This window comes from Amblyomma maculatum, chromosome 6, assembly GCF_055883805.1.
Source record: "Amblyomma maculatum isolate TAMU_Amacu chromosome 6, ASM5588380v1, whole genome shotgun sequence".
Taxonomy (NCBI): domain Eukaryota; kingdom Metazoa; phylum Arthropoda; class Arachnida; order Ixodida; family Ixodidae; genus Amblyomma; species Amblyomma maculatum.
Genome location: NC_139349.1, coordinates 53,278,849 through 53,418,536, shown reverse-complemented (window position 1 = coordinate 53,418,536; position 139,688 = coordinate 53,278,849). Strand labels below are relative to the sequence as shown.

At 44.9% G+C, this 139,688-nt stretch overlaps 3 protein-coding genes and 1 long non-coding RNA gene across 4 annotated transcripts; 3 read left to right on the top strand and 1 right to left on the bottom strand.

The window, feature by feature from the left end:
- The first annotated feature begins 35,505 nt into the window (after nucleotides 1-35,505).
- LOC146185749 (dermonecrotic toxin LbSicTox-betaIA1a-like) lies at nucleotides 35,506-92,099 on the top strand. The gene is made up of 7 exons (XM_084606678.1): nucleotides 35,506-35,764; nucleotides 73,178-73,252; nucleotides 75,389-75,656; nucleotides 77,365-77,496; nucleotides 86,657-86,779; nucleotides 88,763-89,000; nucleotides 91,315-92,099. Exons 2-7 carry the CDS (start codon nucleotides 73,193-73,195, stop codon nucleotides 91,667-91,669), a joined length of 1,176 nt encoding a protein of 391 aa, XP_084462804.1. The 5' UTR covers nucleotides 35,506-35,764; nucleotides 73,178-73,192; the 3' UTR covers nucleotides 91,670-92,099.
- Nucleotides 92,100-97,359: 5,260 nt separating this feature from the next.
- Nucleotides 97,360-109,163, top strand: LOC146185748 (dermonecrotic toxin LhSicTox-alphaIA2biv-like). Its single transcript, XM_084606677.1, has 7 exons — nucleotides 97,360-97,561; nucleotides 99,415-99,505; nucleotides 100,064-100,304; nucleotides 101,677-101,808; nucleotides 104,150-104,272; nucleotides 106,033-106,264; nucleotides 107,208-109,163. Exons 2-7 carry the CDS (start codon nucleotides 99,431-99,433, stop codon nucleotides 107,458-107,460), a joined length of 1,056 nt encoding a protein of 351 aa, XP_084462803.1. The 5' UTR covers nucleotides 97,360-97,561; nucleotides 99,415-99,430; the 3' UTR covers nucleotides 107,461-109,163.
- LOC146185747 (uncharacterized) lies at nucleotides 102,661-120,976 on the bottom strand. Its single transcript, XR_014708032.1, has 5 exons — nucleotides 120,861-120,976; nucleotides 118,238-118,330; nucleotides 112,364-112,487; nucleotides 104,139-104,232; nucleotides 102,661-102,729 (listed from the first exon to the last, which is right to left on the bottom strand). It is a non-coding gene; the product is annotated as an uncharacterized LOC146185747 (long non-coding RNA).
- Nucleotides 120,977-122,101: 1,125 nt separating this feature from the next.
- On the top strand, nucleotides 122,102-135,274 carry LOC146185746 (dermonecrotic toxin SPH-like). Its single transcript, XM_084607907.1, has 6 exons — nucleotides 122,102-122,161; nucleotides 123,954-124,194; nucleotides 127,636-127,767; nucleotides 130,601-130,723; nucleotides 133,595-133,826; nucleotides 134,939-135,274. The coding sequence occupies exons 1-6, from the start codon at nucleotides 122,102-122,104 to the stop codon at nucleotides 135,177-135,179; spliced, it is 1,029 nt and encodes a 342-aa protein (XP_084464033.1). The 3' UTR covers nucleotides 135,180-135,274.
- The last annotated feature ends 4,414 nt before the right edge of the window (nucleotides 135,275-139,688 follow it).

Below are 139,688 nucleotides of genomic sequence, written 5' to 3'. Positions count from 1 at the left end.
TATAAACGCCGCGAGTATGCTCGTAACTATGCTCATGCACACGTGCCTTTGTGCCAGGTCAAGCCGCGATGACACGTGCTGAAAGAAAAAAATAATTGCCAGACTCGCCACTAAATTTGAGCATCTTTTAAGCTTCTTTATGAAATTGGTGATAAAATTGCGTTGAAGATGCTTTGGCATAGAACAACCACTATCACATCGTCCCCCGCACGAAGCCATATCAAGACCAAATTGTAAATTACGTCCCAAAGCGACCACAAACGGCCATTATATGCGTCCAGTGCATTGAAACGTGGTCACCACAGGAATATTTGAACTGAGAACCCAATGAATCCTCAGTTCACTGAGTACGAGGACCCAGCTGGATCCTCTTGCTCAGTAGCTGAACGCACTGACTACTGAGGCACCGTGCACATATATGCACGCTATTTTGTGCCTGACAGAAATAGCGATCAAAACAGGACTCTGAATTTATGAGTAAAGGGCACATTTTATTCAAGTTGTATTAGCTGAAGCACCCGTTAGGGGTATTTCAGCAGCGTTTGCTTAAGAGATATGTGGCCATGTTTTTTTTCTCAGATTGAAATCTTTTTCTGCGCAATGCATAGGAGGGACAAGACAAGCGCTATACCATAACTGCTTCTTCAGAAGAAATCAGAAAAACGGCTGCTATGTCTCCAGCGACACTTCTGTAGGCTTGAAGTGGGAAGAACTTTTATTGTCGACGCCCGTGTAAAACGATGAGCCTTGTGATATCACGAATAATGACAGAAGCGTGAATATATGTATGGTTCCTTCCGAATAAACAGTTGTGTGTTAGCGCCTTCCTTGTCCCCCTTATGAGTGGCTATAAACAGGATTCCACTTGAAAAACCATTGGCGGTACAAGGGGTAGCACAGTAAAAAAGAAAGAAAGACAATATACATATAAGTTGCGCGGTGAGACATTCACGGAATGTCAAATGATGGTTAGTGGCTGCAATGTAATGGGGAATGCGCCATACCGGTTTGCATGTCCTTGGTTGCGACATTTGAAGAGAGTGTCCCACGCGCTGGGAAAAGCCTGACACGAGTGCGCACGCGTTGTTTCCTGATGACGGAGTGAGTAAAAAAAGCTTGCGATAAAGGAGGACACTCGCAATGTGATGGATAAATGAAAGATCCTGTAAAAGGGATTGAGGATTTAAGGATAAAATGCCGAAATTTCCCAACAAAAATGTTTAATTAGTGATCCTGTTCTGAACCCCTCGAGAACATTAGTGAGATCGATCGATGTGGAAGCCAGAATGCGGGTGCCTATTCAAATTTCGGCCGTACCAGCGCAGCGTAGGCGAGTACTTCTTCGTGGTGAGGGCCATTAAGGAGGCGCTGATTTAAAAAGAAATCTACGGTCATACTAGCAGATGAGATGAAGCTCGTTACATGGCATTAGGAGCCTAAATACGAAGATAAAAAGGCATTCAAATATTTACACGATTGCAGATGATTTACTCTGACACAAGAATGTTTACATAATAATATGACAGAGTTACGGTGGCAGTGAAAGGGTAGTTTTACATTTAGTAAGGTTAAGAGACTTTAACTGCTGGTTGCACAATACTTCATCATAATCGTCATCATTAGCTTGACTATGCCCACGGCAGGGAAAATGACTCTCTCATATTAATCCTATATATCACGACACAGCCCTGCTCCCCCCCTTCGCTCTCTTCTAGTGTGGCCTCTATTTAGATTTTCCTTGCATTATACAAGCCTAATCACAGTGTTAAGGTAAAAAAAAAGAAAGAAAACAACACTAGGAGAGCTAAAACGCAGACAGGAAAGGAAATATAACACTATGCTTTTCTTGGTGCTGTATGATTCTTTGATTTATACATTGTTTCGCTTATTTGATGCTTGCACCATCAAAATGGTTCAACGACTACAGTGGAAGCAAAGTTTTGATGACAACTTTGGCTTCCTTTCCTTAATGGCCTCGGATCATCTATGTGCTATAGTAACACACGGCATTGTTGCCGTTGTGTCCAAAGTACAAGTTTTGCAATATTTATTTAAATCGAATACAGTACAATATACGAGTCTGCACAAGCCAAACTCGAGCTGGGCTAGCAATGTTTTTGTTATGAATTTCAATTTATCATAACCCCTGCTCTGAAGAATTAGTCATGAGGTGGTAGATAATGCAGTCCTTTCTGAACAAATTATAATGCAAGAAACTTGAAGAGGTAAGTGTTTGTTGTAAATCGCCTATAGTGAGAGATCAAGAAAGGACCATTAGAGAACACTGTAAGTGAATTTTGGTGCAAATTTAGGTTGCTAAGTTTCAAGAACAAATTATTATGGTTAAGTTCAGCGCATGCATAAGAGAAGCATTAAACTTGGGTCAGTCTGCATGTTAACATCGAGGATGGTGGAAGTCGTGAAAAATAATTTTTGACTAAAAACAAATATTTCAATACAATGATTCTGATTACAGAGTGAGTGACATGTTTTATGAGTTTGCAGGGCACACTGGTGATAGATATTGCGTGGTACATTGGACATATTTCTTTTAACCTGATTTCAGTAAAGAAACGATCTTCCACATTTCTTACTCTCTGATAACTTGCGTGAAGCGACTGTATATACAGAAAACGTAAGTATTTATCAGCAACACGTTTGCTGTCTTTTAAAATGTATGGCTGATTTCGCTGACTGCAGTTGATGAATATAAATGTTTTCGATGGCATGAACTCCATAAACCAAACGAAATCAAACCACCTGAAACATCCGTAGCGTGATGTCTGCTCATTTGAGGAAACACACAGTAATAAAAACGACCCATGTAAGACGTGCTCAAAATTTTATGTTGGATATTAGGTTCACTAATCTGGTTGTTTTTCGTTTTCTTGTCTTAAGTCATGGCAGGGATACGTATGTACGCTTTATAGTGCTTTTCGCATTTATGCCTGTCATTTCGCTATTAATTTTAACCTACTACTAGCATTTCTGGTAATGCTGCATCTATTAGGACTAGTATTTAGTGCCTAATACTGTTGTTTCACGGCGTGCTATAAAAACTGTCATTTGCACTTACTATTTTAATACTTACCACTGCCATTATTACTGAGATTCTACTATACTTCTGCTGCTCCTACTATTACAAGAAGAATATGTTTTTATAGCATTAGATTGGCTAGTTGAGCTAGTTGGTAAGTCATCTTGAAAATGAAGCGCGCACAGATGAGGGGCGACTGCAGTGTACTATGCCTCGTAGTGCTGTGACACTTATTCCTCGTCAGTGGGCGTTATTCCTGTTCAAGGTTAAGTCTACTGTTTCCTTTTTTATGGGTTTTTTTTTTTTTCGTCGTCATTGTAATGAGTCTAGCGCTGCTCCGTGCAGTGGTCCTAGATGCGCTCAACAAGGCGCCTTCCTAATCTCAAGTGTTCTGACATGTGTTGCGGATAACGCGCGTAGGCGTCACTCACTGTGCACATAGTCGATTAGTTACTGGCGGTCTGCACTCAATCCCTCTGTCACTCGATAGCGCAATCTGACCTTCGATCAGACCAGCCGGGGCCAAGTAACGGGACATTTGACCTAGTTAAACGTACAGCCGCAGTCATAATAATGCGCACCACGCCACGGCGACAAAAGCTTTTTTTCTCACATCACCTATACAGCGAATATTCGGTAGTTGCTTGTATATACGGCGTGTTACACAATTACCGGCGCGCTGTAGAATGGTTCTCCCAACTAAACCGCGGTATCCTCGCAACTCAAATTTCGCACAAATATAGCATTTTGTCGTTAGTATTTTTTAATACTAAATTTTTTGGGGGCACTTGCCTGCTTAGATCAAATAAAGTCGGATTGTCCCATCGATGCGGCGGCGGCGATGCCGGTGCCATCACTGGGACAGCGGCTCGTCTTGCATCGCCGCCGCCGCTTACAATGGGAACATTGAACTTCCGATCTAATCAGGCAAGTACCCCAACCAATTTGGTATTAAAAAACACTAACAACAAAATTTCGTTTCTGTGCAAAATGTGAGCTGCGAGGATACCTCGGTTTAGTTGGGAGAGGTATTCTACAGCGCGCCGGTAATTGTGCAACACGTTATATGTTAGCCCATGACGCTCGTTCACGTAGGAGCCGAAGGAACCACCATATATTCTAAACGGAATGCGTGAGGAAATTTGTAACAGAAGAGGCATATTTCGCAATATTTTGTCCGCATCTGTACTTCTATATCGATGCTCTCATTAACTGTGCTCATGGGTGAATAAAAAAAAATGGAATACTTTCGCGACTTTGCAGCCTATTCCTTTTGCTTTATATTTTAGCAGCATGGAAAGAGACACGTCAATGCACGTTTGGCCCTCAACAATTTGCGCTTAGCGATAAACATTTCTTGTTTTTATATATACTTTTTAGTTCACTCGTGACAGGGTGTACCCAAGGCTTGTTCATATAACCAGCGAATGGGACTCCTAGGGTATATAGTACATCGTACGCGCGCTTCTGGTGCTGGTCATAAGCTAAATGTGAGAAAGAGTCACGAGCCCTAATTCTTTCTCTCTACTGTCGAGTTTTGTCGTCGTCTCTTGACGAGGCGTTCTGGACGCTGTTCAGGTGTGTTCGACGTTCGCTAAACCCTTTGAGCTTCAAGCTTACGCTGACGGGCCCCGTGAGTACAGAGGGAATCAGGAAGTGGCTAACCATCCCCATTTACCTAAGAATATGCTCCCCGAGCGAAACAAGATCGGAAAAGAAAGTGGTGGTCTTTAGCATCCGAAATAGTAAAATGCCCTTGGAGCGGATAGCGATGTGACGCCGGGGGTGGCCCCAACGAACGAGCTGCAACCGCGGTAGTAAATGGCCGCGGAGGAAGTTGCCGTAGCATTGCTTGCGCCGGCACGGAAGCAAATTTTTATCACAAGTGACAGTAAAACTGTTATAGTGCAGGCAGTTCTTCATGGAACCGCTCCGTGAAGATCTCGATGGGGGCGGGGTACATGCCTATATGATGTTTTTAGTTGATGGTAGTGTTAGTTTGTAGCAAACGCATCGTCCCACGTCGGGGGCTTGACCACGGGATCAGAGGCGCCCAGTTGTGAATATCGCTGGCTAGCTGATGAGCCAGCTCATTTCGTGTGATCCCTGCATGGCCAGGGACCCATCGTGTAATGACTGACGATGAAGACGAGGAACGTAGGGCGTGATGTAGCTCTGTTTCTAGGTCAGAATGAATTAGTCGGCACTGCAGCAAGCAAATAGCCGCCATGGAGTCAGTGTAAATGATGTACGAAAAAGTGCGAGGAAGCTCAGAGGAGGACATGATGGCATGTATGATAGGCAAAGTCTCTAGAGTAGCGATGTGGGGAGGGTTGCCGTATGGGCCGCATGTATGAAAGGAAGGGTTCGTGGGCAAGGAGGCGGAGATTACATATGCCGCCGAACCTATATGATGGCGTCTGTGCATGTGGGGATAAGGGAGGACTGTTGTGGGGTGCCTGCGCTATGGAGAAACGATATGGTTTCGAGATGAGGTTGAAATCGGTCAAACACCATCCGTTCCATGTCGTCTTACCCACACAAGAAGTAAAAGAAATGGGACGGCGGTTTTGCAGCGCCAGGGGCTTGTTAGATGTTCTGATCATGGCAATGATAGAGGAGCGCCATTCCTGGGGGAAAGTTCTCTCCGACCAATGTGTACTAATAAAGAAAAGTAGTCGCTCCATACCGTGCTCAGGAAGGTTTCGGTATAATGTGTAAGTGATTTCATCATTCCCCGGGAAAAATGTTTTGGAGTTTCTAGCGAGAGCCCAGTCCAAATTTGCCAGCGTGACTTCGTCTTCAAGGTCTGGGTTATCAGGCTCTGGGTTATCAGGCCCAAAGTACGAGGGGTACGAGCAGGGCAGCGGTAGGTGTATATAAAGATCCTGCAAGGCTTTTAGTGCTTATCTAGAGTTGGTACGGGGGCGGTGCTGGTCCAAGTAAAAGCACGAAATAGGTGCTATGCAGATTTTGATGCAAGCTTCCGTCAACCTGATCACATATTTTTGTCTAGTTTGAGCTCTCAATGGGAGCACAGTGCTGACGAATTTGAAAACCTAAAGATTCTATTCGCTCTCTAATCTGGTAATTTTGGGGCTGTTCCTTAATCCGTCTTATGGCGAATTCGAGTGAGAGAGCGGTATACATTCGAGAGCACTTCAAAAGTGCTCTCAGAGAAGCGGGCGCCCTCCAGTGGAGAGCAGGAGTATTTATTTATTTATTTATTTATTTAATTTATTTATTTATTTATTTATTTATTTATTTATTTATTTATTTATTTATTTATTTATTTATTTATTTATTTATTTATTTATTTATTTATTTATTTATTTATTTATTTATTTATTTATTTATTTATTTATTTATGGCGCTGAGTTTGCCACACGGCATAAAAGATGGTGGTAGAGTCACAGGAATGTGTGGAGTGCAGCCGTGTGCAAGAAGTCACATAAATTGCGTGCATAAATGTTGTTTGTTATCCATAAGTGGAAATGAGAGTCATTAGTCGGTGAAAGTCCAGCTTTTTGTAAAATGGTCTTGCGTATATGCGAAGAGCAGGAGTAGACTCACTGGCTTCCAACGGTAAAGGCGGAGGGCTTTTCCTCCGCTGAGAGCACACGAGTGTACTCCCGGCTGCTCTCTCGTCTAAAGCGAGTGTAGAGGAAGTCACATGACATAAAGCGTCATATCCGCGCCATCTTTTTTTTTTCTTTCTTTTTTCTCGATTCGGCGATGCTTAAAAAGTCGGCTGCAAAGCGTCGGCGCTCGGCGAGCTCTTGCATCAGGAGCGGAAAGCATTGCTCAGGTGCTGTATGCATGTTTGAGAGTCGCTGCTGACGTCGAAAGGGCCAAAGGAGGCAAATCGCCGCGCTGTGAGAACAAAGGCATACAAAACAAGCGAATTCTTCACGGAGCGTCGGCCTCTCCTCGGGTTGCAACTGCCGCCACTGCGGCAGGCGGAGAATGCTGGGGAGAGAACTGAAGTGGAGGTAACTGTCCCTTAGCCCTGACGTAACCTATCAGCACACCTCAGTACGCAGGCCACCAATGTATGTCCAAAGTGTCGACACTGGGTTTACCGAGGCATGCGGAAACGTGGCCAACCCGGCTGCACCGAAGACAGCGGAGGCCTTCCTGGGATTAAAACTACTAACGATATACTGCAAAGGCGTTAATGGTATGAAGATTGTACTTGCGTTGACTCCGTCCTTGAGCGCCACGCGATTGCTCTGCTTGCAGTTTTCATGTGCTCTATCTCAGAACATCGCCCCTTCTCGCCTTCCAGTCTGAACAATTCTAAAAGGCACCAAAGCCTATACGATCCTTCTGTTCTCTATATAGCGCGGGAGCCATAAAATCTTAACTGTGCTTCTTCAACAAGCTTCGGCATTGACAAACTGTTGTCGCAGGTAACCATCCAAACGTGGCTCATTTAGCCCAAATGGAGGTCCAAATTCTGTGCGCGTGCGTCGCGGAAGTCATGAGCACGATACGGGCGGCTTTTGAGGTGCGCATGCAGAAAAACGGCGTTGAGGTTAACTTTACCGGCAGGAAGTCGAGGGAGGACAACATTGTAAGAGTCCGTTGTGGCATTTCCACTCGTGAGAAGATTTCGCCCAACAGCCCATGCGCTGTTTCTAGCTCGGGGCATTTTTGAACAGAGCCGTTCGGAACGGCGCCACAGAAGCGACGAGAAGAGCGGGCTTTAATTGCGCTCTTCTTTTGTTTGACGAGATTTCTGCTATTAGTCGCGAGGTGACGCAGTTCGGAAGACTCTACTACAGCTGCTATATAGGCTTTGCCAGAGGTGCGCGAAGGTGTCGCATAAGCAACCAAGTTGTACAGTGAAGGCATGCGTGGTCTGTGCAGGTGTCGAGCAGCCAAACTGGAAAGCAGTCGAGAATTGATTACTTTAGCTGACCTAATCAACATAACTCGCAGCCACTACAGCTCGCACACATCCCCCCCCCCCCCCCCCCCCCCCCCGCCTTTCCGGACGGATGATGCAATGAAGCCAGAGCGCCTGTTGGGTTGGCTTCACGGTACAACACGGTTGCATGGCGGCGAAAGAAAAAGAACGCGGAACTCTGGCAAAGCTTATATTCTAGACCATACTGAACCCTACCGTCGAGAGAACGGCATATTATCACAGGCGCCTTGATTTTCGCCTCCAGCGAAAAGCGGCCGCCGCTGTCTGGATTCGATTCCGCATACTCGAGCACAGAAGTCGAGCACACTTTTGTAAAAAGAAGGGAACTTGTTCTGTTAGACGGTGTTAATTCACATGAATATATTTTAGTTCCTGTGTCCCATCATCTTTTTGTTGTGAAGTGATTTCTGATTTGTGTGTGATCTTCGCGTGGATGTGCAAGAAGCCCTGCATTTCCCAAATAAATCATTTTGAATGTCATCGCTCATTGCATTTCAGTCTTTCAGTCTCGTGACCCTGTTCACGCTTTGCTCTATTAACGACTGGAAAAACAGCAAGCTTAAGATGCTGTATGGCACAAAAATAGTGTAAACCCACGTATCATTTCTTTACAGAACAGAGAAAGAAAGAGAAATAAAGAACGAAAACACCAGGAAAATTACTTCTCCACGTGCTTTTTTTTTTTTTTTCTTTTTTTTTTGCATACAAACCGTCGCTGCCCCCTCTCCCTTTTTTTTCGTTCCAGACTATGCTGAAGGATATAGTTTCAACGAGCTTTTGAAAGCCAGAGCAAACACCCTTAATCGTGGAATCGTGACGCCAGTCACGCTGTTCTTTTCTTTTCTTTTTTTTCTTACCGTATTTGCTCTGCTAGCTCGTCAGACGCGGGAACAAAATAAAACAAAACGAGTTTTTGTTTCCGTTTTTCGTGCGTAGGTTGCTCATGGGTCCTCTGGGCTCATGCCGTGAACAGGTCATGGTGTATTCGCCCACCTAGCATGCTTTCCGAAAATGTTATTTTTTTCGTGTTCTACTGTACGCCTCCGTTCTGGTCGCACAGAACTGCCATCGGGAATCGTTTCCTTAGTGTAAAACAAACAACCAAATTTACTGAAAATATCTTCTTTTTTGTGTGTGACCGAAACAGTTGAAAAAAATAAAGCAATGGCAGTCACAGATTATGTACGTACACAGCGAGAGCACCTACAATCGCCCATAAAACCAAACATTTGGTTATTGCTATTCGCGCTATAAAAATATGTGGATAATGTGTATACCTTGTAACCGAGACTGCTTTGTATTTTCTTTTCTTCTTCCAGGTATCTCGTCTTGCATCGACGGAAATGGAGCCTTGTTAAGCCGGGCTATTGTGCATTGCCATCGAGTTGAATAGTATTGTAGTCCCACTGCGCTTCTTGAATGGTTACGGTCAAACACAGTCAAGGATGTAGCTTCCCCAGAAAAAAAAATACTATACGATTAAGCAAAGGTGCATAAAAAGCACAGACGTACAAGGAAACTAGTCGTTTTTATCTTGAGAAAAAAAATTAAAAAAGCTGACCGGCCACCGAAGATGACACGTAGTCTAACGCGCTAACCACTGAGCTACGGCGGCGGGGAACATAAGACAATGTGTTTCTATTCCTGCTTCCTTTTTTTCTTCGTATTTTGTTTTGAATATTGCCTCTTATATCCCCTATTTCGACTATTGCCATTAGTGTAGTTAATTGTTAAAGGCAACACAGCGGCAAAGCAAATATAATAAAGCAAGCTTTAAGTATAGTACACATTTTATTGCGCATTCACTACAATTCAGTGCCCCAGCCAATTTTCAAGACTCACACTTAACATCACCCCTAAACACCCTCCCTCGCTTACACAACGAAAGGCAGTTATTATTATTATTTTTTTTTTTTTTTACCTTGCAGCACGATTAGGAAAAGTAAGCAGACAGCATAGCCAATAATCTGAACAGGTTGCCGCAAACAGAAAACACGGACGTGGATGAGGATGAGGAAACATCCACCGGACGCGGTTGACCTCCATCAATGCCTGACACTAATGCCTCGCATTTAAACAAACGACAAAATCGCCGGCGGCAAAGTGACCGCGTCCTCCTTCTTCTTCTGGCATTTGCAGCACTTGAAGCCACGCGCATTCCTTTCGACGCCTTCTTCTCGTGATTGACCAGCACAAGCGCCCCTGTCGCAACCGCCGTGATGCGCGGAAGGTTGGAGCTTCTGGGCACGAGCAAGCTAGCTAAGCTCTACAAAGCGTCGATGCCCTTGAGACAGGAGGACTTCCCCCTGCTGCGACAGGGACTCGTCATTCGCCGTTTAACGTACTTCCTTGCCTCCGGCCATCAGGACCTCGCCCCTGGGCCTGACCGACTCTTGCTTAGCGCACTCCTCCGTGCCCGCTACTTCCGCTTCTGGAGAAGATCCGTTACGGGATCGACACCTTCGTTCGCCGGAGCTCTCGGACCAAGCGAACCCACCAAAAGGAAAACGACGAGGAGAGGAACGATGAAAGAGGAGGAACAACGAGAACAACAAAAAGAAGCGGATATGAGGAAACGAAGGAGAAGAGGACGCATTTCGTTGAGGCAGCGCCCCCTCCTCCTCTTGCTCGGATGTGTCTCTTTGCAGCGGCTGCAGGAGTAGAATGGAGGTCAGCGGCCCCGGAGGAACAGACAGCACGGCGCGCGCTCTTCGCTCCAAACGGGGCCAAGGGCGTGCCTGTGCTAACCGGGCCGGATGCCTAGCAGCGCGGGTCGCCGTAGCCGACAACTCTTCTTTGGCTGCATCTTATAAGCCCCTCCCCTTTCTTGCCCATGCTGATGGCCCGAAAAATGATCATTTGGACGGGACCCGCTGTTTCAGACCGAAGATTGACGCCTCGTGCAACCGTTTAGCCACCGATTTAGGGGTAACGGCACCAGAGCGGAGCGGAACCGTGCAAGATTTTGTAGGCATGCGTCTGCCTCCGACATTTCCAGCCCCTTCTCCGGAACGCTCGCGTAGGACTCGTATATTGCGACGTATCCACCCGGCGGTCGTGGCCTCTTTGGTGGGTAAGGAGGGAGAAGGCCTTTCAAGGTCGGCTACGTAATGGACGCAACTTTCTCGCGCACGCGTGAATGTTCAAAGTTACTTTCTTTGTCGAACTAGAAATATATTCTCCATAATGTAGTCCTTCGTTAGCCTTCCTTCCTTTGATTCGAGGAACAAAATATAATTACCTATTAATTAATTCATTCATTCGATCGATCATTTGTTCGTTCGTCCGTTCATTCGTGCGTTCGTTCGTTAATTACTTCGTTCGCTCACTGAATCGTTGCATTCGCATATGTTACTTATGATTAACTTCTCTTGTCTTATTTTGATTTTCACTGCCTCACGAACATTTTGAATTTCGTCAACATTTACTTTGCTTATTCTTCTATAATTTTGTACGAAACAACCCACGTGCTACGCTCCCCGACCCTCTTCATTTTTTAAAGCAGAAAGTCATAAGAAAGGCTCTATAGCCTCGAGTAGGTGCTTAATATACTATCAAGACAACAGCACGATGCGCGAAATACAACTTGAGCCTGACAGGGGGCGCGTCTATCCTGTTGGAGTCGTATTAATGGGGAGAAGGCAGACAGATGATGCGGTCGTGAGAGGCCCGGTGACCTACGCATCTACATGACCGCTGACAGCACGTCACGCCGCTAGAAAGAAACAGCCTTTAGACGTTCGTTGCCGCCTTATGTCAGACGGCTTGACAAGCTTGTGTGAACCTTCATGCACGCAAACTGAGCCTATGCTTTTACATTTCTTGTATGTGCGCTCCACGCAGCCAGGAAGTTTGAGACATATGAACCGTTTAGGCAAGATCTCCTACGTAACCACGTTGCTGTTATTGTTTTGTAAAGTAGCTCACTGAAAATAGAGGTTTGCAGAGTTCTGAATGGGGCAGCTGAACAAAATTAACACGTGTTTATTTGAACATATACCATTCTGCAGCGTGTCGCTGTCCACAAGATTTAGTTGCCAAGGTTTTCTAGGTGAGTGGCGAGAATAGAAAGTTTCTGAACTCTGCAATGCACATTTTATTATATATAGACAACGATAATATGCATCTTTACAGCATATCACTTCAACAGCCCCCCCCCCCTCCCCCCCCCCCGATTGAGCAAACTAAAACAGTTTCACCCGCACTTCTCTATAAAAAGATAACGATTAACTTTAGTGCCTGGCGTTGATTCGATGCCTGTGCCGGAGTGCATCCTTTCAATGTCATTATTCTGAATCACCTTAAAAATTACAAATAATGTGACCTGTTTTACTACAAAAAAGACTTTACTTTTTACTTTTATATATGTGAACACATAAGGGCTTAGCAAAAAGCAAGGGTAGGTCAGAATAACATGTGATCACGAAACACAGATATAACTTATTCGCAGGCACATGAAAACTAACTTTAAAAATTGAGAGCGTCCGTAGAGGGAAGTTATGCGTAATGTTGTGCAAATATGCGTACAAATTTCCATGGTTTGAACCGAAGAACACTCATTTATATATCAGAGTGAGATATTGAACTGGGATCAGTTCACGATTGGTCGCACATCCAGCCATGAGGTGCCTTCTCTCTCTGGGCTGCCGAAAAATTACGAAGAGCCCTTACGCCACGGAAAACATTCTGGCGGTGTAACCTCTGTGATAGCTTAAACGTGTTTCCGGCATGCTATAAGAAGTCATCGGCGCCACACTGAATTGTATTGAGGCAGTAATAGCCACATGAAAAGAAGAATATGTATGTATGTATGTATGTATGTATGTATGTATGTATGTATGTATGTATGTATGTATGTATGTATGTATGTATGTATGTATGTATGTATGTATGTATGTATGTATGTATGTATGTATGTATGTATGTATGTATGTATGTATGTATGTATGTATGTATGTATGTATGTATGTATGTATGTATGTATGTATGTATGTATGTATGCATGCATGCATATATGTAAGTATATGTGTGTCTGCATGTAGGCATGTGTGTGTGTGTGTGTGTGTGTGTGTGTGTGTGTGTGTGTGTGTGTGTGTGTGTGTGTGTGTGTGTGTGTGTGTGTGTGTGTGTGTGTGTGTGTGTGTGTGTGTGTGTGTGTGTGTGTGTGTGTCACAAAGGCATGCTTTTTATTATTATATATGATCGGGAGTGCACACAGGTACTCCCGGGCCATCGCGCAAAGGGCAGTAGTTCAGATGAACGAGCATTATTGGCTGCATTACTGAAGCCTGCCTGCATCTTTTCGTGCACTTATACTGTCGCAAATAAGTAAAGCCGGTCATTTTAGGATGCGATTATAATTAAAGCATCTTTCGCAGTTAAGAAAGTGCCCACACCCCTTTTCATCCCGTGGGCCCTTTGTGACGTGTAATCTTCCGTGACAATCCACAGTTGTGCTTTTCTCCGCGTCCAACAGATGGCGCTAAGGTCCTTCCTAAGCATCGGCACACAATATTTAATGCAACAATGCGGACTTGTGCAGGGAGGAGGGCGTCAAGGACACAGATTCTCCAGGAACTTGGACTGTTGGCGTCGAAAGAGGATGACTTTTCCAAAGTTCGAACAGCAACACTAAAAGCAAAAGCCTTCTCCAGGTTCTGGCAGAAATCGAATTACATGACTTTCTATAGTATGCCTCATGGCAAGTTAGCGAAAAAAAAAAAAAAAAAAAACAGAGCCGGGCGACGAAATTCATGGTCGACGAAAACCTGTTCATTAAAATTCTAAAACGCTCACCAGCAATAAATGTCGCATCGATCTTCGATACACAATCTTTTTTTTTTTTATTCTAGCTTCGTTAGTACCGAACATATTGCGCACGAAAATGATGCTTCTCCTCTCCCCCCTGAACTCAGCCCACGCCGGCGCACAAGAAAAAAAAAAGAAGAAGAAAACAAGTCGCCACGGCGCCCCACTACGCCTCGTTCCTCCTGCGTATCATGGGAAGGTCCAATGAGCTGAAGCATTCACAAGCCTCTATCACGCCATTGAGGAGGTTCGCCCACGAGCCTGTGTCGCCAAAACCAGTTTCTAGCGGTCGCCAAAAGCACTTAAAGAATTGTTAGTAAGTAACAGATTCCACGCGAAGCTTTTACATTTCACTCCAATACTCACAAAGACCACCTCTATGAATTTCTTGAACAAAAAAGTTACCTCAATTAACATTTCAGGGGCCCTATAAATCTTGCGTGGCTTAATCCTGATTGTACAAGAAAGACGAGAGAAAGAAGACGGCCGAACAGTATGGGGTTGAACCGAATAAGGATAGAGGGGGAGCCTCAGTTTTCAGGGTAAGTCAATGCTTGCGAACAGAGGCCCTCCCTCAATCCTCAATCCCTCAATCCTTGTTCGGTTCTCCTTCATACTGTGTAACCCTTTTCTCCTTCTCGTTCTACAGAAAACCGCATACGCAGTTCAATTCCGTGAACCAAATAAAGTTTATTCTCTCTATCTCTCTCTCTCTTTCTATACCCTGCATCCTTGACTTGAGAAATGAGGCCTTGTTCAACTCTCCTACTTCCAACTGGCCCACCAAACCATGCCGTCACCGTCCAAGTGTACTGGCGCGAGTATATTTAAACGTAGCTTTCGCAAGGTATCATCGGTCTAACCAGAATAAACCCCAGATTCATTTAGTGCGCGAAAGCACTACTCCACGTGGTCATACTAGACCGAGAATGCTGTGGCTCGCATATCTCAGGTGGGGAAATAACCGTTGGAGCGAAGCCGATTCTCGTGGGAAGCGAGTGTAGAAGCTCGCAGTTAAACCGCTGTAGCAGATGACTCCGCGTGCAGACTGCAACACGTACACCCTTGCGCTGTGTTTTGCACATAGTGAGGAGAAGCTTTCGCACGTCCTACTCTGTTTAACTACGTTAAACCCTAGAGTTTATTTTTTTGCTTTTCTTTTTTTTTGTCTATACGCATGAACGACAAGAAACGGCACGATGCGCATCTCGAGATCGCAGGCCCAGAAGTGGAAATATTGGTGTGAGCTTCCCAAAGCGTTTTCCTCTGCGCCCGCTTCGGTGTTTCCAGGAATACGGCTGTGCACGGGTATCCTTCAGAAAGCCATAATACTTTGCTTCTCGGTAGCCTCGGAAAATTTTCTTAAATATTTGTGCGCCAGTGTCGCATTCTGAGGTAATGAAATAGCTCCGTCGAGGAATGGTGCTTTCTTTTCTGTTCCTTTCTTTTTTTTTATTTCTTTCTCTCACTCTCTTTCCATTTCTTTCCTTATTTATTTATTTATTTATTTATTTATTTATTTATTTATTTATTTATTTATTTATTTATTTATTTATTTATTTATTTATTTATTTATTTATTTATTTCCCCAACTGATGCTTCTACCCTCGTCCTCTTTCCTCCCCTTTATCTTTGTCTCTATTTATTCTTTGATATCTTCCCAATTTTATTTTCTTGTTTCCGCATATCTGTCTATAACTACCATCGAGCACGGCAAAGCATTCAGAGAGACGCCGGCGGCGATTTTGAAAACCCGTGACGTTGGATATCCGAGGAGTAAAGCTTCAGGGTTTACAGAAAATTATGCACCTGTCCCACCGGCGTGGCAGTCCGTCTGCGACGTGGTGACCCCGAACTCGACACGGATCACTGGATAGGATTTCAGACGTTTGACGGAAAGCTCTGTTTTGTGCAAGAAACGTACAATCCCAAACCGCTTTGCGGTTGTTGTAATGAATGCTGCTAGAGCGGGTTTTCTTTTATTGTACATTGGGGGCATTTGGTCGAAAGCTGCAGAAACGCTTGACGGGCTTCTTCAAACGGCACACTGGAGCGACGGGTTTGTAAGGCAGGCGAAGCTTCCGACGATGGAAGGTTGCCTATGTGCAGAGAGGTCAGCGGTACGTGCTTCTAGGGCATATCGTAAAAAACGCCTGCGTCGACCTGTTTTGACGGAGACACTTCTGGAGGTCAGCAGACCTACTTTTTAAGGGGTCTCTTAATCACACCTTTGCTCCTAGTCATTCTTTGATGGAAAATTTTTCATTCTTCTTCGGGATCGTTAAGCCTGCTTTCTTCAGATGTAATTATTACACAACTAACTGGCTTTACTAAATCACCCCTAAAGATTAAATCCATTGCCTACCGGTTATTAACTCAAAGAGTAGCTCTAAGCATGAAGCGATTTCTAGGAGCTTTGATCGTTTTCCAAGGCTTGCCCATATGTTCGGAAGGCGATTTATCTGTTCAAGCAATCCTGATTATTAGGCTCGCTTCCAAATGTTCTACATAACAGCACACCAGTTTCAATTTTTCTTTTTAGAAATAAATAAATATATATATTAGAAATTGCTCAGGTTTATCTCAGTTAAACCTTATTATCCGATGGTAAGCTCTGCTGAGCACGGATACACATCAGCCTGACGTCATCGCCGAAGCTTTGAAGCCTTCAGACCGATACTCACCTTACTCACGGCGATACTGAGCAATCAAACGCCAAAGGCGGGCTGTTAATCAACCCGCCTAGTCACGTGGTCAGTGCATATTAAATAATTCTAGGTGTAAGTTTAGTACAGCGTGGTCGTATATCAAGTTTCTAGTACACGAACAGGACATGGGCAAGGACAAAACCGCAGAAACGACAGGACTGAGAGGCAAAACGACAACACAGACTACGTGTTGTCGTCCTGTGTCGTCTTGTTCCTTACGAAATCCCAGGTGGTCGAAATTTTCGAAGCCCTCACCTACGCCATCTCTCGGCTCAAGGTGAAACGCGCAGATGACTGAATTGACAGTTGCAGTGCGAAGAGTAGAGTTCATGGTTTAAAAGGGAATAGTATAAAGGAAGTGCGGTTGGTTGCAAGCGCGACATGCCTAGCGGTTGGAATGCATTGCCTTCTTATGCAGAAAAGATGCGCGTTTCGCAGAAAGAATTACGAACAATATATCATGAAGGAAGGAAAAGTTGGGTAGAAGGCCACGCGTTTTGTTTTGTTCTGTGCTGCTTTCTGCTGCATCTCAATTCTCTCGTTTTTCATATATGACGCCCTCGTACAACTTTAGGACACAAAAGCGGCAGTAGTTCTGCGGCGGCGGTGTTCGACAGCTGCACCAAGAGCGCGGACACGGATTTCGGCTATAGAGGCAGCAGTCTGAATGCGCGTTTTAGCATTCTGGCGAAATTCATAAACGTTTGCTCCGAGTGATGTGCCGACATAAAGCTCAGTAGTACTTGCAAGCCGGAGGTCTTCGGGGATGTGCCGACACGTTGAAAAACCACAGATGGGCTGCATCCGGGATAGAGCTCAAAAGTTCTGCGGCATCACTCATGATCAACGTGAAAGTTCGGAACGGTATGCCGCATATTACGCTGCCCCCCCCCCCCCCCCTTCACACATAGCCTCTGACAGTACGCCTACGAGTTCCCATAAATGATTTCATTTTCACCGAAAACAAATATGAGGACCCTGCCTGTAATGGCGTAAATAATGACGCATTGCAACAACCAATGCAATAACAGTAGCCCTGGGGATAAAAAAGAACATTGCATCGATATAATGCGGCTAGTAAGGTCGCCCATCCCACCCCTATCCCAGGTGGTCGAAATTTCCGGAATCTCCACTACGGCGTCTCTCATAGCCTGAGTTGCTTTGGGACGTTAAACCCCACAAACCAAACCAAACCAAACCTTCCTTCTAGCGGAAGAAAAAAAGAGAAAATTCCCAATTGAAAAAAGCTACGAACTGTGTCAAAAATACGAGAAAATATTATCTAGTTCTGCCGTAAACGTCCGATTTTTCCGTAGTTCTGTAGCACTTTCCGGTAGTTTTGTAGTTTTTCTTTTGTAGTTTTCTGTAGTGTGTAGTTCTGTAATACTCTTCTGTTGTAACTACAGAAAATTCTGACGTTACTACAGAAATTTCTGTTGTCACAACAGGTTCACTGTAAAAAACCGCGCACAAATTCTGTTGTGAGAACAGAAAATCTGCTGTATTTTTTTACAACTGGGAAAATTCACAAAGGATGAATATAAGATGTATCTGGGATACGAGGATCTTCATCCAGCCTTATCAAGCGGAGAGGTCAGTTCCACGCTGACTCCTGAACCTTACAAAAGGAGCGAGAGAAAGAATGGTGGAGAAAAAAAAACAAACAACCAAACCAAACAAAGCCAGTAGCGAGGCAGAGCTATAAAGCACGTGCGTTCCACCTACTACTCGCACGCAACAGCGCGTCACGGAAGTTAACCCGTGCGCACAAGGCGCTTCCCACGGGGGCCTTGCCGGGTGGCGACACGAGCCGATACTGGCCCAACTGCCCCGATTTCAGCGGCGAAGGTTCGTGCTTAGCTTGCGCTCTCCGCGGTTGCGAGGTGGGATCGAAGACGCGCTTTTTCCGTCGGCAGGAAACAGCGGGTACTGATACGTTCTTCTGTTACGTTTTATAAGATACGATTCAGTGCGAACGCAATCTCCAGCGGGAACCGAGAACACGCAGCTTCCTCCCATTGGCGGGTCCCGGAGCGCCGTGGCTCTTATACAACTCCAGGTTGAATCGAATATCTGAAGATCTCTTCGTTTTAAATGGGTAACTTTTATATTTTTGGTCTTATCAATTTAGTTCAGAAGTCTCGGCGTAGCCTTGGACTAATACAGTGCCTCAAGGTGTGCGTGGGAATAAAGGGAGGATTCTTGATTTTTACAAAAAGTTTTTCAACTCGAGATATGCTCATTTTGTCCACTTTCTTGTCGATGCTGCTTCCTGGGTACAAAACATTGTGCTGTGCCAAAAATTTCACCACACCCGCACCCACAGATCTGAACTCTGCCGGCGCCGTAGTGGAAACGCCTGGATAGGATCAGAACAGCCTGGACACGACATAGACTCCAAGTTCAGCATGAATTCTCCAAAAGTTTAGTGAGCATCGCAGCGTGGTGTGCCTCATCGCTGTCACGAGCGGATGAAGACAGATATGCCGCTCTGTAGGTGTGCAGCCATTATTCCACGCTACCCCGTAACCAACAGGAAAAGCTCTTCGCGCGCACACCGGCTAAGCAGCTGTCATCACTTTATCCCTGTCCTCATTGCCTGTTACGCGGTGCGTCAAGCGGAGCGATCCGGTCGAAACGACGCCAGCGTGGCCGTTATTTTCCGACCCACCAGAGCAAAAGATGCGCGACGACTAACCGGTGTACTACACCTGGCCAGCACATTTAAAGCCCCTTACCTGCCTTATCATGCGTGTGCATTATCAACAGATGCTGTCTGCCCATTCCATATTTCAGCGAAACCTGTCAAAATTGTCCATTCGTTTAGTTTTCAGCGACCTACTTCTCAATTGATGCCTGGAGGCGCTGCGAATCTACTTCCTATCAAAACGGTATATTCGTTCAGTATCTCGGGCCCTGAAAGTTAATGTATTAAGTATATATATATCCTGAAAACCAAGGATTGCTTAACTTTCGTGCCCATAAAAGTGGATTTCTCTGAATTGATCGTTTTCTTTATTTTTATGGGGGCGGGAGAGGGGTAGAGAGATCAGTTTGGCGTCAACCGATCACGTGGCCATCACCTGCACGTGTCTAGCGTTACCGTTATCGCCTTCTGACAGGGCGTGAATAGTCTTGATTACTTGGCCACGTGTGGATCTTCCTGGCGGTCGGTTCACTTTCCCGTGCTCGCATGCGCCCTGGTCATTGTGCAATCTTTGTATAACAATAATTTTAAAAAATACTGGAAAAAAGTTGCTGAACCTAATTTTTTCCCCATAATAAAAAAACGGCATCACGACGTTCAAGACATCCGCAGATCCTCCCTTGGTAGGTCTGCAGACCTTTCCTACTTATTTTCAGAAACGCACCCTTTGGTTTCTAACGCAGTTTTCTACAGTTTCTCCGGCGCACACGAGTAATTACTCGTGTGCGCCGAAGAAACAGTAGAAACAATTTTTTTTCCACGCATCGGATGCATCGACCATTGCCATCATCGTCTCCATGACAGCATTTTGCAGTATTCTACAGCTGAATCACAGCCAAGAATTTTCTCAAGAAGCTGGACTCGGTATATCATTGAGCGCGGTGCGCAGGTCGTAAATGACGCCGCTAAACGCTTCGAAACAACTCAACATGAGCCTCCGCGTATGAGTTACAACTAGCTATAAGTGTGGTAGAAACCTAGATCTTATGTCCACGTGGGCAACGCCGTGAGGTGTACTAGTCGATTACGGTTGTCGCTATCTTAAAGTACCTCCCGCGTAGGAGCTCATTCCCGCGCCGCCTGGAACCAGCAGCGAAAGCAGCCGAAGCAGAAGCACAATACCGACGTCGACAAGATCTAGCCAAATACAGCTATGCAGGGTGCTCGAATTTTAAAGTTAGAAGTAATATATATGACAGGCAACAAAGACAAACTCCATCGCAGATATCAGAAAACAAAACATGGTAACACCGGCGCCAGTGATAACCTGTTATTTTTATTATTGTTGTTATTAGTAGACCATGGTAGAGCCCTGATCAGAGCTTGCGGAAAATCGAGAGAAACAGACAACTAGCAACGATCAGCTTCAGACTCTTAGAAACAGACTACTGACCTCTGGCCTTAATTCAGGTCATCACCTACGAAGTCGAACTATATGATTGTCTGTGGACTAACAATTGAAATTTGTAACTTAGCATCAGTCGGCTCACTACCAGCAAAATCTTTGAACCGCTTGAAATGATACCAACTGAATCAATGTTGTTAGCGACGTACTATTTGACTACTCGGACCATTTGAAGGAGCAAAGTAACCGCCATTCTTTCGAACCGCATGCAGTCGACGAAAATCCGGTCGTGGGACGTTTTATGTCGACATAAGGCCATGACGGGGTCATCGCCGTTTTCGTAGGCAGCGCAGAGAGTTCACTGGCCGTTATGCTATGGTAATGGGAATCCTATTTCCGCCTCTGAAAATTCCCGCGCCGGTCTTCAGCGGAGCGGTGATTGATGACCTACCGTTCGATCTGATAGGGCTTCCAGAACAGGGAACTTACATAAAGCCGTCATTAAATACCGTTGAGCCAATTCCTGTCTTCGCTAAATCATGTGCACATCGAAATTATCTTCGCCAGCGATCTTTTCTATCTAAGCATTGTTTTAATTACGCTATTCGGAATTAATGAGAAAAGTAGAAACAGTAGTTTTCGAGTAAGGGAGTCAAGCCTAATCTGATCAGAACAAACATGGCGAGACGTCAGCGCATTCCCTTCTCAACATGCACTTTAATTGATTTTCCTTATGCTGTCGGCCAGTGTCATATATATATATATATATATATATATATATATATACATACAACTTACATGTGAAAAATTGCTTCATACTGTTTCCAAGTTTATTTGTAGTCGACGTTTCGGCAGGAGCCCTGCCTTTATATATATATATATATATATATATATATATATATATATATATATATATATATATATATATATATATATATATATATATGCACGCCAAAGGAAATGAGGCCGCCGGTATGTACGCGCCACTGCAAGGTGGCCACAAAGAGACTAAATGAAAGCAGTCGTACAGAAATCAGGAAATGAGCACAAAGAGACCCTGCCGTCTGTTTTGCTATAGTTGCGTTTTTCCTTCATCTCTACCACGTAATGGCGCACAATACCGCCGTTGGCGAACATCAAGCTAGGGTAGGGAAGGCGAGTTAGCGAACCGTGAAGTTCATTCCGCGCTCACGCGGAGCGTCCCGATGGAGGCGATACGAAGTTAGAGAACGCGTGCACTTTTGCAGGGGCCGGAGAAGTCCATGCGAAACAAATGCGGGGCACAAAATGGCGCGCAGGCCGGGTATTACTGTGACGAAAAATGTCCCCTGTCGTCGGGACTGCGCACAGATTTCTCGCTTTATAGAAACAATCACCCCGACGGCGGCTGCGTTTCGATAGACGCAAAACAGAGCTGCGTCCGTATGCTGTGCGATGTCAGTGAAAGTTAAAGAACACAAGGTGGTCGAAATTTCCGGAGTCCTCCGCTATGACATATCTCATAGCCTGAGTCGCTTTGGGACCTGAAACCCATAGAGCTTCTTACCCTTACCTAGAGGGAAAGCTGTGCTGCCGTCTGTGGGAGTTTACATGGAGTTTCCAGATGGCCAGTTCAGCCACCATGGGCGCTCAAAGCATCATGGGCCGGAGAGCTACCGAGTGCAGAACTACAACTTTTGGCCAAAACTAATGCAAAGATAAACGTTGTTGTACCGTAAATAATGTCCTAAGATTGAATATTGTAACTATAAATTGCAAAAAGAGAGAGAAACAGCATGTCAGTGTGAGATTTATCCAGTATAAGCGATGGCTCTTTCTCCTATTGGCTTAGTTTTGAGCAGCACAAATACCAATATTTCGCACCTAATAGGCAAAATTTGAAACAGAAAAACGTTATAAAAATATTTATGGTTGTGCAATCAATTAAGGAAGTTTTTAGTGGCATTTCGGGAAACAAAAACCATTTATTGGCGACGTCTGCTTTTGCGCCTTCGCTACTATGACTTTCGCGGTCTATGTACGCACCTTCAGATGATGATGATGACGAAAAAGAATCATCGCAGTAACGCCACTCCACGTACCCGAGAAAAACCGACTGTCCCGCAACAAGTAGCACACCGGCCCATGATTCTTAGCGCGCCCATGGTGGCGGAAGTGCAGCGCCCTCAGCTTTTCCTCTAGTTAGTGTAAGGAACTCTATGCTTAAACCCTACAAACCAAACCGAACCAAATCAAACCAATCTCTGCCTGCCTTCTCAATATACTGTTGAGTTGCTTCCATCCCCGCCAGCCTGGATGTTTTCTACCTTCCTTTCGTGTAGGCGCCTGTATTTCCTCCCAACTTATCCTCAAGGTCACCCTGAATTGCTTGAGCTTTTTTATTTATCTCATCACCCGCAGATTACACTCGTAACACGCTCAGAACTATTAAAGATGCGCTGAATTAGTATTGCGCTTTGTATTTCTGGGCAGACCAACTGCAGCATTGCTTTTGTTTGTGATGCTAATCTGAATATGGTAACTCAGCGCAGGACCGGAAGCTGTCTCATCATTTGATGACATGTTGCCTTCGATTCCTGATGATCGCATCCTGCTAGCAGGGTACTTCAAAATTTCCGCACTTGAACGGGCACGCACTCAGATGGCACCACGTTCTTCAAGAGGTGTCTAAACATGTGCTTGTAATTCAAGGTTGGAGGGAAGCCTGTCCGGTCAGGAATATTCTTCGCGGAATTTTCTGCCAAATATGGACTAGAGCCATACGAAGAAAGCGCCGGCGCGGAAACACCTCAGACCTATATTTTGAAATGATCCGAATCTTCTTTACAGCGTTTTTGATCCACTTGTATTATATGAAAATGACGTTAAAGCAGATTTTTATTTAATAGTTCAAGCAGAAATTTCTGAAGAAGAAAAAGATGTTTACTCTCCCCAGCACTGCTTCTAGTGTCCAAAATGTTATGCATTTGATAACTTTTAAGCCTGAAAATATCTAGAATTGTCGTACCATGATTGATGAAGTCAAGTCCGCTACAGTTGATAAAGTTTTGCCAAGGATATTAAAAGCCGATTTTGTCCGAGTCATTGCAATTAACAGTTTCTAAAGCATAAGAGAGGCGCATGTCTTAAAGACTGGAAAAATCCACGTGCGTTCCCAATCTTTAAGAGCGGTTCAAACTTTTTGCAAGAAACGACAGGTCGATCTCATAGTGTTCAATATATTTTAGAATATTTGAGCGCATACAATATAGTAGCATCATTAAGCAGCTGGAAGGCAAAGGTTTCTTTTTTTCCAAACCAGCTTGGCTTCCGCGAACCATGCATCGTGCATCACTTAGCTGATTGAACTCCTTCATGAGCTTCTGGAAGCTGGTAAAAAGAGGCTACGTACTGATGCAATAATCTATACTGTAGCAAAGCATTAAAATCCGTTTCGCATGAGCTATTGTTTCATAAAATGAGCGATAGGAATAACAAATTGACCAAAGTAATTTAATACTATATCGCTGACACAACGCAGCGTGTATTGAAATCGGTGGTGAAATCTATAGTTTTGTTGAAGTCGTTTCGGGAGTGCCACAGGGATCTGTGCTTGAGCGACCACTCTTCTTTAATTATATACGTGATACTGTTTCCTACATTTCTTCACAAATCAGAATGTTCTCAGATGACTGCGCGGTTTACAGATCGATAAATAACTGGGATGATGAAGATCTACATCAAAACCTGCATATCACAACCTCGCGATATGCCAGGTATCTTCATCTTATTGCTGATAAATGTTACCAGGTGACATTTGCTAAATCAGAAAATATGAGTTATTCTGCCTTATAGAATTGGTGATATTACTCGCAATGAAGCAAATAACTATAAATGTTTGAGCGTTTTACTTTCCGCTGATTGTTCCTTTCAAGCAATGTCAACATGGCCCAAAAGAAAGGAAGAAAAGTGCTGGGCTTAGTTATCAGGACCTTTGGTTCTGCTCCTCTGTGTCGATAAGATGCGTCATACAGGTCACTGTTAAGGCCATATCTAAAATACGTGACCACAGCGTAGGATCCGCAACAATGCATAACTTTAAGATAGAGGGAATAAGATTAAGCCACGAAGTCAGATTTATATAAAGACAGTCTTCCTCACACGTCCGCACAACTTATACATATAAATAAAAAAAACTAACTTGAGAGGCGTTTAAGCTTCCATAAGAGTGGAAAGCAATAGCCTTAATGGGCCTCGTTGTCGCCTTTGAAGTTTCTCGTTCGTTACCTTGCGCTTATGCGATGAACTCAAGTAACGACTTGCCTTAGTCTGCACTTTCTTCCAGTCTTTCTTTTTTATTCACAAAGGCAATTGCTTTTGGTGGAAACTCTCGCTTTGTACGTAAACACTAGCTCCTAATTATCGTAACTTTAATCACAGTATTATCGGTATAATTCTCAAGACACGCCACTAAGTCAGACTACAACGTACTGATCCCTACTCCTCCGGGGAGGCGCCGTAGTTAGTGCACTCGACTACTTCGGCCAAGTACTCGGGATCCAATCCCAATCTCGGCGGCCGCTTTTCGATCGAGACGTTAAAAAGCCAGGCGCCTGTGTGCTGCGCGATGTAAGTTCACGTTAAAAAACCGTTCACGCGGTCGAAATTTCCGGAGCCCTCCACTACGGCATCTCTAATAGCCTGAGTCGCTTTGGGGCGTTAAACCACACAAAACCCTAAACCATAAACCGTACTTTTCCCTATAGATCCCCTTCTAATACGTCTGAAGAAACAATCCTTCGTAGCTAAGTGCAGCAAGTTCGTCTCGCAACAACCGGCCCTGAGTTCGACATTCAATACGCGTCCCAAATTCACCCCTATTTATTATGAGTTATTTTGTATATGTGAGGACAATCTGCCTATCAATTCTAGTTTCCCTTAGATCTTTCCCTGAAATTTCCTTACTGGCTTATAAAAAACATATTCGCCTGTAACCGCTACAGACAAGGCGCCAGAATCCAAGGCCGAAACTTCAGCGCTAAATGAGCAAACTTTTTACAGGCACTAAAAGCGAAAATGCGTAAGAGCCCCTCAATGTATTTCAAACGGGAGTGAACACTACTTCAAAATAAGGAACTTGATATCAGCCTCCTCAGATAGCGCACTCTCAAATTTGGTGTTTTGTTTAGAAGACCTCTCAAGAATTTATGTGTATTTTATAAAATAAAGCGCTATTTGCTAAAGCAGAAGAAACGGCAGCGAATATTGAAGCCAGTCGCACTTACCTCTGCGCCAGAAGAGAAAGCGTGTGCAGGGAATGGAAACAGCATTGGTCTCGTCTTTTTATAGGCGTCTATTTACACCCACGGGAAAACTGGTAACCCGGAAGAAAGCGCCACCAGAGCGACCGATAGGCGGCGAATTCCGGTAGCTAGGTAAAGGCAAAAATGGTTCTCTACGCGGCGCCTGCTTATATGTACTAGCTGAGTGAGATCCATCAGAGTGCTGCCGCATTCTCGCCTGTGACAACGCCGCTGCGACAGACTCATAAATAAGTGTTCGCTGTCTGGGCAACAAAAATGAAACAGGTCAATCGCTTCGCCGGCCACCGCCGGGACCCCTCGCAGCTATGTCAATGAACAAGAGGTGACCTAAAAAAAAAAAAAAAAAAAAATGAAGGATTTCTTTTCTTCTCCCGTGGCCAGAATGACCGTCCTTGAAAAAAAGAGGCAGAAAACTACCCGTCCGGAAAGCCAGCTCCTTTTCTTCCTTAACTTCAGTTCCCTGCCACATTCGATCGTCGCTTCTACTTGAAAGTACTGTGCCTAGAATCACATGTAGGCATATTTCGCATCTTCCGTTCCTATAGTTTCGCTGTCTCAATTTAACAACCATTTCACGTTATCGAGTGCGTATTCAGATCCGTTTCAGCGCCATCATTCCTAATCTACCGCAAATTGGAGTACATTGATCTATATGGCTGCCTGCCAGATGATGTGGATGAGGTTCACATTCTTTCCGCTGCTTTTGCATTGTGCAGAGAACATCTCTGAGTAAATCGTAGCGGATATTGCTCGGCTACGGAATGTATTTAGAGCTGCTTCACAGCAACTGCTTGCTCTTGCCTCAGCGCGAGGATACTTCTTTCAGCTCATTTAACATACGCTTGCGATTTCCTTTAAGGTGAGTAGATAGTAGATCGCTTATATGGCTTATCGGTTATGGTTTCGCAACGTGTCCGGTCCTGTCCGGACAGTGAGCCCTTGGCCTATGTTGTTGGGGAATGTTTTATTTGTCTGCTCGTTTCATGGCAGGCCTGAGCTTCAGGATGGTATCTGGCAACTATTTTGGCGGTTTGAAGAACATGCTCTTTGATGAAGTCCTTTATTGGAGTTTTTGAGTCGCTGTGCTTTATGTTATCGAAACCCTTCGTGAGATCCAGCGCTAAAACAGCTCTGTCTTTAGCCGAGGTTTCGGGGACCAGAATGTGTTCTTTCAGCTGCAACATGACGTCTTGTGTAAATAGACTTGGTCTGAAGCCTAGCATTGTTTACGACAGAAGTTCGTTTCCTTCTGTGTACTATGTGAGCCTGTTTAATACTACGTGCCCAATTAGTTTCTCTACACAATAAGCAAGACGGGTTGGTCCCAGGTGTCCAGTCTAAGTAGTTTGCATGGTTTCGGGATAAAGATGACTTTCGCTTTTTTTCTGTGAGTTCAGTATTTTGCAGCTCTTACAGCACTAGTTCGTATACAGCAGGTGAGGGCTTCCATGATGATCTCATCAAGGTTTTTCAGCATCGTATTTGTAATTCTGTCTAGCCCTGCTGCTTATGAGGTATTTATTTATATATCTGCTATAGTTAGGCTTCGGCTAAAGTTAGGTATGCGCCTTATAGCGTTTGCTGTCTTTGTTTTCTGGTACAGTCTTGCGCGGGTGTATTTCCTACGTGTGCAAGTACATCTTCGTCGGTTCCTTCATACTGTTGTGAAATGGTTTGAGCAGATGCCTCAGTAGCCGCCAAGTTTGGCGGGGACCTAGGCGTTCTCTCATTTGCCTGCATAATTGTTCCCAGGGCTGTCATGGTCAATTGCTCGCCGTGTTCATGGGTTTCTTCATCCAGCTCTGTTATTTCGAGCTGGAGCTTTCGTTTTGTCTTATTATTCTGCACCTCGGGTTATTACTGCTCTGATCTTCCATAGTTTCATTATTTACAATCTACCGCGACTTATTGAAGCTCCTCTGGGATTCGCTTAGTGCATATCTCTACGTCCTTCACTAACTCACTCGAACAGGCGTCGATATACGTGGTGATGGAAGGCCGCGTTATTTGCAGCTCTTGTCTTAAAGCTGTTACTTCATCAAGGCCCTTACGCGACGCGGCTTTTTTTTTTTTTTTTTTTACCTAATCTTGGGTGTACCCATAGTGCTAGATACTACATAGTGATCCCTAGCAAGTGTTTGTTCTATTCTCGTCCACTCTGCTCAATGTACCCGGGAAGACATCATAAGGTCCGGATTGGCGTCTTTGGAGATGCTATTTTCAATTCTGGGTGCAATATGTCAGGTTGTTAAGGACACTCAGGTGTGTTATTTAAATCGAGTTCCGTAGTGCTCTGCATTTTGGCGCGGATGTTATGTAACGCCATGCCTGATGCGGGGATTCGAAGTCCCCAACCACGACTGCTGCCTGACACTGTGCTTTTTTCGAAGTTATTGTGATCAGTTAGGTTAATCTATGAAAACTGGCCTTGGTGATACCGTGCATGCTTTCCGTGGAGCCTTACAAACTTCTTTCACTTGTTAATATTTCGAGATCATTACGTTTTCCCCGTATTTACCTTCTTGTAGAGCCTGTGCGGTTTGAACGTTGCTTGTCAGGTATTCCATATACAAAATAAAAAAAAAATAATAATAAAGCAGAAATCATTGTGAATACATTAATTTCGAATGGGCTTTGCAGTTCAAATGCATCCAGGGACAGAGATGCATTATTGGTATTTATGTCGTTGGGCGTACAATTTCTGCTTCAATAAGCGAATGCACAGTCTTTATTTAGCACGTTATTTGACATATGTAAGGTTCTGCGATTATCTTTCGCGAAGGGCGAAGGCGCGCTTAATGGTCGCCCATTAATACAGCCATCGCGGCGATGGCTGTGTGGCTATGGCGCTAGAGTGCTCAGACCGAAAACGCGGAAACAAACCACGGTCACGGCGGATTAACTTTGATAGCGCTAAAATGCGAAATACGACGAGTGTTGTTCAGTGTCTGGGTGCAAATTGACTGGATGGTGCAAATTGACTCGGAGCCCTGCACTGCGGCATCACCCACAGCCCATGTGTCGCTTGGGGATTTAAAATCCGCAAGCCTTTTCATACTTCACACTTAAAAAACCTTTACAGGTACACACATCTCGATCAGCTTTCATCATACCAACGCAAAGCACAGAACTCGTGGATCGAAAGGTGCTGGCTAGCACTCGCGAGGAACAGCAGAGGCCTCCAGAGGCCACAGAATGTGGTTGACCTACTACTGCGAACAATGCAGCATACGCACGGCTGCCCACAAGGCTGATGGCTGGCGGCTGGTCCTGATCGAAAGTGCGTAGACCCTTCACGGGAATTTGTGGCCTAGCCAGTGAGTGACTTGGCACCGTTCCCTCCTGGTCGCCCGGCCGTTTCTTGTTTGCGGAGGATGCGAGGGCGCTTCCCCCATAGAAAACAAGGGGCCAAGGCCAAGGTCATATGCTTCTCGTTCGTTCGGCCCTGCTGATTTCCTGGTATGCTTTCTTAGAGCGCGAGTGCTTGCGCAACCTCGGCACCTCGTTCCCAACTCTCAACAGAGAAACTTCTATTAATGATGCGGGCACTATAGACCTCAGCTGAGTCCCCAAAATACGTTAGGATCCAAAGCTTAAGGTCACGAGGTCATTATCGATAGAGGCGACTCCATTCCAGCCAAAAAATGTCACGAACCTCTTCCCTGTGGCTTGAGCGAGCGGTAATTGAACATATTCCGTAATCTACCCCTAAGGCTGTCATAGGGTCAATAATCTTGCCTCAGCAAAATCCAACCGGTTCACTCTATTCAGCCAACCAATTGGTCTAGTCATTCAAATCACTCAAGTCACTCAAGTCAGTCGATGAACTTGATTGATTGATTGATTGATTGATTGATTGATTGATTGATTGATTGATTGATTGATTGATTGATTGATTGATTGATTGATTGAAGTCTTTCAAGCCCATGTTTTCAACGTACCCATATCCAGACCATTGAGTTCAGTCTAGTCTGTTCAGCCTAGTCAAGCTGGATTTGTTAGTCCGGGTGTGCTTTTTTTGGATCAATGCTAATGCGCGAGAAACGTGAAGAAAGCGTTGTGTCATGTTCGGCATCCAAGAACTGGCCGGCGTAGACGGAGTATCAGAGGAACGTTTTTATCCTGCTACTTGGCAGGCTGAAAGCAAGTTGCACACTGAGCGCGGTGGGCCCGCGCAAGCGGTCTTTAAAACCAGCACGGGCTATCAGATAAGCTATAGTCGGCGAGTGCGTAAGGGCATGATGTCTGATAACAACACGCTTACTTAAGGCTTCGCGCGCACACATCATTGGGCTTTTCTACCTGATGGATCCTCTTTGTCCTGAATCCTCTTAGTCCAGTCTCAATGCAGTCTTGTTTCTATGCAAATTGCATGCTGCAGCATTGCTTTCCCTTTTTTAGTTCTGCAGCTCATGTAAAAATCCCAGTGCCCGCCAATGCATCGGAAAAGTATTGGTGAAAAAATATTACGCTGCGTCAGCCTCGGCATGTTACATCCTGCACACATATTGAGAAAAAGCTGCGATGTCATGAAAAAAGTCGTATGATTTGTTAATTTTGCGGAAATTTAAATGCCCATTGTTGCTTATGTATCGTTAAGTGGAAAGCCATCGCCAATAGACCTCAGACGACTGTCAGCTCATAAGGTCGATCGAGATTTCTGCACACCTTGCAGTATTTTGTAACGGGGTGCGCTTGCCGGCACGCGAATTCGCTCCGTCCTTCGTGAAATATGACGCGTAAAACAGTTTACTGTTTTCAGTATTCTCGCTGCTTCCCTTTGAGTCACCCTACGATACGCCTCAAAAATTCTTGTTTGTCTGCTCTCCTCGAATGCCTTTTTTTGACCCTGTCGGTCAGGCTAGCGCAACATCTGAAAAACAAGCACAGTCTAGTTCACTTCCGTCCAGGCATAGTTTTACCTGGCGTGAACGTTAGAGTGGGCCATAAATAAGAAAAAAGCTGTTGAGCTGGATAACAGCATTCGAAAGCACAAAAGTAAATAAACAAATAAAATACATGGTGGCGTATTTACCTAGGTTAGCCGGATACGACGTCCACTGTGCCTTAACTTTGCATGAATGGGTCTGCTGCCCTAAAAACCCAACTGAAGCCCGAGAAATTAAAAACCTAGGGCAAGAGGCGGTTGGGGCCCTTCCTGCGTTTTTTTATCATTTCATGCGTAAAAATATGCATTGTTGCCTCTCCAGCAACATTAACATATATGGGCAAGCTCATAGGAAAATGGCGGAGGGGTGAACTTAAGCTTCACCTTTAAAGTCACGACGCGACAGAGTGGCTCCCGTTTGACGTCTTCCCTTGCGAATTCTCGCTCACGTACATGTTCTTTCGTTACTATTTGCTCAATGACTATTCCATTAGTATTATAGTATACACCTCTATTATCCCTCACACATACCAGTCGTAAGCTACCACATTATGCGAATGACGACCCCACGCAGATATAACCATATATCTGGTTTAACTATAGCCGTGATATTGTGCCTCCGTGTCCATGGGACAACGAATGTAACTCGGAATCCAGGTGTCCCGGAAGGCTGCATTACAAACTCTCCCTCCCCTCTCAAAGCGAAGCCCGAGTTAGTAGCGTCTGACGTCTCAGGCCATGTCGTGCCGTCTTTTGACGCCACATAACCCGACTCCCAGACAGTCACCTGTCAGTTACCACCTGTCAGAGCCATTTTTCGCTCACAACAGTGAAGCGGACAACGCTGACTCCGGATTTTCTGGAGAACGAGGCCTTTCTTGCTCTCACTTTAAAAACATTGCACGGCAAGTGGTGTAAAAGAACACATGACCATGTGACAATCAAATCTGCAGGAAAATTACGAGGTGGCGTTTAAAGAGGCGCAAATGGTGAAGCGGTTCATTATGGCAGGCGTTGAGCAAGTTTTTTCCTCGAACACGTTTTCTTTGGAAGTAACGGTGACTCCTGGCATTGAAGGGATTGGCGTGCAGAGTAAAGCGGCCTCAGGGCGGGGAAGTGAATATGATGATCAACTTGTGCACCTGTAGTCATTACGTCCAGTCCTGGCTTGACCTCATGACCTTGGAAGGCACAGTCATGAAAGTGCCGCAGTGCTGGGGACCTAATTCATAAAATGGCTAGAATTCACCTAAAAGACACCGTCATGGTTCACACACACAACTCAACAAAATTCTGTGGAGAAAGAGAAAGCGCTGTTATTTGAGAAGGCAAGCATAGGCGATCCGATTTCTTAAATATAGATTCGTAGTTGCTGAAAATCATTCGTTAGTTCTTGATGTTCCGTTAAGGATTAAACAGTTCGTGCCGTATTCGGAACACTCCAAATAAAGTTCAGTTGCAAGTTAGCGCATTGGCCCGTCTCTCTCTCTCTCTCTCTCTCACGTCACTGACTTTTTTTTGCGCTTCAGGCTTCGTCAAAAGGATCAAGTAGGGGAGTTATTAGTACAGCGCGTGCAGTTAATCTTTACTGAAGAGTGCTGGGTCCAAATCGGTATGCTATTTCCGCCGAAGAAAAAATTTACCCCGACATTTTACAGCGGGCTGGCAAGCGTAACCACCAATCTTTTATTATTATTATTATTATTATTATTATTTCGGCCTCCTGGCAGGTACCGGTGAAGAGAGGAGGTTCTCACTGTGTCGGCTTCCGGTTTCGAAAATTTACCTCCATCCGACTCCTCCTTTGTTCAATAGAGTGGAGGTTCGTACGTCTCAGCGAAATCCCTTCTGCTCACGCGGGCTTAGTAAGCCTCTGCCCATGTTCAAACACAGACAGGTCTTGGAACGCAAGGTCGCGCCCTCTTTGAGCAGCATTAGGGTTAGGTCGTGCCTCCTCCGTCTTCCCATTGTTTCCGCCTGGTGTCCTTTGCCGCAAAGCCTGTAATGCGAAAACCGTTGGCGCACGAAGAACCGTGATCGCGTGGCAGTGTCCAAATGTAGCAAGACAAAGACTCGTCACTGAGAACAAAAGGAACATGGGCAGCTACAGGTAACCGACGAAACAATGCCACAAGTCTCTGCCTTCTACCTCGGTTTTATTTTGATGCCCTGTTACATTACCTTTCGGTGTCTTTCGATTCCTCGATAATCTGTCGTTCAGCCCTGTGCCATATATCAATGCTGAGATTTCTGTAAAGCTCTTTCTGTTGAAAACAGGCAAGTCGTGGTAGTGCTAGTGCTGTTACACTCACTTGTGTTTATAAAAGAGAGCTTGAGTATTCCAGGCAATCAGCTCAGAGAAATTGCTACGCGTTCGTTATGGCCTTCGTAGCATGGCGGTTTTTATCTTACGCTACAAATTCGTTGTGCAAAATTTTACCTAGTATACAGCATAAAGCAAATTGAAACCAGTGTTTTATTCGATACATTTACGACTTTATCTATCGAAAGGTCAAGCTGAGTAGTAGAGACGCAGTACTTTATATGCCGGCCGTCTCCAGCAACGGCTTTTAATGCAGGGCAGGACTAGAGGGAGTGGGGACACGCTTTTCTTTGTTATCCTATTTTACTTCGTCTTTCTGGTCTGTATGTTACAATGTTTCAAAGTTCCTATATTTTCAAAAATTGACTGATGTAAAAAATATGCTGAAGAAGCATTTCAGAAAAAGAGTGAGCACGCCACACAACCGTTTATCATTCTTATTGCAATTTAGCCTAAGAGTTTTTTAAGCTTACCAGTCACGCTCACGCAACCTGCAGCTAAGTCGATGAAACTGTAAAAATTGCCTGTGCTGTTTTTTTTTTTTGTTTTTTCTTTTTTTTTTTTTAAGGAAAAAAGAGAACAGTGCGAATCTCGGCCCAGGGACTAGTACTTTTATTGCGAAAGCAATACTACGACAACCAAAGCGGGACCTCGAGTGGCCGCAGCTACGCCGTGAAGAGGCGTTTAGAGTCTCCTCATAAAAAAATCAGCCTGCCATGACATTCGAATTCATTTTACTCCTATGGCACGGGCAGGAGCTGCCAACTCGGGTCGCTCCTTTCATACGAGAGAGTGATATGAATCAGCCTGCCAGAACCGTTTGCATTCTTGTTACCCCTACGACAAGCAGGCACGTCCACGTGGCTTGGTTGAAGCATGACTTTATAGTGAGATGGTAGCTTACGTTCTCGCGTCATACCCTTAAAGGATGAGCGTAAGTGTCCCTAATAATGTAGCACCTTGAACTGATAGGGCGTGATAGGGAAATAATGTAGCAGGCAAAAAAAGCTTCTGCCGTTGCTTTCGCAATTCAACTATAGGGTTAACCAGAGCTAAACAAAAACTTTTTTTTTTTCTGTTTCGATTTACTTTGTTGCTCACGAAGCGTATGACACTCTTAGATGTTTTTTTTTTTAATCAAATTTACGGAAGCCAAGGCACGAAAGACCGATTAGCATAAAGGCGTAACCTGCCTAATTACGCGAAACACCACACGACATAAATAAATTAAATCAGTTCTTTACCCAAACCATACGAACATGTCTGCATGGCACAGGACCGCATGTCGAACTCCAAAAGCCCAGGGTCCAATCACCGTTCGAGCTCCTTTCAGAGCAATTCACATTTCAGTTCCGCCGCTCCACGCGCGACGCACAGATCTCGACGAATTCAGGTTTCTCTACGCCCCGCTGGGATCTCCGCTGAAGGATAGCCTTAACGTTATTGCGCGAAAACCTTAGCATTGTTTCACGATACACGCAGTGCTTCCCTGACCCGTTTCTCTATATCTGAAGCAATATACGTTAACTGCGGACCAATTTTTATTGCATATGTGGCTTGTAACGATGTCTCATATAAAGGCCGCACACGAGGGCCTTTAGGGTGCCTATACATAAATAAATGTATATGGCTTGCCGTCCACGTTATCATTATGACCTAGAACTGCTTGTTTGCCTGTGTCCATGCGTGCGCCGAATGTGAGTGCACCGTTAGGACGAAGACGATCCAGATTTGCTAGGAATTCGCGAGCTGTGTCGTGTATGCGCGCTGTCTTCTAGTGATGAATCGCGTACTATTTCCGACTCCTGTCCCGCTGTAGAACCAGAAGTGATGAAGACTACGATGACTGACCGACATGTTTGCCTAATCGCGCATCGTTCAGGCTACTTCGTGTGATGTGGTCATTCCTCTTTCGTTATGTTGTTGCCAGCAACGAAGACCCTTGCTTACCTCCAGCCCCAGTGTAAGAGTTGTTTTACAGTTCAGTTCACAGGTATTTCAAGCCTTAACCGAATGATGAAGAATGAAAATATACGTTCAAAGATTAGTAGCCTCTACTGAGTGACCACAATAAATCGTTCGAGTAGCCTCGGCTGAATAGACGACTTGTCCAGGTAAATCCTACTGGCCTCGTCTAAAACGGCTTCTTTGCTTGCATAACTAGACCGCTGAGATTGCCGAAAATGCGCCGCTCCGCTCCTGGGACAGGTTCGTCGAAAATACAAGGGGTGAACATGCCCGAGGGGCTTCCACCACCACCGTTGCAGCAGAGCAAGTCAGGAAGGAAGGAAGAACGATCAAGGGGGAGGGCAGCCGATGAAGCCGTTGTTTGTCGGCGACGGAAAGGAGGATGGCCCGGCCGCAGGAACGGCGAGAGGAGGACGTGCGGCCACGGCGGCGGCGGCGGCCTTGGCCGGCGTCTGCCGCGGCAGAAGAGCATTGCCACCGGCCAACAACACGGAGGATATCTCGCTCGGGGCAAGGGACCTGCCACGGCGGTCCGCATCGAATCGGCCGCAGCGCGCTGGCGTCCGGTCATCGCTGCCGTCATCCCTGTCGCAGTGCCGTCGCTCGACGCTGACCCTCCTTCCGGAACTTGGGGGCACCGGGAGTGGGCTCTTCCTTTTAGTGCTTCGTGTTCCGCTGCCACTGCCGCCGCTACTGGCTCCGACTCGTCACGACCTTCGACTCGCCTGGCAGGTGTGAACGCACGTAAGGGACATTTGCACTTCACTTACGCGGCGTGATCTCTTGTCGATTTTGTTGCTGAGGGTGCTGTGTGTTCCGGTGTCTAGAAAAGCTGAGCTGGAGCGTCTGACACGACGCGTAGCTAGCCATTAAGAATTTTTAACCCATATGAAATGAAGCAGGCTTCTGGTTTTGTTAATCATATTTACTAACCATTAAAATAAGAACGTCAGCTTAGCCAGTCTTTGTACAGCGTTTGGCCTTCGTTCCTTCTTCACAGAGTTGAAGAAAACCCAATTGCGAATGGTCAAAATCAAACGAAGGTATTTTACAAACTATCACGCGACAAGGCATCGTTAACGCGACCGCAGGAATGCTGACAGATCAGGCTGCGTTGCAGCCAAGCCTCCGAAGGGGTGTCAAGTAAACCAGGCCTATTGAGACGTCGACGGCAGCTGGAAAGTTCCAGAAGCTCAACTAAACACCAACGCCGAAGGTGGACACTTCAACGCGCGCCGCCGGCCCCGTAAAATGCTTATTTTCCACGCTGTCTGAGAAGGTGCCGTTGAGCCAACCTGCTTGCGCTTCCGCTCTTTCTCGCCTCGCTACCGCGGTTACCGCATCGGTCATGTCTATTCGACCATTTTACGCCCGTTTTTTTCTTTTGTTGTTGTTGTTGTTGTTGTTTTTGCGTTCCTTTTAGTGTTACGCAGTAGGTCCGACCTAGACCGCGTAATCCTTTTCCGAGGGGCACGGGCAGGGTGCCGATGAACCTGCTGTGACGGTGCCTCCTGTGTTGCTACGTGAATGGTTTACTATGGGGAATGCCTTGGGCGGTCACGGGCGCACGCTGCAGCGGCACTGAGGTCATGGCCTACTCACGCTTTTTGATGAAGGCCGGAAGCTGATAGCTGTATGCTGCACTCCGTCCTTGCACATAAGTCACGATTTTAAGCTCGGCTGTACAGCGGACTAAAAACGTCGGCGTCTTCAGCGAGATTTCAACTGCAAAGTTTCTTAAAATATGTGACGACCGATTTAGCTTGAACATGTGTTTTCATGTCTCTGCAGCTCGCGGAAGCCTGCGCCTTTCAGATACCATATCTACCTGTGCCAACACTAAGAATCCGAGTATTCAGTGTCTTACTAAGATAGCAGTTACTCTTTACAAGAGGCGGAGAAATACAGTGTGCAGGTGTTTCATTTTTCCCTTTAGCCCATCATCCTCGAGAGAACCAGCCAAAGATTCGAAAGTTGTGTAGCCATATAGCTAATGTGCATCTTATGCTGCTTGGAAACAGAGGTAGCACCAACAGTTCCAAAGATATCTTTTCATATTCATCTCAGGATTTCATTCTCGCATGCCTTTTACTTGCCACTATAACCCGATGTCATTTCATACCAAGGCCCCGCGATCTTTTGCCTAGTTCCGGCCCCCAAGCTGTGAATCATGGATGAAAACTACCTTCGTACTTGGTTAATATTATGTAGGCATACACTTGGAGGATCACATCACGTGGCAGACAGAATGTACCATTAAGGGGGTAGTCTGGAAGCCCGTGTGCGCGTACGTTGTTAGCGAGTGAATTTGAGGGGTGCTGTCATGGCATGTTAGCGCGGAGTTAATAAGAAAGCACAGCTGTTATTGTTAATTTCAAAGAGATGTGTCAAAGCGAACGCACGCGTGCATTTGATACAGCTGGGTTATATGTGAAGTATTCAGCGTACTTTATTGCCCATTGTTAGCACCCCGCCGGGGTGGCGCAGTGGTTACGGCGCTCGGCTACTGTTCCCAAGGATGCGGGATCGAATCCCTGCCTCGGCGGCCGGTTTTCGATTGAGGCGAAAAGCAAGGCGCCCATGTGCTGTGCGATGTCAGTGCATGTTAAAGAACTCCAAGTGATTGAAATTTCTCGAGTCCTGCACTATGGCGTCTCTTATAGTCTGAGTCGCTTTGGGACGTTAAACCCACAAACCAAACCATTGTTAGTTAGCAATGCAGCATGCTTTGAAGGTATAAAAGCACAGGAACGAAATGACAGCGGAAATGGTAATCATAACGCGGAAACACCCTGGGGCCTCACTTACCAGCACACACTTTTCTTATTTGTTCCTTCAGTTGCCCTGCGCGTGTTGTCAGTGTGTTACAGAAAGGAAGAAGCAGTACGAGTGGAAGGCTTTTAGTTATCAAATGAGATAAGGTATTCTACCCGGAATGACGCTGAGGAACACAAGAGGGGCCGCAGTGGTAATAACAAGCAGTACTCTTGGGTGTATGATGCCTAGCGGTTGCAACCACTACCTCGCTCCCAGTGAGGCTAACTTACATCAAAACATGCAAAATAAATAGAAGGCAAAAAAGCCCTGGCAGCAAGGGAATGTGGAAGGAGGAAATTACGTTTGCAAATGTGTGAAAGTTTATATAACGAGCGCGGTTTAAAAATGAGCTTGTTGCTTAACTGAACTACACCGCGCAGTGCTGGTAAAGCAGCAATATATAAAAAGGCAAAAAAAAAAAAAGCAATTTTTTGTTGAAGATATTTCATTTTGTCTTGTAATTTATTCCTTGCACTTTTCCTTGCTGCGTCCTAAGGGGAAAAAGCTACAAATAGTGTATCCTAGTAACCTGTGACGAAGCTATCAGAAGGTTTTCGCCGAATAAGGAAACTAACAACTTTTATTTATTGTTAGTGCGGTATTTTTGTTACACCTTGGCTGAGCTGTCTCCCGGAAGCATAAGCATGGTCTTCTCGAGCGCTCCACAGGTGCCCATAGGGTTCGCGAGCAAATCTCTTCAAATCTAGCACCAAGGTAGATGTATATGCTCTCTTCGCCAAAATCGATAGATTATCGGCAGAACAGGCACTCGAGCCTAGCCACAGACTACATAGAAGGCCCTGTGCTCTTCTCTACCTTCTCTGCGGTTGATGCTTCACTGCACGCTATCGAGGAAGTCGCGTGCTTTGTAAGACACCACTGTAAAGGAGTTTGGATTTATGAAGCATTCGTCAAAACGTAAAACAAGAAGAAAAGATATCGCAAAAGTCGGTTGCTTTTCAATTCCTTACACTCGCATTTATGCTTGCCTGAGGCATTTGCTGCAGAACTCCTTCGCCATAGCAGATCGGATCCTGTGCCTCTAACGATAGAATGCGAGCGAATATGACACGTGGGGATACACTTTGGCGCGTCCGCTCGTCACGATCCAGCATTGTTCGAAGCTGTCGGCACTTGGTCTACTTTCGGCGCGTGTTGCGGCGTGATCTCGGGACGGGGACAAGTCGCTGCCTCGTGTAGCAGCATCAGGAAGAGCGGCTTCCACCGGCGGAGGCCGACCCCTGCAACCGCGCACCGCGCAGAACGAGACCGCCGGAGAGAACGCGACCGCATTGGCTGCGGGCCACGGCCGCCGTTCGTCCCGAACGTCGGTCGGGGAGGATTCCGGACTCTATGCTATTTGTACCATGCGCGCATTGCTCGTTTTCTCCTCTTACTCGAGCCGTTAGAGCGCCGAACAAACTGGGATGCGGCCGATCTAAAGCACAGGCAGCCGAGTGCGCAAAAAAGAAACAAACTCCGCACTGTCCGCTACATACTTAAAAGAGACGCCGCCAACAGTGAAAAGCAAAAAATGGTATAGCCGCTATGCCTTTTTTGTTGCTTTCTAGGTACTTTCAGTAAGGACCTGTCCACAATATGCGAGACACTGAGATAGCGACAGAAACATAGTGAGGGTTACACAATGCGAGAGGAACAAGATATAAGAGAAGAGGACATGTTATAAGCTACAGGAAAAGCGCGTGCCCGCAGCAAGGGTCTCACTAGCTGCGAAATAAATTCTCAATTGGCAACCAACTCTAACCTTGCCCTCCCCCCCCCCACACACACACACACACACACACACACACACACACACACACACACACACACACACACACACACACACACACACACACACACACACACACACACACACACACACACACACACACACACACACACACACACACACACACACACACACACACACACACACACACACACACACACACACACACACACACACACACACACACACACACACACACACACACACACACACACACACACACACACACACACACTTGTCTCGTATTCTCTCTCGCAATGCAATCCTTAAATGTTCTATCACCAATTAATTATCTAGCTACCACGATTGTGAAATCAGATCAAAAGCGACACTGGGCGAAGCATAAACTCAGTGTCAGTAGCAGTAAGGCCAAGGCGGTATTTCTTCTTGAGTTGCGATGTTTTTATTTTCTGTCGTGCTCAATCTCCCAAAAGGAGTTTCTGTCAAACTCACTCCTTCGAGGCTCGAATAAAATCGAGAAAGACAAGCAATACCAACAGACCTAACAAAAAGCCAGACAGTTTTTATTTTTATCCTTCGACTGCTGTTCGCTGTTAGGCATCTGAATGGATGCTAGCATTTCGGAGACTACGGTCTCCGTCATCTCAACATCTATTGCCTGCACAAATATAAATGCGTACATTTCCGAGAGCAGAAACATTTATCGATATTTTTTTTTTATCCCTAAACGTTTTGAAGACGGAGAGATTGTAGAATGAAGCGCTTGCAACCTGTGTTCATTCTTCGGCTTGTAATCACTGTTTGCGTTTAAGTAAAATATTAAATTAGAACAGCTGACTAACATTATGTAATACTGGCATATAGTGCAAATTTAGAAGTTGCTCTGAAAAATGAGATACATTTATTTTATTTGCTGTATTGGTTTTCTAGCTTGTGCAGTAATATTCCTCAAAAAAAAAAAAACTGTCAAAAGAAAGTTCCCAGCCGCAAAATAAGCAGGCGTTATTTACAAGCTGTAAATAAGTGGAGAAATATGGGAGAGGCCTTCGCCCTGCAGTGGGTATAGTCAGGCTGATGATGATGATGATGATGATGATGATGATGCTGGTGGTGGTGGTGGTGGTGATGACGATGATGATGATGATGGAATAACTTATTTCATTATCATGATGTTCTTGAATTGTCCTCGCCCTATGCAGCTATTTCGCGTGTTATTGCTCAGTGACACGGTAAGCCAGTGAAAAAAAAAACACACCGAATTTGATAAATTTAGCCGGCACCCGCAAGATGGATTTGTGCCAAGCTTTCTGCGAATTCGCGCGCAGAACAGGAAGGGCGCCTCAAGCTATCTGGCCACGAAAGTGACTCCTGGCAGTGGCATATCAAAAATGCTAATTCTGTTTTATCAACGGCGGTTCTGAACGGAGAGCATAGATCGAGGGAAGATACGCGCGCAAAGACGTGCATGTGCTGTCCTAAGAAACATGATATTTCCATTTCTCTTCGAAAAAAACCCTCTCGAATGGTAAACAAGGAAACGGTGATAAGAAAAGAGATAAACAAGAACCTGTTTCGTGGCATTCTGTTTGCTTAGCGCGTCGGCTGTGTACGCGGTCTATGGCGCATATTTCAGCGGAGATAACCTTTCAACACCTATAACTCCAGCTTATCGGCGCGCACTGCTTTCCCTGTCACGCGCAGCAGATCGTTAGCCATAGGATGGGGCACTTAGCGGTAAAAGCATTTCAGAAGGTGTAGAGAGAGATCCTACCAGAGGCTCTTATCCGAAAACAGGCCTTAGACGGGATCATCGTGTGTAGTGGTTGCTCGGTACTTCTCCAACATTAACGTCAAAAAGAAGAAGAAGAAAAAAAAAAGAACAAGCGGGCCGTTCACTGGCGAAAAAAAAAAAAATAGCAGCTTGAAGTCATGTTCTACAGTAACAGAGTTTACAGGTGTAATTATTTTGCTTATGACGATTATTATGCTTTAAGAAGGGTACGATGGTTTGGTTTGAGGGGTTTAACGTCCCAAATCCCAAAGTGACTCAGGCTATGAGAGAAGACATAGTAGAGGGCTCCGGAAATTTCTACTACCTGGGGTTCTTTATCGTGAACTGACATCGCACAGCACACGGGCGCCTTGCTTTTCACCTCCATCGAAAAGCGGTCGCCGTGGCCAGGATTCGATCCCGCTGCATCCTTTGGAGCAATGCGGTCACCACCCATTTTCACGAATTATGTAGGAATAGCTGGAGGTTGCCGAACTGATTTCCGTTTACAGGGTCCATAAAAAGCTATTTACTAAGACTGGAAAACGCGCATGTGCAGTAGGTAGTCAATAAGTCCTCTCCACTCACCACAACTCAAGAATTTTTCAGCCAGCTCCAATGAAACTTCTGCTCCCTATTTCAATTGAGCGCACGCCGGAGAGCAAGAAGAATAAAGCAAACAAGTCGCGACAGCGCTTCACCGCTTCCTGTTCCGTCCGCGCAACTTGCGAGCGTCCAGTGAGCTGGCGAACCCAGAAAGCTCCACTGATTTCATCGCAAAGGGAGAGCGCGGGGAGGTGCCGCTCTAATCGGTTGCAAGCGGGCACCAGGAGCGCGTTTTAAAAATTGTTTGTAAATTATAACATCCATGGATAGTCTTTAAATTTCATTCGAACACTCACAAAGACCACATCCAATTACTTTCTGAATTCCATTTTATGGCACCTATAAGCACTGGTCAAATTCCCCGCTATGCTTCTGTCAAATCCCCTGCGATCCAGCACCGCACCATCCATCTGGCGGAAGAGGCCGCAGCAAGCCAAGGGATACCTTGCCAGCCTCTAATCCGCGGGCGCACGACTCCCCGTCTTCCCCGGCACGCGTGCCGGGGGCGGGGAAGAGGACGCCCATTTCCGATGGAAATAAAAGTTGTGCAACCAACCAACCAATCACAAAATAGCTTTTCCATAAAATTCAGTTCTAAAAAAAAAAAAAAAAAAAAAAAGAAAGAAAGAAAGAAAGCTAACGTGACGACTCTATTCCTCTCGCCTTTCTTTACGGAGCGTTAACAATGCGCGGAGGTAGTAGCCCAAACGTCGGTTATGAAATCCTCCTTACTGAACAACCCATGTAACATTAACATTTATTCATATTCAATGTATAACCCTGCGGGCAATGTCATGAAGCTTTGATCTAGGTACCAATTCTTTTTAGCTTCCCAGTAAAGAATAATTAAAATCGTCCATGCAAGACGCACATGTGCAGGTTCTTAAACACGCAAGTGCACTTACAAGGTGAGTTAATAAATTAAAACATATGCGAAAGCAGTAAAATACAAAAATTATTAATTCTTTCTGAAGCAAAGCAAACCCCCTTCTGTCGTATAGCACAGTTCTTATACTAGCCTGCGCAGCAGTTTAGTTGTGGGCAGTTTAAGGAAGTTGAAGACAGTTATGACTAAACGAAGTTTAGTTCCAAAAGGTGAAATGGTGATTCGCGCCTCCGCAAATTCGATTCATTATTTACTTATTCGCACGACGGAAGTTTGTTTCAATGTCGTACAAGACAAAAAGGGCTCAAGGGTTACTATGACCGCCTTGCTGCACTTATTTTTTCAGAAGTACCGAGTTGAGGGGCTTGGATTTTAATTTAAGCATGGTTTTGCTCAGGAACGGCACCTCGCAACTTAGAAAACGTTATTTGCTCTCTAATACTGTTTAAAGGCTTCCCAAGTTTTACCCATAACGCATCCACCTCAATGCTGCATGAAAATGAAAAAAAAAAAAGAAGAATCATATTCGCAAATTCTGCACAAATCGCAAAAATGACGTACCCATCAACGATTCCCCAATGATTGATGAACGATTGACTTCGCGTTTTCAAAATACAGCTGTCTCCTTGAATCATCTTTTCACGGCGGTACTCGCACAAAATTTGTAAATTTAGTTCGGAGTTTAAGTTGCAAGTTGATCTGTATAAGCAGCCAGGAACAGCACTGACCCATTGCCCTTTTTCTGTTTCGGATTGCTTACTGGTAGTGATCTTTTACTCTAAGCTGCTCCTTATTACGCTGCCTTTCCTTTTCTTTCCACTCGACTACTAATTGTTCACTGAAGTGTGTCTTTTTCACAGGTGGTTTTAATTCCTGTTCTTTGGCTTATTACGGCTACCTAGTACGTTTAATTATATTTTGGCCAGCTGAGCAGTCATGAAACGCATGATGCAAATATATTGAATGTAATGCCTTGTTAGTTAAATAAAAAAAAATATTCAGTTATTATTTTATTAAATCTTCATGGTAATAGCTTAAAATCAGTTCGTTCGGCAGCGGCATTAGTTTTTAATTGTTGCTTCGAGCTTTACCTCATAAGTCAGTGCTTTAAAGATACAAGGTTTGCGCTCCTACGTTGACCAGAATCGATATCAAAAGAGGCGACAGGCAATTTATCGATTAGGGGCAGGATATTGCACCGAAGACTGTAATTCTTGCCGCTGGTTTGCATCACTTTTTGCAGCTCGTGGTACCATATAGTTTGGCAGTATTGCTTACTTAGCCAGACTAACTACCCGGTCTTTCAAGATTTTCTTTTGTTAAAGAAATGAGAATTACTTGACGAATTTGTCGAAAACAAGTGCGTATTGCTATCACCTAAAAATTATTAAGTGCAATACCACAGCAGCTGTGAACAGCGGAAGCTTCGCGTGGATTTGCGTGCTTCACTTCGGCGTAGGGCACGCTTCAAATGCAGCCCTCTATGCAATCAACGGGACCATTCCAGAATTATGATTGAATACCTCCCCAGCCCTGTTACGGGCTTCTCGTGTAAACCGGCTGCCGGGTGAGGCCGTATCATGCGTCCAGAGAGCGCAACTGCTACCCGGAAGCAGCTATAGGAGATGGACCTCTCCCCCTGCTATCCGCCTCACCCGACACACTCTTGCCCCGTATATAAACAGAGGATGCAGCAGATTGCTCCACCAACTCCACACGCGCGCAATTACTTGGCGGGTGCCTGCCGTAAAGGCAGATAATAGCATGCCTGCACATTTATCACCACATTACACAAACAACGCAGAGAGCTGACTTCATATAGAAGATCTTTGTGCGCGAAGTTTGTAGTACACGTGTTTTGCTGGTATATATGTCTGCTTGAATTCTCCTGTACTTGCTATGATGGAATTTCGTTTATATGATATTTAGATGCTCCAAACGTGTTGAGCCATCCTCATATTTTCTCCGAATATGAATCCAGATTCATCGCTGACTTTTAAGGGATCGCGGGTTGTCGATTACAGAATAACACGTCGGAGCTGAGCGAGCTTGTGTTCTGCTCCCGCTGTGCACAGAAAGGGGCGTTTTGTTCTCTCGTGTAGAAGTTGCATGCATAAAGGAGAAAGATGAAGCCAGCAGCAGCCTTGCATGAGACTTGTTAAGACGGTCAGATACGACCACAATCGGAAGAAAACAGCACGGAAGGACAACGACCACCTTCGCCCCTCCAAAATGGAGTCAGTGATAATTCAGGCTCGGTGACAGATCAATATATTTAAGAGAATTTCCCTGAGTAAGAATGCAGAGCTGCGGGCCCATCTTCCTGCACTGCGCGTAATCACCGGTACAGAGAATGGTATGAACCAATTCTGAGATGGGCACAGAAGTGTGAATCACTATAAGTGCACGTGCTCTAAGACAAACTCTCAATATTTACGCGACTGAAGAATCAGGAGTATGAGAATCCATTTTGAAAGAAAAAAAAATCAGCGCAACTAAAACAGAGGACCCCGGAAAGGAAATACACGTACAGGCGCTGAGCTTACAAGCGCTCTTCGATCGAGGAAAAAAATAAAAAAAACACGGCTAATTATCTAGCTCATCCGGGAAAAGGTCACATCTGACTTAAAAAAAAAAAAAAAAAAAAAAAAAAAAGAAAAAACATAACAGCCTAGTTGATTCTTAAGCACCTACAGGCGTCCTTCTCGTTTCAAAAGCCCCGTCTAGCGCTTCATGGAGATCACGGAAGCGTTGCTAGCACACGAGTGTGGTTCTGTAAAGGTATCATGCGCCTCTACTATTCCCCGCACAAGTTAGTGTTTGTGGCCATACAATGTAACAAACGATATTTCTGGAAGGACAACAAAGCAAATTGCGCGCTTGTTCGTTCACCCGAAAATACGTGCACTCAAGAGTATACCTGCAAAACTCAGCTTATGGTCAAGAACAATGTCGGGTCCTGCAAGCGCACGATATCTGTCACTTTTCTTGCATGGCTCAAAAACACATTTCGCGCCGCCGTTGGTTTTCTCCGATATATGATCGCATTCGACCACGCAACAACTCAGCGGCATTGAGAAAAACACAGCGAATTGTCTCCGAACGACGCTTAGTTTTTCGCACCACGCCGCAGACAGAGGAATATTTTGCCCGTCAAACCAGGCCACAACCTCCGCCCTTCTTTCAATACGTCAATCGCGACGTAGGCCAGAAGAAGTTTATCTTCGGTTGACACGGGCGAAATGTTTGGCTTGGCCTGGGCAAAACTTGGTGTTACCATCTAAACTGGGTGCTGTCAATTATACCGGGATACCTGTTTTGGTCAGACTTGATGAAGGTCGGTTTTCGGGTGAAACGGGCCAATTTTGAGGGTGGTCGGATCCACAGCAAAGGGTCACTCCACAATGATGGACAGTGTTGAATCATGGTGGACTTGGTATACACCGTACTGAACTTCAGTTTAACTTTAAGATATGCTGCTGTCGTTTTGCATGAATCACAAGACCCAATCAAGGTCAGGTTTAACACCCGACTCTGGTTTTGCAGCTTTGGTTTAAAATCAGCGCACCGAGACGTCACGAGGTCATTAAATTAAAGTTGAAATAAATGTTTCTGGACTCCGTGAGTTTAACTGTAATTAATGCCCGTTATTTTGACACGACTCCATAGAATCTGCTTTCTGCGTTGATGTGGTTCTTCAAGAGCAGTAATCGCACCTGCATGAGTTTAATTAAAGGTTCAAAACGAACTACTTGACTGTCATAAAACCTTCTGTCCAGGAGAGAGCATAGAACCGCATAAGGCGGCCCCGCACATTGCGTGCCCGATTTATTCGGCAAGAAATCCAATGAAGCTGTTTCCGAAAATACTTGTCATTTTATTTTTTGCTGTTCTCAGCAACAGAACCAGCGAACGGAAAAAGTTTTTTATGCGCTTTCTGAATTGGGGAGCGAGATGTGTGAATTTTTTTAAGTCTATGGTTCATGAACCAGCACCTTGCTTGCGCACATCTGTTTTATTTTAGGCCCTGTTGCATACTTTCTTTTTTAATGTTCGGGTTAGTCAAAGTGTTTTTTTGGCAGCACCGCACAAATGTATTGCCCGGGACCAGCGTTAACTGGTGCTCTTTCAGCACCATAACAGCTGCTCCATATAATTTTGAGATAAGAAGCGCCTTTAAAGCAGTAGCGTCTTTAAACGTTACTTGGAGAAAAAAACTGTCAAATATGAAAGAAACACGAACGTAGCTTACTACGACGCGGAATTCTCAGTACGTGCCGGACGTGTGTTTTTGTGCTGCCCGAGGCGATTTGCGGTAGGCGCGTTGATAGAACCAGTTGGCATCGAAATCTTGAATTCAGAAGCGATAACGTTTCTTTCCGTGACGTGGAAACGCGATACGATGAAACACGTGCATCCTACAGACGACCTGCGAGCAAACTGCTACGTGTTGGTGGGGGGCCTGGGCAGCCAAATTAGGCTGGAACCTTCACGTGCGAGTGTCAGCTTACTTCTGATGCTAGTGCCTGCGGGAAACGATCAGCCCAGAAACCCTGCGGTTCGAAGCTCCAACGTGCCCCACCCGAACGGCGCGCTGTTTTTTTCCATTCAGTTGCACGCATTGCATCTACAACCTGTTCCCGTGACATCTTATTCATGTCTCGTTTTGTAGCAGCTTCCTGCAACGGCTTTATCGTAAACATAAATTGTACGGCAACGCACACCTGCACACCTTCACACTAAGTTGCCACGTGTTAGTAGCTGCTATAGCAATGTTCCCAAAGAGCAGTCATTTACTGACTGCTCGATTAGAGGGCAGATCATTGTTTGGCTTTGATCGGTATCTAAAATCGCACATGTTGACATTTTATGGCACGCGTCAGATTTAGTGCGACTTTTGCGTTTCGAAATAAAAAAGTAATGATACCACTGTGTGCTTGCCTCGTCCCAAAGAATAGATTTTCCGATCCTTAAGCGATGAAAAAAAAAAAAAAAATGCGAATTCGGGAACGCATGGCCGAAAAAGATCCGATGTTCGTCGTGACGCCTGCCCCTTTAGTGTCAATCACGCTAGTAGTAGTTAATGCGAGGCGAAAGAAAGACGCTAAGGCATTGGCAAGTTACATTGGAAGATCCTTTTTCATTGGCTCTTGCGATGGGAACTGCCCATAGATTCCCTTGGGCAGTATCTATTGCCGCCCAAACAACGTACTAGAATACAAGTCCTGGAATAGTGCAAGACAACAGAATGCTATTTTTTATTGCGATAGCAATACTGCGCCAGGTTTCGGCCCGTCGCGCCGTGTCAGGAAGGGCCGCGTTTGACCTTGAACAGCCGCGGAGGAGAAGGAGGAGGAGAAAAAGAAGAAGCAGGAGAAGCAGAAGAAGAAGCAGAAGAAGCAGAAAAAGAAGCAGAAAAAGAAGCAGAAGCAGAAGAAGCAGAAGCAGAAGAAGCAGAAGCAGAAGAAGCAGAAGAAGAAGAAGCAGAAAAAGGAGAAGCAGAAAAAGGAGAAGCAGAAGAAGAAGAAGCAGAAGCTAATCGGCAGCTAATGCTTTCGCTCCACATTCGGTTCAGCAGCATTGAACCCTTCTCATTTATATGTGGGCTGGTAGCTTATGCTCTCGCGTCATACTCTTAAAGGATGAGCTTGAGTGTCCCCAATAACGTAGCACCTTACACTGATAGGGCGTGATAGGGTAATATTGTAGCAGGCAAAAGAAGCTTCCGCCGTTGCTACCGCAATCTGACTCGGGTTAACCAGAGGTAAGCCACAACTAACTTTTATGATCATGCGACTCTGTAACAGATCTATCTTAGCGGTCTGCGTTATTCAGCGACGGCTTCAGCGCGCGCACGCTACATGTGGCAAGCAGAGGGGCGACACCCCATACCACCACCAGGAACATTATCAGATAAACAGGGTGCTTTGACGGAACCTGCCACCAACTACTAAAAAAAAAAAAAAAAAAAAAAAAAAAAGTATTTTGGAAGTACAAAAGTTGTTTTCGCGCAGTAGTCATGCTTGTGCTGGCGGAAAGCATAGCACAGGCCTCTATAGGTAAACTTACACAAACACCAGAAGTATTTGTCTTTACTGAAAGTATATTTGTTAGAAAGGCAGCATTCATTTTTTGTTTTTACTTTGTCACCCCAGCTCCATAAGCTTTGAATTGGCGGAGAAAGCCGAATACTGTGCTTGGTATTTATATACTATTTGCTTAAATATTAGTAACGCATAATCAAATAGCGCGGTATTGCACGAACAGCAACGCAAATTGCTTTTCCGTGGTCTTGCTTCTCGCAGCCTAGTCGCGATGTCCCCGCGCGGCGGTTCTAACATGGGCCTCGTTAGCGCTCCTTTCAAACATCTGCCATCGCAGTTGGGTTTCTTTATGGGGTGCCGCCAGATAAACGTGGGATTCAAAGGCTAATTTACGCGGCTCCCTTCTTTGTTCACTGTAGCGACTTGCTAGCCCGTTATACCTAGTGGCACGGTACGGGCACATTTTTTTTTCAATTCTTTTTGGGTGGCCTCACTATACAATATGTAGCGACTCACTGTGCAACGATTCTGTAGGTCTATTAGACTCTAACCAGTCGCCGTGGTTTGCTGCGTCTGAGCTGCAAGCCCGATCCCAGCTTCACCGTCCTTGAGCTTCGCTAGATAGGCAGCCTGTTTGCACCCCATTATCTTCGTCCTCTTGATTCCCTCGGCTCTTCAAACGGCACGCGCAAGAATCACAGCAAGTGGCGTCATTTTTTGAGCTACTGCCTTGGAGCGTGCCTGAAGTGCCTTCAGTTGTGCAGGGACACTGAGATCTGCACAGCGACCTTCAGCGTTACGAGTGTACGTCGTTGCATATTTGTTGGAGAGCCCAGGACAAAGACTAAGGAGAAAGTGTAGCCCATAAGGTAGGTGCTGTGGTGATTGTTTTACTAACCGCTCTAGTCACTGGTTAACCTTTTGTAATGCCGGTATGGCCTCAAGGCGAAACGCAAGGAAACACATGATTAATAAGCGTGAAAGTGTTTTTCAAAAATGGCATGAGCAATGGTTTCTGTTCTGGTACAGTTGGGGCGAATAAACGCGAACGCAGCAAATTCGGGTCGAAAACGAAGACTGAGCATTTACTCGACCGAGCATACTTCTTCCCATCATTTATACAAGTCGTTACCAAGTCTGCCATTTGTTATTATCACGCGTTTTCTTGAAGATATGTCGCATATTCTCCGAACTGATCTGCACCGTTTCGTTCCCTGCTTGTTATTGCATCATGCTTAATGTTCCAGCTCCTTATCGTAGATTGTGAGAAACAAAATAAAATGACAACTTCAGCTTTTACATTCCAGCTATACTTGGGCTGAAAAATGCGCACAAAAACAGCACGAAAACTCAGCAAAGCTGCGATTTCCATGTGACCGTCACTCGGATACCCCGGCTGTCTATCAAACTGACGATATTACATCGTTCAGCAGATTACTATAGCTACCCAATCACAAAAATGTTTTCTGATGTCTTCGGCCTGCGCTCACACGCACACACACAAAAAGAAGCATCTTTCAAGGGGACATTGTTGCAGCCGTCGCACAATTTCATGCTTTGAATACACGCCTTCATCACCAACTATATAGCAGAGAGGGGTTGTTTTCTCTTCACCACTTGAGGCGGCACATTATTCAGGAGCCTATAAATTATAATCTAAAAGCGCAGCCTTCTTTGCTTCTCATGGCTGTTCTCCGTTATAGTGGAACAAGATGCGGCACAATAGCTGTTTTTTATAAAAGTTTATTTAGAGACGCACAGCGTGTGAGAAACGAGAGAAGTGGGCACAGATTGGGGGCAAGCGCATTCCCTTCGTTCATGTTCTCGCGTTCCATTCATTCCTTGACATGTAACCCTCACGTGACACCATCCATCCCAGTGCACGACAGTCAGGTTTTGAAGTTGACAATAAAGAAAAAAAAAAGTAAAAGCCGTGGTAGCGCAGTGGTTAGAGCGCTCGACTACTGTGCCCAAGAATGCGGAGTCGAATCCCGGCCGCGGCGGCCGCTTTTTAATGGAGGCGAAAAGCTAAGGGGCCGTGTGGTGTGTGATTTTAGTGCACGTTAAAGAACCCCAGGTGATCGAAATTTCCAGAGCCCTCCACTACGTTGTCTCTCATAGCCTGAGTTGCTTGAGACGACGTTAACCCCCCCCCCCCCCCCCCCCTCTTAAACCAAACCAATATTCCCCCCCAAATCTGTTAGTACAAACTTAACTTTTAAGCAGCAGAACAAGAAAATAAAAGGAAAAGAGAACGGCATTGCAGTTAAGGCCCGTTGCGATTATTCAGTTCGATTAGTTTTTCTTCTGAAACGTTAAGGGAATCTGTCAAATGTCTCCTTTCACGCACAACGCGCGAAACTCGCCAGTTATTTTAAAGACATCGTGCTTTCACGGGCGTCCACTCCTCCGCAGCATTAAGATTCAGGACGACACCTCTTCCCTGTTGTATTTTTTTCCGCCCTCCTTGTCATCCGCTTTTGCACATTTTCGGCTGCAGACGCGTGACGCTCCGCTGCGCGCGCCAGTGTGAGCCTCTCGCCTCTGATGTGTCGCTCGCACGAGTCCCCCATGATGCAACAAGTGCACTAGAGTGGATTTGGGTGAGTCGCCTTTCACTCAACTTCTAGAATGGCTCGTTTGTAATCAGAATAGGTTTTGTCTAGAGATGCCCCTTCACATGATGCGCTTATCTGCAGCATCCTCTATGCTGCGATAGAAATGGAGCTTCAAGCTGCTCCTTTTCAGTGAGAAGGGAATTGAGGCCACAAGTGTCAGCAAGAATAAAATACTTCATAAGCTCGCCTTATAGACTAGTACATCGGCCTGTTTCTATGGGCTCAAACTAACATTCTATTTATGACTAATTTGACATGGCGAACTCTAAGGTCGCTCTATCCGTACCGCCACCCCAGTGTTCGCTTCCTGCTCGCCTTCTGGCTTATATTGTTCTAGTAACAAATACACGATCCGAATATATTAATGGCGTTTTTTTTTTGTTTGTTTTTTTGCCTTCAGGCTGCCTTTTTCATGTTGAGGTGCGATTAAAGTGGTTTCTAGATGTAGACTTGTGGGAGCATGGGCGCCATGCAGTGCATATAGGGTCGCCACTGAAAGGCACTTAGAGCTTGTTGTAGAAAGTTTATCCCGGAGATGATTTTCTGCTTATAGGGAACGGCTGCTCATCTTCGGCTGCAAGGACAGCCGACTTCCGCGATTGGGATTATTTCTTCCAATGGCTGCCGATTTCTTTTACTGTGGCCTGCAACATCAGACGCGCCCCTTTGTGTAGAAGCGAATATATCGAGGACTATGCAGCCATCTGGGAGAAACTAAGGTATTATATGTATCACGTATTCCTACAAACAAGCGCTGAATAGCCATGCTCTAATGTTGAGCCCAGCTTCACTTTCGGTATGCATACCCGTCTGATCAATTCCTTGAACAGAGGAATCCTCTGTGCTTTCGCTTTTTTTTTCTTTTCGTTTAACCATGACTCTTCATTGATCAGCACCTTTCATGTGCTTAATACTGAGGCTTCTCAACTCAGTGAGACCTTTTGCGCTGCGCGCCACTGCGTCGATCGGACCAGCACCGATCACTTATCTGTCGCTGCTTTACCTAGCGAGATATGGACGAAGAAGCAAGACACGTACAAACACAGAATAACAACTTTAGTTCGCGAAGAAAGACAAGGTGTATATATAAACGATTTCAGCGCCGGCCTAATAGTCAGAAACGTACTTATTGACATGCCGGCTTACTGACGATTAGATTGCATCTGAGATCGACGATATGTATACGCCTTGCCTTTCTTAACGAAGTAAAGCTCTTAGTCTCCGTTTGTGTGCGTCTTGACTCTTCTTCGCCCACTTCTCACCAGCGCAGTTCTTTCCTTGCATCGAATTATGTAGCGATTGGCCCGAAAAGTTCTATTCTACTCTTGTTAACAGCCGCATGTCGAAGAAATCCAAGCATCATCGTTGTCTTCGTTGGCCATGAGAGAAATTTTCGTTGGAACCAGATAATTCGAAAACATTTCTAAGCGATCGGAATCATACCAAATTTATCAAGAAGTTCAAGCGGTGAAATGTCCCTAAAATAAACAGAAGTAAATACCAGCTATTTATTTGCGATAGAAACCGGATGCTATCGCGTAGCGCTTTTTTCTTGATGCTTAGCCAGACGGCCATGCACCGTTCAGCGTAACCACGCGGAACACAGGCAATAGAAGTTTATATTTTCTTTTCGAGCTCATGCACTAGACTGGCTCTGCATGCTAGGAGGGAAGTGGTAGCCAGGAACAAGAGAGTCGACGATTCTGAGAGCAAACTAAAAAACGAGATAACGCTGAGCGAGAGTTACTCTTATTCCGCCATCATAACGGTTCTTACGCCTATAACAGGCTGAAAGCAATCCGGGAGACATTTCAGTTCCACGCTATGCGTATGATGCTTAACGTAGCTATTGGTCCTTTTTCCTTATCGCTTTGCAGAGACAGCCACTATTTTTTTTATTATTCTTGCTTTGTTTTTAATTTACCACATGACTCACAAGGCCTCCCCTTTCACCAAGTCGATCAAGCATGCCTCAATGGTCTAGGTCATGGCCTAGGTGTCGCTTGTTTGACTCCGGACCCCGGAGTCCGCGGTTCGTATCACCGTAACTGTCTTTTGAGCGCAAATAATTCACTCGACATTCTTATCTCTCATAATGATGTTTGAGCCATGATGCAAACTTGTAATTACATTCCGGCTGATATTTTAATGAAATTAAAACCAATGCAGAATTGTATAGTGACATCGCCACTGTTTTAATAAATGATCGTTTTGGGTGTGTTCGAATTACTTGCGCGAGGTCATGTGGATGTGACAGCACAACCTCTCGGCAGATGCTGATTTTCCGCTCAGAGTTGCGCTGGCACCGACAGCGGGATTTTCAACGAACGCGACACTTGAGTTGATCGTCCCTCTTTCTTTGTCGTCTTCCTGTGCTGCGCTACTGGTTGTCGACCACGTACCAACGAGCACAGCAATCCACGCTGCTGGAAGCCTTAACTCTGTCGCTTTAATAGCGGGCGCGAATGGGTCTTTTAGCGAAGAGCCATCTCATGACGCCTGGAGGAGTTAAGGGGCTTTATTGATTGATGCAGTATATAAACATACGACAGCTAGATAAACATTGCTATATAGCAGTTCGCAAACCGATATATTTCGGTTTATGGGCTTTAACTTTTTTAGCGCACTCAACCTTTGGCGTTAGCTCATTGGGAAGACAAGGTCCAAGTTTTACACAATAGCAAGCAAAATTTATCCCCACATTCAGCCACAATTTGTGCCCACAATAAACTTATTCAACAACTGCTTTCGTAGCTGTGTTATGATATCGGCAGAGGTGGGCATTTGACCTCAAAAACCTCGACCTCACCTCAAACTCAAAAACTATTTGGCGACCTCACTCAACCTCAACCTCATCAATTGAGGTTGAGGTCCCCCAGGCGACCTCACCTCACTTTTCAGATGACCATTGGCGACCTCACTCAACCTCACCTCAAACTCAAAATGTGAGGTTGAGGTCGGGTGCTCGACCTCAAAAAAAAAAAAAAAAATCATTAAATTAAACCGCGACTTAAAGCTAATATACATGTCTCGGTAATCCTAGGGTATATAGGCTAGCCAGAATTTTGTCGTATGAAGGCTGTATTTTACTCCTAATTTTATACAACAATTAATGTCCCGGATAAAAGCAGAAAAACTCCGGAAACAACATGTCCAACTCTGCACTAAAGTGGCAATCCTCTCCCCCTCCTCGCCTACCGTTTTGTGGTCGGTTTCAATCTAAGGCCTATATGGGTACAACGTTACTACGCATAGGCCCATAATGCAATACAAAGAGTTTAACTCATCCGACCCACGTGAATAAGATTCGTATTAAAAATAAAACAAGCCAGTTCTTACTATAAACTGAAAAGCGAAATGCTGTTGACCCTAGTGACGACGACAATGACGATATGCTCTTTTTCTTTTCTTGCCACATAGCACTAAACAGACAAGGACACAGCGAGACACACGGGACGGGCACTTTTTTTATCGCCCGTCCCGTATGTCTGGCTTTGTCACTGTCTGTTTAGCGCTATGAGGCAAGAAAACCGACACCAACTCGCCCAAGCTTCCATCCTTGCTCTTTTTCTTAATTCGAAAAAAAAAAATTGATGATTGCCGAGCTTTTTTTTTAATACACTGTACATTGTTTTGCGACAGAATACATTAAGTTAGGAAAAAAATAGGAATACATTCGTGCCTCGTTAGTACGGACGCTTTGGTTTCCGACCAAAGCTGTCCATAAAGCGAGTCATCCATAATAACGAGTCATGAATAAAAACGAAAAGTATATAATTGAGAAATTTATAATTAATGGCTGCTGTTTTAAATTATTTGGGTATATAAACACAGCCGAGATGTCGATGCTACTCTCTTCTCCATAGATCCGTCGACCCGAAACGTCATGTCTGTTCTTAAACCTTGTCAGCCATCCTTTTGAGTAGCTGAAGTCAGCAACGCCTAGACAGAGCGTAGAATATTTCTCAGTAAACATCCCCTTGTTTTACTGAACAAAAATTTCGTAAGTCATCACAGGTAAAACCTATCAAGACGGAGGAGAAGAAGTACTCATAATGTTGCCGAGGCAGCGAGCCTTCTTTTGAAGCATTTCGTCGCTCACGACAGCACCATTCGCGTACACATTCCCGAACCACATTAACAAGGCTGACTCCATTTCTTCGAACTGTGCTTGGCGCTGTCGACCTGTGGCTTTCGCTGCAATGCCGACGTTGAGTCATTTATCGGAGTCCTGTAGTATATATAGATGGTATACCGTCGACCTGGTGAGGCTGAGGCCTAGTTGAACTTGGGTCCAGTCTTTCGTGGCTTGGATTGACTAAGATGGCTTTTGCCGCTTGTACTCACAGATTTCCCGCTTCGCGCCTAAGTTCAGCTCCATTCTTTTGCGTTTAACTCCCGCCATGCCAAAAGTCAGACTAAAGTTGAGGGTTACAGGCTCCTGCTTCTTTCTTCTGATTCTCTTTCTTGCCTTGTACTGTTTCTGTAAGGAAGCGAGGGAGCCAAGTTGGCAGGCTACTATACAGAGGGCTATCAAACAGCCCTTTCCGGTGCCGTTTGTATGTGTTCCTATGAAACAAACACTGCAAGCTGAAGTACAGTTTAGAACGACGGCTAGCCGACTACGAAGAGCTCAGACCTTGTCAAGGCCGCATCGTTGACTCAAGGCGAAGCCGACATGCGGATCGCTGTGGTGCAAAATGTGGTAGTTTGGCAGCGCAACAGTGACGAAAACCAGGAGCATGAGAAGGAAGGGCCTCCAGGACGGGACGCCCGGTCCTGGTTGCGTGCTCGTCGCCTTTCTTTTGTCGCTCTACTTCGTCAGTGTGTCTTAACCCTGACTGAAAAGCGTTAACGGCTTCATGGAACACACTTTGTGTTCTGGGATAGAAAAACTTCAGTTCCCACTCCCAATTTTGGCGCTTGTCTTTCTTCTTATTGTTTCTTTTTTACGTTTTTACCGGCCTCTCTTCTGTTCACGTTCAGCAGAATTTATTGCGACCACATGTTGCTATTTTCCCGACTGCGGCTTTTAGTTGCGGCGCTGCCGCTGCACCCAGAAATCTCCCGGTTCCCTCCTTTTGGGGTCTTTCTTAGTTAGCTGACCCTCGGTTTGCTGTGTACGATCCCTGCCATCCACTGTCCTTTCCTCCTCCTCCTCCCTTGCTTTCCGCTCTTGTGCCCCCTCCCCCCTCCCCTCCTAAAACGACGACACGCCCGCTTTGGTTCTTTCCAACTCCACAGGACTCGTTCAGGCATCCGACCGTATCGGCTGTCGCATAGGTTCCCGGCCTGCGCACCCTTCTTTAACTTGCGTTCGGACTCCCCTGGTTTTTCAAACGATGTCCATATTAACAAGACAAAAATACATGGGCCGAATAGGCTGTGTGCATTAATCCCCTGTCCATTGTTCAGAGAGCGAGTTTCTATATTAACGAGGCATAAATACATTGTAAAATCTTCGCCCCAGAAAACTGTCCATAATTCGGGTCCTCCATATTAACGGATGTCATATTAACGGGGCACAAATTTTTCATAATAGCCACTCATGAAACGACTTGTGAAGACTAAATCGCCAACAAAACAAACAAAAGAGGAAAAGACAGCAAAACACCAATTAATCATAAAACTCGGCCAACGCCGAATTTTTAAGAGGAATGCTGTTTATCTTATGAGGTCCTAACCGGCCACTCCTGGACGTTTGTTTATAATTCTGTGATCCCGTGGCGTATTGCAAGAATTGGCGGAACTGCTTCTTAGAACACCACGCTTACATTAAAAAATTACAAGGGTCGGAACTGCTAGGAAACTCCCACCCGCCTAAAACACACACACACACACACACACACACACACACACACACACACACACACACACACACACACACACACACACACACACACACACACACACACACACACACACGCACGCACACGCACACGCACACGCACGCGCACGCGCACGCGCACGCGCACGCGCACGCGCACGCGCACACGCGCGCACGCGCACGCGCACACGCACACGCACACGCGCACGCACACACACACACACACACACACACACACACACACACACACACACACACACACACACACACACACACACACACACACACACACACACACACACACACACACACACACACACACACACACACACACATGATATAAATACTTGTACGTCTGAGCTGAATACTGGATGCCATTTCGCTAACAATTCTGAGACGAGCTTCTTTCTAGTATTCACCTGTTTTCCTTTGAAGACTAAACTAATAAATTGCACGGTGGTGTCTCCGAAGCTGCTTCGCCGCATGCACCGTACGTGAATCTAGAGAAACCGTTTCCCCGTTAGTGTCGTATAGTTACAGCACATAAACGTAAAATAAAGACAAGAACAACAGAAAGGAGGCGAGCAAGCAGCCCGGAGGGACCGCGCCCCCTGCTGTGCACGCGCTCCTCCCTTCGCCGTCCGTCTCCATGGCATCTGGTTTTGCTCATGCAGTGAATGCCGAACTGTCACCAATACACACCAAAGGCAGTGGGGTATGTGTGTCAGCTCCGCTTCCAGAGACTGCATCGCGCTTTTCAATACTTGCAAAAAGAGAAAAACTAAATGTCCACGCCGGTAAGTGGAAAGGAGTGTTGTGCTATGGGCCTCTGAAAAGATGCAAAAGAAAGAGCCTAATGTGAGGGAAGAAGCCTGTTCTCTTTTCGGCAGTGTACGAACTTAATTGACATACAAGAAAATATATATGAAGAAATACCATGTTGACAAAAGTAATAACAAATGTCTCACACTAAAAACAGAAGAGAACTGCGCTTCCCAGAGCGTATAGAAGGTCTGAGACATCGACTTAGTACTGCATTCTTCAGTGCTAGCATGTAATTGGCTTCATTCACATATATCTAAATTGATTTTTAAAGAAAAAGACAAATGTCTGAAAAAATTATTCCGACATCTGGCCTCAAAAATTGTCATCAGATTGATTTGTCCATCTGGAGCAGACGGGAGCACGAAAGAGACACGCTCAGTTCGCTACACCAATTCGTCCGTCTAGACACCAAAATGTTGAACCGGAAACCATCTCAATACTTTCTAGCTCATAAAAAACATGTAGGAGAACGCTTTTCTCTCTCTCTCTTTTTTTTTTTCTGCGCCTGAATAAGAGATTTCAAGAGAAACCTGATGTTATGAAGTTAAGAATCCCTTACTCTCTTCCTTTCTCCTGCAGTGCTTGATTTCACTAGAATTTGAGAGAGAATCAAGGGGCCTTAGCGGAGCAAAATCATTTTTTTTTTTCAATGGGCTTCACTGTATGCAAGCCCCATATCTATTTTTTTGTCTCTTCTATCTCGACAAATAGTTAACATGTGCAGGCTTCTTTCCTGTATACCACTGTGTCTTATAAGCTGTGCCGTCCGTTTCATCCTCTTGCATGTTTTACCGCTATATTGGTTATATACGGAACGCTAGCACCTTCATCCCATTGCAGTTTTTCGGGGCCACCTGTGAATCTGTTAGAAGGAACAAGCAGCACAAGACCAAAGACAGGTTGTTTTGGAGAATACTAGAATATAAATTTACAGGACCGGAATATAGAACGATGACGTACAATTCGAAAGGGAGGACTTCGATAAAATGCTCAGATGGTATTGTGCCGGTTTTCCTAGTTTGTTCATGTTTTCCTTTTTTTATCTGTGAGTATCACGTCCTCTAACAATTTCGCTGCACCATTTTCTGTTAAGTTTCCGTGTAATGTACAGCGGGGTCCTTTATCGAATGTAAGGCAGCAGCCGTGACGTTAGCGCCTGGAAACGGGCCTGCACACGACAAACAGTTCTGCTCCACGCCGTCTGCGCAGACAGTTTGCTTCACTTTTTAGTCTGCTTGTTTCTTTGCGGCATCCGACAAAAGCACCGCGGGTCAACGTGAGTTATGTGCTTTGCGCGCTCCTGGGTGTTTGAGCCGGCGGCAAGCATCGGCAAAAACAAGTCAGAGGAAACGGCGGTGGCGGGCGGGGGGCATGAGGAGTTCGTGAAGTAAACAAAAAAAAATATCTCCTTCCAAGAAGACCACATGGAAGCGTCCTCGGGCTGCGGACATTACGGTGGAATGCCGAAAGCTGGGCAGGGGCTGCAGCATCCGGTCGTCCGAACGGGGGGTAACCAAACACCGAGAGCCGGCGGGCACACCGCGGCAGTCCGCTCGAGCTCCGCGTCAAAAGGGGCGCTCTTCGAAGAAAGCCGCGGCAACAGCAAAAAGCCTGGACCTCACAATTTCGACCTCACACAATGACGACCTCACTCAACCTCAAACTCACGCGTGAGGTTGAGGTCCAATTTCGTGACCTCACTCAAAACATTTCGAGCTGTCACCGACCTCACCTCAACCTCACCTCACTCCGTGAGGTTGAGGTCATTTTGAGGTTGAGGTCGACCTCATGAGGTCGAAACCTCATGAGGTTGCCCACCTCTGGATATCGGTAATATTAAATTTTTTTTTATTACAGAATGGAGTACTAATTTCAAAGACAGCTTTGCACGATGACTAATGCCATCAGCACTTCACAGGGAAGCCTTTTTTGTGAACCGCTCGAAGCATGGAGTCCAAAAAGTTGTCAGTGAACATCTAGTTCTATTCTATGTTCTATTCTAGTTCTATTCTACAGCAGCTGGTCAAAACTGTCCTTTGCGCTTCTAGATGTTTTGTCTCTCGTATTTGTGCCCACAATAAAATTATTCAACAACTGCTTTCGTAGCTGGGTTATGATATCGGTAATATTAAATTTTTTTATTACAGAATGGAGTACTAATTTCAAAGATAGCTTTGCACGATGACTAATGCCATCAGCACTTCACAGGGAAGCCTTTTTTGTGAACCGCTCGAAGCATGGAGTCCAAAAAGTTGTCAGTGAACATCTAGTTCTATTCTATGTTCTATTCTAGTTGTATTCCACAGCAGCTGGTCAAAACTCTCCTGTGGGCTTCTAGATTTTTTGTCTCTCGTAAGAAGCACGAATCTCATGAAGAGGTTTTCAATACAAATAACCTCAGTATAGACCGGCTTGACCTCTTCAAAAGATCAGCATTCCTCTTCTGCCAACTTCTATCAAGCGTACAAGATGTTTCGGGCTGTCGTTTTGCTTAAACTCGCAGCCAAAACCCAGATTGCAGCCCGCCTATGGAACCGCCACCTTTCCAATTACCACAGAATAGACATTTTGGCTGATTACACGTTACATGTTGCCGAAAATGACCGGTTCTTCAAAAGGACAATCAGGTGATGACGCAACATTCCAGTCTGTATGGTTTAACGTGTAAAGTTGATAGCGATGCTCATGCAATGCACGTTTGAGGCAAAACAAAATATAGAACGAATTTTACAATTTCCACAGGACAAGAACTTCTATTTATTTGATAAAACACCTATTTCCTATATTCATATGCCCACACCATGTGTAAATTTTCTTATATCATCCTAAAGTCCAATTCTTTTCACAGGTGTGCAGGTATTTAGCTCCGCTCCAGTCGGTTAGCCCAGCACATGACACGTCACGTTTCATAGTTTGTAGAGTCACTGTATATATTGATACTATGAACAATCTGTGGAAATGTCGATGCAAAAAGTCGACACTACCCTCAACTCGTGTGTACAATGTTTTTTTTGTGAAAGCTTATAGGTCAGCCTGCCCCGCATAAGGTTGAAAAATTAAACCTCCTCTAAAAATGTATCTCTTCCTAACTGCCAAAGCGTCTGACTGCATTAATCTCAAAAGCACTGAAAGCTGATGACGTTTCATCCCAAAGTTGTAGCCGCGGATATTTGCTGTTTGTGCATTCGTGGTGACTCTTCGTCCAGCCAGTTGCTTTTAAATATGTACAATGATTCACGCGACTGCAGAACATGTCACTTGAAAGTGTCAGCAAGTTAACAAAAATTTCGGACAGATGGAAAACGAATGCAACGGTGAGCGCTCATGAACGGACTTATGTGAAAAACGAACTGAAACGAGAACATAACTCTGCGGGATATTCCTGACTGAAGAAAAGGTAACTAACACGATGGCGTGAAAGGGCACGTTAAGCAGAAAATTCGGCGTCGGGGCGTCGGCGCTGGGTGCAAAAAAAAAAAAAAAAAAAAGCACGAGCGTGTCGCTGGTAAGTGCTAACTGGCAGCGCAACTTAAATGGCCGAGTACTGATTGCCCGGTGGTTTGTGGGACGTAACGAGGCCCCACCACATCGGAAAGTTGGAAGGAGCTCCAAACTCATGTTGCTCGTTTGAGGTGCAGAGGTGGAATAAGCTTCAACTTTCCAGTGCTCTTGGATGCCTAGTCAGGCACGTTACTCCTAGACCGCAGGCAGGCTCTTTACGTTTTGGGTGATATCCTTCGCTAGCGCGTCATATCATTGGAGCGGGGGCTTAAGTGTCTCATTGCACAAAATGTATTCAGAAATATCAAAGTGGTAGTTTATTTTCAAAATATTTTGAATTTACACGAAGGTAACTGAAACTATATATACATATGTCGTGTTGCTCATTACTGTACATATAGTGATAGATATAGACGGACAATAGAGAGAGGCTAGAAGAAATATTAAGCAAGTATAGACCGAGAAACAGATATAGGTCCGTGATTATCTAAGGATCGCTATGTGAGCAGCTATTGGAAGCCTCTCTTAAAGCAGTGTGAGAGGGGCGCTTGTGGAATTAAAATCTAAGTATTCGAAAACTTTCGTTACAGGTCCAGTAGAGGGCCTTAACGCTTATAAATCTTGAATCTTAGCTTACTTTAAAGCGTTGAGCTTTGCAGACAGAGGGTTCAGCATGAGTTTGCAACCCCGACAAAAAGACTTGAGCTAGGCATGCCACCGTCTCTTCCCCCCCCCCCCCCCCCCCCCCCGCTCTATCCTGACGGCACGACTATCTATATAGTCATGCCGTCAGGGCAAGGCAACCTCTCATCTAGCTGCCTGTGCTTACCCTCGTTGTTGAACATATAAACAGTAGACAGTCAACCTAGGTTCGTGCTGTGGTATATTGCTTTTTTTTTTTTTTTTCACTGCTTTTCCAAGAAGCACCTTGTTTTCTTTTCTGGTTGCCTTATATCTAGCCTAGTTTGCTTGCCTGAGTCGCTTCAGGACGTTAAACTCTACAAACCAAACCAAACCATTTGAGTGGCGTCATCAGCAAGAGCACATCCCGAAACAGAAAATGTTTCACGGAATCTCCCGCTGTGATGCGCTTGGTTATTTACGAAGCTCACGCTCTTTGGGAGTTCTTTAAGCTCCACTGAAGCAAGAGAAAAGAAAATAATGACCAAAACATGGCTTCACTGCATAGGCATTTTGTCCTGAAGTTAAGGGAGATAAAAGAACGTAGCACGGGTGCGGCAGTACTGACTCACACCAGGTGGCAGCGGCGTACTTTGATAGTCGCGAATTGATTCGGAGGGCCTAAGATGCAGAGCGGCAGTGCATGAGATCGTCCGCGTATAGCCCGCGCAGATCCGCCCGGACCGGTTGCTACGCTGGCGCTGTGCCGCAGCCACGTCATTAAGCAGCCTAACTCGTCCGCTGCACGCTAGAGGGCAAAGTATAATAAAGCGCACTCTGAGGTGTTCACAGAAATCGCTGTGGGCCATCAGCGAGGCACACGAAGGAAAATGGTAAGGGGCAGAGCTCCAGCGGCGGAAGTGGAGAAGAGGAGCAGGAAGGAAGAGAAAAAAGCCGAAGGAACGATAAGAAAAGAGATTCGGTTCTGGGTCGCTTGGATGTACGTTGTCCGTTTAGGGAGGAATTAAAGAGAAAAATAAATGCGCAGTAGTAGAGGCCACTCAGTTGGTCAGCGAACCGTCCCCGTGGGTTGCTCGTCTGACCGCTGAGCGAGGATAGACGGTGTGTGTCCACGCAGTACAGGAGGGTGACATCCGTGGTTAAGCGCCACCAGTGGGAGCTGCTGCAGCGTTTTGCTTCATTGCCCTGTCGCCCAGCCCTCGTATAAGCGGACGCAAGAGGTGGGAGGGGAGTATGAAGATGTCGACGGATAGCGGTAATAAAATCTGACGCCTTTCTTCTATTCATTTTCATGTATTCGAGTGGTAGCTGCGTTCTGCCTTTTGCGGTGGATGGTAGACGAAATAAAAAAACGGAGGGCTTTAATATCGAACATGCCGGTAGCTTAACGCTGGATCCAAATAAGCTCATGCGCCAGATGGAACAGAGCGTTGAATGTAATTACATTGAACGCTCAACTAATTATTCAAGTAATGGAGTAACAAGAATTTTAAGAGGACTTTCTGCTGAGCGAATTGGTTCAGTATGTTATTGCGAAAAAAATCTCGTAGCATAGCAAGAAATACGGAGGACAGCAGGCGAGCCGGACAAACTCTGTTCTCAACTGGTTAATAATAAAAAAGAAGAGACTGAATAAATGCGTGTCTATATCCTTCAATAAACCAGAGAGAGTTGCGTTTGGCCTGCTCGTTTGCTGTCCTTCTATATTTCGGTTACGCCACGAGTTTTTCTTTTTTTTCTTCTTTTTTTTTTTTTTGCCGAATGACATAAGGATTTCTAGATTACTTTTTTTGTTCGAAATGCCGACCACCATACAAAGGTGACAAGTTTCAGGAACTTAAAGAACCGGAGTGCTTGATTTAACCTTTATTAAATGCGAAAGCACTATTTCATGAGGTAAATCGGAAAACAACGAGATATCTGCCGGCAAGCCTCAACCATTGACCTTACCATAAAAAAGAAAGAAACTTCGGAGTGGATTCGAGCATAGAAATTTTTCGTGGTAAGCAATTGCGGAACTTCACAGTTATAGCCTTATTTCTTTAACATGGCATATATTACACTATAAATGTGCTGTATTCACATAAACTATTTAAAGAGTGTTTATGAAACGACACAGAATACTCTTAAATATAAAAGGTAACATTGCATTAGATGGGAAGTACGGCAGAAAACTTCACTAAGAGAGAGAGAAAGAGAGATAGTGTCACTGCGGTTGAAACTTGGTCTGTTGAAACTTGGTCTGTTGAAACTTGGTCAGTTGAATAATCCTATGAAAGAAATCAGGTTTCGTCGAAATAACATATTCACTGCGCCGATCCATTATTCTAGTCTTCCATAAACTATGCAGTCTATATATAAATAAGATTGGTTTGGTTTTGTGGGGTTTTAACGTCCCAAAGCGACTCACGCTATGAAAGACGCCGTCGTGGAGAACTCCAGAAATTCCGACCACCTGGGGTTCTTTAACGTGCACTTCCAGACAAACCACTAACGCATTTCCCTAGCTGTTAAAAAGCTTAAGGCGCCCCGAAAAACATATAGCGTGCTGCCACTGTGGTCCCCAGTCGCCGAATCTCCGCTCGTTTCCTGAAGCCCGATCTTTAACCTCGAACCGAAACCGAAACGAAATGTGATGTGGTTGCGCACATATATGCTTCTCATTTGGACAACTTTGCTCAACCGGCAGCATTTTTTTTTAAGTGTGCTTATCATCGTGTCCAGCAGGAATCCTAGATAATGCGGGCCTTTTACGCTTAGTGTCTCCCCTTGCTGTCGGTATGAAGTTTGCAACCCTCTGGGGCAAAGTTTGAATGAATTCAAGCCGCTGCTCCTCCCGCCTTTTCGGCAACCCGGAATAAAATGCACTGATGGGCAGAGAGGGGGCAAACGAAGGAAGACAGCGCACGCTACGTCGCCAAACCTAAGTACACGCTGCGCGACCGACCGGGAGTTGCGTGTGACAGTAGCAGGACGGCCGCCGTCGCCAAATGATGAAAAAAGAAAAAGAAAAAAAAAAAAACACTGTGCGCAATGTGCACCCAGAGTATACCGGGGGCCGGTGGAAATGCGCGGGGCCTGCGAGATTCCAAGGTGAAGGCCAAAGAAAAAAAATGAACAAGAACAAGCGTCGTCTACGCTACAGTTCGCATTTTTCCTGGCTTTTTTTTTTCTTTTTCATAAAATTCTGTTGCAATGAACAAAAGGAGTAGAAGGCACGCATAAAACGCTGCACCCGGCGAATGCAAGCTCGCTGAAACAATGCGTACGGTTACGGTCGGTTTGCTATTCTCTCGCGCGAATGCTTCTGCTGTCTGTGCGCTTCGTCAGTGTTCAGTAAAAACGCGCGAGGGGGAGCGCATTACAGAGCGGTCGCTGAATTCCATCCGAGGTGATGCTTTGCGACGAATGTCCTTCTCTGCAGTTCGTGCTGTTTTCAAAGCGGCGTGGAATGGGTCTTGAACGGCAAACAAATATATAAATCTCTTGTGCAGCGGAAACGCTGAGCGACGGAAGTACAGACTTTTTTTTGTCATGTTTCGCATTATTTTGCTTTTCATTACAATCGCTTGTCTTTTTATTTTTCCTCGAACAAGTCATTCGTACTATTCATCTTTGCCTCCACTTCGCTCCCCGCTGAGCAGCATCCTTTCGTATGACCTCTTTTTTGTCTAGTAGGGACCTTTTTCTACATCCTGGTCCTCGAAATGGCCGTGCGTCTGTAGCTCTTCTTGAGTACCACCGTGTCTTTGATGAGGACTAAGCAGGGAACAAGCATACAAAAAGTTGCCTTGGGGTCTTTATATAAGCCCTTAAACCTATGTTTTTTTTTCCTGATATAATTGTTTTGTACGAAAGATTAATTATTTATGATGTTCGGATGATCTCAACAAATTTGCAGTAAATGTTAGGTGCTGTATGAAGCTCAGTCAGCTGCATGAAATGCCAGAAGTGCGAATGAGCTGCTGATTAAAGGAACCTGGACGTCAATTCTTTACAGATGCGACAAGAGGTACGTTCACACAACCACTCAACTTTTACGAACTTGAAACATTTAGCAGAGCACAAAAGGGCAAAGTGCAAAGAAAATGTTCTAATTAACAGAAATTCTTGAATATGGCAAGACAAGGAATGTCCCCAGGCCACCACACCAACTACTTCAACATACATTTAAATAGGATGCAACTGCAGAACAACGAAAATGACATGATTAGAACAATAACAGTGAAAAAAAAAAAAAAAACACGAGGATAACACAAATTACAGAAAACGTGAGCCTTTAAATTGCTCACAAATGGGAAGCACAAAAATCACTGTTGTTGGCCAAGCTGGCACGTTGGTTTTTGGAAAAGGCTCGTCGCGATATTTAGGTGACCACAGCACTAGTTTGACGAGATTGATGGCAGTGCCGGCCTGTCCGTCGTGTGAACGTCTAAAGATTGCTTGTTCAAGCTGTATGATTTAATGTATAGCTCATAAGTGTTAGCGCATCTGGGAAAGAAGCAGCGAGGTTAGCTTGTGGGTGGTTGCGAGGTATATCCATCAAGCAATCAGCCTGAAGCCATGCAAATGTCGCAGGTGGCGCGTGCAGTCGGTGCGCTTGGGCCGCGGTATGACATTGTGTGCACTCACTAAGAAAGCTTTTAGCGACATAAGACTTATCAACCGATAACAGTAAGGTAGCGAAAGGCTATAACTTGGAGGCAACAAGCGCAGCATATCACAAAGCCGATTGGTATCTTCCCCGATACTGTAAGAAACCGCAGGGAGGCGCTACATAAAAATTTAATGCTCCGCGAGATTTAAATATCAAACGCACTGTCGTGTCGAAGTATAACGCATGAAATGTTTCTCGCAGAACACGGCTTCGAACCTCAGACCACGAAAGCGAACCTAAACGAAGCTTCGCGTTTTCGTGGAAAACCCCTGGTGTCTACTTGCTGCGCCGCCGCTGGAGCAGCGGATGAGTTAGGAAGTTTTCGAAGCCAGCGCGCGATGTGAAAGGGTTGACGCTCGACTCTGAATCTGACGAATCGACAAAGGAATCTGATCTGCAGTCCGAGCAGCGCATGCGCATTCCTGACGACACTTCAGCAGCAAAGTGAAAGTGCCGCGAGAGCCGTCGTCGTTACAGAATGCGCGCACCGGCCGGAACTATATGCACCGCGTTTTGTGGCGCCAGGAGCGGGCTCTAACTTGATCACCCTGTCAGGCTGTCACCGCTCGACGGCACTACTGGAAGAAAACGCAGCCATTGATGCCGAATGCGCTGTCCAATGTACTATGTGGGTAATAAACCGGTTTCATGTGTGCGTCAAGAGAGTTTTTTTATTAGATGCACACTCCTTTGCTAGTAAATTCCCAGCAAAGGAGTGTGCATCTAATAAAAAAGGACCAGGCACAGTAAAGAGCTTCCTGAAAAAAAAAAAAAGAAAAAATAAAACAGCGCGCACATAACAGAACATGAAAGATTGGGAAGATGTTCTTGTCCTGTTGTGTGTGCGCTGTTTTTTTTTTGTTTTTTTTTGTTTTTTTTGGCGCTGTATTAACTAGCTCAACTGTCGGCCTTAGTACATTAAGGAGCCAAGAAAAAGGAATGAAACAAAAGTCTAAGCCATGGAATGGAGGAGAATTTTCTTGACTTTTTTTTTTCGTGCTGGCATTAATCCGATCGTCCTAGTTTACTGTCCCTGACTCTTTCCTGCCAATCAAAGGAACGCCTAGCAATTTTCCAAACTGAGGTACAGATACCTTATAAGGCCACCGAAGTGAACATGAAGCAATTTATACATCACAACCACACGTCTAGGCAGTGGCAGATCAGATTACAAACAATGTCACGTTTTCGTATCTGTTATTTCGGGTCTTCTATTCATTGCGGTCGGCATGAGTTAATTACTTCTAGACAGGGGTCAAACCCATTGGAGAATGCAGTCTTTCACCTCTCTGGGGATGTGCTTAAATACGCTGTCACGCATTTCAGTGATGGAAAACGAAGCTTAGGAGAAGAGAAAAGCGTTGAATCAACGGGGGCACCACCTGTTGCTTCGTTCCTGGCATCGGTGGTGCCGTCACCCTCGACTGCGCGCTGTTACGTTTTCTGCCACCATTGGCAGCGGCCTCGACCTCCGTGGAGGGCAGGCCTCAAACGTCACTCTCCGAGGACGGAAAGGTCAGCGCCTTGTTTTGCTCCCCGTCCGGACGCGTGCGTGCAAGATCGTACAGTGAGTGCCTCACAAGACCGTCATGGTGTGAACGGGAACGGATGCCCATCCCTTTTCTCTGAAGCACGCGGAGAAGTAGGCTAGGAGCGGCGGCTAGGACCAAGCTAGTTGGGGGCAGGGGAGCCGAGGTCGGTTTCATCGAACTATTCCTGATGCGGAGGCGTTAAATGCTGCTGCTGCAGGGGCGCGAGCGTTGGCGAGCACAACTTTTTCAAGGTAGGTTCGCTGTACTGCTTGTGCTGCTTTTCGGTGATGCCGACGAGACTGGCAGCCCCCTACAAAAACTTGTGCTGCACCCCTGCGTTGACGTGTCGTACGAGCACCTCCGAATGCGTGTAGACGCCCACCTGCGGTCGCCTAGAGCCGCTGCCTACAGTTTGCGAGACTTAAAATCACACTTCGGCTGCTCTCTTCGACTCTTACTCGCCTGCTTTTCCACTTGTGTTGTGTGAGCTCATCCAAGAGGTTTTTCTTTTTCTCCTGAATATCGTGCAGGTATGAGTTTTCAGCGAATTGACTAATTGTTTAACGCTGGTCCTGTGCAAGTATTTCTTAATACCTCCTCTTGTAGACATGCCCGGGTACGTCATAATAGTTAGATGAGTTGAAAAACGAGCATTGCAATCTTGTAATCAACGCAGTCTTGACCCAGTGCGGCGTTCGCCCAGTGGCATGACACGTTAGCTCGCATAAGTAGCGAAGTTTGTGTGAAATAGAGAAACATATGGTGAGCCAGACATCAGTCTAGATAGCGTTACGGATAGAGATACCTTGGCTGTTCGGTGGTAACCATGCACGGATGAGAAAGCCATAGCTTTAAGGGAGTCCCTGTTCAGGTAAGCCAGGGCAGCAGACGGAACTGCTTCCCGTGTTTGCTGTCAGAGCATACACAGCATACGGGCATTTCTTATCTGGGTCATTTAGAAACCAGTTTCTGCGTTTCTGCACGATGCTGACGCTTTGATGGAAAATGTGAAAGCGCAGTGTGAAATTTGGGTCGACTGGTATGTGCACTTTGATGCGATTATCCAAATCATTTGCTTTTAGCGTGAGTTTGAAATTTGACTTTTCCTAGGGATCAATCTTCGGGTAATCAGGTTAAGACTGCGCATCTTTCCGCCTATTTATTTTAGAGCCATGGGACGGAAAACGTCGCCTTCGTAGTGTACTTCGAACCTTGCACACCCAAGACTGAGGAGCAGCTTTTTATCAGTCAGCATTTCGTCGTTTTGGTAGCAGAAACAGCCTGCGTGCCAGGCATTTGCGTCACAGGGCACGAAGAACGTGTCGCACTTTACTGCTCTTCTATGGTAGCGTATGTAGATACCACCACCGAGCAAGAGGCTCTGTATTAAGTGACCTGACATAAAGCAGGTCTTCAACGCTGTACTCATAGCGAGAGACGGCACTGTACACGGAAGTCGGTGAGAAGCATAATTGGTGGGGAGGTGTGGAAATGATCAAAGCGCTCATCACCTGCCTATTGTTCTCGTTGGCTACAGAAAAACATGCCAGGTGCAAAAATATGTTCCGTTCGATTTCCACGAACGCAGCTGAACCTAAACTTGTTTGCTGACTGCCGTTCTGAACGTTAGTTTAAATAAAATAACCTGAAAGTCTTTTTAAGGTGCATAAATATGCGCTAGCTGATTTACTTGCCTCTTATTATCTTAAGCATGTATCCAGTCATGGTACCCGACGAAAGGATGAATTTTCGGCGTTATGTGCCTTAGCTCTTTTATTATTCCGATTGGCCGTCTCTTTTACCACAAAGAATGGCCTATTCGCTTCGTCTAGGCCAGGATATAAAAAGTTCTTTTTTTTTCTTATATTATTCTTACATCGTAGTCTAGACTATATTTTACTGACGCATGCTTTACGGGTGAGCAGATTAAATAAGTGTGCGACAAATGGAATGCGGTAAAATGAGGAGTTCGGATATTTAACAGAGATAAGGAGAACCAAGAGGGTTCTACTTAAGTTGAGGATACCTCAGAGGGCTATGGAACGAAAAATGGTAGGGGTAACATTAAGAGATAGGAAGCGTGCAAACTGGGTCAGAGAAATAACTCAAGTTACTGACGTTTTAGTGGAAATTAAAAAGAAGAAATGGGCATGGGCAGGACATGTAGGGCGAAGAGATGATAACCGATGGTCGCTTAGGGGAACAAATTGGATTCCAAGGGAAAGAAAGCCTAGCAGGGGGCGGCAAAAAGTTAGGTTAAGAAGTTCGCAGGGGGTCAAGTGGATGCAGCTAGCACAGCACCGGGTTAATTGGAGAAATATGGGAGAGGCCTTCGCCCTGCAGTATATAGGTATAGTCAGGCTGATGATGGTGATGATGATGAAGGAGCGCTGCTGGCGCATTACGCCACCAAGAGGAAATTTCCATCAGAGGCATTTGTCCTGGTGAAAGTTGATTGCTGAGGATACAAAGAGAGCCTAGTGATAATATTTTTGTACTCCGGCGCAGCAATTTGGGCGAGTAATGGCCTTTGACTATTTATAATCACTCACTCAATACACATTTATTTCTGAGATCACTTCACACAGAGTTTTCATTTTTTTACGCGTATCCCCTTGCAACCAGTTTTGTCCATCACGAAATTCAGTACACTTACCTTTAAAATCTAACTGTATTGTGCGGCCACAATTACTGCCTAATCGTTTTGATCACTCTTCCTTCTGGATGTCCGTAAGTCATTGAAACTCGCTTTGTTTGTTTGTTTTGAAGCACCACGGAGAAGCGCAAAAGTTGACTAGGACAAACACAACCGAGCTGCGATGACGACAAAGCTGTCGAAGCTAGAGTTCGCTCCTAAAAACGCTCCAAGATGTGTGTATTCTGTTTAAGGAGTGTTTTCTGCTTGACTTTAATGAAATTGTTTTCCAATTTACATCGTCAGGAAAACTCTTCAGCGAAAAGTCACATTTTACTTGGCAAGTACTCAGGATAAAGCAAACAACCACAAAACTGCAATTTTATGACACGAGACTAAATTTTGAGCATGGTATTATTGGCGCCAAATATAATTCGTTTATTACGTGTGCGAGCCACTTCCGAAAATTTCTCAATAAAGTTAGTTGAAGATAAAATAATAAACATTTGCATGAACAAACTTAATTTCCACCGCGACTGACACAATTATAGCACCGAATAAGAAGTGTCCTCTTTACTAGTAACCTATTATGTACTATATTTCGCTCCGTCCCTCTCAAAATGACGATACTGTTGTTGACAACGGCTGACCAAGCTACGAGGTAGCAGAATGTACCGTCTTTGCCAAAAGTAAACAGGCTGCATATTTTGCTTATTGTTTGAATTCTAAATTCAACATGGAATCCCGTAGTATCAAAACTTGTTAAAAATTGATGGACAGAAGCTCGCCTTTACTTTGCATATGTTTAGAGCTTCAGAAGTTGTACGAATTATCTACTACCAGACTGAGAAGCGGGGCACGCAGCCTGGTTACTTTTGGCAAAGACGGTACATGACGTGTCGCAATACCGCTTGCACTTCGAATCAAGCGCCGTAGCCACTGCAACGCGCCATCACCGGACGTCGCGTCTGTGCCTACTTTATTGCGCGTCTCTCGCGTTCCGCTTCGGTTTCGTACGGAAAAAGCTTCGGAATTCTTCACGCTGCAGAGCTTTAGTAAAAATTAATTTGTCTTCGTTCCAAAAAAAAAAATCATATGGCATCGCCTTGTTTACGGCTTCGAACTTGCGCTTCAGACTAACCAGCGAATTGCAATAATTAAAATGTTAATAGTTTTTGTTAATTACCTCTATAATTAGAATAAATGTGTAGCAGATTTTGTCCACTGTGGTTAAGAGATTTCGCTGCAAATATTCTGTTCGAGTTTTAACTCGTTATTTTGAAGAATATCTTAGCGTTCGCTGAAACTGCCGGTATATGGCCATTGACTGTTTATTATAACTTACGTTTCTCGTTCGGTTGTGAACAGCCAATTTCAAAGTAGTATCAATCAGATCTTTAGGTATACTGGCACACGCACTGCAGAAAATGCGGCGTCGGCATTGTCGGCGTTGTAGGTGCCAGTGTTGTGTGTGAAAAGCCACGCGCATGGCTCTAGCCGGTAGTGGTTGGCAAGCGACATTGATGTCTATTGACTGGTCATCAGGTTGTCTGACACTAGGAGACCGCATAACATGGCCTAATTGAAAGGCACTGCCAGCTCTGGCTCCGCCACTAAGAGATAAGGGTGAGGTCTGACACCAAAGCCTTTAAGGCCCTTGGTTTCCATGTTAAACACTCTGTCTTATAGGCCACGCAAGCACGTTCGTAGATTGACTAAGGAGAGGATTTATAATTATGTCGGGTGTTCTTTCACATAATGTGTTATCTACGACTGTACACTTATCAGTGTTGATGGGACAATACAGGCACTTATAAAGGCTACTGCTTATAAAGGCTACTGATTGATCGAGTACCAAGGTGCACGTTACGAGAACGAGGGAGGCGGCAAACGGGAACAATTAATGCTGTCCTGTCATCCTTAAATGCGGAGCTTAAAGGTCCCGCTTTTTTTTTTTTTTTCGGTTGCCTCTCACCCTAACGCCTACGCTGTTTGCTCTGGATTTCTATTGCTTTTAACAGTGCTCTCGTTTCTTCTCCACAGGGCCCAGAGCCAGCTATGGCACCGGTCAACAGAAGACGGACAATTGCAGCAGTGTTGCTGTGCTTGATTGCCGAGGTAGGTGTGTCTGACGTTTGGGTTTAAAGCCAGCGTATTCATGTGGAAAATGTGACAACAGGTGGACCATGAAACCGACGCGCTGGCAATGAATCGGAAAAGCGCTATGCCGGGCTATATTTAAGTAAATTTCACGAATACCACAAGACGCGCTCATTGGGCACAGTCGCTTTTAATCCTCACTAGAGAAGCTCGCTACCATATTTTTCACATAGTGACAACTGTGAGGCATGCCTCGGAAGCTGCCTGTTACTCCTACCGGGTGTGGCATCGAGCACTTTGATACAACACTTTTTTTTTTTTTTTCAGTTTTGTGCCAAACATTATATTATTGCGTACTATAGAATACGTAATGTTAATTTCTGAATGCTGCCAAAGGCGCTTGCTCAAAACTTTTCTTCTTGAAATGAAACCTTCCTAGCAGCTGAGTTGCACCTGCTTAAATAAAATCGCTAATATGGGACCACAGTGCACGCTTCTCTTCTGGGCAGTTCTATTCGATGAGTTTCGTGCGGTCAGTAAGGAGCGTTTTCGGACTGCGAAAAACGAAAACGTTTTCGGGGCCTTGAGACCAAGTTCAGAGCGTGTGCACTGCATTTGCGTGGGTATTTATTTATTTATTTATTTATTTATTTATTTATTTATTTATTTATTTATTTATTTATTTATTTATTTATTTATTTATTTATTTATTTATTTATTTATTTATTTATTTATTTATTTATTTATTTAAAGGTCCCATTCAAGGGGTATTACATGACAGAGTGGATATAGGTTCACATAAAATTTTCAGTTGATGATCTGAAGGATGATGATTCGGCATGAAGTACGACGGTGTATGGCAAGTCTTTGCAATACTTTGCGGTACGAAAAAAAAAAAAAAAGTGATGACAGAGGCGCAGCTGCTCGGAGAGAGGGACGGTAACGGTGTTCTCGTGATTTGTGTGGCTGGAAGTATGGTAGGCAGGACTGATAACAAACTTGAGCAGGGTATGATGATATATCTCTCGAAAACGGCAGTCTTGCGATGCTACGACGAATTGCTAAGTTTGTAAGAAGATCATTCCGTTTTAGTTCGGTGACACATTTAGGAGTAGGCCGAGTAGATGAATCTTGCTGCATCGTTTGGTTTGCTTCGGAGACGTTAGTAAGGTTACTTTGGTAAGAGTCGCAAACAGCGCCCTTATATTAGTTGGTTTATTGGGTTTTACATCTCAAAGCAATTGAGGCTATGAGAGACACCGTAGTGAAATGCTCCGCTATTTTTGACCAGCTGGGGTTCTTTAACGTGCACTAACATTGCACAGCACGCGGGCGCCTTGCTTTTCTCCTCCATAGAAAAGCGGCCACGCGCGGCTGGCATTGGATCCATCTAGCGATTGTATGTTATATTATCTGCCGAATAAGCGCTAAGTAAGCTATTAACTTCACTGATGGATGTGCTAGGTGCACGGTTCGCCAAAAATAACCAAGTACACGATTGGCTTCGTTAGTATAATCTGCATTTTTTCTTAGATTCAGGTGGAGCTTTTTGAGCTCCAAGTGGTCTGTCTACAATGCAAGATAGTTTACTTTCCACTTTACTACGTGGGTATGACGGCCCGTGACTCTTGCATCTGGCACTAGATTTCTTAGCTTCCCGATAATGTAAAAAAAAAAAAAAAACCTTCAACTGAATATCGAAACATTGAAGGGAAAAAAAGAAACAATGAGCAACTTCCCACTAAGAAGCAAAACTGTGACGTAACGCTCAGCGAAGAAACAATAAGGTTGATTTTCTCCATATTGCGGTATACAGCATGAGGGTGTCAACAGTGACATCATGAAAAAGCCGCGGACACGCGTTGTTAACGTATGTATGCCTTACAATGGCTTGCAGGATGTATAATATGGAGTCGTCGCATAGAGAAGCAACAAACCGACAGAAAAATTCTACTTTTAAACTGTGTAGCAATTAAACTGTGACGTATAGAACTTCTTAAATGACAAATACAAAGATAAAGATCGCTCAGTACTGAGGAAGGCAAGTTATATAATCATGTTAAGCGAAACTTTAGCAGGGGCTTCAATAACTATTTCTTTAGCCAATGTTGTGTTGGAACCGTTGAAAAAACTTATGTAAATACGTTTTCGTAGAGGTCGGCGGCAGGGCCCTCGTCTTCCAACCGGCTGGAAGAACTGGAGCGGCCCTTTTTCAACATTGCTCACATGGTGAACTCAATCAAAGAAGTGGACCAGTACCTGCGGTTGGGTGCCAACGCCATCGAGGCCGATGTCACTTTCCAGAGCGACGGCACGGCCAAGCAGACCTTCCACGGGAGCCCCTGCGACTGCTTCCGGAACTGCTACATGCGCGAGAACATTGTGGACTACCTCGAGTACATTCGAAAGGTCACCGGCACAGGCAAGTCCGCGTCCTTTCATTGCGCAGCGCGCTGTACAGGACAGACCCACGATACGCTGCTCATCCCTGCTTGCGCTGCTCTGCACTAATACATAGCCCCGATGTTGTGATTCGGGTCTGGAGGTCAAGGATTCCCCACAGCGGAGCCATGAGGAGCCGAAACGACTGAGCAGGAGAAACCAAGGACAAGAGCCAAAGAGAGCATTTATATACAACTGTTTACACATCGAAGTGTGTATACAAGTTCAAGGAAGAAAATGGAGCTCCCGTTGTAGACAATTTCCATCGTACGATAATTAAGTACGGTCGGTTATTCGCAGTTCCCTAGCTGGGGAAGTGAAGCCCATTCTGTGCAGTTCAATCAGTGGGACATAAGCGATCACTCCATGTGCCACCCACTGCCGAAGGCTGTGCTTGAACCTCCTTGCTCATATCTTTCACCTTCCTCCCTTCTCTGTTTAGGTGTCAACAGAACAAGTGTGACAGATACTGCGCCTTTTCTTTCCCGTGAACCTATTATTATTAACCTCCCCGCGCACCTTCCGGTGGCGATGGCGATCCTGTGCAGCTAGTTTGCTGTGGAGGTTCAGCTCTAGACTCGAATCACATCAACTGGTGGCGCTCCCTTTTTTTCCGTCATCTTGTTCATACCTCAATATGTAGAAAGATGTATATAAACGCTTTCCTTGACTCTACTGGCTGCGCTGCTCCTGCTTTGCCATCGTGACTCCTCATGGCCCCGCTGTGGTGAAGCCTTGATCCCCCAGACCCGAATCACAACACCGGCAACGCGTGTTGCTCCCCTGGCTGCTCCAAATTAGCGTATTGCCTGTTGCCTTGTACTGTTAAAGCCTGCTTTGTCAAAATATGCCCTATGACATTTGAACAAGCCCCGCCGGGGTGGTGCAGTGGTAAGACGCCCGACTACTGTGCCGGAGTTCCCGGGTTCGAACCCGACCGCGGCGGCTGCGTTTCGATGGAGGCGAAACGAAGTGGCGTCCGTGTGCTGTGCGATGTCAGCGCACGTTAAAGATCCCCAGGTGGTCGAAATTACTCCGTAGCCCTCCACTACGGCTCCTCTTTCTCTCTTTCCACTTTCATTCCCACCTTCCTCCCTTCCCTTACGGCGCGGTTCGGGTGTCCACAGAGCAAGTGTGACAGTTACTGCGCCTTTCCCTTCCTGTGAACCAATTTAACATTTGAACAAGGGTAGAGGGGGGGGGGGGGGGAGCCTCAGTTCGCAGGCCGAGCCAACGTTTCGACAAGTGGACTTGTCGAAGACAAGTCCACTTGTCGAAACGTTGGCTCGACCTGTGAACTGAGGCTTCCCCTCATCTATCCTTGTTCAGTGCTCCTTCATACCGTGTGAGCCATCTTCTTCCTCTCGTTCTACCTGAAATATGTAGGTGAGCTTCGTTCTTACCAGTTTAAACTGGGAAACTATTATGCCCACAGATGTCTCATTTTCGTGCTATTTTGTATTCCAACATTGAGCTTTTGGTTTTTTTCTTTGCTTCGGTTTTCGGTGTAGTAAAGAATATCATGTTGCCGAAATTAATCAGCTCTGAGGCTGAATTTTCAATGAAGGCGATACTGAGTAAGGGGCCAGTGGGAATTAGTTTGCAATGATGGGTGTGCTGTGAAACAAAATTCGCGTGATGCAATAATGAATTGATTGTTGCTGACTTCTATACTTTTATCTTCAAAGCGGATGCCAAGTACAAGAATAGGGTGGCCCTGCTGTTCTTGGACTTGAAGGTGAGCGACCTACCACCTCCAAGCAAGCTTAAAGCAGGCAAAGACATCTCCAAGAAGTTGCTGGAGCACCTTTGGTACAATGGTGAGTAGCATATGTAGTATACTCTCTTAATCTCGTTCCACATAGGTTTCAGTAAGAAGTGGAACTTTAAAAAAAGTTCCGCTTAATAAGTGGAATTTTTTTAAAAAGTTCCACTTATAAGCGGAACATATGTGGAACCAGATTAAGAGTGTAGAGGCGTAACTGCGAGACTCGATAATGTTAGTTGAACGGTTGCTGTTAACACGCATCTAGACGTTAACAGGAAATTAAGCGCACTAGTTACAACACACAAAGTACAAGTGAGAGAGTAGCGTTCTTTTATCATTTGATAGTATAGTACGTTCGTGAGTGCCACCTCAAGCACTGCCGGGCATCCTCTAACTCTTCTGACATGATTAACAGCATCTGCAAAATACCGTATGCAATTCCAGGTTTTGATATCTCCTTGCATATACAACACCAAAAGCAAGTGCACGACAGTCGTTTTGACCGTTGCAAAGTGTTGTCAGATCAATGTCTGTTATTTAGCAGCGCCGTCTTATGTCATCGCTGTATGTTTCCTTAAAGCTAGCGGACGCAGTACACATTTTGTTCGACCACAGGTGCGAACATTAAGGGCTTAAACATAATGAAGTTCTATAAAATAAAGAGGCAAATCAAAGCATGACGTTTGTATAACATGTACGAAGGGCGCACAACGCACCATTTATTTAAGCCTTTGATTACCAATAGTATTTCCTTGCGAGTCGTACATAACGACATAGATTAGTTGGCTATTAGGATATGAACCTGCTTGCACGAGCCACACCAGTGAAGACGTGAAGCATGTTAAATAATATGGATGACTAAACGTGCATACGCCAGAATGACTGAAAATGGTACAAAATGCAGTGGGAGTCATTTCACAAATTTATTGCGAACGCTGACGCGCAGAAGAGTATTGCCAGTATCACCTTAGGCAACAGTTCTGAATAATCGCTCTAACAATAGCCATTCGGGAGGCGACCATACATCTGGCGTCCTACCGTCAGCTTTGTGAATGTCGGCTAAAAAGCGTGAATGAGACTTAATACCGATGTGGCAGAAGCGCTTACAGCCCCTTTAAATGGGCAGTCAATAGCCTTAAATGCGTGTTATGCGTTGTTTGTCATAATATAAAAGATTATTGCGTGGCTTTCGCTTTAAAATATCATTAGGTTAGTGATTGTTACTCATATCAAACTTCAGAAATACCTGGGCATATCTGAAGTTTGTACGCCTGACAGTCAAATGAGTCGAATTTCCGCAGATCAAAAATATAAACTGGAAAGTTCAGTCCTCATTTACAACCCAAATAATTTACTGCGAACCTTGTTGCATGTTTGAATACTTAGATAAACATGGTCATTTCTCGAATAGTGTAAACCGAGAACAAAACAAAAAAAAGATGACAGAAGAACGTTTCTGTCAAAGGCAAGAAAGCTACAAAAAAAGAAATGCGGTGTATTTTTGATCTCGCTCTTTTTTTACGTGTTTGCATTTCCGCGATGCATGCTGTTTGTACCCGCTGACCTCGCATTAACTAGCAATGGTGCACATGTAGACTTGTAAAAATAATTGACGCATTTTAATTAAAAACAGATTTTTCGTTCCTATCAAAACTACATTCCTGGTTCTTGTGGAAAAAGGGCGTTCTGCCACATAGCGCTTTCGTGTTGTCAAGAAGCAAACTTTAGCAGACAAGACTGCGAGTCTGTTGTTAGTAGCTGTTAACCGAGTTCCAAAGTGAGCGTCAGGAGTTTGATCAAACCATCACGTAATGATACAGGTCGAGTGATGCTGCCACAAAATAACATCAAGACCAATGACCAATTTCTCCTTGACTTGTCGCGTGTTCATTGTGTCAAGTTTGCACCGACACTTCTTTTTGTGGTTCTAATTTTCCGCGAAGAAACAGCCTTCACGTAATAGTCAAACTATGGCGATCTATATAGTGTCGCATCACACGAATAAATTAAAATATATTTTTTACCTGCTGTTCAAAAAGCTTTTCTTGGCTGATTTATAAAATGGCTTTGCTGCCTAACTTTCTTGTTCTGCGGCGAAGCCAAATTTGTCTATATTCATGGACCGTGGCTGTCGTATTGCATTTCACTAACACAGGGATAGAAACAGGCTATATCTTTTTGTAGCAGGCCCAGGAGTAACAAAAGGCTTGTTTTGGAGCAGCATTGGAGCCGAAAAAGTCCAATTTCAGAGCATGTTTAGAACAATTTATGGGCTTTTTCGAAGTACTTTGGAGCAGGCTGACGCGTTAAATGCTACTCAGCGCATATTTTTGTTTACAGCTACAGTAAGTTGTATTTATTTTGGCCTCCAATAGTGCAGACAAAACGTTCAAGTTAACCTAAATTTTGAATTATCAAATAGGATCGGAAAATTTGCCGAAAACAGTTTGCACTAAAGTAATTTTATGTGACGAACACCTTCATGACAGTGCCTGCGGTTAAGATAAACTCTAGGTGAAAACGGCAATTTTCTCGGTTTCATCAAGCGCTTTGCTTTGCGCACACTGTCAGCAAGGTTGGAGGATTGATCGAAAATCGTAAAAGCCTCCTTACCCTTTTCACAGTGCGACTCAGTAGTATTGATGCCTCTGCACAAAACGAAGAAGGAAGAAGAAGTGGAGGTTTCCGAACGTCTGAAGCTAGCGCTCTTCCACTTTTCTGGATTTTATATCGCTGTGAACTATTTGTGATCTCGACATCCTTCGGGATGGCGGGCGCGCGACCCTTGCGCCCACCCGCCACCATCGAACAGTCTACAGCGTACTCGACGGGTCACCTTGACGTCGCGGACGTGGAGCTTCCAGACTCGGCAGATGACTCCACCGTGACTGAGATGGATTCCGACAACAGCTACACGCCTGTACAGTCGCGCCGCCTGAAAAGGAAGCTGCGCCGAACATCAGTAATGAGTGAGACACCAAAGAAGAATGCTGAAAAGCAAGGGATCTTTTCCGTGGCCTTCGTACCAACAACGGCAACGGCGAATCTGAATGTGATAAACAGACAGCACCTGACGCAGTTTTTCGACCAGCTGGTTCCTGGTGAAGTTGACGAAGTCAGAATTAATCCCTGGAAGAATGTCCTGACCGTGGATGTCAAATCCCAGGCTACAGTGGACAAGCTGAAAGGAATTGGTGCGCTAGGCAACATGCCGGTCCGTTCCTTTCTTGCACATGGGAAAAAGACTACTGCAGGTGTAATCAGCGACGTTGACCCCGAGATAAGTGAAAGCGATCTCTGCACGCTGATCAAATCTACGGCGCGCATTGTGGATGTTCATCGATTCGGCCGCTCAAAGTGCATTAAATTAGTCTTTGAAACTGAATCCCTCCCATCACACGTTAAAGTGGGCTATGTGAGACACCCAGTTCGGATGTATGTTCCAAGACCTGTGCAGTGCCACAAATGCCACAAGATCGGACATGTGAGCGCCGTTTGTCGAAACGAGGTCTCCTGCCGTCGATGCGGCGGTACGCATCCTCATGAAGCATGCGAGACGGAGACTGTCAAGTGTGCGAACTGCTCGGGTGCCCATGAATCGACGGCTAAGGACTGCCCTAAAATTCGGGATGAAAAACGTATACTAAAAAAGATGGTGAGAGATAACTCGACTCATCAAGAAGCGGCCGCGGCTATTCGTCGTCGCAAGCACCGTTCCCGACGCCGACACAAGGAATCGGAAGGCAAGCCTAGCCTGGATAAGTCAACTTCAGAGTTAACGTCAGCTCAGGTGCCACAACAGATTGAGTCTAATCCCGCTAAGAGTACTCTTGCTGTAATGTCGCAGACAGTGTCACAGGCCAAGGATCCGACAGAGGCTGTTGTATTACCTACCGCCTCTGATGCTGAGTGGCCAGCTCTACCATCAAAGGCCAACGCCAGGCATAATCCCAGTTTGGTTGCCACACGTACTGAAAATTCCGACAACCCCGACAGCCAGCAGGTAAAAGAAATGCTGAAACAGCTGGTTCGTTCAATGCGGGTGCTGCTCTCCAGCATCAACACACAAACAGCAAAGTTTGCTGTTCAGTTTTTGGACGCATTTGAGCCGCTCTTGGCGGCATTGCAATAATTCACAATGGCGCAACAAACTAACCCCACCTCTGTGACGATGCACTTGCGCCGCAGTGTTGTGATGCAATGGAATGCTCGAGGCCTGCGTGGTCGGCTGAGTGACTTCCGACAGCGGGTACAGAAGTACCGCTTTCCTGTGATTGTGATCTGTGAGCCCAACATGCCGGCTGCTTTCCGCCTTTCTGGATATGTTCTGCTATGGTCTAGAGAAGCTAACGAAACAAGCAAAGTGCTGGTATGTGTACGCCAAGACATTGCGCACGTCCGCCATGCTCTGCAGCCCCACAACACGAACCACTACATTTGTTTGACGTTAACCCTGAAAGGACGAGTATGTTCTGTAATTGGCGCTTATATTCCACCGAGAGATGGCTTGGACAAATCATATCTATTTTCAATAATCCAGTGTTGTGCAGCTCCTCGTATTATTGTGGGGGACTTTAATGCTCACCACCCTCAGTGGGGTAGTGCAATAATGAGCAATAGAGGAAGAGACCTGGCAGACTTTATGCATACGCAAGATCTCGTCAATATAAACGACGGCTCACCGACGTTTCTACGCGGAACAACCTACAGCAGCTGCTTGGATGTGGCGTTTGTTTCCAGAAACCTCCATCCCTCCGTTTCTTGGTGTAGTGATGTGGAAACACATGGCAGTGATCACATACCAACGTACATATGCATCAAGTGGTTTGCACCTGCCACTTCACCTCGTGTGCAATACACAGACTGGCCCGCCTTTAGGGCAGCGGTGGAGACTTCCAGCGTGCACCTCCAGTCACCATCTCAAATAGAAGGACTCATTACTTCCTCTCTCAGTGAGAACACTTGCTATGTTAGTGTGCCGGTGTCAGTGTCCAGCATCGACGTGGAATTCGAGCGGCTTCGCGCGATCCGTCGGCGGGCTGAAAGGAAGTACAGAAGAACGAAATCCGCGCAAGATCTCGCACTTTCTCGCCGAGCTAAACGACAAGTTTTGCGTCACCTGGAGAGGTTAGGACGACAACGTTGGAGACAGTTCTGCTCATCACTGGATCCCCGTAAGCCCCTGTCGCGTATCTGGCATGTTGCGAGAAGCTTGCGCACACCTCCACAAGAAAGGCACCCTTTTCGTGCCCTGGCCCTTTACCAACGCCGCAATGAAGTTGACGTAGCTGAAGATTTTTGTAAAATGGTTGTGGGCACAAACCAGGCACAGTTACCAATTTCAGAGGTTTTTGCACCACCTTCGCCGAATGATCAATACGACGTGCCCTTTACAATAGCTGAATTAGACGCCGCTCTTGCTTCTTGTCGGCATTCATCTGCACCTGGTCCTGACGGGATTACATATTCAACCTTATCGAACCTAGGCAAGGATGGTAGAACTGCACTACTTAATTACTTCAATGATATATGGGCTTCTAGTACTGTTCCTGAACACTGGAAAATTAGCCGCCTGGTTGCTCTTTTGAAGCCTGGAAAGCCTCCTCTCGAACTTACCTCATACCGGCCAGTTGCCCTAGCAAGCTGTGTTGGAAAAGTTATGGAGCGCATGGTGCTGGCAAGACTTGAGTGGTATCTAGAGAGTAATGATCTTTATCCGAATATGATGACTGGATTTCGCCGCGGACGCTCTTCCATTGACAGCGTCATCGACCTTGTGGCGACAGTAGAACACGAAAAGCGTCACCGTCGACTAGTAGCTGCTGCATTTTTAGATATAAAGGGAGCTTACGACAACGTCCTCCATGAAGCTATTCTTGATGGACTTGACGACGTGGGAGTTGGTGGCCGACTGTACTTGTGGATTGTAAGCTATCTCAGCGGCCGCTCTGTTTACATGACTACGCCTGAAGGAGATACTACCCACTTTCAGGTCGGTCGTGGAGTTCCACAGGGAGGAGTTCTCAGCCCAACTTTATTTAACGTTGCGCTAATTGGCCTGGTGAGTGAACTGCCAACTAACATCCACATCAGTGCATATGCTGACGACATCTGCATCTGGGCCTCTGGTTCGACGCGCCCACAACTACGTGCGAGACTGCAACGAGCTGTGTCATCAACATCGATGTACTTACGGCGTCAAGGTTTATTTTTAGCGGCAGAAAAGTGTGCAGTGATAGCGTTTACGGGAAAATGTGTCAGCCGCTACCCGATTACCCTTCATGGAGTCGTAATACCATACGTCTCCAGGCACAGATTCCTGGGAGTAATTATTGACCACCGACTATCTTGGTCGAAACATATTGCTATGGTTAAGAAGAGGCTAATTAATTTTTGCCATGTGCTTCGTTACATAGCTGGCATCAAATGGGGTCCAACTGAGCGCTCCTTAATACGGCTTTACGAGGCTCTGTTTGTTGGCTACATCCGGTACAGTCTCCCAGTACTTTCTAGTATGAACATTTCCTGCTTGCGGACTTTAGAGAGCGTGCAAGCGCAGGCACTGAAAATATGTCTTGGACTGCCCAGATGCACCTCTAACAAAGGCACAATTGAAGAGGCACACGCTCGCCCAATGTCCATATACTTGTCACACGAACCACTTCGTATATATTTACGAGCACTTACAAGACACCGTTTTCACCCACTCAGCAAGATTCTGGATGAGAGGCCGGACTGCAGTTTTACAACTGCACTCCGCTGCCATCAGTCGCAAGTACCGACAGGATATGCCCTCCCATATCGTCCCACCCAACCACCATGGACGATGGATAAACCTTTGGTGCACCTTCGTGTTCCCGGAATACTAAAAAAATCTATGGTACCAGTTAGTGGACTCAAACAACTTACTCTGGCACACATCTGGTCAGAATATCCCAGTTATATTCACGTATACACCGATGGATCTGTGTCAGCACAGGCATCCGCTGCAGCTGTGGTCATACCAGCTCAGAAAACGACTCTGCATTTCCTTTTGGGACATACCTCTACATCAACCGCTGCCGAACTTGTAGCCATTCGGGAATCTATTCGCTATATATGTGGGGAACCACCTCAAAAATGGTGTATATTCACGGACTCGAAGACTGCATTACAAATTTTGGAAAACTTCTTACGCCACACTGCCTATCAGTCCCTGGCACTAAACATTACGGAGCTCATCACATCTGCCCAGCTGCAAGGCCACATGATAATGTTTCAATGGATTCCTGCCCACTGCGGCCTCCATGGGAATGAGCAGGCCGATGTTGAAGCGAAAAGCGCTCTCATCAATGGCTTCCAAACAGCTGTGCCTTTTTCAAGAGCGGATACGACGTGTCTTCTAAAGAGTTGTATGAATATTGCTACAGCGACTTACTGGGCTCAACCAGACGCCCGACACATGCGTCTAAGAAAGCTTGATCGAACATTTAAATTTACTGTTCCGCGTGATATTCCGCGTCATCAGGCATGCTTACTACATAGACTTCGTTTAAACGTGGCTTTCACGCGCAAGTACTTACATTTAATTGGACAGATGGACTCACCGGAATGTTTAACTTGTGGCATCCCAGAGACTGTGGACCATGTATTATTGGTATGCCCAGAGTATGCGAACGAAAGAAATGTGCTAGCTGCTTCCTTGAAGCGTTTAGACAAGAGGCCTCTGTCGGAGGAACTGCTGCTGGGCGCTTGGCAGGACAAGGGGAAGGGCATCCAGGCAGTGCGCGCTCTTTGCCGTTATTTGAGCGCCAGTGGACTTGATTCACGTTTGTAAAGCAAGCTGCTGTGTCTGTATATATATTTCATATGCCTTCTCCCACATCGTCACCCATCATGACCTTCTTTCTTCTCTCCTTCCCCTTCCCCAGCGCAGAGTAGCAGGCCAGATTTGAATTATTCGGGCCAACCTCTCTGCCTTTTCCTATCAATAAATCCATGTATGTATGTATCTGCACAAAACGGCCCATCGTGTTTTAAGCATGCTTCACTGCAAAGTCGCAGGGTGAAGCATTGCGGCGAAGCGCGCAGTTCGGTGAAACCGCGCGTGACCAGCTGGAATCAAATTGTGGATGTACGCGAGGGATGTAGAACTAAGTGACGCCATCCCAAAACAAAACCAAACAGTAGTGACGCCCCAAGCAGCATCCGGTACACGCGCCCGCTCCCAGCCGCGAAATGATACATGAAGTAAAAGAAAATCAAAAACTAAGCGATTGAGCTTTGCTTTGTTTCGAAAATGGCGAACTTCAGACCGTCATACCTGCCACAGCGCGCACAATGTGCGCGGGCACAACTATTGCATGCAACTCAGGTTAGGGGAGGCCTATTTCGGCGATCGCTGGCGGCCCGTTTCGTACCTAACGTGTTGCTCTGTTCGTAATAACCATCTCCGAATTAACTATAACGTACGACTCTCCAAACATGCATGGGGATCGGCCGGGATAGCGCTCCCATAGTTCGAATTATTCCATGTTCCGAATTAACGGGGGTTGAAATAAAGACATTACTTTAGTCCAAAAATTGCGTGAAAATTGATTCTGTATTCTATTGGTCAGAATTATTTAGTGAAATGGCCCTAAAGGTTTATATTCGTGTTCACAATAAAAGAAAAGAAAATAGACGAATGACAACCACTAAAAATGTAGTGGAATCGATTAGCTGCTATTAATTTCAGCTCAGAAAGACTCGTACCAACAGCATTTTGTGAAAGCCATGGAGATAAGTTTTAAGACAAGCATAACGAGTGAGGTTAAACTGTCTTGGATGTGGATGCGGCTGCCTTCTTTCGTAGCGAGGGCCTAGTGTTACACACCCGATGATATTATTCGGCTAAATTAGGCGTTGTATATTTGCAATCGTCAATTATTGCGTGAATGGCGGTGTAAAACCCCTACGCAGGGGCATTTGATGAATGAATGAATGAATGAATGAATGAATGAATGAATGAATGAATGAATGAATGAATGAATGAATGAATGAATGAATGAATGAATGAATGAATGAATGAATGAATTGCAGTTTGAGTGTAGCTTGGCGCAACCGGTAAGATTAGAGTGGCGCAATTAGTGCAGCACATTTACTCCTGTCACTAGTAACACAATGCCGATCGATCATGGGGCTAAGATTGGTGTTCTTAGCTGATAAATATAAACATATTCTCTGTTTTGCAGTCGATGTCAACAACACTGTGAACGTCCTTCTGTCTATCGGGCACGTCACTGACAAAGATGTCTTCAAAGGTGTCATCGAGACCTTGATGAAGAACGGTGATCCAGTTATCGCAGAGAGAGTCGGTAAGCAGCAGACCTGCAGTTGTTCACTGGATCATGTTATACAGATGGTTTATATGTTGAAAGTTCTATGAGAAAAAAAAAGATAATTTGCTACTGATTTTTCTACCTTTTTTTATATCATACATAAGCCGCTCCTGTGCCGTATCAGTAAAGATGAACACACCGAATATTTTACTATGCTCTAACGTCGACAGTGGAAGGTTCGCGTTACCGGCCATCTTTTCTGCCTTTTCAAAAGTGTTTTTATGGCAATAAAATTCCAAGACCTGTTACCAATGAATCACAACATACTTCAGATGATTTTGCTTTCGTACAAAGGTTTAGCGCAACAAGCGAAGATAACAACGAAGCTGTTACGACCCTTGCTACTCATGCACTAAACTTGGACTTGTGTAATGTTTGTTGCTGGGCGAGTGGTTGATCATCATTAAAGAAACAGCGCTGGCAGACGAAGTACGAGAAGAAGGACAACACAACGGCGCAGTTGTGCGTCCTGCTTCTGCCAGCGCTGTTTTTTAATGGACTTGTGTGTCGTTTTATGCGCTATCTTGGGCAGCTTATTAAGTAGCAAAGAAACATTCGCGGAGAAGTTTCCAACGTTTTGTGCAACACGAAAGTATGGATTTAACGAAGAGCTTAGCCACGAGCCTTTGTTTTTCTACTGATACCGTAAAGGATGCGAGCGAGTAATTATATAAGCCATGCCCACGCTGATGGCATGGAATTTTCTTTGCGGGTGCTCTCAATGTGTAATCTTGTTTTGAGATTAACTGCTGACGGCCTACGATTTAGAGGGAGATTATGCATGTGCACTTGTAACTGCTAATGTTACCTGTAACGTTTAAAAGTCATTGTGTTGGCTCAGACAGGAGTCCGCAAAGCGGCAGGATCTTCTGCAGACACAAAGCAGGTAGTGTTACTGTCAAAGTGTGCCCATAGAGGCATTTTACATTTATATACATTTATGCAGAATTTTCTGGAGTGTCACGGTAGATTCTTTGGATGGCGAAGACGAAATGTACACTGTGCACTGCTCCGTGAAGCCTATTATACTTAGTATGTTCTTAGTAACTTTCCTCAAGAAGCCATGTACAACTTCTTCGGTCAGCACAGGTCGGGCTCAAGGCCTTACCCAAGCACACAAAGATATAAGAACACTAGATTTGGTACTCCTCTCTTGTTTGCGATAAATCATCAGTTCAGTTCAGTTCAGGCGTTCAGTCGTGTCCGACTCTTCGTGACCCTATGGACCATGTCACGCCACGCTTTCCGGTCTCTCACTATCTTCTTAACATCACATAGCTTCATCTGCAATGCTTCGAGAATGCCATCTAACCATCGCGTTCGCTGCCTACCCCTTCTCCGGCGACCCTCAACCTTTCCCAACATCAAATCTTTCTCCAGCGACTCCTCTCTTCTCATCAGATGACCAAAGTAGCTGAGCTTTAACTTTAGAATTTGACCCTCCAATGAGCAGTCAGGGTTTATGGTCGACAATATCGACTGATTTGATCTTCTGGCAGTCCAAGGAACTCTCAAGAGTCTTCGCCAGCACCACAATTCAAACGCGTCAATTCTTCGGCGGTCAGCCTTTTTCACAGTCCAACTCTCGCATCCATACATCACAACTGGAAAGACCATAGCACGGGTTATACGGATCTTGGTTGGCAGACTAATGTCTCTGCTCTTTACTAGGCGGTCAAGGCTAACCATTGCTCTCTTTCCCAGAAGCAGGCGTCTCCTAATTTCATGGCTGCAGTCTCCTTCCGAGGTAATCTTGGCGCCCAAGAACAGAAAATCTGAAACAGGAAACATAGAACAGGAAATCATAGAAGTCAAGAAATGTACGAGCACACGAAGATAAGGCTAATATTTTACTTTGTGCTACACAGACTGATAAACGTATATCACTCTATTGCCTTCCTGAGTAATTTTTATAGAGCAGGACGTTCTCTAAACACGTCTACTTATCATGTTGCGCAGGCTTCGATGTGGGGCTGAACGACCCGTTGGAGGATATCTCAAAGATGTACAGTGAGCTGGGCATCGACCACAACCGATGGCAGGGTGACGGCGTGTCGAACTGCCTGAGCCTGTTCCGGCCAGCCAACCGACTCAAGCAGGCCCTGCGCTACCGTGACTCACGCAGTGACCGCAGCTACGCCGACAAAGTCTACCACTGGACCATCGACCTCAGCTCTGCCATACGCAACTCCATACGGTACGAGTATAGCACTATCAGGCGTGCGAAGGTGTAATCATTATTTTATGTCGCAAAGCGCAAAACGCCATCGAAAGGTTGCAGGCACCCTTTTATAACTTTCAGCAGCGTTGTGAAAGCGGGACACGTATTCAGTAGTAATACATCAGCAAATAGCGTAAAGGTGGTAGCAAATAATATCAAAGTGGTAAAGCGTCGCGTGGATCTCACACGCACAACATAGCTTCTGAATTTCCTCCAACAATTAAGATATTAAACCGATACCTCTCTCTTTTTCATTTGTTTAAAAAAAAATAGTGCCAGTCTCGGTCTTCAGCAGAAAATTTGTTCATCCGACAGGGAATACCTCTCCGTTCACTAAGTCAGCTTTGGCATGCGTACACAAATACCGATGAAGGCTGTTACGCCATATGAGCTGTCATTTTTGTGCCTGTCGACTTCTCAACAAAAAACTGTGCTGTTTTTCAGCATACATTGTTCTTATATCAAAACATATATATCCTTATATCCTGAATATACTGCGAACGCTAATTATTTGTATCAAATGAAAAACAATCAGCCTTTATAAGGAAGTACGCTGTGCATTAAGAAACAGGCTATGTGCACCAGAACATGGTGACGTTAGTGCGACAAGCGCCGAAAGTACATATTTCAACAGCAAAATCTTGATTCATGTCATTTCGCATAACCTTTCCATATCAAACCTGAATCGGTTTGCACAAAAAATGTTTTATTACTTTCATCGTAGCTTGAAGACGAATTCTGTTCAGCTACCGTTCCCCTGAACACGATGGTGTTTTCTGCTCTTGACCGAGTGTTTTATGTGTCTTGCGGCTCTCACCTCTGCTCCCTCTGTCGCGCGCTATGAGCTACCACACACATATGTTTTACAGAAGCATACCTGCCAAAGCTAATTAAGTTTCAATGTGATCTTGGTCGAGTAGTGTCCCTTTGCGCCACCGGCGAATGTAGGCATTCTTTGTAACAAATTTTAACGGTACAGCGTTAAAGGTTCGGCTCGACAGAAGAGACGGCGGCGTGACAAGAAAATCTTAATTAGCATTGAGGAGTTGTGACGTAGTCATGACGTAATGATGTCGCTTGAAGAAAAATGTCGGTGGTCAAATGGTGGAATCGAACTCTTGGCCTTTCCTCACAAGTCAGAGACGTTATCCTTAGCCGTCCAGCACATTCGTTCGATTGTGCTTTTGAGAAAACACAAAAACGATTCCGAGATAACTGCAGAATCTGCTCTGGAGAAATGCCTAAGCCTAAGCCTTGCTGCGTTGTCCGCGAGGTGTGTGAGTGGGATTCCGCGAGGGACAGATACTGCGCCTTTTCTTTCCTGTAGACCAAATATAGAACGCTGGTGAACTTTGGTGCGGTCAACTGGGTGTATTCGACAAGGGGCGCGTGATGTACCGAGCGCGGCAGCAAAGCTCAGGCTTTCGCATTTCTGCACTGAGACACGTGACCGGAAGCTAAGAACCGAAACCGGAAGTTGGCTGGCGGCCATCTTGGCCCCCAATTACACGCTTAATTGGCTTTAATTAATTACATTAACCATTTTGTCACTTGCACACTTTTCCTTGGCGGTCTTGTCTGATGTTACCATTCTTTTTCAAGTATACCAACTAGTTTCTCTTTTACAGCTCCAAAAAAGTCACTCCCATGCGAAACCGGCCTACATGGCCGTACAGTGCTTAGGCATTAATAATTGAAGTCAAGAGTCATACCGATGTCTGTGAGAGAGTACTGAAGAGAATCCCCCTAAAGACCGTAGGCACTCTCTAACGCAGTGACGTCATGCTCATAAGTCGAACGTTAAGTCTCCTCACGTTTTCTTCCTTCCGGTGTAAAAATGTCTTCACAGCTTACCCAAATATGGATCCGCCAAGCGCGAAGATGAAGATCAGACAGTGCTAAGTCAGGACTCCAAGGAAGACATCGAAGTACAGAGCAGACAAATTTGGTAGTCGCTTCATTTGTCTTCAAGATGGCGTGTGCACGGCGTTGTTGCCTGTGGTGACGCTGCATTGGAATGGGGAAAAAATGGTGCAAAATATCAGTCATACCCTTATTCACCGCGGACTCAATTTTTTACACAAATCATATTGAAAAGTATTTATAGGACCTTCAGGCATGTGGACGTCATATTTGTGAGCTTTACAAGTTCTAAATGAGCGGTATTCTAGAAGACAAATGAGGGGAATTACTTTATGATACCCCTCGTCAGTCAGTCCAACAAACCTAAAGCATTCACTATAGAGCCAACGCACTCACTGTCGTATCTCATCATTTCTCGGACATGCAGACTTGGCGTGGACGGAATCATCACCAACTACCCGGAGCGAGTTTCTACCGTTCTCATGGAAGACCCATTCAAGCGGGCTGTCAAGCTGGCCAGTCCGCAAGACACGCCCTGGAAGAAGGCCAGCATCGAACTCCTCATGCCCGGCGGCGGCGGCAGCCCCATAACCACTGTACTGGGCAACGTGTCTGAAGTGCTCCAGCAGTTCTGGGCCTACGTTGTTACGCGACTGTCGGGACACATATTCCGCCGGCGCAGCTCTAGAGAGTATGATGTCATCGGAGCTGATCCGCCCATGAGCCCTCGGGAGTTGGCGGAACAACGGTACTATCGGTGGCTTCACAAAAATTTGGCCTGATGCAAGTCATGACACTAGGCCAAGTGGCTTCGCGGACCTACCTGATGAGATGCTGACGCTACCCACATCGCCCACGTTGTCTGGCAGCTCCCCTACCGATTCTGCTGGTCCTGACTTGTCTGCCCATCATACTGAGCACACAAATGAGCCCGTGCTAGAAGGATATCACTAATATCCCCAAATTCAGGGCCATGATTGCCGTGGCTATAAGCTCAGTATTGCTAGGCAAAGTGACTGTTTTTCAAATTTTGCAGCATGCAATTGTGGGCGGCGTCAAAAGGAAACGCCGTGGTAGTTGAATTTTATCGAGGCTATAAACTGGGCATGAGTATTGAGAGTACTGATATATTGGTCGTTTTAGATTATTTTATTGTGAATACCAAACATAAGTTTTGAGCATATCACAAAATCAGCCGGTCTTAACTAAACAAAAAATAGGGTTTATGCTGTTTTCTCGCTCACAAGCAAGCTGGCAGTTTGATGCAAAGTTTCATCATCGATCCTGTCACTCTGTGTAGATCATAATCAATTACCTGTCCGTCTGAATCCCTTTCCTAGTTCAAAGAGTTTCTCTGATTCATGTGGTAACTAGTTTAACTGATGTATAAAAAAACAATCTTTATTGGTGCTGCTTTTTGCTAGCAGCGACAACACGCGCACGTTACGTGGCAAAGAACTTTGTAAACTGCCACCTCAAAACCATGCACATGATTTCGTGTCTGTGGAATATAAACGGGGTCGCGTACATTGATCCTCCTACTTTTCGCATACCATTTTTGAATAAACCTCTTGCCGGGTCCGCCCTGTAGGCTATCAACACAGGCGCTAGCGAGATTTTCGAATGAGTGGTATGTGGTATAGGAGGACATTTTATCTTAATTTACTTTAGAAAACCAACTAACAAATACCGTGCTCGCATCGAAGGCTCCGTACCTTGTGCTTTGGTTGCCGTTTTATGGTATCTTTTTATTATATATTTGCACACAGCCTAATTGTTCTGATACATGACTTCGGTCTGCCATTGGCCCTGTGACTCAAGAAGTGTATGTGTAAATTTGTAGGTGGTTTGTACTTGCCTTGAGGAGGCATGTAATTTCTTTAAACATTCTCGCTCGTTCATTTTGAGGTTCTTGTCAGAAATATGGCCTGTTTGACTCTTAAATTAACTCTCGTAAACTGTTGTCAGCATCTTGTCGCGTTATATTTCTTTGCTGCTATGTAGAAGTTTGACCGTCTTGCCTTGTGCTGCAGCATGTAACTGTCATCACATTTACACGGACAGCAGCCGGCGCACATAGGGCTGCTTGCGCAATGCAGTTTAAACACGCTTTGAATTTGACAATCAGCCTTTCAGGATCACTGCAGCTTGAAAAAACATAGCTGAACTTCTTTTCCTCATGGCATCTCATGTTTTAAAAGTTTGAGCGCGAAAATCAACAACATACTCCAATTTTTCCGCAGTAAAGAACGCGGCTTTTGCTCGATCACAAATAAATGCAGTTGTTCGTTTAAAGGCGATCAGAAGAAGCAGCGTAACGAATAATGGGCTGGACAGCTCGGTACAGAAATGAGAAATTTGTCTGCATCTTTTTTCGATTGTTTTAGTCAAGCGAATTCTTTCAATGACTCTGTAATCCCCATCTACCTGTTAACGGGCAAATTTGAACGAAGAAGGAAACATGCATAGTATTTGAGTTATAGTTATAATTAGCTTAGTTTCATAAAACCCAGAATTGCAAAGAGCATTTCGGCGGCAGTGGTTTGGTTTCCGAGTGGTCATTGTGATGATGGCGCGAGACGTCTGTAATTTCATGTCGTGTCATCTACAACATTGTACAGTTATTTATTTAATTTATTGCGTGTCTTGGGAACAATGCGAAGTTGTAACCGACTCTCACCAAAGCGCGAGACTTATGACCACCGTGTAGCTTTCAAGACGCTTACTCAGTGCTCCGACACAGTCTCCATCTCCCACCTTTAGACTTAACAAGTGTACGGCTGTTGCGCAGCACCGTGAGATCTTTATGTCATCTCCAAACGTGTGCGTGGTTTGAAATGTAAATAAACATTGTTATTTGTCTGAGTATTCAGTGCTCGAGCTTTTTTTGTTTTTGTTGTTGTTCTTGTTGTTCCCACGGCGCTAACATTCACAATTTTCATGCACAAATTTGTAACCGTCTTTAGCCACTGCTATGGGTTTCCTTTTTTCTTGAAAAATGAATTAATCAAATCAGAATTGATATCAAGTGCAGCTATTCACTCGTCAACTAGAGGAGATTTATGGCAATAATTTGTCTGTCTACTCGACATAACTGTGGTAATATAGCGTACTGATACAACAAAACTAAAAACGCGAATGAAATGCAACGTACAAACAGCAAAAAAAAAAAAAAGAAAATCGGTAAGTCCTGTCTCTATAAATCAAATGTCCCGGCGTTCGTTTTTAAATGGAAACTTTTTGCCTGAAAGAAACAACACTGTGAACCATCCATGAGACACTATAAGGCTTAATTCAGCCCACTTCTTCAAGAAGCAGCAAGGCAACGCAACGCAAGCGTTCTTGCGTTTCTCCTCAGCCTAAAAGCGGCCGCTTTGTCAGTGAACTAACTTTCATACTTGTGCTCACCATCTAAAGACTACGACGACTGATACACCTCTCGACGGGTACTCTAGCGCTACGAAGGCTGCCAGATCACCAATGCAGTAGCTGGGCTGTTCATAAGCCGCCACTATGGCTTACAAGCTATTTTCCTCGCGCATTTATCATTATGGCAAACGTAAATTGCTGAAATATTCAATATATAGCTGGAAGAGACTTATTATTTAGGGGGAATCAAAGTAAGCTGCAATGTTGCCCACACAACGACTTGGTTAAGCACATAAAAAAACAGGCGTTAAAGAGATGACACACATTGGGCTAAATTGGTGACCCGAGCTATGCAAAGAAGCAGCGAAAGAATATTTTCGCGCGAGTGCATTTTTTTCTTATGATTTGCCGTATCTTTACCTTTATAAGCATGAAAGGCTAATTAAAGTGTACGTCGCTCTCTAAGTTGGCCTCAGCACAGGGAGCGCGAAACATTTATTTTTTGATAAAGATCGCATCTTTATCCAGGCGGCATAGAGCGGATGACAGAAACAGTCGGTACACAGCATTCAAACTATCTGCATAGGTCCGGTACCGTAACCAAAATGTATCCTCAAGCATAAGTATTGTAGTAAAAATCGTGAAAAAAAAAAAAAAAAACATCATGCTAGCAGGATATTGGAAAAGAAAAATTAAAAACTCAAAATACATCTAGAGCAATTGCATATGTTTAACCTATTAGGTCATGTGTAAGCCATATGCAAATTCTGCGATATAAGTGCTGTTTGCCGAGACCCTTCAATCTGCCTCGTCTATGTCATGTATACAAGTTCAAAACGACATTTGGCCGCTTTTTTGCAACCTTGGAGACGTGTTCGGGATCACTTGACCCCCATTTCCTTTGTATGTGGGTGCATAAAGGGATCATTGTGTATCAGCGGAACACTTCCTTACTCCAGACTCAAAATCACTCGACCTTCTAGGTGCTATGTTGCTCGTTAACAATCCAACCCCCGTCAACCGCCTGTAGCAATACTCCTCCCGACAGGAAGGATGACTACTGACGATGGCTGCGGTAATGATTTGTGCCTTTATCCTTTGTAGCAGTTGTCTCCTCCTCTGCTTTTATCCCCATTTTGTTTTTATTTGTGTTCTCTCAGTATGGAGGTGAATGGCGCGGTCGGTGCTAATACCAGTTGCTAACACCGCACACATCAATGTGGCGATATCCGAGAATTGTGTAACGCACCGGTCATTTCACATTACCTCCGTGCCTCTTCAAAGTCCTCTTCGAAGTCTGTTTTGGCCGTTTCAAACATAACTGAGAGCGCTAGCGAAACTTGCTTTTGCCATAGTGTATCGGCATCAACACTTGCGGGAGTCCGTGATCATGTGTGACGAATGTGAACTAAGGTCATTTCATACCCGAAAACTGGTAAATAACGATAACCAGACAAATGTACGTATGTCCCACTACTTATCAGCAGCCGCAACTGAAATGAGGTTGCGAAAATTTAAGTAATCAGCAGAGGTACTCCGACCTTGCCGTCAACAAGAAGCAATCACAAAGTTGTGGAGATCCTTTCGTACTCCACTACGACCACATTTTGAGTGCGCCGATGTGGAGGCCGACGCAACAGAGGCGGTGGCGTTTCGCCAAGGAGAAAGTCAACGCGTTCTGATTGTTGAGTTCTAGTGTCACTTTGTTCAAGCCACTCTACCAGAACACGATCACGACAGCAGTGAAGACCTTGGTGTGGGATAGGCATGGCGAAATTACGCTGCGTTTGGAGGCGACTGCTAGCACAGTCGAAAAGGCTTTGCAAAGAGAAAAGTGGTGAACGGTTTACGGCTCTGGGGGTTGTCTGATTCGTTGCTAGTGAGGCCCCGTCGTTTGCTGCGGTGCATCGATCATGAAGTGGGTGGTAGACGTATGGGTAGCTAGCGGCAAGGAGTATAAAAGCGTCCAGTAGACGCGGTTATAGGTGTAATTAGAAGAATTAAGTAATCAGAGCGCAGGGCTTAAAAGTTCGTTATAAGTTACCCGTAACGTGGGCGCGGGCGAGCTATGCTACCAACCTCAACTTACAAAAATAACGTAGAAAATTCCAAAATCTCTGAACGTTATGCTGCTGAGTTTAATTCCAGATTCCCAGGTTGCGAGCGCACTTTGACGTAACATCCTTCATACAAAGCACATCTGTTTCCCGTTCTTGTGCGTTCCTCCGAACAAGCGCATGTGTTCTTGTCATAGCTCTGAAACAATGCTTGCTCCAGGTGTATCCTTATACGAATCACAATAGGAAATATTCCTGTGATCCAACCCGCTATCAGTCTGCAGGAACCTGTCAGACTCGACTTTTTTTTTTTTTTTTTTTCCTCTGTCGTTACTCGGGCCAAGTTTTTCGTCTGATCACTTTGAAGACGGCCGCTATTCCTCGGCCACAAATCTGCTGTAGGCTTGGGCATAGATAAGCATTATTTAAAAAATTGCCCCCTTGAAGCTTTATTGGTTGAACATGCTAGATTTTGCCGGCTGAAGCAGCGTTTAGGGCAATAAGCAAGCTGCAGTAGAGAAGACTCGGAATTTGTTTACAGGTTCAGCAAGCACCATGCTATAGAAAAAAATATACATTTTATTCAATTTTTCAAGAACGATAAAAAACCAACATTATAATTTTCAGCAGTCTAACACTCCTGCCACGGAGCCACTGTAGCGATTGCTTGAAAAAAAAATGTTCTAACGAAAATGACCTCGGGACATGTTCGACTTGCGCTTGTTTGAAGGGCAGTGTATTGGCCAATAGTTTTGTAATAAAAACGATAGTAAATTAGATTCTGGAACTAAATTGACGAGATCAACCACCCTATACTGCCGCTGTCATGAAGTTATTTACCATATTCCGGGGGAGATATCTGACTGCTGGCGGCAGTACACGTGCATATAACGTGACGTAATCGCAGATATACGTCGCCATAATGCAGCCGCCCCCACCTCCTTCCCCTTCCCCTATTTACGCAACTCCGAAACAAAAGAACCTTCGGGTTCAGAGCAAACAATGGCCCGAAGTTTGAGACCTTAAAGGAGCACACTTGCTGTAGGGAGACCGCTAAAAAAGGTCGGCCATTTTCCCGCTCCTATACCGAAGACTTTCATTAACTGAATCGCCTAAAAAGATGTGCCCGGTCAGTTGATGTCAAGCGTGAAACGAAAATAGCCAAGACAAAGACTAAAGCCAGACTTTGGACACTTGGAAACCGAAGATACTCCACAACAATTGGCCGCTGGATCTCACTGAAAGCAGGTAGGCTACCAGTGTTTTCTTTTCTTTTTTTTTTCTTTTTTCTTTTTGCACGTTTTGCGAAGGCATCTAAGGACTTATAAAATGCGCTTCTTCGTGGGGTAATAAGTGAAACTTTGCTACCGTGCTGATCATAGGCAGTGAAAACAAATATACAGTAGAGCCCACCTACAACATTATCGGTTTGAACAATACATCAGATATAACAACGGACACTTGCAGCGCGATCAGCTTTATCAAGTGCTCTATAGTAAAATAAACTTAATATAACGATGTTGCAGTATATTATCGGTTCTAAAAATTAAATCTGATCGCTTAGCGCCAATCGTAAGTGACAAAAAAAAAAAGAAAAAAAGACTCGTAAACACTACGACTGCGCCAGCCAAACCACACCTCGGCCGAAGCCGCAAGAATGGCTGAGCCACTATGAGACCTCTTTTTTGCTAAAAATCCGTTTGCTCGGCTAGTTACAGAAGCTGGGTGCTCTACAGAGAGATGTCAACAAGACAATCACGAAGCAGTGAAAGCTGACTGCTTACGTGGTTTTGCCTGCAAATAAGTGAAAAGTATAAGATATTTTCCCCTCGTTAGATTTTATCAAGTGGGTCAAGTTTTTCTCTTTTTTTTTTTTTTGAGTTATCCGGTTATAACACATCGCTTATAGCTATTGATAATTTCGTAGCACTTCAATATCGTCACGAGTGGGTTTGACTATATACAGGCCGGTAGGTCTAATTACATGAACCTAGAGAAGCAATTAACTCTCAACCTAAAGAAAATACTTTTTTTTTTTTAATCTCTGCCTGCATATAGGTCCGTCAAGAATTAAAATACTGACAGTAATCCTCTCAGCTTCTCCATACAAAAAGAAAAAAAAAAACAACAAATTCAGGGAAATGGGTTTTTAGCCTAATGTTTTTGCACCTTGTCAAACTATATCGTAACAATCAATATATCTACAGATACCCCATAGGCAGGCTTATAGTACGTTGCTTTTTATTTCTAAATTCGTATCTCATGGGTGTCTAATGGCCCTCCTAATAATTCGTCGTGAGCACAGGACAGACTTCAGGAGTCAAATTATGTTACATATTGAAACCTTGCACCATTTGTATCAATGCGTTCATAAAATTATCTCAAAACATTTCGCAGTGTCCTCAAAATAATTTTCATAAAACCAAGCCTATTGGTTTACCACGTAACTCCTAATATCTCGTAGTCACTGCAGCATAAGCATTAAAATCGACGCCTTCCCTACACATCAGAAGCTCAGAAAACTGCGATAAACATGTACATAACGCTATCTAACAATAATCAATAGTTGCCACTCAATACAAGTAGCGTCCCAGGCAGCTATGCCTGTGCCGGGCTAATAAATCTACTCAGCTGCACCCACTCAACAACGAACACTCGGCTATTCTACTGACTGAATGAAACCGCGTGCATTCCTTTTTGAATGCGCCCAGAGGTCACTGCGGTGGACCTTGCTATGTGCGAAGTAGTCTTCTTTATTAAATTGCTTGCGTTCTTTTACAGATGAAAAATACCTGCAATCCGGTAAAGCAGTGATTACCAGTAATTCGATAATGTTTCATATAGAAGAAAAGGTTTTGCGAGCGCTGGTCAAATCATGGCCGCGACCCGTCTGACACTTCTTCTGACTATGTGCTGCACTGTTGTGTCCGACCGCTGAGACTTGCGCCGGCACTTGGCTCTGAATTTTAATTTCGCCTTTTGTTTTGCAATAAGTGATGAGCTAGACACCTAGAATATAGTGTAGTCACGAAAATTAAATAAACAAATGGAGTGACGGATGTGATTCATGATATTTACATATTACTTTTTGCATTTTGCAGGTGGTCAGCTGCCGTGATGCCCAAACATTTCATCGCCGCTTATTTCATCCTAACAAATCTATGCTGTACCGTACCGAGCCAGATCACAAAGGTTCGTATACATTCCAAGAGTGCACCCGACGCCTCGGGGTCATTAAGTTGGAAAAGACAGGCCGTGATCCGGATTTATGGGCCACTCTTGTCGGAGGTGTTCTATGAAAGTGTAGATGCCCGCCGCTAGCGGGCTTAAAACGCTAATTTTCACTTCGGTAAATAAACTGAAGGTGAGCGCTGTTTGTGTCTTTGCTTTTCTGACTGTGCTATTGGAGAGTATGGCAGAATATCGATACCTATGCATACTAGCCCAGCATTGCAACCTCTTAAGGTAGACTTGACAATGTTTCAAAACCGGCTGTTCCTTAATCCATTGGTTTATCTCGCCGGTTGTTCTTTATTCCGCTCCCCCATTGAGAAAGTACGGAACGCAATAGGGCTTCAGTCTTGTTTAGCTATCTTACGTTTTCTTTTTGTACTTTCACATTCTCTTTAGAAAAGACAATTGTACCAAAAGCAGCGCCCACTCGGTGTACAAAAAGGGCTAACTGGACAAACTTTGACATTCGTATCTGTTTCTTTTCTCTCTTTTTGTGTGTGTGTGACTTTTACACAGGCAAGTAAGGGCCACCACAGACGACCGTTCTACATCATAGGTCACATGGTGAACGCCCTCGAAGAGGTCGATGACTTTCTCGAGAAAGGAGCTAATGCACTGGAGGCCGACATCGAGTTTGCGGCGGATGGCACGGTCGTGGGAACGTTTCACGGAGCCCCATGTGACTGTTTCCGCAACTGCTTTTCGAAAGAGTCCATAATAGACTACCTAGAGCACATTCGGGACACCACCAGTAGCCGTGAGTCAGTTCAGTTGGAGTGCATTGTTCATTACCGTCCATGGTGGATGTTCCGCGTTATTTTAGCATTTGGTTATAACAGACTACCTCGTGGTCGCCGCACTATTGGAGAAATAAACATGCCGGCTTTTGCGGCCGGCCGAAGCGGTGTTTAGATAACGGCTTGGCTGTACAATTAAAATGATTCGTGTTGTAAGGTGGAGGTTTATTCTAGAAGAACTGAATTAAACTGAAGAATTGAAACAGGCCTAGCCGCAGTCACCGATCAGCGAGACCAGCCAGGCGCGCGAACAGCCAAGACCCCGAGGCTCGAGCACAAGCTCGTTGTCTTCTTTACAGTGTGTAATTTTTTGCTTGCCACGTGATATTTGCGCTGAACCCTTCGTGGTTCTAAGTACGTCAGCACTAGCTCATCCACTCGGCAATTTAGACGGTGTGTGATGTATGGAGCGTCCAAGCTGGTGCACGAGGTTCACTCGTGGGACCGGTCTGTGTCGGCGGTCTGAATGATATCACGAGGTTCCAGGTCATGGTTGAACTGTTAGAAGCTACAATCTTAGGCAGCATTTTGAGATGGGAATCAATTTCAGCGAGAGCATTTGATCCCGTAATGAGATGCGCTAGACCTACGTCCACGCAGGTACACTCGTCAATTGTAGGGCTTTATACCTATTTCCGGTGGTTTTAGTGCGAGAACACTCAATACGCTCACTACCACAGACCAAGAATCTTGTCCGATCGGTCTTGTGTGTGCTGTCTCTTTGATTGGCCTGGCCTTTCCGTGAGGTCACAACCACGTGGCCTCACGAAAAAACCGAAAATCCGACATCGGCTAAACGTCGCGTCGCCTTGGCGCTGTGAGCGAACAATCACGTCCATGGCGCTGGCCGGTGGTAGTTGTCAGCTGACATGCCAGAGCACCGATTGTTCGACGGCTTGTACGACTTTACGAGACCACACGACACTAGAAAATTCGGAAGAGCTGCCAACTCGGGGTGTTCCTTTGAGGTGGGAAGCTGGAATAAGAATCAATCTTCCCGTGTTCTTGGATACCGAGTACATGCCGGCGAACAAGAAGCCGATATCGCGTCATATGCTTAAAGGTGGAGATTAAGTGTCCCACTATAGCTTTTTTTTTTTTCGACAAATCTTTTTCCTCCTGCATATGGCAAAGCGATTAACGAATCACCTACTGGGTAATGCTGCTTCATTTGCATGAATTTGCAAGGGAAAGATGAGATTAATAAATCATTTCCCGCAGCAATAAATGCCCGCAGATGCTGAAGGGCCGCGCTGATATTTAACCAGTGTATGAGACATTTGGCTTACATCTGACGTAGGTGGTCTAATATTCATGATGGCTTTATTTCAGCCGAGTCGCAGTTCCGAGGAAAAATGAGCCTGCTCTTTCTGAACCTTCATACAGACAAGGTTCCCCAATCTGCGAAAAAGAAAGCTGGAATCTTGCTTGCGAGAAGTTTGTGCGAATTTCTCTGGGAAGGAGGTAAGCAGTACTTGTGCAGGGTATAATATCTCAAGGCTCTCAACGTAGCATGTTTTGCCACAAAACATGCAATTTATTTCGTTCTTCATCTCTAATTTTCTTTAACCTGCTAATTACTACCAAACTTAAAAGGCTATAAAGAACTTAAGCAGCCTCTCACCGTAGGTTACTTCATATGTGTTGGTGATTTCTTGTCTGTGTGTTGTCATAACTCGAATACGACTGTGCTAAAGGAAGTGACATCAGGGAAGTACCGTGAGTATCAGAGACGATAATGAATGTATATCAGACAGCTTCAAACCCGGGTACTTCTTTTGTACATGAGGCTCTCTCCCTACAGTACTCTCTCAACTCTCCAAGCACTCTTGATGGCGTCGCCAGAAGTTCAAGCCCGAATACAGCGATTTACCCACATAAAGATCACAATACCTTCGGTCACCTTTCGCATTAGCATAAAAGTGGGCATACAGTGAGCTGGGAAAGGTCGGCGCTTTATTTCGCGCGAATTAATTAAAAATAACGCCTCATATCAACGTCTACTGTCGACATTCGAATACTCACATATATGTACTACAGGGTAGTCTGTCTATCAATATAAATGAATCAATCAGCAAATTAATCCACCAGTCAATGATTCAAACAATCCTTCAATTCTTCAGTCGGTCAGTTGATTAATAGAACAGCAGCAGATTTATTAATAAATTGATCACAATATTTATTCCAAGGAAAGTAGAGATGTACAGCTGCCGTCAAAAAAGATCGAGGACGATTTTTGTTTTAAAAAAAATTATTTGAATAAGCATAGGTTGGTGCACTAAGTAATTTGCGTAATGACAATTAATTTCCACATACCTTTTCAAGAATGCGTGGCATGAGGGCAATGAAATGAACGTTTGGGGTATTATTTGCTTCCGGTTACTTCTGACAGCACATGTACATGTTTGAAGTAAATGGAGAAAAAGTTATATAAAAGCGACTGGACAATACCGATTGTCACGTATACGCTGTGTTCAGCAGCACGTTCGTTTCATACAAGTGATAATGAACCATCAAAATAATTTATTATTAATGATATAGAATCAAGCAGCAGGAGTGTCAGTTTAATAGTCGTGCAACCGGAAACAGCGTTTGCTTGGAAGTTCGCGTCCGCATGCAAGCCTCCCAGAGAGACCTATGTCAATAGTAATGCAACTTCAAAGTGACCAGCGATGGTGCTTGGCAACATTTATGCAAATATAAAGTGGCATAATAACACGCCATGATAATGTATTCACACTTTACCACTGAAAAGATTTCGCCTCCCTCCAAGTTTCCGAAACGTGCTGCCAAGCATTTGGATTTTCCTTAAAATTGTCGACAACTGAGATGGGTGGCATTCGCCTATTGAATGTTTAAACAAATAATATCTGTGCCGATGTCCAGTTAGCAGTAAACAATAGTACAATACCAGCGTTAGTACAATACAGCCCGTCCTGTGCACACACCGAAGAGCCATAATTCAAAGTCGTGAGCAGACAGTATAGCCGACTTTAGCGAATACAATTCCCCAGCATTTTGTTTACTACTATGAAGGCGTTTGGAGCAGGAGGTCGTACGGTGGCAGAAAAATTAAACAAAAAGATCGTCATGCGCTGTGAAAAGACATTCAGGAAACACAAGAAAATTATACGGCATCTCGTGTTGGAGAAATGAAGGCGCGCACGCAACTTTGAAATTAACTACATTAAAAGCAGCTGCAAAACTATGCTAGGTTTCAGCGGCATCACGATCACAGACAAGTTCAGCATGCTGATATTGCGAACAAACTCAACTGTGTCCATCTTGTACTTTGCTACTTTGTGGTTTATAGTCAATTTAAATAGTAACCTCTCGGAATGCGTTCACGAATTTTCAGTGAAAAATCAGGTAGAGGGCAAATGCTGTGTTCTGCTTCATTACTGCCCCGTCAAAATCACAAACGCGATATCGTTTCGGTACGCTAAAACCTTAAGCCAGTGTTCATGTGACCATAGTCTGGTGTAACGCGTTGACTGTACATTTTTCATTTTTTGGTTCCTGCTGGCCATTTCGGCTTTAGATGTTACAATTTCATTTCTGCTTACCATACAGTTGTGCACCACTCTACCTCCTACCAGAGTCCTTCAATACTCTTGCTCCTACTTACAGGAACTGAACGTGAAATTTCAGGTTAAGGCAAAGTGCACTTCTTTCCTGCATTTCTATCCAAGCACAACTTCAGCAAAATACAAAGAATCCAAGCGCTGTAATAATGCGACTAAATGGCGCCGGTAACATGAGTTCCAAGAGGTTTTTATTTATAATATCCTTACCTGTTGTCCAGTGCCCCCTAAGGAGCAGGTGAACGTCCTAATTTCTATTGGCAACCCCAAAGACGGCGACGTCATTAAAGGCATCTTGGAGTACCTACAGCAACAAGGAAAGCAACATTTTTTGGACAAAATTGGTGAGCCATAATTTTTTTTTTTTATGAATGCGTAATAACCACTAGAGTTGTAGGAACATTTAGATGTTCAAGGTACAACTTGAAGTCTGTTAATAATATGGTTTATAAAACCAGTTTTATACCTCACTCGGGAGGCGCAGTGGTTAGGGCACTCGACCACGATGCCTAAGTATGCGGGATCGAATCCCGGCCTCGGTGGACGCTTTTTGATGGAGGCGAAAAGCAAGGCGTCCGAGTGCTGTGCGACGTCAGTGCACGTTAAAGAACCCCAAGTGGTCGAAATTTTTGGAGTCCTCCACTACAGCGTCTCTCAAAGCCTGCGTGTCTGTGGGCCGTTAAACCACACAAACAAAAAAAAATCAATTTTTACAAATTCCTCATGTTTAAGACAGGGTAATGCTCAGTGCGCTGAATGGCCGCGCTAACTTGTGGTATTACTCAGAACGATGAAAAACCGTGATAGATATATTTAAATCTAGAGTTCTCATGACGCAAAACGCAGATTTCGGAGTCGCGATGTCTGCATTACCTCCATCATGAAGAGGAGGCAAGCAGATTAGATGTCATGAGCATGCCACACACGCTCCGAATGGTCATTACCATCCAACTCGGATACTATCTAACCGTGGTAAGTTAAAGGTTCGCTTGAGGACAGTCGTGCTTGAGCCTTTTTTATGTTCCAGACGGCGCTGAGAAAGCGCGGGACCTGGAGAAAGAAAGGCTCCTCACGAGGATTCCCTGACAGCAAAGCTTGTAGCGACAGGCGCTCCATGTAAAGGGAATGGTGGCAAAGTGCTGAAGCCAGCTGCTGTCGGATATGAGGCATTGATACTTACGCATATCCTATGACGCGAAGCGGATGACGTCAATATAATATTCCGCCTTAAAGCGTAGAAAGAAATTAGTAAAACGAACAGTCGTTTCTGGTATTATGCCGCATACTGGCTAAATATAACGTTAATTGCGTTAAAAGATCAGGCTGCAATATTTTTCCAGAAACCGCAACGGCGCGGTGGCAAGGTAACGGCGGATCCTTATTGGCTTGTTGAACATTGTAAGCAAATATATAAAAGAAAAGGAGGAAAGATAAAAAAAAAAAAACTAGTCGTGTCTACTCGGTAATAGTACGAGCCGGCATTAAGTTCCGATATTGCTTCCGTCCGTCTGGCCTTCTCAGCTGATAAATTGCAGTGGCATTGTCACAACAGTATCTGCAAAAAACAGAAGCTGTCCCTGGCATAAGCCGCTCGACGTGCTTTACTTCTACGATTTGTTGTTCTATAGTGGACCAACAGATACCTATGCGGCCACCTCGCATATAGAGCGACAGTAGAGCTCGATGCTCTAGTGCCTAGAGAGCACGAATTTGGAAACAAGACGTATTTTGTGTGATAAATAATGCCGACTGTCAAAACGGAACAGTGTTGCCCGTATGTATGATTTCGACTAACTAGCCTATAGGAAGCCGTATGCTTAGTGGAGTCGTGCATCACGGGAGGCCTAATATAACAGGTATATACAGTATTTCTCAACCACTTTTCTTTACAACTAAGTACTTCTCGCATCTGCACTCAAGAGTCGCCTCTAACCATTACGCTTGTCTCGCCTCCAAAACCAACGCATGCAAGGTCAGTGCGCTGAGAGAGCCAGTGTACAAAGTCTAATACTTAAGTGTGGACATTTCATGCGGGCATTGCGTTAGCTCGCCCCGCCTTCGAGCTATTCGTTCGCTCCAAATAACACTGTTTTCACTCCTGCAGGTTTCGACTTTCACCGGAATGACCCACTGAAACGCATTGGGCGCATGTACAAGAAACTGGGCCTCAAGCAGCACCTGTGGCAGGGTGACGGCCGCTCCAATTGCGTACGCTTCCTAGTGTCCGTAAACAGGCTGTTATCGGCTGTCAAGGCGCGTGACAGCAACAAGGGTTACATGGACAAGGTCTACCACTGGACCGTTGACCTGCCACACTACATTAAAAAGAGCATTGGGTAAGACACCATGTTTCACGAACACTTGAGGAGAGCGCAGAGGTGATAAATGCAGGAGAGATGGCGTTCGCGCCAGCCAGGTTTTGGAAGGTCCATGTTATAAACATTTCGCACACAAAACAATGTAATACAAGCCATGTCTACGAGCTACTGTTCGAGCTTGTATTCATATGTAGTATATTGTTTAAGTGAGAGGCCCTAGAAGGATCGGCAATTGCATGGTATCCATATGTTTACTTTGCCGACCTCGTAAAGCTGATGAAGTGGATGACTCGGAGACGAAGTATGACGGTTTGGATTGACTGGCGGCCTTATTCTTTTGTATATATCTGACCAGCAAGATCATGTCGTGTTGCTTGTTCTCGAGGTTTATTTATACTCGTGTTTGACACATATGTTTTCGTGTCAGGAATGCACAGCACATCTCGTGTACTATTTTTTGTGTCATTTTCAGTCTTTCTTATTGCACACCTCAGCGAATTTTGCTCACAGCCTGCTTTTTTTTCCTAGTTTGTTTAGCCTCTATCCTGCGCTTCATCCCCGCACGTTTTCATTTAATAGGGGGCTTAGTCACAGCCCACAGAAACCTATTACACCTTACAGCCTTTCTGCTTTACATCTGCCTTCAATTTCGGTGGAAAAAAAATTAGATGAATATTAAAAAAAGAGAAGGTATCCCAAAGAATATTTTGTCTGAAGTGTCGTGTTTATCTCTCTTAGGTTAATAGGATGCACAGAAGGGAAGCATTATCTCCTACCAATTTAGCTTCAGGCACGACAGTAATCTTTGGATTAGATCAGTCAAAAAGCATGTTGGTAATGTCCTTCCTTCTTACCTTATTAGGGTTGGCAGAAGAATATGTCATGTAGTTTAATATCGGTTACTATAGAAAGGCTATTCTCTCGACTAACTTCTATTCTTGCATTTCGCGTGCTTGCACAGGCATGGCGTTGACGGTATTGTCACGAACCGGCCAGACAACGTCCTCCGTGTGGTGAAGAGCAAGTCTTATCGTAACAAGCTGAGGCTTGCCGACACGAGCGACAGCCCCTGGACGCGGTTCAGACGGGACGCCACGGAAGTCAAGCAAGACACGGACAGAGAATTGGAAGCCTTGGGTGGAGGAGAGGAGATTACTTCTTCCAACACCTCTTTGACTTCTCCCTCCAAAACGTCTTCGCAAAGGAAACGCTAGAACGAAGTGTGATTCTTGAGTCCCTTCTAGTGATATGACGATGGTGGAATGGTCAAGGTTCCATAGGCGCTATTGTCGACGTTAAAACGAATGTACAGAATGACCTAACTGTATGAGGCACACGTATATCTGCACATGACGGACGCGCCAGCAAGTCTGGGTCACGAACAGTACGTTACGTGCTAGGGCTACGTGCGGTTGAAAAGCATCAGTATAGCGTCCGTAATACGGACGAACCACATGAGGGACGCGATAATGGGTGAGGGAGTGTGCTGGAGTACTTTTAAACCGCCACTACTGTGACGGCTTATTGTATATAGTGTGCACCCATCATCCCCATCACATATAGTGCACATGCTTGAAGATCTAGTTCGGTAACTCAACACGATCATTCTAGAATTTCAACTGAAAGAGAAAGATATCAACATGATAGCGTTAAATGTGCGCTGTACAGAAAGAAAACTACCTCTAGCTGGTAATAGTTGGAAGGACACTGATTGGCCGGCGGTTTGTGTGACGTCACGATGACACAGTCGAATTACCAGGAGCGGGCAGGTAACGTACGGCTTGGTTAAAGTTGTCTTGCACATAATGTGATAGCTGATGGTTGTACACTACTAATGAGTATGTGAGAGGTAACTTAATATCTATGGTGGGCTGTCTTTCACATAATGGGATACCTGACCGTTGTGCGCTGCAATTGAGTATGTGAGACATAATAGAAGCAGGAATTAAGGGAGTAGTGAATAAGCGCATAGCAAAGTGCATTTGCAAGCACGAGTATCTGCAAGGGTAGCCGCAAACTGGAGCAATCAATTCTGTCGCGTCGAACCCTCAAAGGGGGAGTTTAAGAGTCTCTAAAATTTCTTTTAAGCTGTCATTGGTTCATGATCCGAAACGAGTGGGAGTTTTAACAGCAAGAGTTTCCAATTTGCTGCAGTGATAAAGCGCCCCTCTTCTCGTCTCAAGATTTAACATTACACAACCATGACTACAGTCCTGTGCAGGACAAAAGCGACACACCTTATTATGTACTAATCAGATACATTTATTCTCAGAAAAGCCCCAGTTCGCAACGAGACAAAGAAGAAATTGGCTGCTGATAGTACATGACTGAGGAAAGCTTTCTTTAACACTGTGTTTTCGTATCTGAATTCCTCCGCATCACAAACCCGCAATGACAAAGTCAGCTTTGTCTACGAACAAAAATCGGGGAATAATTCGGTGTAGCTAGTCAAAATATCAAAACTGCAAGTTTGTTAAATACTAATTGCGCAAATACTAGAATAAAATAAGACTCACTATGAAAAAAAATGTGGAAAATGATGACACCCACGCCTCGACCGCTAGGAGATGATCGCGCATTTACTTCCACTCATGGAAAAATTTCCCCGCTCGACATGCGGCGCTGTTAAAACTTTCAGATGCCGCCTCGCATACATTAGTCGATTAACAATTTTGTTGTGTTTTAGGCAATAATATAATGATAATATTTGGTTCACCAGAAGAAGAAGACGCAATATCTGTCACACTTGTTTCGATGGGCACCTGACCTGCGCCGTAATGGAAAGGAGGAAGGTGGGAGGGTAGTGGGACAAGAGAAAGAGGAGCCGTACTGGAGGGCTTCGTAGTCATTTCTAACACTTCAGCATCTTTAACGTGCACTGACATCACTCAGCGCACGGACGCCTCTTCGTTTCGCCTCCATCAGCCGCCGGCGGTCGGGTTCAAACCCAGGTGCTCCGGCACAGTAGTCCGGCATCTTAACCACTGCACCATCGCGGCGTGGCGGACAATACCTTGCTACATTATGAAATTTCTGGTCTTCCCTACTGACGCCGAAAATAAACGAAATATTTGATTGTCGCAGAAACGTGACAAAGTTTCAGGAAAACGTTCGAGGTACCTAAGGCCTTACGCTCTGCGATCTATATGCTCTATGATCTATGGAATGACCTTTAAAGCACCCAACAAGTCTGGCTAACGTTCGTGGTACCGGCTGAATATCCGTTTTTGAGACAGATTCAGGAGAGAACAGTGAAATATACCATCCCGCCTGATACAACCCGGCTTGAAAGGTTACCGGGTGGCCTTTCATGACGTTCTAAGCTAGCTAAATAAGTCAACAAAAGCCACTGAGAGCATTGTGCATTATACTTGGGGACACTTTTTCTTGGCAATGGGCGCAAAGCTATGAAGGTGGTGCGTGTTTAAACGTGTCACTCCGCCATGTAGTTCGACCGCGCGGCTTTCGGTCTACCTAGACGTTGCAGATCATTTGCTTCTTCTGCTTCGACAGCCAGCGTCTCTTGATTTGACTCGAATCTTGCCTGGTGAAAACTCTTCCAACCTTTGCGGAGTGGACTTACCACAACAACTGGAATGACCCGAACAGGCGGATGTCACCATTTTGTCTGCAAAGCCGGGGCGTCTCGAAAACCCGCGACAGACATCAGACGAGGAAACCCGGTGGAACCAAGAATATTGTTTTAGGCATAACAGCTTCATTTGGAAAAATCGATTCCGTGATAAAACATATACCGTAAATAACTTGCTCTATGACTTCAATTTTTTTTGCACAAATTGCTCCTGTAACTAGGGACTATATTCAGCTGCGTAGGAAGCTGATGCGTTTCGGCTGCGTAGCTTTGGCTCCATTGCCAAGACAAATTGTCCCCGAGTATAGTTTGCGATATAGACATGGTGTTTGGTTCGCGCCATTATGTACACTCAGTTTTTGTTAAAGCGAGTTGCAAGGCTAGCCAAAAGAACCGTTAACGCAAGTTTAGGTTCTTCATTCCGCACCGGTAGCAGAGAGGTTAGGTCCCCAGCCTTGCAGGCGGGGAGGTGTAGTTCAATCCCCTGTATATCGCCGGGTACCCAGCGGTTACGCAATGGGTACAAGCCTTCCCTCGACCTAGTGCTCGAATTTCTCAGGAATGAAAGGATTGAAAAGGCTCACAGCTGGGCATAACCACACAACCCTAACCAGAAAAAAAAATGCGACGTTTTTCGGTGGGAAGGCTGAATTTTACTGCGACTGAGTGCACGTATTTGCCGTTGTTTGTTTGCTAGCGTCATAATGTCATACTCTAAAATGCAACTATTAAGTTGCAAGCTTCGCACATCCCCGGAGGCACACTAATCAAGAAACGACCACGAAAACGTAGCAACAGCTTTCAATAGCTTTCAGCTTATCGTAACCCCGCTTCTCAATGCACTGTCATCCATTGGAATGGCTTCACGGCTTTCCAAACGCATTTATCTCAACGCTCAGGGACGTTTAGGACTTACACCTGATTCGCCTTTATCACATTAAAAGCTTTTTGGTATAGATGTTTTTATAAGTGACAAATAACCCCTTCAATATCATGGTGGCTGCAATATTGTATTTTACTATATATGAAAATTTTTCAGGTATGCCTTGCGAAATGTTAATAATATTTCTCATAAGAATCCCTACAATTTCTTCTCAGTCCTATCTGAATTCTTGTTATCAGTTCTTAGCTCTCGTTTTTGTTTCAAAAGAGAACTATAACCTTGCGGTTTCTGATTGTTGTCTGTTGTGTAAATTTTTCTAAGCTCTTTATGTCTGCAGTAATCCATCTCCGGGAGCTGCTGTTAAAAGAAAATACGGTGTCACCGACAAGAAAGGCGTAATTGTAGAATGGTTCATAGATGGTGGCAGCCGCACCGTAATCTTGAGAATATTCTATGTTCAGATAATATTCTATGTTTGGCAGCGCGCTCGGCTCCCTTAGACGGTTTTGATGCGTGCCACGAGTGTGACGAGCATCGGCCACGTGCCGAGGAAAGGGAGCTGCCGCCGGCATGTGCCCCCCATAAACACTGGAATCTTTCCGCGGCCGCATGCTCATGGCACCGCTATAGGCTGTCTGCCAGATTCCCCTGGACCCCAAAATTTTGCCTCCTCAAAATTTGACCAGAATCGATGTCTGACAAATTCGCAAGGCTTGTTTACCGACCAAAGAAGTCTCGTTCGCATTCGCCACTCTCGCATAATCTAAGAAACGAAAAGGGGCAAGTTCCTTTTTTTAAGTAAACTCATGAATGTTTCCAATTGATTTCAAGATGAATCAGTAAGAGGTATCGAAAAGGTACCTTAGTTAAATACCACACCTTTGCAACTCGCAAGTGTGAATACGCCGTGAAGAGGCACCTGCCTCTTTTCGTTTCAGCAAATAAAGCTAACGCAAATAGAGCAAATAAAGAGGTCTGGTAACGAGACTTGTTGGTTGGGGGAACAAGCCTTGCAAAAAAGTTGATTTAGATATACCTACAAGTGGCCCACTACGTGGTGACCTCCCAACAAATTGGCATGGGCCACTTTCAAAGTACAGCCCCCCCCCCCCCCCCCCCCCCCTTCCTGTCGGGCCATCAAATTTTGACCTCGTCAAATTCTGACCTCACCAAATGTTGACCTCGTCAGAATTTGACCAGAGTTGATGTATCAATTGTAGCATGACCAATTCAGTCAAGACCTCCAAACTTAGATGCGCCACACCAAACTTTGGCCCACCTGGGCCCTCGAAATTTGACTTCTTTCCAATTTTGCCAAAATTATTGTCCAACCTAATTTGAATACGTCCAACTCAAAGATGACTTTGAAATTTGGGTCGACCACCCATAAAGTTTGAGTCTCTGATCCCAAAATTTGACTTCGTCACAATTTGGTCATTAGAACCGGCAACTGATTACCGGTACTAATTAAAAAACCGCAAAACTGATAACAGAACCAGACAGGGAACTCGCAATGTTTTCAATTTTTTCTGCACGTAGGGCGCCCCTGCAATTTTCTCTTCGCAACGAGTCGCGATCTTTTCGTGCCACGGTGAAGTCCTGGTACAAAGGCTCGTAGTAGTTACTGTCATCGTCAACTCACCATCTTTCTTTCAGTCTCGGCAGTTTTCTTTTTAGGGCTTCTTCATTATTTCATTAAGACAGCGACCAGTCTGTCCGACGTAATTCTTTCCACAGGTTACTGATGAATGATAAATCGCTCCTTCCTGCCAATGAACGAAAAATTTGTGCCTCTTCACGCAGCTGCGAAATTCTCTGTTTGAGGGACTAACTTTATTTACAAGGCTAGACGGTCGCTTAGGCGTCAAAAATATCATCGACAATCGCACTGCTTCCAATTCTTTCCAGGTCTCGCGAGACCTACAGATAAGGCCCGAGAACGACCTTTTTCTACCTTTTCTGTCAGTGGTCATTTTGCTGTTCATTGCTGATCTCAGCTGTTTTGCAGTTTTTCTGGCACTGAAGCCATAATATTTGAAGGATAGCCCGGCTGCACCAAGCTATGTACTTGGGTTTGGAGGTTTTGCTCGAGTCTGTGCTCACGTCTATTCTCTATTCTGTTGTTGAAAACAGAATCGACAATTGCTGTTTTCGTACGCTCTTAATGTGCTGATGAGTATGACAGGAGCAATTTTTCAACAAAGGGCTCATAAGCCGATTCAAAAATAATACGGCGTGACGGACGAGGTACCAACTAGCCCAAACAAGGGCTTCACTTCAAGAGCCGAGCATACATGGGACTACGGGTAAACTGAAGACCCAAAACCTAATAAAATCAATAAATGGCATTTCGTGTGTTAAAACCAGTTTAAGGCACTTCGAGAACACAAATTAAATATGATGAAACTGCTGCTCGAATCAATCGAAGCTGCCATACTCTAAAGATCGACCACAAATTTATACATTTCACGAACACCAAACCCTTCCGAACACTCAAACATCTCGCATGAGGCAAGGAACATATCAATAATAATTGGGACTAGACATGAATTAGTACAGATGTTGTAGCTGAAGGAGAGGAAATGCGAGCGTTTCGTGAAGAAAGAAGACGCTGGTGCGGGCGATCCTTTCGGTGTTCTGAGGATTCTGTCTCAAGTCATCATCATCATCATCATCTGAAGATCCCCGCCGTCGCACTGGTTCCTGCTGCTGCCCTGTTGACCTGCGGTCGCTGTTATCGTCCTGCTCTTCGGCTAGGACGTGGCATTTGGTGAAGGTGTGGGTGTGGACACCGGTTCACCGTCGAGGGCTTTCAGAAAAACTCATGAAGCGGTATTTCGGGCCGTACATAGTTGTTCATCGGGACGGTGAACTTAATTACGAGGCGCTGCCCTGTGTAACGCAACCGTCGTCACGCCGTTCCTTGCGTCCTGACATTGTGCACGTAGTGCGGCTTAATCCGTATTACCACAGTGATCACCGAGAACCCTTCCTTCTACTAGCAAACGTTCCGAGACCGCGCGTCGCGGCTGTTATTTCATTTTGTGTTTAGCATCGGGACGATGCTTCTTTTCGGAGGGAGGTAGTGTAGCCGAAAAAGTATGCTCTTCGGCTAGGACGTGACAATATCATCCTTCTGAACGTAAAGTCAACATTTGGTTCAGAAAAGTTTCCTTTAAATAAAGTGACAGAGTAAGTGAGGCTGCTGAAGGTAATTCCACACTCTTTCTGGAATGACCCAGCTCCTTGCTTGTGACGACAAGGTTTCTAAGTGAAGAATTGAGATATATGTTTTTAGATCGACTGAGGATCGCGGAAGCTTTTTTTTTGTATGTAAACATGAGGAGCGCAATTTCTTCTTCTGGAGAGTTTTTTCGGAACTGGTCATAAAAAGCAAATTCATTTCCATCCTGTCGCGATGCTGGACGAAAGACCGTTACCAACTCGCAAGACGGGTTGTTTTGTTGCGACAGGTGGGATAAGCCTTGCGGATTATGCCGAAAGCTACCCTAGCGTAGTGACACTTAATTATTAATTAGGGTTATTAACTAATACACATATCTATAATCTGTCAGATCTACGTCGCCATACACAAGCACCTACGATAGTTAACAATAGTTAACTCCCGCTGTCACTTTCCGAGTCCAGATCCGAGTACTGAGACAACTTTGAGAAAGAAGGCGGGATGCCTCCTTTCTAAATGACTGGTTTGCGTGTGCGTAACAAATGTGCTAAAATGAACTGTGCAGTGCTGCTGCTTTCATTTATTTGAGACAAGCGAGCAAGGCACATCCTTCCGCGTTGAAATCTGGAAGCACGTAAATATGTACAAGATGGCCTGGTATCCAACTATGTTCCTCGTGTGCTATGTGGCATTGTTTCCTATCGATCAACGTCCGTCTCAGTTCGCTGATAGTCCCAGCAGAAGGCATCCCGTGCTTAAAAATGCAAACACGCATTATTTCTAGCGTAGTTTGGTGAGAATAGTTATTTTCAACTCTGACCACAGACATGCGAACAAAGAAGCGAATCGTTATCAAGAGCACACTAATCATAAACATACGACATTTGGGCTGGGAACATGACGCGACTTACTGGCAATTTTCAACTCACTTGATCTGCTGACAAGGCAATTTTCTTTTGTTTAAAAATACAAGTTTTTATTTGCCATAAAATATAAGATACCGCGGCAAAAAGAATGACGACCAAGTCAGCAAATTTGACCGTGCCTGCTCATATTTGGAGTTTGCAATAAGGGCAATAACCCGTCTTCCTTGTATTTTGCGGCTTACATTTCAAAACACCGCCCCTATCCAGTGATCGTTAGTGAGCGGAAGGTGACGAAGGCCACTCGTTCTCATGAAAAAAAAAAATTATAAAAAATGAAACAGCCCATGCTGACACAAACGGCACTTGTAGCTAGTAGAACAGTGACGCCGGCTAGCAACAAAATGCGTTATGGATTGGAAGAAATGATTTAGTTTCCCCTCATCTAGAGCATAAGAAACGCTTCTGTGCCATTGGGAGAGCTTTAAAATGCCATGAACGTGGCTCCATCGCGCTGGCAGAGAGCGGAGCCGCTCCGAAACGTCCGGACATGTAGAGGCCGAAGTGAAGCCGGAACACCTCCCCCGATTGCCACGAGCTCACAGGCTGTACAGCTTAGCCTCAATGGCATTCGTTTAGTAATTACGATAGCTATTGGGGATGCGCCACCCCGTAGGGAAGGCGAATTTAGGGGGGCAGAGCAGCGCATTAAAAAAATAATGCAACGGAAGGAGATAATTTGCATACCTTTTTTTTGTTGCTCTTAGGTAAGGGTGTCCATTATCAGTAAGAGATTAACGCTGTGACAGATATAGTTGAAGAGTAGAATGGAAGTATGTGTAGTATCCCACAGGCAGCACAGGAAAGTTGGATAGGAAACGGGGTGAGAAGGACCCAGAAAAAGGTGGAAAGGAATGATCGAATGTTCAGAATATGAAGAATGTTCCTCTCCAGGAGAAAGGGTCCACTTTATATATCTCTGCCCATCGTTTGAGTACAACAGTCGTATATTTTTGCCAGAATAATAATGCTTAAAAGAATGCATAATTATTTCGTTGTCATATCCTTTGCAACAAGTAGAACTTAAAGAACATGAGTACATTGGCTGAAATGAAGACTTCTGAGATAGGCAACACCACGCGGCTGATTTATTCCCGAGTATCAGTGTCGCCCCCTTCGCATAGTTCGGTATGCACGGGTAAAACAATACCCCTTCTAACTCCAACCACAGCTGAATTCATCAATTGTCATCCTCTCTTGCCATATATATATGAAAATTTTTCAGGTATGCCTTGCGAAATGTTATTAATATTTCTCATAAGAATCCCTACAATTTCTTCTCAGTCCTATCTGAATTCTTGTTATCAGTTCTTAGCTCTCGTTTTTGTTTCAAAAGAGAACTATAACCTTGCGGTTTCTGATTGTTGTCTGTAGAGTAAATTTTTTCTAAGCTGAATTCATCAATTGTCATCCTCTCTTGCCATATACCACGCCACTCAACAAGCTATTCGGTCCTGTATGTAGCGCCCGTACATACTGCGCTCAGTCAACGCTACCCAGAATGCGAAAAGCCCTGAACGTGATCCCCTCTCTCAGGTACCTGCGTCCCCACTGTGAGATGATTGCCGCGGTAACAAGGAATAGGAAGGACTCAGCTGGCGCCAGGAGGAGGATAACACTTTTATTGATTGTGAATTATCCGTGTTTTTTTCCCTGATTTACCTCCCTCAGTACAGCGCGCTGTTTGCCGCAGTGATCCTGCAGTCCCGCCTGATCAGCTATACCGCAGCTCTTGTGGGTTGGTCCTGGTAAGAGCAACTACCCGGTTAAGCGGAGTGGAGTTGTTGATAGGAGTTTGGGGCATTGAGAGTGTTGCAGGACTGTTTGGATTGGGCACGCAGGAGGGGCTGTAGGAAGAATATAGGGTCGGAAATAAAGTGCATGTTCGAGGCAGAAATGTGGAAAGAGATGCGTGCGCAATTGCTGCCACCGAACAGCTACATCTCTGTTTACCATAAGGAATAAAACCAAAGAAACGAAAGGACAGAGGCACGACAACACGGGCCGGTACTGACAACTAGCGTATTCGCCATCATCTGTTCGGACGGGGTTGGGATGCATTTGGATGGGACTTCGTCTCGATTGGACAATTCATTCCCGGCGCCTAGTTAGTAAAATCAAGGGCTAGCGCATTAGCGCACTCATATTCACGTATAGAGTAGTGCCCAGTATAGTCCAGATGGTCGGCACATGCGGGATGTTGGTGTCCTTTAAATGTTGGAACAGCTGATGCTGGGTATGTGGACCAGCAAGGAACGTGACAAATGCAAATCTGGCAAATGCAATAAGACCACGAAAAACACCATGAGTACAGAAATGAGGACCGACACATCATTTGAACAGAAAAATTAGTTGTGGTTTAACTCCGGTTAACCCTAGTTGAATTGCGATAGCAACAGTCCCTTCTACTCTTCTTCTTCCTCTTCCTCCTCCTCCTCGGCTGTTCAAGGTCAAGCGTGGCCTCCGCCGGGACCACGCGACGGCTCGAAACCTGGCGCAGTATTGCTATCGCAATAAAAAAAATTGCCCCCGCGAACATCGGCCATCTTGCATGCTTATACTGAACAAGAAAAAGGCACTTGAAGACAGTCGAATTATAAGAAAATTATGTGTTGTACTATTTTAGTCGCCCATGTGCTTCATGAGGCATGTACGTCTAAGTGTTTAGCATAATCGGTCTAATCACGATCGCAAGACGACGCCACTTGTCATCGATTGAGGTAGCGTGCATTGCGACTAAACAATGCGAAAATGAAACGAATCGTTATATAGTTACGCAATATAATAGTATAGAACACATTGAATTGTTACATAGACAAAGCTAAAGCTTTTAAGTAAGGTTTTTTCAGTAATCTTCTGGGGCATTTGAAGACAGCGGCACACCGGTGTCCGGTCGAGGTTTGGATCCCGTGCCTTTCATAGTGTTCACAATGGGAGTCTGGAAAAGGTTGAAATTTGAAGACGCTTCTGAAGGGACAAAAATATGAAAGATCTGCTTTCCTGATCGTGTTCTTTTTGTGAAGAATTCAAATGAGCAGAAATTCAACTTTTCATTCTCCAAGCTTTTGTTTGCCAGCACAAAACAAAATTGTCCAAAATTAACATTGTAAGAACACAGCTATTGAATCCCGTGCAGTAGGGTTATAACCTAAACTGCCAGCTTTTACACATTCGTTGAGTTCTACCCGTGGGGTCTAAGTATACCACTTCCTTACCGTAAGGCGTGTGATCTAATCATTTTTCATTCTTGCAAAGAACACAAGATACCCAATGAGTGCTCTAAATGCTTCGTCCGGTGAGAGCTACGCCGCATTCTGCCTATTCCTCTATAAATACACCTGTGCTTTACTCTCAACAAAACAAATAACCTCGCTGTGTTAAAAACAATGCCTTCAGCGGTTGCACGAACCTGGAAAAGAATCTTCTTTGTTCTCACTGCGCAAAGAACAGCTCTCGTCTTTCTGCTCGCGCATGGGCCTTGCATGGAAGTAGCACTGCGAACCTGCAGAAAACAACAACGTTACACGAATGAGAAACGAACAATAAAAGTGAGGCAGCCCTGCCCGAAGTGATGTGGACTGTTTTAGCGTAACTTTGAATAGCCCGACAAAGAGAAGTACGAGCAAAACAGCTATCCGCGCGCTCGACAGGTAATCCTGCTTGAAGTAAGTGATGCGTTTACGTTTTGTTAGCCTAACTTGACAAGATTTTTTTTTTTAGTTTCTAGAAACTAGCAGCCATATGTGCTCGTTATTGCAGACAATCAAACGAGACGAAGGCGTACTGCTGCATTTTCTTTTCTTCCACTTTCACTGCAGGTTGCGCTGGGAAGGTTATGGGTAAAATTAACAAGAATGTACATACCTTAAGCATTGCACTACGAGATTTCTATGCGGAAGAGTATTCCTTCACTTGTAGTTCTATCCTAATAGCTACAATAACCACCTGCCATACGTCAAAAAAAAAAAATTAGAGGCGATCAATTGTATCGCACGGAGGAAATATGATCGCATTTTATTTATTCACCCATCTATTGAAAATCTTTTTTTATGTCTATTCAGATTGCATTCTTACCTTATGTCTATAATTATTCACCTCTTCGACATCGCTTAGACCGCGTTCATAGCGAAGCTGAGCACAAATGCCGGCACCAACCTCGATGCTAAACCATTTTCGCCTTCAAGGTAGTCTAACACTACCGAATTTAAAGGCATTCCTTACAAATACCGAAAAGCAATGACACATGACAGAAGTTCCGAATATGATATGTTCTGAGTAGACGTTGTGGACCATTTTACTGTAAGAATTACTAAGCAATACGAAGCAAGACCCCCACACCCTCGCGCAACGCCGCATTTGTTTTAAAACAAACATCGCTCCGATGTATTGCTCACTTCATTATACGGCACATAGTATTTCATACATAGATAAGCATTGTGCAAAAAGGAATATCTGCGCTGTGCTGGAATATCAGCCTTGTTTAGAAATCGGTAGCCGTAAAAAAAAAAAAAAAATGATCGACGGGAGAACAGACCTATTTTGTTAATACCTCAAAAGTGGCATTTTAACCTTGTTTTTTGATGAATACTTAGGGCAACCTCAGAGCGGCTGCGGAAACGCTTATTTGCATTTACTAGCAACATGCATGCGGTTGACACTGAACTGGAACGGGCGTCGGTAACAAGAGGATCGTTTCATGAGGAATTAATTTGGGATTATAGAGCGAGAGAGGTGATCAGGCATTGGTAAATTAAAGATATTATTTACGCGACAGTAAAGCTCAGTGTTTAAGTCTATGAAACCGTAGAGGCTCTTATGTGTGGTTCTTCTTGCAGGTCCTCATTACGCGTACAATACATCCACCCCTAAACCTAAACAGGCAAGCGTAAACGCACCAAGTTTGCATATACTACATCCGTCGTCTCCAGCTCTGCTGCCTCTTAAGGCGAAAGCCCTTTTTGACTCATGGGCTGCGAAAATGTTTGCAGGAAGTGTTCCTTGGAAACGCCCGAAGGAAATGTTCGCACTAACTGACACTTACAGGGATCTAACCATTATCTCCGAGCGCGCAAACCACTACTCCACGCCGGGCTCGAGAAAAATCGATCGTAATTCTCCTAGTCTAGCGTTAGGATGATAGTACCGTTGACAATGACGATGCAGTTAGGGATGATAATTATGGTAGTAGCGGTGACAATGCCGGTTCATTTAGTTAATAAAGAAGGTAGCGATAGTGATGATAATTATAGTAGGAATGACAATGACGATACAGTCAGTAAAAGCAGTCCTGTAAAATGGTTTTCGCCTTTTGCGCTCATAAGCACACTTAAGCACAGTCTTGTATGTTTTTTCTACGGCTGCGGCGAAATCGAATACAGAGCAACCTTTTTATCGCAGCCAAGTAGTTGCAAACGCAGCAGCATGTCTTCGGTAGCGCGACGATTTAAAAGCCCTTCCGCGCCTCCTGCCGCGCATGCCGTAGTCATCCTACTAATAGAGTGGCGCGATGGCCACTAGGTGGTGCTAGCGGTACAGGGGAAACTTCCACACGAGTTCCTTATACAGCCGTTTCTAACAAGGTAATCCTGCATGAGAGGTTATAAAGCATCTGCGGGTGATTTTAAAGCGTTTGGTGGCGTCTTCCGTTCATGCGTCAAACTAGGTGTATTTTTTTAGTCGGACGTGAGAGCTCCTTCTCGCCCTCTAGGTGATCCGCCTGCGGCGTTTCTGCGGTTTCAGTAAGTTTGCGCATGCGCCGCTAGCGCCGCGAAGATCAGTGCAAGCTGACGATCTCGCATTGTGCCGGGCCGCCGCCAGCTGTCGCGGTCTTCCGAACCAGTTTACGACGGCATGCTGAATGAACTAAAGACGCAACCGTGAGTCCAACGCTCACTGTAGGCTTTTAAAGCCTTGATTCATCCGTAAAACGAAAATACTGCATAAAAAATGCGAATTCCAAACATTACACGGCCGGCTATGTCAACAACACAGTAGGCATGGGGGATGCAGACAACGCGTGAGACAAAGCATACCTAAGAATCCCAGTAGTCACTGTGAAAGCACGTGACTACCTCCACAACTGCTGCTATGCCGCTCGGATTGGGAGGGCATCTCCTAAGCTTTCCTTCCTCCATGGTGTATATGCATCATTCCTACAGAGAGACAACGCGTCTTAGACCTTCCCATCTCACACTTTAGGGACACAAAAACAAGTCGCTTTTATTTTTCAGCCTCAGAATGTACGAAGCGAATACCAAGAATGTATTTCTGCTTTAATAGCTAGATAACTGTAAAAATTTGAGCCCTGACAAAACTTCGTTAAAAACATCCTTTTCCGCAACTTGTAAAAGACGCACGATTTCAGCGCAGTCGTGTTATCAACAAAAGGTAGTGAAAACAGCCAGAAAACACGGCGACTAGTTCAGAGGGTGGTTCGGAATCCCGAGGTACATTATTCAACGAAATATTCTTGGCGAAAGCGGTATTTTCTTATATTTGAGGCATAAAACGGTTGACCATTGAATACTGCTGTCAGGCATCGATGTCTTATTTCACAATAAGGCGGGGCAGCAACAGACTCGTGGCAGAGGTCAGGTTCCGGACGTCTAGGCGGAGAGTTCACAAAGGACAAAATTGTGTTTCTACATTGAATATCTCATTCGCAAGATAGCACATTTCCGCAGTCTGCCACGTGTCTGCGCTTGTCTCTGATGGCTTGTGTAGACTCGTTGTGTAGACCCCTAAATGTAGACTCGTTTTCACCAATCAGAAAGTTACAATTTTTGGCCTTAACAGAAGATCCACATCTATGACTGAGCGCCAGCATAAAATCAGAAAATTGTAGATGGTTCACACTGCGGACGAAATTTTGCAGGAAACATTGAGCAAAGGCAGTGTTCTGTGTTTTCATCAAATAAAGGTGTCAGTGGTAATCCGCCTTTTTCACACAGCCGCTATGCACATGCGCGCTCCTCTACTGGTCAAAAACGACCTCCAGCCCTATCCGCGCATGCGAAGTTCGTGTTCATGAGAAGCGTATGCGACAGATAGCGGCAGCAGACAGATGGCTACTTTGTTGGCGCAGTTTGATCCTTGTGAAACCAGAACGAGGCTCCGTCTCCCAAGCGCGTCTGTTTTGAACCAGTAGCAAACGAATTTCTGTCTCTCCTCAGAGGGCGCTACATCTTGAGCAATCCGAAAAAGGCGCATTGACTTTGACTATAAGGGAAATGAACTAATCACGTGACCTTGCGTTGCAGACGCTTGGGGCATCATGATACTCAGGGACCTCCTTGCAGCTTCTCTTGTTGTAGCAAGTCTGCTCCTTGCGGAGGTAAGTGCTTTGGGGCGAGAAAACTCGAAGATAAAGTTCAATGTCTCCTGTCTGCACTACAACACGTCTTTACCGTTGCAGCCTCACAGCAAAGGTAGCCTGCAAGCAGGTTTGCATTATCACGCGCATTACAAATACATATTCAGTAATCCATTCAAAGAAGAAGGGATCGTATACACCACAGGGCACCGCCAGTGTTCCTACACACCTGCATTCAGGGTGCAGTGTCCTCTAAGGAAAAAAAATAAGCTTTGCACAGTGTTGTGCGGATGAAAAGCGGTGCACAACTGTTCGTAATAAAAAGCCCTATAAAATTGCGAAAATGGTTATGATGATGATGGACTGATTTTTATGGCGCAAGGGCATCTTAGGCCAAAGAACGACCAATACAAGGTGAAGTGTCAGCTGAAGTTAATAAAATGTCCGAGGTGTGGTGTTTAGTGATGTACATAAAAACGGTGGTGTATATATAGGGCCTTAAAGTTATTTCGGAGTGTATAGTCTAAAAACAGTCAATGTTTATATTAATATAACGCATACCTTCTTTGTCAAAGTTATACTGTCCAATGAGTTTGTTACTAAGCCCTGAAAATGAGGTTCTAGAAGCCCTCCTGAAAAACCTGCAAGATCGAGAAGGGACAGGACGAGATTTATTTTCATCTGCGCGATTGACAACACGGGGTATGCGCAGCGAACCACGTCACAAGGCTTAGATGCTAACGCCGTGTTTTGTATGTTTTCGACAAAACCTGCGACACTCAGTGGCTCTAACACAATTGGAGATTTGTAGCCGGCCGTTAGGAGCAGCCATATTACACATTACTCTATCCAATTTCGAAAGTGTGACTTCTCTCGGCGGTGTGGCTTACTAACTAGCATTATTTCTTTGTTTTATGATGTCAGCCAGCACAAACATATTGCAATACTGATGAAGCAATGCCGATATGCGAAAACACTTATTCTTATAAATTCTGGTTCAACTTCGCGGAAATACCTGGTAAATGTACGTGCGCGCGAAAAAGAATAAAAAGCTCCTAAAAACATCAGGAAAAAGGGGGGGGGGGGGGGGGGGAGGGTAAAACTTCACAATGATAGATTTCCCGGTTAACTACCAGAACTGGACTATTGTTCCGTTGGTTATTATACAACGGAGCCGAAACACTTCTCGACTGCTCAACGGTCGTATAGCAAGCAAAGTTTGATATATAAGTTTTGTTTTCGAAATGGTCGCGTTAGCAGGCCGGAAGATCGCACCAGTAATAATTCTCTTGTTCCTGTTGAAACATCCAACGATTTCATAGCCCTTAACTTATGCAGCCTTTATTTATTTATTTTGCTGTACTCAGTGAGTTTCCAAGAAATGCCTGTGAACACAGTAAGCTTTCATAATACAAAACCTTCGTTTTAGCATCGTTGGAGCAGGCGTGCAGTGCAGGTTGTGCACGTCCGCTTGGCCCTAATGGCTATTTCAAACTAAAGTTTCCGCAGCATTTACGGCAAGCTGTTGAACCACGACAGGAGTGTAATGCAAGCGGTTATATCAGTTTAATTCAGGTTTACAAACTCGTTAGCCTAAACAAGCTACATCTGGTTTAGACAAAGTCGCATGAAGTTAGTGAGGTTGCAAATGTTCATGGAAAACCGGGAGCACTGCAGGTCTAGGCGATACAACAAAAACAAATGGCAATCACGTTGATTCGTTTTTAGAGTTACATCTTGCCGAAAACGGTGGTTCCGCCAGAGAGCTATGATGGGGGATTATTTCGAGTAATACCTCTTTCCCTGTTCACAGGCAGAAGTACGCCGACCAAAGCGGCCATTTTACATCATCGGTCACATGGTGAACTCGAAAAAAGAGGTTGACAAATACCTCAAGAGAGGCGCCAACGCCCTTGAGGCTGACATCGAGTTCGCCGAAAACGGCACAGTGCTGGGCACCTATCACGGCCTGCCATGCGACTGCTTTAGAAGGTGTTTCTATCGCGAGAAGATGGCTGACTACCTGGACCACATCCGGGAACTTACAGGCAGGCGTGAGTTGACTGCGACCTTTTCACCCGTCAACTCTGATAGCTTCCGCGTATAGAATAAGTAATGGGAGCAAAGCTTGACACGTATGCAGAAATGGAAACTGAAAACGCGAGAAAGCAGCTCGCAACTATTTGTCTTCGTTTCGATACCAGATTCCTGAACCAAAACACGCTGTTTGCAGCACTACGATACAGACGGACGGCCTGGGCCTATCAGGTTGCCGCGGCCGTTCAGTGCGCGTCATGCTGATTGACCCAGGCATCTCTTGTCCTGCACTGTGCGGCAAACAGCTTCTGAATCGAAGTATTACAATCTGCAGTTTATTTTTCTTTTCTTCAATTGCAAGTGTAATAAGTTTCATTTTGCAACACCACCACCTGCTTCAGCCATCGTCGTGCATCTGAGCACGCGGCAGTAGTACACACACACACACACACACACACACACACACACACACACACACACACACACACACACACACACACACACACACACACACACACACACACACACACACACACACACACACACACACACACACAAATATGTATATGTATATATATATATATATATATATATATATATATATATATATATATATATATATATATATATATATATATATATATATATATATATATATATATATATATATATATATATATATAGTGTCACGCACTTCCCGCGGTCCTTACTGAAGGAGGACGAGAGTGCTCGCTGTTGTAGGCGTTGATGGTGAGAGGCTGGATGTTCGGACGATGAGCAGCAGAGCATCGGGTGTCCGAAGGAGACGTAACAGAGGGATCATAACAGGTAGAAGATAGGCTATTGTCTGACGAAGAGGTGCCACTGTAGACGGGTCTGACGTGGCCCCCAATATCTTGATGCCTCCGAAGCTCTTCGCGGGCGATCTGGCGAATTGTATCTGCCAGGCTTGTCGTTTCAGACACATCCACACTAGTGACAGTTGTCACATTAGGCAGCCGACCAAACTTCGGAATGATACGGCGTCGCTTCAAACCTTCAAACGTGCGGCAGTGTCGTGTTACATCAGCGGTAGTATTCAAATCCTCCTTGCAGATGAGAAAGTTGTACACATCTTGCGCTATTCCTTTGAGGAGGTGGTTCACTTTGTCTTCTTCTGTCATTCGATCATCAACTATTCTGCATAGCTTGAGGACTTCTTTTATATAAGTTGTGCAGGTCTCCCTGGTACTTGCGCTCGCTGAGCCAGAGTCTGTTCTGCGCTCTTTTTTCGAGCATCGACTTCGCCAAATCCCGCTCTCATTTCTTCCATGAAGCGATCCCAGGTGGTAAGGGATGCTTCATGATTGTCAAACCATGTTAGTGCAGTTTCTTCAAGAAAGAATACCGCATTCGCCAGCTTGGTATTCGCATCCCAGCGGTTGTATTTGCTCACCCGATTGTAGTGGGTGAGCCAGTCATCCACGTCTTCCCCAGGCTTGCCATAAAAGTGTCGGGGTTCCCGATAATGCTGTGGGATGGTCGGTTGTGCTGCTGGCATGGGCAGCGTTGAAACATCTGCTTGCGCCATCTCCGTCCGTAGGGGGGGGGGGGGGGGGGGGGGGGGGGTAGCCCAGCAATTCTTCTGCTTCGGCGGTGTAGGAGAGGGATCTTTAGCCCGCAAACTCCACCACACTTATTACGACGTTTATTTAGACAGATCTTAGCATGCGCTAGAGAATAGCACACCAGAGCGGGGCAGAACCAGCTTCCTCCTCTTCTGCTTATCCCGCCAAACCTCCTCTTCCTTCAGTAAGGACCGCTGGAAGTGCGTGACAATATATATATATATATATATATATATATATATGGAGGCGAAAAGCAAGACGCCCGTGTGCTGTGCGATGTCAGTGCACGTTAAAGAACCCCAGGTGGTTGGAATTTCCGGAGTCCTCCACTACGGTGTCTCTTATAGCCTGAGTTACTTTGGGACGTTAAACCCCATAAACCAAACCAAACCAAATATATGGGTGTGTTCAGAGAAGAACAATGGTTACTGAGGTCCCATGAACAGTTTTTGTTTCCAATACATTTTTTATTGGGTGGGAAAATGTCTTGACGCAGAGGAATGAACATTAGTTTAACAAGACATGGCGTAGCTTTATCGGAAAAAAAATCGTATATCACTAGAGGTGGAAAAAGCAGTTTTTGCCATTTCAAAAAGTTGCAAGTCTAGAGACCTGCTGCATCCACACTAAGACATTGTCATTTATTATTTTTACGCCCGAATTCTATTCAACTTTTCCTTTCGTAAGAATTATTAGAAACACATTTTATTACTGCAGTTGATTTAGTAAACATTCACAAACTTTGCTTCAGGAGCGACGCGCTGTAAGAACGTTCATTTTCAACCTTATGTACTGGCATGATAGCTTAAGCTGTCTGCACTAAAACGTTTTTTTATATTATGCGGGATACATTCTTAATATCACACAAATTTTGGAGCTCTAGATTTCTAGGTGTGTTCTCTACAAGGAATGAAATTCGCCCAAAATTTGAAAACCGCATAAAAGGGGCAACTTTGATTCCAGTTAAAAAAAAAAAAAAAAAACATCTTCGATTTTTAGTAAAATCTGTCTCAAGAATTCTCACTTCCTCAGCAGTATTAAAAATTAAAAAATAGTTGCATTGTTTTTTAAAACGATAAAAATAAATATAAAACTGAGCGCCTATCTCGAAAGTAGCCGATATGCAGCTCTGCATTCTGGCTCGACTCAATAGTGTTGCCACTGAAACTTTATATATTATCCCGCCTTTTTTCTTTATTTAAAAAAAAATGTAGAAATAAATATAAAACTGAACGCACTTTTTTTTTTTTATGGAAGTGCTTATAGCTTTCCCTTAAAGAGTAGGCGTAAACTTCAGACTTAGTGTTTGCTGAATTTCGTTATGTTATATCTTATGCAATATCCAAAGCCATCTCAATCCTTGTAAAGTCGTTTTCTGCTTGTTGACAGAGTTATTAACAGCTTAAAAAGGATTGAATTGGCTTTTTCTTGCCATTTCATGGGAGAACGCAAGTGACATTTGAACATTATCTCTATCCTGTAATATCTCTCTTTCTTTTCTTTTTTCTTTTTTTTTTTTTTTTTTTTTTTTTTGCGGGAAGGCTGCGAACAGCTTAGGAAAAGGAGCACAGTTTAGAGACATTGTTATAGCGTGGTATAGAGAACACATCGACAAAACAGGTCATGTGCACTTATACACGTAATGAGTGTTACACAAGCACGCATTAACGTCATAACCAAGAAAGGAAAAAGTAATTTACAACATGAAAAAGAGCATACACCAACGCCGTCACACAGCGGGAAACGAATTTCCGACCGTCACAAATTGTCTGATGGGTCTTTTATCTGATCAACTCAGTAGAAATAGTGCGTATTTTATCATTATTCTCTTCTTCTTTTTTTTTTTTTCAGCCATGTCAAAATACAGGGGCAAGATGAACATGCTATTCCTCGACCTGAAGACTCCCAAGCTAAAGAACAGCGTGAAGCCTAGAGCTGGGGTTACGCTCGCTAGAACTCTTTATCACCATCTCTGGAAAGGAGGTGAGAACTACCGTTCTTTCTTGTCATGGCTACACTTTGAAGAACTATAGTGAAGAAAGTAAAACAAAATATAGGGAATAAAGCGAGAAATATAGGGAATAAAGAGTTAATATAGAGATTGCATAGGGATGCTAAGTAGGTGAATCCGTGCCTGAGATACGTGTGATAGTACCGCAAACTGTACAGTAAGAACGATGGTGCCAATAACTGAAGCTAACTTCCAGTGTGAAAAGCTCTACCTTACATAATTCATTTCAGCATAATTACTTGATTATGTGCCAAAATATATATATTTATGAGGGTGGGAAAGCTATACTACACGGACAGCATGACGAGAGCTGCATGGTAATGTAAACACATTAGGGGCCAAATTGATATCGCATAGTCTTTGAAACAGTAAACCAGACAAAAGGTCATCAAAGCCGCATGCGCCTCGTCTCCTCCGTATCCTTCCTCTTTTTACTAGTGTATTGATTTAATGTTACGTATCATTCACCCAAACCGCTACTCTCCTGTGATGCTGTAAAGCAATAATACTGCTGGTATGTGTACGGTACCAGATCCCACAATTATGAGAGCTCGGTCCACCACAGAAAAGGAACGTATCTGATCTCACAGATAGATGTGACGTGCAAATAGTTCTCGAAATTATCGGCGAGGATTATGAGCCCAATAAAGGACGAATGCCCAGCTCAGTGCTTTCAAGTTATTTATCCCTACCATCGATTTTGCTGGCTAGCCCTCTGCATTACACATTCCAGTTGTATATAGTCTTCAAAATTCTGTCTGAAAATAAATAAATAATAAACAAATAAAAAATCATAGACGCCCTAGAGTTTCTACTGCCCACGATAAGAGCTTTATGTGCTGGGGCTTATCGTATGTTCAGTGAGTACTGTGTGGCTCTGCGAAACATGAAGTCGGTCACAAACGCATACCACATTAATCCGCTACTTATTTTCTGCATCGCAGTAAAAGAAGAAATTAAAAATTAGAATGGTTTAACTTTGCTTAGCTTGGTACAATGCGCGAAGGCAATAGTTTGCCGTAGCTTATCTTGGTAGATGTAAATGGCTTTGCCGCTGTGTTTCCGCCCGCTGTTGTTGACGCTGAATATACTTAGACACTTAAGCTCCTCTTTTAAAGGTATGTCTCGACAGCGTTGACAGCTCCCATTTGCGGACGCCCCTTTTGGACCCCCTTCTCGTACACGTATTTGCTACTCGTTTAATTACTAATAGTTTAATTCCTGTCTCTATTAAATAACCCACGTAATAGCCTCCTTTATACTCCCACGTACACTCTCCTGTATGCAGTCACAAACTACCATATTATACATGAAAGACCACCCGACATAGGGCACAAAGCCCTACTTTAACCAAGCCGTTCGAACTCGGGATCCAAGAGCTTTAGAAGACTGCATTCCGATGCCGCCCTCCTATCTCAATGGCTTTCCAAATCGCCATGCGCTCAAAGGTCAAAATGTAAAGTCCTTTTATTTCCCATTTACCCCGTTAAGTAGTGCTTTCGTACTGAAACACGCAGAGATTCCAGATTAGATTTCTTCGGACTGCCCGCACATTTTTTAGCTAAAACAGCACTCTGGGCTATAAAGCGCACCATGGTAGAGGCGGCAGGCTGATTTCGGACACATGGGGCTTCTTATCCCGGGCCGAAGTTGTAATACGTGGGAGAGCTTTCATTTGACTGTCACAGGTGTTTGGCAGTATAGCATTCGCAACATTATGCCCAAATGTCGTACGCAGTACTGCGAAGTCACAACGGAGTGCGAAGACAAAGCTTTACAGCGGTGCCCGTCGTCTTTTTATATACAAGCTCGTATTTCAATACATTGCGGTAGTAGTAGCCTCCCTGAATTGGCTTCAATACGTGACAAATACAACCAAATCGGATGTCTTCACTTCCACGCATTGGTGTTAGCGCCCCGTAGCTCAGAAAATCCGGTGTCGACGTCGACGTTTAGAGCAAAAAAAAAATAATAGCGCTAAACTCGGTTAAGCCTTGATATGCGTAGCGAAAGCTACCAAACGGATTGTTCACAAAGTCCGACTCCAACATTCTCGTGGCCGATGCGCTGGCTGCAAACCTTATGGTGTAATCGACGATTCAGCGCGTCTTCATGGCGTCTTTCAAATCTTCTTGCTCCACTTGACCAGCTCCTTCTTTTTCTCCTCCCTCTTCTCTCTCTTCCCATCTTCTTCTTCCTCCTTTCTTCTGTCTTCATACTGACGTCTTCCGAATCTTCTTGCCCTCTCTTCTGGTTTTCTTCTTTTTCTTAGCGTCTCCGAATATTGTCCCATTTTAATGGCTTCTTCTTATCCCTCTTCACTCTTTCCTTTTCTTTCTCCCTTCTCCTGTGGCTCTAAGCAACTAGTTGCTATGGTTACGGCGCACGCGCAGTTGTGACTAGCGACGTTACCCGAAATGAGCCGCTTACTAGCCTAATGTCGCTTTCGCTACAAAATTACGAACACGGCGCTGGCAGGTGGTAGCTTGCAGATGGCAGATGACACGGCCGCTCACTGATTATTCTGCGATTTGTTAGACTTTATGATACCACATGATGTCAGAAAGCTGGGAGGACCTGCCTTCTTGGGTAGCTCGTTTGAGGTGGGGAGGCGGTATAAGAATCAACCTTCCAGTGCTCTCAAGTGCAGAGTAAAGCGGGCTCCTACCAGGCTACGCAGGTTCATGCAGCTTGGTTAAGTCGGCGCTTTATATGTTGGGTGGTAGACTATGGTTAACGTAGTAGCTTTGGTGACGGATCTTATGTGCCCCCCATAATTTTTTCAATGCATTTGCTCTAATTCAGTGCATCCAAAGTATCAGATGAACGTACTACTATCCATTGGCTACGTGAAAGACCGGGATGTTACCAGGGGCGCCTTGGAATATCTGAAGCAGAGGGGACATCTGCATCTCTTAGACAAAGTTGGTGAGTTGTAGCCACTTCATCCAAAAGAAGGCATTTTGTTTGCGATGCCAAAGACTCGCAGTAACGTACAAATGGTACATTTTATGTCCGAATAGACAAAGGAATAGTTTATTTTAGTGTGATTTTAGTGCTGAATCGAATGCAAAACGCAAGCAAACTTTGAATCAAAAATGAAGCGATCATTGTGCGAATATTTGTTGCTTGTTCGATATTTGTACACATCAAGTAATTGGGAGGAAGAGCGAAGCTTTAGCGATGACTATGCGGTAAGGCGAAATATATAATGACGTTTACCTAGAACTGTCAAAAGAGTTAACACTGATTTCCACTAAAGTGTAGGCAATTTGAACTTCGCAACAATTAAATTCCATGTTCGAAAACTATGGAGTATACGCGATTCGTTTCGACTGGTTCTAACTTTTTCCATTTCATTCGCTCAGCGCATAAAATAGGAATTCAAATTTTTCGAATATCAGTGCTCCCCCTACAGAGAAAGTTATTTTCCTTTATTTGTATTTTGTTCATTAAAGTTCTGAATACAAAATTTCTAATATTCGGCTTACTAAGTTGCCGCAGGTGCGGGGATGTGGAAAACGTTTCCGCGTGGTGGGTCGTGACGGGCCCCGTCTCTATTATTGGCGCTATTCACTTCCCCAGTTCGGTCCATAGCTGGGCACGGCACAATTCGCAAGCTGCTAAATCCTCCCGTCGCTATATCGTGAAGGGCGCGTCGTGCCTTCTCGGCCCTCTTCAATTCGGGCAAGCGGCTGTAACCAAGGTACCGTCAAACTATTATCAAAACAATGCTCTGAGACGCCTCCAGTGTATTTCACACCCTTGTTGGCACAAGGTAAACCTGTATACCAAAACTTTTTGTATGTTGTTGTATGTATTTTGTTGTATGTTGTTACTGGTATTGGTAGTGTTGGTGTTGTTGGGGTTGGTGGTGTTGGTGTGGTTGGGGTTGGTGGTGTCGGTGTTGGTGTTGGTGTGGTTGATGGTGTTGGTGTGGCTGATGGTGTTGGTGGTGGTGTTGATATTGTTGGTGGTGTTCTTGTTGGTGACGGTGTTGATGGCGGTGTTGGTATTCGTGTTGTTGGCGTTGGTGGCGGCAGTGTTGGTGGTGGCAATGGTGGTTGTGTTGGTGGGGGGGGCGGGGGGTACTGGAAGTGTTGGGGGTGTTGCTGTTGTCGCTGTTGGTGGTAATGGTGCTGTCTTTGTTGGTGTTCGCGTTGTTGGTGTTGAAACCTTTTGAAGTTGTCAGCATTTCTTCCTCGTACTCCTTTGACTTCAGAGTTCCGCGCATGTCGTGATCAAAGCAGGATTTGGATTGGATTGTAGAACTTGCTTAACAGCCGCCAGTGTTTTCTGGCATCTCTTGGGCTCTTGTGGCGACTTTTCATTTTGTTGATTAGCTCGCTCGTCAGCTACTCTTCGAACTAACGCCGTGAAGCAAGGTTTTGGTTTTGGTACAATATGATTGGAGACACTCGTGATAGCAGGTTGGTGTGGAAGTACCAGATGCATCCTTTGACCGACTGATAAAGATTGCGACACATGGTATGGTATTCTACTTTTAGCACCTTAAAACAACCCTTCTGTTAAAAGGCACTATCGCAGAGGGTTTCGGTAGTTTCGACCATCTAAAGTCCTTTGACGTGCACTGCCATTCGACAGTCAGCACAAAAGAGCTTTTTGTTTCGAAAGCAACACTACACTAGACGTCGAGACATTTCGTGTGGCACAAAGTGGGCGAAGCTGCGCATGCGCGAGGAGCCACGTGACGTCAGAGGCAGACTCTGGTGTATCAGAGCTGCCGTCGCGGCCGCGCTTCGCAGCGCGCTCCGCCAGGGCCGGAGAAGTGACGTCATATCCACAGCCGGCGCCAGCTGCGCATCACTTTCTCCGTTGTTTGTACGGAGAAGAGGTGTGTGTGGTGTATATATAGCTAAGAGCGCACTGCCAGAATCGACCAAATATGGAGAAGGAAAGCCCGGCCGCTGCTCAGCGCGTAGCTTAAACTATTCGAAGAGTAACCATGCAGCTGTTGCCTTCACAACTCAACTAGGTTTAACCGGAGCTATATCACTACCAATTTTGACATTCTGTTCCGTCGAAACGCGATCGCCCCTACAGGGACTGAATCCTGCTGTCCTGAACTCGGCAGCCAACCAACGTAGCTACTGAGTCCCCGCGCTGCCTAAAATTCCACTAGTATTCATTGAGTTTCATAATTATTGATCTCCTCTGCAGTGCCCATCTATTCGTTCCTCTTTACCCTACTAAATACGTGTGCCATTTATAGTTAGCATCTCCATCCCTTCAGGAAACTTGTCTACCTGCTCTTTGTAATAAATGACGGTGCAAATCATTTTTCTAGACCCCGTCGAGGTGGCACATTGGTTAAGGCGCTCGACTACTGTTCCCAAGGATGCGGGATCGAATCCCGACCTCGGCGGCCACTTTTTGACGCAGGCGAAAAGCAAGGAGCCCGTATGCTGTGTGAAGTCAGTGCACATTAAAGAACCCAGGTGGTCGAAATTTTCGGAGTCCTCCACTAAGGCGTGTCTCATAACCATAGCCGCTTAGGGACGTTGAACCGCACAAACCAACCAAACCAAACCTTTTTCTAATCGCACTTTAGCCACTACATATATCTATCACGACTAAGAGATCCAGAGAGAAGATGCCTTACACGAATGCTATAGTATGCCTATGGCAAGTTTGCGAAATTAAAGAAACGTTGCGCCTGGTTTATCTAGGTAACTCAGGAGCAATGCTCTAGTTTACAGCGATTGCTCACGCAGAGCTCCCGAAACGACGGAAACTAAACGCACAGTTGCCGCCCCCCTGCTGCCTTCTACCTCGCAGGTTTCGACGTGGGCATGAATGACCCGCTCGAACGGATCGCACGCATGTATAAAATACTGGGAATCGATCGCCATCGATGGCAAGGGGACGGTCTGTCCAACTGCGTACGCTTCTTGGTGCCCGTCGACAGACTGATTGCGGCCATCAAGAAACGCGACAGCAAGGAAGGCTACATCGACAAGGTGTACCACTGGACTGTCGACCTGCCGATTGCCATTGCGAAGAGCATCAGGTCAGCCAAAGCGCTATTAACAGCATCCAATACAACACTGAGTCGCCTGTTTCGAACCGCAATAACGCAAACGGAAAAGGTTTCTCTTACCTTCGCATACGCGTCATTTATGAACGAACTCAGGTGAATTCGATGCTTAATTGTATGCCATTGAAATTCATGACATTTCCCCAAAGGCCTCATATGATTTTGAGAGTTCTAAGTTCCAGCGAAATGTCAGCTACAAAGGCAGCCGTAATTTTAATAAACGATAGTAATCTTGCATTTGAGCCGTAAAGAAAATAACACTGAAAATCAGGCCCGCGGTAATATAGCTGAGTGCCGCTATAAAAATGTCATAAGGTGTTAATCAAATTCATTATTGTCAACCTTCACTAGTAGAGAACAATGATATGCAAGGACTAACCAAACGTCGCCGAACTTTTATATTTTTAATATTTTAATATATTTAGAAAGTGATCATGATTATGTATCTTTTATATAATTCTTGAAACCACCTTTCAGATATTTTGTATTAAGCGGGTGACTTAGGCCTTGGCACGTAATTATATATGATAAAGGGCTACTTATGAGTACGTCTTCTATTTTGTGGAATAGCGCGAACGAGACAAGGGACAGAAGAAAGAATAGACAACACGGGCGCTTTTTAACAACTAAAGGTTTATTTGAAAACGCATGAACTATATAAGAGAAACACGCGCAAAGAAAACAACAATACCATCAAGAATCAGTGAAGGCTATCTCATTATCCTGTAGCGCAACGGGCGGTTTCGCCACACACGTGTCCGTGTTCTTAGCTGTGCAGTAAGCTTCAAAACTCTCCCTGCCTATCTGGTTGTTGCTGTAGTATTGGATTTTCGGTTATGCAAGTCAGGCAGGCAAGGTTCATCTTTAAGATCACTGCAATCAAGGCAGTGCAGCACGAAAGCACAAGTGTCGTCTATTCTTTCTTCTGTCCCTTCTGACCCTCTGTCTCGTTCGCGCTATTCCATAAAATGCTATTCCACAATACAGCGTATTGTTAAATGTATTCTATATTGATTGGCAGAAAAATGCCTAAGTTTTCCTTCATGGAAGAAGGAACTCATTTCTACTCCTAAATTCTACTGCAGTCACGGTATCGACGGCATCATCACCAACAGGCCCGAAAATGTGCTGCGAGTTGTCAAGAGCATATTCTTCAGAAATCGTATAAGGGTAGCCAACGTAACAGACAGCCCCTGGGAGAGGTTCCGCAGAAACGCGCAAGAGATCAAGGAGGATGTGGACTTCGGACCTGAGATCCTGGGCGGAGAAGAAGGCCGATCACGGTTTCTGAATTCCCTTGGGCAACCGCCCGATGATTTCGAATGACGCGCACTCTGAACTGAATTTCGAGCTGCTTAAACGACCACAGAAGCCTAATATTAGTTGCACGTGTGCTTCTTTAAAATGATGATACTATTATGCATGGCGGTTCACACCATCGTAGTTGCCTAAAACCGCCAAACGTTTTAAAACTGTTTATTACCTTGATGTCGTGGTTTCGGTTTCATCATCTCAACGGTAGCTGTGACACGTAAAGAGTTTACATGACGTGAAGAGTGAAAAAGGTAAACATATAGCCCCTAAAATACCGTTCGTTGACATTCCAGATTCTGAAACCGGTTTGCTACAGCACTGCAGTGAATTAGGAGTACATATCCCGGATCATATGCCTCACGTAATCTAAATACTCTGCACGTCACAGCCATTGAACCCTAAGTGGTAAAATTTCCGGAGCCCTTCAATACGGCATTCATATAGGGTGAGTCGGTTTGGAACGTGAAGCTCTATAAACAAGCAGCAAACCAAATCATTCTTCGGTTTATGAAACCGAATCCGGAGCTGCATCAAGAAGCAATTCAGTTATAAATTATTTAGCGACCGTAGGCTAATACCCCGTGTATAAACAGTGCACCGAAATGTGTTAAGGCATCCTTTAGTTGACGAAAAAGGCAACTGAAGTTCGGTATATATGCGTTCACTTAATGCAGGTTCACAGTTTTCAGGAAAATAATGATTCGCATCAATACTTTTTATAGGACTAATCAAGTTAATACCACTTTCAAAATGACCGTATAAATGCCGATCGAGTTTATTCCTCTGCAGTAGTAGGCACAGCGTTAAAAAAACTGAGCCTGTGTCTTTATGTCATCAGTGCTGTGTGTATGCGTCACCGGCTATATTCGCTGCAAAAGCTCCACCGAATAATGTGCTTCCTACTTTCTTTGTTTTTGCCCCAATTGTTCTCGAAACCAGCAGTATCAATAAACTATTATACTTAAGTTACCAAGCCCTCGAGAGTAGCTATATGCGCCCGTCTAAGTACGGCGTAACCAATGAGTGGCTGTTCTCACTGCAGTCGCAGATTTACCCGGAATTTGTGCCTGACACCCGTAGCGTCACACCGAGAACATCTCACCTTACAAGCATTGCACTGCAACACTTGCCAGGGCACTTGACCTGACTACATGCGGGCTTGGTGGCGACCAAACCCCGCACAGGTTACGAGAACCAGCTGGTTCTAGTAACGTTGAGAGCAGTGAATTCAATTCCTTCCCCATCGAGCTGTTCCTTGAAGGACACTGCTAGCAGCTAAGCCAGCAGCCTAGGAAAGGTCGATCGACCATGTAAAGCAAACAAAGGGAGGACATAGGGCTCCCCCATGTGCTTACTACAAGACCAACCATTGTTCAGTAAAGTCTCTGCGTCCCCCTGCTCCTCGACTCCAAAAGAGTAGCTACGTGCGCATATAAAATAAAATGTTATGATGTTTACAGTGACGTTGTTTAAGGTGCCCAAGGTTTGCACATTTTGTCTCTCATGTTTCTGCTGGTGCCAAAAACTAAAGAAGCGCAATCTAAAATTGTTCGCGCCTCAAATAGCAGCAACAGCAAAAGCGTTGCGTCACCGTGTAACCATGGCTCTTACGTTATACCTTTCTGAGCATATATAGTCGTGTAAGCATTTGTCGTATCGTATTTCACATTCCTGCCTCTCTTCTTCCTATATTCCCGCTTCTGTATGTCCATACACCCAGTATATAACGGGACCTGCCCGAACTCATTCTCTTCGAACTTCCTTCTTTTCTTTTCCGCTCTTCCTCTCTATCTCATCTCGCTACGATTTGCGTCCATTTCTGGAATTCAGGATGCAAAGAAACTGTGAAAGGTAGAAACCAAGAGAATAAAAGGTGATACGTGGATTATGACATTCCAGTAACTGCTTTGACAGGTGGTGCAGGGAAGATAGTTATGTTATAGTTCGAAACACACCCTCGTAAGACGGCCAGCGCAAAACCTCGAGCTGCGCACGCGGCAACAAAGACAAGCCCTAAAGGAAGATAAAGAGTTTTCCAGGACCTAACAGCTACCGGAACCAAGACGTGTCACCAGAGATGGACGAGCCAAGTGTGAGTAACAAGTTCTCTACAGCTAACGAGGGCTTAACGTGCAGTGAATACCCGTGTCTAACGAAGTAGCAACCCGGATGCCGGTCTTCGCGTCTGAAGACCTATAATTGCCGGTATGGCCTCATTTTGCTTTGCTGTGCGATGTCAGTGCACGTTAAAGAACCCCAGGTGGTCGAAATTTCCGAAGTCCTCCACTACGGCGTCTCTCATAGCCTCAGTTGCTTTGGGACGTTAAACCCCACAAACCAACCAACCAATCATTTTGGTTTGCGCGCAGCTTTCTACGTCGTTTTTTTAAATAAAAACCTAGCTCTGCATATCAAGAAATCTGATGCAACCAGCATTCAATCAAATGAACTCCGTTACCTCTTCAATGCAGCGCAAAATTATATAAAAGTCGAGCACCCACAAAAAAAAAAAAAGTGTCGATCGAAAATTCAGTTCGGTTTGTCGTTTGATGGCAAAGAGGTACATCGTTTGAAAACCACATGCTGTGCCATTTTCCGTGATGTTACTTTTCTGAAGCTACTGAGGACTAATCGGGAAGACAACGCCACTCGAGATGCTGACTCCGTAATTTTGCACTCTTGCTGTCCAGCTCAAAGCTGCAGGTTCGACACCAAACATGACAGCCGGAATTTGAAAGGGTGGATCGAAGATTTCTCTCTTGAGATTAGATTCTCATGAGCTCGGATTATGATAGTTGGGCAACCAAAGAGACCATTTGGGGTTGTGGCAATCGCATCACTGGCAGGCGAGAGGGAATGCCCTGCTCTGTCACTCATACCGATAAATTATGGATAAACGCATTTTCTCAAAAGGAAAATCGTTCATTACCCCAGTTCTCTCTTTGCGTGAGGTAGAATTGCACGATAACCAGCACAAAGACCTTCCCTCAGAACGCCTGCAGGTTCTGCTGTACTACATTGGAAAATATGCGTTCTATTTGTTTTCTATGACAGTCTCAAATGCGTGTTGCGAAGGCAGGACGAACTTTAAGAGCAAAGTTTTGCTAAGAATCTGAAAACTATACCATTCCCATCAATCTATTGAGAGCAGTATTTTGCAATATTTCGAAACTGCCTCAAAATTATTGACGAAAACTGACCTTATTTGTTTTCTATGCTAGCCTTAACAAAACAGCGTAAACAAGGGACATACTTTAAAAGCAAGATTTTGTAGCTCATTTGAAGGTTATACCGTTCCCATCAATATGTTCTTAAGAGTGCCTTAAAATATTCAACGGCTGCCTCGCAATAAAAATAACGTCGAACAAAACTGTACTTGAGTTAGGAAGTAATCGCAGGATATGTGACGCAACAGGTTATTTGGCAGGTGGAATCAGCCTAGCTGAAAGCACCATAAAGATATTATGCTACAGCTGTGGTTAAAAACAGCAAAGTAAAGAAGAAAATTGTGGCATCATGCCTTTTTATCTTTAATGACGTATAAATGCATTATAAATTCGTAATCAACTCATTTACTGTGGGAACTTTACCACATCGAGTTTAATTGTTTCTTTATATTTTATTTGCTTGGAAAGATCTCTTTTTCAAAGTCAATATACACACGCTTTAAGTGGTCAGAAAATTGGAGATTCATAGCTGACTCAAAGAATTTCAGCCCCTTAAATGATTTCCAAGGCACGCCGACCGCCAACTGCTAAAGCAGACGTGCATCAGATGCGTTATTCAAGACGCCCGGCATGCCCTTTCTACAAGGTCGATTCGGACGTTCTTGTAATTGACCTTCATCGTTTACTTCTTCGCATGCACATCATGTCCTATAGTTTCATTTGTAGGTAGTCACCTCTATTTTCCGCATTAGGCTCTTGTGTCTCGCTCTCACGCGTTGTTAGCGTTCAGTTACGTATAAACTGTCCGACTTCAACACTAGAAGATCATATTTAAAGAAACAAGCTGATACCGAATTGGTATTACTTAAACCGGTGTTTTAAAATGTAGGGCGAGTCCTACACGGCATGACTGCTTATTTGGAGGATGATCTCGAGCATAGAAGCGCTGAAGATGTATTTTTGAATGCATCGCGTTTAAATGGCATACTGCTTCGTAGATTCCTGCCCAGACAGAGCCTCATGTTGATCCTCATCTTACGTCCATGGCGGAGCCCCCGGCAGAGCCGCCTCTGATAGATCCTCTGGTAGAGCCTCAGGTTATACCCCTGGCGGAGCTAGCGGCAAAGCCTCCTCTGGTCGAGCCCTTTGTTGAGGCTCAGGCTGTGCCCCAGAATGAGCCCCTTGTCGAGCCGGAGTCCGGGCCCCAGGATAAGCCCCTAGTGGAGCCATTCCTGATCAAGCCTGAGCCTGAGCCCAGGGTCGAGCCTCTGGTCGAGCCACTGGTAGAACCCCTGGCTGATCTTCAGGTTCAGGCCAAACCTCAAGCTACGTCCGAGGCTGAGCCCCTGGCTGC

Bases quoted from the DNA above. Each gene is read 5' to 3' on its own strand.
- LOC146185746 (XM_084607907.1), top strand. From the start codon at position 122,102: ATGATACTCAGGGACCTCCTTGCAGCTTCTCTTGTTGTAGCAAGTCTG. The intron at 122,162-123,953 runs GTAAGTGCTTTG...CCCTGTTCACAG, and splicing joins CAAGTCTGCTCCTTGCGGAG to GCAGAAGTACGCCGACCAAA. The intron at 124,195-127,635 runs GTGAGTTGACTG...TTTTTTTTTCAG, and splicing joins CCGGGAACTTACAGGCAGGC to CCATGTCAAAATACAGGGGC.
- LOC146185748 (XM_084606677.1), top strand. From the start codon at position 99,431: ATGCCCAAACATTTCATCGCCGCTTATTTCATCCTAACAAATCTATGC. The intron at 99,506-100,063 runs GTTCGTATACAT...ACTTTTACACAG, and splicing joins TACCGAGCCAGATCACAAAG to GCAAGTAAGGGCCACCACAG. The intron at 104,273-106,032 runs GTGAGCCATAAT...TCACTCCTGCAG, and splicing joins ACATTTTTTGGACAAAATTG to GTTTCGACTTTCACCGGAAT.
- LOC146185749 (XM_084606678.1), top strand. From the start codon at position 73,193: ATGGCACCGGTCAACAGAAGACGGACAATTGCAGCAGTGTTGCTGTGC. The intron at 73,253-75,388 runs GTAGGTGTGTCT...ACGTTTTCGTAG, and splicing joins TGCTGTGCTTGATTGCCGAG to AGGTCGGCGGCAGGGCCCTC. The intron at 77,497-86,656 runs GTGAGTAGCATA...TCTGTTTTGCAG, and splicing joins GGAGCACCTTTGGTACAATG to TCGATGTCAACAACACTGTG.